The sequence below is a fragment of the Ursus maritimus genome, unplaced genomic scaffold, assembly GCF_017311325.1.
Source record: "Ursus maritimus isolate PB19 unplaced genomic scaffold, ASM1731132v1 scaffold_9, whole genome shotgun sequence".
NCBI classification, from domain to species: Eukaryota; Metazoa; Chordata; class Mammalia; order Carnivora; family Ursidae; genus Ursus; species Ursus maritimus.
This window is the reverse complement of record NW_024427107.1, coordinates 36367068-36476554: the sequence shown is the minus strand read 5'-3', so window position 1 is coordinate 36476554 and position 109487 is coordinate 36367068. Positions and strand designations below refer to the sequence as shown.

Genomic DNA, 109487 nt, shown 5'->3' with positions numbered 1-109487 from the left:
TCCTTCATAGAATTGCCCTTACTTTCTGACAGCATCCAACCTAGAGTGAACTGCCTACTTCCTTAGACCATCTCTCTAATCATCCAACCAAAGTCCAAATCTATAACAGATTCTTTCTAACACCCTTTACTTAGACACCCCATGGTTTGCTGTGGGGTGTGTCCTTCCTTGCTGCAAAAAATAATGAACTTAATTGGTTCAATTGTAGGTGTGTCCCTGGTGGACTCTGGCTGGAGGGCATTGACAAGGCCTTTACAGTGTTAACTGGTTGTCTCACCTTAGGTTCCCCCAAAGCAGATCAGAAAACAAGGATCAGGTGCAAGTGACTCATTTGGGAACTTTGGGAATCACCAGTAAGAAAGAGAGGCAGGCAATAGAGGGTAAGTTATTCAGCTAGCTAACACTGTGGGCAACTAGAGCTAACACCACAGAGGAAACTCTGGAGAAGATGAGAAAACATGCTGCTATGGACTGAATAGTCATAGTTTGAAGCCCGAACCCTCAAGGTAATGGTATTAGGCGGTGGGGCCTTTGGGAAGTGATTAGATGAGTGCCCTTAATAAAAGCGGTCCCAGAGAGCTCGCTCATCCCTTCCAACATGTGAGGATGCCATGAGAAGTCGGCAGTCTGCAACCCGGAAGAGGGCTGTCACCAGAACTTGACCACGCTAGCATCAGACTTCCTCCTTCTGCAACTTCGAGCAATAAATTTCCGCTATGAGTCACCCAGTCTATGGTGTTTTGTTATAGCAGCCTGAACAGACTAACAGACTTGCCTCAGAGAAATCTCACCTGAGAAATGAGGGAGCTGGAGTATTTACACACCACTCCTTTTTCAATGACTGAGGGTTGCTAGGTATAGATATTGATTCTCCAGCCCTTCTCTCCTGTGGCCTTGGCATCAGGGCTTCAGTGAAAGACCTCAAGAAAAGAAATGCAGGCACTGTAGTTGGTATACATGCTGCGTTGAAGTGGTAAGGCCCAAGGGATCTAATAGTGGGATGCCCCATTGTCAACCACCCTCATTTAATTCTCACAACTCTGTAAAGCTTATATTATTCTTTTCCCTACTTCCCAGAAGCATATACCAGAGTAGGTGAGGAGCTTGCCTCAAGCTCCACAGCCTTTATGTGATAGGGCTGGTATGTGATTCCAGCAGTCCAGCGCTAGAGCCTGTGCTGTTTACCACTGTATGTTTTTCCTGTTAGAATGTAACAAATTACCACCAACTTAGCTGTAACAAAAATCTGTCCTCATTTGTTGATGTTTGACTGCTGGTAGCTTTTAAGACTCACCCCCCCCCCCTTCTTTTATGTCTTGGGTCAGCTGGGCAAGCAGACAGGAAAGCCCAGAAACTCTGTCCTTTGGCATGGCAGCCAAGCCCCTTCTCACACATGGATACCCGCACTCTAACCCCTAAGCAGCCCCTAACCACAGTAAAGCACCCCCCGTAGCCATTCTTTTTTCCTCACTGTATATTAATTTTCCAGGGCTGCCATAGTTAAGCAGCACAGACTCAGTGGCTTCAACACCAGAAATCTATTTTTTTCACAATTCTGGAGGCTAGAAATCTGGTATCAAGATGTTGGCAGGAGCCCTATCTCTAAAATAGATGATTTGATCTATTGATCAAATTCTAAGGTATTAGGGGTTAGGACCTCAACATATGAATTTGAAGAGGACACAATTTAGCCCATAATACTTACTCTCTCAAACCATTTTTAGATCAGCTCAGAAGGTCTCCTCTGTCCTCCCAAACAGTCTCACTACATAAATAATAAACATTTTTATATCTCGTAGGGTGTATGTGTCTTTGGGGGGGGTCATCATCAGTCTTGACATCCAAACTAAATTTTGGGTAGAAATCCATCTTGTTTCCACGGAGATATTACAACATGAGTGTCTTAAAACCATATATATTCATTGTGTCATATTTTGTATGGGTCAGAAATCCAGACATGGTCCTTGACAGTCCTAGACAGACTCTAGGAGTATCCAGGTATGCTCAGGCTCTCAAGAGACTGTAACCCAGTTGTCCACTAGGCCATGTTTTCATCTGGAAACTCAACTGGAGAGGAATCTGCTTCCGAGCTCACTGAGGTTGTTGGCAGAATTCATTTCCTTGTGCCCATGTGACTGAGGCCCCAGCTTTTGCTGGCTGTTGGCCACCCTCAGCTTCTAGAAGTCACTTACAATTCTTTTCTATATGAGCTTCCTCAGTGTGACTGCTTATTTTACCAAGCTTGCAGGGAGAATCTCTCATCTCAGAGAGGATCCAGTCCCTCTTTTAAGGATAACCACTGAGTGAGGCCCACCCAGAATAATCGTAATCTCCTTTGATTAACTAAAAATCAGCTGACTTAGTACCTCACTTACATCTGTAAAGTCCCTTCACCTTTTCTGTATTCTGTAGGCTAGAATCAAGTCACAAGTCCCATCCATATCAAGGGGAGGGGATTACATCTGGGGTGAATACCAGGTGCTAAGGATTATGGGGACCTCCTAAAACTCTGCCTACCACAACCACTATGCCATACATGGGAAGGAAAGGCGATTGCACACATTTTAGGTAAACCCACACTTTACCACCAGTCAGAGGAGAAGAGCTGTAAAATACACTCAGGCAGGCTAGGCACTGGGCACTTGGCTTAACTGTTTCTGCACCAAGCTTGGTACACCTTGGCAGAGAACAAGCCAGCGAGGGAAAAAATAATCACTGTGAACTGAACACCAAAGAGGTCTCCCCAAAGGCTTGTGTAAAACCTGGGGCCCTTCTCATGATTTTGAGAGGGAAGTAGAGAGCAGGGCACAAAAACGAATAAAAAAAAGTAGGAATGAAAACAGTTATTTTAACCACTAACGGTACGATATCTTACTTTTGCAAATTTTACTAAAAAATACACGCCCTGGCACCTTGGAAGGGCTGTACACTTAAGGGGCACCGAAGTTTACCAGCCTTGGGTACATCCACCTCTGCCCTTACTACACGTTTTCATAGAGCTCTGAATTCTCCTGTTGTAGCTCTTAATACAATTGCAGTAGCATCTCTCTTTTATATACTAGGGTGTGGGGAAAGTGTCTTTTTTTAAGCCTTCTATCCCCCACATCTAACAAGAGCTCGGTACATAGTGAGCCCTCCACAAATATTTGCTGAAAGAATAAGCACTGAGGCCGTTGCCATCTTCTAAAGGCAGTACCACAAATACAATTAGAGAACTTGTAGCGCTGCTAGGCATGACTAAAGAATAGACTGGGGACATGAAAAAAAGAGGCCACTCCACATGTAAGGAGTTACTTCAATTAGGCAGGCTCCATGCGGTTCGACTTCCATGCCTGAGGATATATTACTCCTGAAAGCTAATATTTCTCAACTTTTTCTGTGTGCCAGGCAGTGCTCAGCACCCAACATGTGTCCTAGTCCTCACAGGCATCTGTGGTATACTATTATTATCCCCATTTGGAAACTGAGGCACAGAACAATTAGGCAAACTGCAAAGCTAATAACTAACAATGATGGAGTTTGAGCCAGCCCAGGCTGCCTCTGGGGCTCTGGCTTTCAGCCACTGCATTGTTCTCTGTGTTAGTGGGGCTCTGACGTGGGAGTCAGACTGCTGGGCCTCAGGCAGAGCTATAAGGCTCACTAGATGTGTCACAGTTAGCCAATTAAGAAGTTTTTCTGGGGGCGCCTGGGTGGCACAGCGGTTAAGCGTCTGCCTTGGGCTCAGGGCATGATTCCGGCGTTCTGGGATCGAGCCCCACATCAGGCTCCTCTGCTATGAGCCTGCTTCTTCCTCTCCCACTCCCCCTGCTTGTGTTCCCTCTCTTGCTGGCTGTCTCTCTGTGTTCAATAAATAAATAAAATCTTTAAAAAAAAAGAAAGAAGTTTTTCTGTTTCATTTCCTTATCTGTGAAGTGCAGGTATTAAGAATGCTAACCTCAAACGGTTTTACTCAGTTTTGAACCAAATAATATATTTAAAGCACTTGCAACAGGGCCTGGCACATAACAAACCAATAGAAAATGCTCACTATGATCTTGCACTTAGAGACTGAGGTTACATGAGGTAACCCAGAGTTAAGGGAAACCTCTGAAATCACTATATAATGGTTTTTTTTTTTTCCTCATGGAACCACAGGCTATAACTATTAAACAAATTCAACAAGATTTTTTTTTTTTTGAGATTTTATTTATTTGAAAGACAGAAAGAGAGAGCATGAGCAGGGGGCAGGGCAAGGGAAGAGGGATAAGCAGACCCCCCGCTGAGCAGGAGCCCTATGCAAGGCTCTGTCCCAAGACCCTGAGATCATGACCTGAGGTGAAATCAGACACTTAACTAACTGAGCTACCCAGGCATCCCAAATTCAACAAGATTATTACCCAGAAGATAAACTATCTGTGGAAGAAAAAAAAGGGAAAGACCTACAAAATGCCTTGCTCAAGCATTGTCTGGAAATTACACTCAGTGCTCTTTCATATTTTTGTTAGAGAGTTCTACAGACACCTATTAGGAAGTGTCCAAAATAAGTTTACAAAGTTGTATTTTGATGAAATTGAGGCCTACAGCTTCTGCCCCAGGGGAGGAGGTTGAAAAGGGTGATCATCAGTTTCAATCAGCTTGGCAGTTTAAGCAGTGTAGGTTCTCAGCCATCCAGGGAGCTTCAAAGGTGGATCAGAAACCAGCCCCCTGTCGCAGAGGCAGGGCAAGACTGAAGAAAGAGACAGGCTACTCCATGTTGGTAGGTAGCAATTTTAATAATAGCAAAAGGAACTTATATATTAAGCTTGTCTTGGGCAAATGGACAGCAAGACAGATGGATCCCTGCACCTGCCCTCCAAATCTTAAAAGGTTATAAAGAGGCTCTAACTGGGTTCAGTCATGTATACGGTGCCGGCGTTTTCAACATCACGTCACCTCTCAAGGCTATGTCCTTAGAGCAGCCGCTGGGAGCAGGAAAGCAAGTCAAACCCACGTTCCAAGGGCAGGGAAGGGGGTGAGGAGCCTTTGAAGTGCCCTGGTCCGGCTCACGGGTCAATTGGTGGTCATATCATTTTCAATCACATTCCCTAACTAGGGATACACATTAAAAAAAGAGACAATCCTTCCTATTGAAAAAAAGGGAAAAGACTCCCCCTTTTTTGGAACATTTACTTCAGAAAACTTGTCATTATAAATTCTTTCTTGAAATGTATATAAATCCTTTTTAAAAGGGTAAATAAAGTTCTGCCACCTTTACAACCCAGCAATGTCTTTCTCAAGGACCTGGGGCCATCTCCTTGAAATGTAACCATCAAGGAAGATAGGGCCATTTCCTACTTCAACCTGCAAAACTATCTCCTGTCATAAAGATTTGAGAAGGGTCACGGGAGGCTTGAGAAGTTTATTTGTCCTTTGAATAAAGGCAATTAGCTAACACAACAGGCACTCCAACTGCCAAGTGAATTTAGGATGAACTATGTGTGACAAATGATGCTGTCAAGTCCTCTTATTCAAGGACTAGCTGTTGTTTACCTTGAGAACATGTATGGAATGGGTTTTATCTGCTTACCTACTTAAAAGGGTGAGATTTCTCTCAGCAATCTCTTTAGCAGATTGCCTGTGATTCTGGTTTATGCTTATTCAATAATAAAACAGTTTCCTTTCTCTTCTAGATAGGGGTGTCGGAAGATTTTGTTTTACTTATGTTTTCCCAATAGCAATGAACTTCAACCTGCAGCAAACCCTTTGGTGCCCAGGTCTAAAGTCACATAGTTTATATCAGCTCAGGCCTGACTGCCAGGGTAATAAAGAACCATGTCTTCCAGAAAAGTCCAGAGAGTTGTTTAGCATTGTCTTGGAGAGGGCATGAGCAGTCCTTTGACTGGTTTCTGTTTCACTCCTGAAGAATAGGAGGAAAGCTCCTTGAAAGGGGGACCTCATGAGTACTTTAGGTGGGAGGTACTGGCCATGGGACCAGTAATATTTTTAAAGGTACAGATCTGAGTCTGAGAAAAGGGAACAACAATTGATAATGTTCCTACCTCTGGTTTTCGATCCAGCATTCACTTCTGGCTGCACAGCGAGGGGGGATTGCTAAACTATAGTATCAGCTGGAAAGAAAAGCCAGCCTCAAAGTAGGTTAGTAAATGCTTTATTCATCATCTTACTGAGGACTATAGCCCAGGAGACAGTATTTCTGATTGGTCTGAAAGAACTGCTCCAAAACTTGTCAGTTTACAGGGGATTATATATAAAAAGGGAACAGGTAGATGTGCTTGCAAGCAGTTTTCCAAGGTCTGCACGTCACAAGGTATAATTTGTTCAGTTGTAAAACTTAAGGTTTATTATTTCCACATAGACACATGGGAGACCCTTAGGTCATCTTAATACATTCATTACATTTCTATCATATCTGATAAAAATATTGCCCACATGCCTCCACTTGACTGATTTTCTGATTCTTCTTGGTTTTGGTTTCTCCTGGAGCTCATTTGAAAGGGTCACGGGAGTGGTATCACTCACCTACTGCAGTTTTAGTGCACAGGAAGGGCTCAGAGGACTTGGTCCAGGCTGCTCCTGAAGGGATCTACAGAGATTCTGCCCCGAGAGCGGAAGATATGATTGTCATGACTCTGCTACAGACTGGCTTTCTGCTACTGGGCAAGTAAACTTTCATCAGCTTTATTTTCCTCATCCTAAAACTGGGTGTTAGTGTAAACTATCTCTAAAATCACTTGTAGTTCTAAAAATCTGTGATTACAAATAAATTAGATTTGGCAGAGTAATTATAGGCCACCTGGTGTGGTACTAAGAAGGTCATTGTGAAATGCTATTAAGATTTAAAAAAAACTGGGGCGCCTGGGTGGCACAGCGGTTAGGCGCCTGCCTTCGGCTCAGGGCGTGATCCCGGCGTTCTGGGATCGAGCCCCACATCGGGCTCCTCCACTATGAGCCTGCTTCTTCCTCTCCTACTCCCCCTGCTTGTGTTCCCTCTCTCGCTGGCTGTCTCTATCTCTGTCAAATAAATAAATAAAATCTTTAAAAAAAAAAAAAGATTAAAAAAAAACTGGTAATATTCTTTCTTTAGCGTATTAGCTCTTGTGTATCTCTGGTGTTCGAGTACCTCATCTAATTTTACATATTTTAGGTGAATATTACGCTTCATATTTTCAAAGTGCTTTACAATCATTAATTAGCTTCTTGAATGACCTCTGGAAGGGAGGCTTACCCATGATCCCAAACAAAGGCTTATTTTTTTTTCTCATACTGTAAAGGCAAGTCTTATACTTTGCAATTTGAGATCTTGCATTCATTTCTTTTTCGACTAAAAAAGTAAACTATACTTCAACAACCAATTTGATTCCAGTAATCCACTGATGCTTCAGGTAACTCTACTAATAATTTATAGATTAACTTGATATATACTGTTTTACTCCCATATAAAGATAAAACAATTAAGACACATAGAAGTTAATTTTTTTTATTCTAGTAAAATATAAAATAGAAAAACTACAGTAAAATAATTCTAGTAAAATAAAATTAGGGTTGAGCTACAAAAATAGAACTCAATTGTTCCTTACTTACTATCTGATAATCTTCAGACTAAAAAGGATGCATGCTGAGTCATCACTAGTTCTCCACATGCTTCTCATTTCTCCAAACCACACCTACTTTCACAGTTCAACGTAAGTACTAGACACAGGTGCAAAAGTGTTTCGATGAGTAGTTAAATTCAATAAACAGTTACATCAGGTATTCATCACTATGGTAAATATTAGAGATATAAAAGTGATTTAGACAGTAGGGACCGAAAAATGATTTAGACAAAGCCCCTACCCTTAAGGAACTAGAAAGGAAGGAAAGGAAAGGAAACCCAGTATTTGTTTAAACCCATGATGTATAGTGTAGTGTCTCATTTAACACTAGCAATAATACTGCAAAGTAGATATAATTTAAGCTCACTTGTATGTAAGAGGAGATTGAGCCACCTTTATTGTTGTGTGTGATCCTGAGACCATAAAGTCCTAGTTCTATTAAACCTATATTTTAGCATAACATTAGTTAGAAATTAATAGCCAAATTAATGAAATTTGGGGAAAAGACAAGATGGTCTTTTATTTATCTTTTTTTCCAAGTTTTTACTTAAATTTTGGTTAGTTAACATACATTGTAATATTAGTTTCACATGTAGAATTTAATAATTCAACATATAACACCCAGTGCACATCACAACACATGTACTCCTTAATCCCCACCACCTATTTAACCCATCCCCACACCCACCCCCTCTCTGGTAACCATCAGTTTGTTCTCTAAAGTTAAGAGTCTGTTTATTGGTTTTCCTTTTTTCCTCCCCTATATTCATTTGTTTTGTTTCTTAAATTCCACATATGAATGAAACCATATGGTATTTGTCTTTCTCGGACTGATTTTGCTTAGAATAATTGTTTCTTACTCCTTCCATGTTGTCACAAATGGTAAGATTTCATTCTTTTTATGGCTGAGTATATATATACCACATATAATATTCCATTATATTCCATGATAGTCCATATATACATACCACTTCTTCCTTATCCATTCATCTATTGATGGAAACTTGTATTGCTTCCATAATTTGGCTATTGTAAATAATGCTGCAATAAATGTAGGGCTGGGTATCTCCTGCTGAATTAGTGTTCTCATATTTTCTGGGTAAATACCTAGTAGTGCAATTGTTGGATCATAGGGTAGTTCTATTTTTAACTTTTTGAGGAAACTCCATACTGTTTTCCAGAGTGGTTCCTCCAGTTTGCATTCCCACCAACAGAGTAAGAGGGTTCTCCTTCCTCCAAATCCTTGCCAACACCTGTTGTCTCCTGTGTTCATATTAGCCATTCTTACAGGTGTGAGGTGATATCTCATTGTAGTTTTGATTTGTATTTCCCTGATGAGGTTCCCTGTTGAACCTCTTTTCATGTGTCTGTTGCCACCTGGATGTCTTTCTTGGAAAAATGTCTTTTCATGTCTTCTGCCCATTTTTTTAAACTGGATTATTTGGTCTTTTGGGTGTTGAGTTTTATAAGTTCTTATATATTTTGGATACTAACTTTTATCAGATATATCATTTGCAAACATCTTCTCCCATCCTGTAGGTTGCCTTTTAGTTTTGTTGATTGTTTCCTTCTCTGTGCAGAAGCTTTCTATTTTGATGAAGTTCCAATAGTTTATTTTTGCTTTTGTTTCCCTTCTTTCAGCAGACCTATCTAATAAGAAGTTGCTATGGCCAATGTCAAAGAGGTTACTGCCTGTGTTCTCCTGTAGGATTTTAATGGTTTCCTGTCTCATATTTAGGTCTTTCATCCATTTTGAACTTATGTTTGTGTATGGTGTAAGAAAGTGGTCCGGTTTCACTGTTTCGCATGTTGCTGTCCAGTTTTTCAAACACTATTTGTTGAAGAGACTGTCTTTTCTCCATTGTATATTCTTTCCTACTTTGTCAAAGGTTAGTTGACCATATCATTGTGGGTTCATTTCTGGGTTTTCTATTCTGTTCCATTGATTTATCTGCAACATAGCCTTTTAAATGTTTTTAAGATAAGGTGAAGGAATCAAAGAGAAAAATGGAAAATATGCAGGAGAAGGAGGTAACTGATAAAGCAAGGCCTTGGGATAGATGAGAGGGGATAGATTTAAATTGAGCACAAATGGAGGAATTGATCCTGAACTGAAGGGTCAAATCATACCCTGAAACCAGAGAGAAGAAGGTAAGGATGAGGTGTAGGTATAGATTTTAAAAGAAAAGAAGTTTCTCTTTTGGTGGGGATAAGGGCAGAGGAAGATAGAAATTGTAAAGAAGTCTTTACAGAAATTACCTCAGTAAGATACAACACCGTATTCTTTGAAGGAGGCCAGGAGATGACCAGATCTGAGTAGATATTAGCAAAGGTGTGGAATAGCTCTTCAGGATTTCAGAGAATTGGTGGTTTTTTTTTTTAAGATTTTATTTATTTATTTATTTATTTATTCATTCATTCATTCATTCATTTGACACAGAGAGAGAGAAAGAGAGAGAGAGTGCACAAGCAAGAGGAGAGGCAGGCAGAGGTAGAGGGAGAAGCAGACTCCACTCTGAGCAAGGAGCCCGATTCCCAGGATCCTGGAATCATGACCTGAGACTAAGGCAGCTGACTAACTGACTGAGCCATCCAGGTTCCCCAGAGAATTTTTTTTTTTTTAAAGCAGGAAGTGGGACTGATGAGTCATGTTCTATAGTTCAACTGATATTACAGCTTATGAATTTTCATTGATTCCACATTTTCAAGACAGGCAGTTTTAATCCAGACGCTTTAGTATAGAGGGTGGTTGTATAATTGGCTCATAACTGGGGCTTCTTAGGGCTCATAGACAAGTGAGCTATCGAGTTGAGAGCTTTGAGACTAAAAGTAGTTCTGAGAGCTGCTCCTAGTACTGAAAGCAGAGCTGTGAGTAAAAGTAGTTCAAGCTCCGATCCTGGTATCCAGCCCGAATATGTTGGAGGACAGGAGACTGATCACCTCGGTAAAATGTAGGGATCATGTGGTGAGACACCTGGATGAAGCTAAAAGGCAGGTATTATGGAATGAGTATATAAGAAACCTAGAAGGCTAGGCAGCTCCAGTCAGAAAGTAGGATATTAAAGATGGGGAAGTTTCTGGTAATGGAAAGATCTAAACGATGGCCATCGAAGAGGTTGTGTGTGTGAAGTACAGGTGAAAATCAAAAGATTTGAGAAAGTCAAAGAAGTGTGAGCCCAATGGGTAAAATGAGTTTTCCACTTGTGTCTTACAGTTACTTGAGAATAATGGCAGGAGTTGGGTTGGAGCAGAAAGCTCTCACGCAGGTGGCAATTTTCTCAATGAATATTGAGAATGAATATGGACAAGTGACATGGCTATATATGCAACAGGTAGCAGGAACAGGATTCAGAAAGGGTGGGTATTCATACATAACGACCCTATCTAGGAGAGATTTTGCAAGTCAGGGAAGAGTAAGATGCTGACATGGAAAGTGAAGGTATGGGTTTAAGGAGAAAGAGTAATCCTCCTGGCCAAAACAATATGGTGGATATCCTATCGGTCCATAACTATGGGAGAGGCACTGAAGCAACTATCCTAGAACGAGTAGAGAAAAACCGATGTAGGATGAGAGCCATGTTTAATTTAAAGCAAAATAGAGGGAAGTTTTCATGGAGACTTAAAAAATCTAGCAGTGTTTGTTTACAACAGAAAAGGGGGTGATAGCAGATGCCAGTAAGCTACGGGAAGCAGGGGGCAGGGAATAGTAAGCAATTTGCTACCAGTCTAAAACTTTATCTGCATTGTGCCCCCTTTTTCAAATTTTTTCTATGCTCTGATTATCAGACCTATGCTGTTGCCAAGCAACAGATAAATTTTCCTTTATTACTTTGGCATTGACCCATCTCCCCTTCTGGCAACCAAAAAATAAAGGGTGAAGATAACATAACGCAGCCGGGGAAGGACTTGGCCTGATGAGGGAAGATGTGACTTTACAGTAAAGGAGCTGTAGGGTCATTAACATGTGCCAGCAGGAGCAAGGAGAGTACTTTTGGGACTGTATTCTGAGGATGCTGAATAAGAGGCCAATGGAAAATGAATTTGAGTAAGGGAGAGTTTATTGCTTTGGGAGCACTCATCAGAAAGAGAAGAATGTATGCCCTAGTAAGGATCCTGGAAAATACGACGATCATACTTCCATGATGGCTCTTAGAAGCTTGCATAAAGTGCTGGTCCACACTGAGAGAAGGAGAAATAGAATTGTCATGGCAGATGGTGGAAGCAGGGGAGCAAAATGCTCAGGAAAATGCACATGTTAGAGTGGCTCTCCCATGTAAAGCTGGACATCCCATCAGATGACAAAGTTCTTTTTTTTTTTTTTAAAGATTTTATTTATTTATGTGACAGAGAGACAGCCAGCGAGAGAGGGAATACAGCAGGGGGAGTGGGAGAGGAAGAAGCAGGCTCATAGTGGAGGAGCCTGATGTGGGACTCGATCCCAGAACGCCAGGATCACGCCCTGAGCCGAAGGCAGACGCTTTAACGACTGCGCTACCCAGGCGCCCCCAGATGACAAAGTTCTGATTCAGATTCTCCATTTATCAAAGTGACCAGGAATCTTCTGGTGAGAGGGGTACTCCATCACTGAGAAGCTCAGTGGTGGTTCTCCTGTGCGGGTCATGGCTGATGATAAAAGATGCTGTCACCAAACTTGGTTCAAAGATAGCAACAAGGATAATAGAATCCTGAAACAATCTTAACCATCGGAAGGGTACACCTGTTCTACTGAGTGGCAAGACTGGAGTGGCAATCAGCAGTCTTGACCTAGAGAGAGTTGTGAAGATGATTAATAGAATATGGCACCCCAGGGGAAAAGATAGAAGCTAGCCAACAAGAACGTGCTCAATGAAAAAAAAAAAAGGATGGATGAACACAAGGCTGACAGCAGCAGCCTCAGTAAAAAGTTTCAGTCGCATGGCGCCTGGATGGCTCAGTCCTTAAACGTCTGCCTTCGGCTCAGGGTGTGATCCTGGAGTTCTGGGCTGGAGCCCCACATCAGGCCCCTCCGCTGGGAGCCTGCTTCTTCCTCTCCCACTCCCCCTGCTTCTGTTCCCTCTCTCGCTGGCTGTCTCTCTCTCTCTGTCAAATAAATAAATAAAATCCAAAAAAAAAAAAAAGTTTCAGTCTCCTCCCCAATTTCCTGGCTTGAACCAGTTCAGCAATCCAGAACCCAGTGGCTGAAGGAGAAGCTGGAATGCCAGGAGGGTGGACCCGGAAACACTGTGGTGAGACTATATGGTAATGACTTCTCCCACTCCCACCCCACCCCCCAATTCTTCCCCCAAAGGGACCTATAGCCATGCCCTTGGAAAACCATATGCTGAAGAAAAGAGAATGTCTAAACATTTTGAAGATTTTTGGACACAATCATTATTGATACCTAGGAATTCTGAGTATTATTATGGTCCCCAAGTACAGTAGAGGTATAAAGGAGCCAAATAATGAATGGAATTTTTGCCCAGACCTGGCATACAGCGGGTCCATTAAGCACCCATGTGGGCCTATGGGCCTATGTGGTGGTCATTTCCCCAGTCCTAAATGTATCATTGAAACAGACATACTTGATAGGTAGTATAACACCCACATCAGTTCCTTGGCCTATAGGATAAGAGTTATGAAAGTGGGAAAGGGGAGCCTCTGAAATTGCACAGTCAATATATTAAATAAAAACAGTATAGGAGAATGGTAGATATTAATGCCACTTTTGGTTCCCATTGTATCTCCATTTAATTCACCATACACGTCCCTCCAAAGACCTAACAGTTCCTGGAAAATAAACAATAGACTACTGCAATTCAACCAAGTAATAACCCTAATTAGAGTGACTCTACCACATGTGGAGGTGGTATTTGTAGGAAAAAAATAAAAATTAAAAAAATCAAATCACCCTACATGTGTGGATCTTTTTTAGTCTCTCTTGACCATTTGCCCATTTGATGATAAAATTTTGCCAAAAGACACTGATTTAATGACCTTAGCCTTATAATGGATCTTAGTATCTGGTAGTATAGGTACTACGGCTTTGGTTTTTGAAATTACCTTGGCTAGCCTCAGCCTTTGAATTTCCATATATATTTTAGAATCTGATTATCAATTTCCATTCAAAAAATCTTCTGGGACATTATTGAAATTCCATTGAATTTATAGATCAGTTTTGGGAGAAATGACATCTGAACAATCCATAAACATGGTATGTTATAACTGCATTTATTTAGGATTTATTTTAATTTCTGTCAATGTTTTGAGGTCAGTAATACTTTGTATCACATCTTTTGATAGATTTATTTCTAGGTATTTGAGGACTTTGGTTGCTCTTATGATTGTCTATTTCATGTGTCATACTTAATTTATTTTCTGGAATACAATTTAATTTTATATATAATCATTGTATCCAGTAACTTTATTAAATTCACTTATTATTTCAAATAATTTGTCAATAGATTCTTTTAGATTTTAGATGGACACAATCATTTATCTTGTGAATAATAGTGTAATTTCTTCCTTTCTGATCTATATGCCTTTTCTTTTTCTCCTTTACTGCATTGGCTGGAGCATCCAATATCATGTTAAAAATAGGTGGTAATAGTAAATATGTCCTTGTTTCATTCCTGATCTCAGGAGGAAACATTCAATAATCTACATTAAGTATAATGTAAGCTCTTGTTATTCAGAGATGCACTTTATCAGATTCAGGATGTTCCTGCTATTCCTACTTTTCTGAGAGTTTTTATCATAAGCAGATGTTGAATTTTATCAAATTCTTTTTCTGCAACTACCAAGCTGACCATACGATTTTCCTTTTTTTTTTTTCCTGTTATTCTAATGAGTTATATTGGGCTCCCCGCCCCCACCACAAACACCCACCCTTCCATTTCTGGAATAAGTCCCACTTAGTCATGATTATCCTTTTTATAAACCACCTGATTCCATTTGCTAATTTCGTGTTTAGGATTTTTGCATCTATGTTTATAACAGGGATTGATAAACCTGCCTCTTAAAGTAACACTTTTTTCTTCTCGTTACAAATGCTTGAGAAAACCAGAAATTATATGATCACAAGCACGCTCTAGGGTGTTTACTTTGTGCTGTACAGGATGTAGAATGGATTATGCAGGAGATGGGTGCTGAAGGGTTAGCGGTCTACTGGAGTATTAAGAGAAGAGCTTGGACCAGTTTGGTACAAGCAAAGATGAAAAGGAAGGATAGACTCCCCAGCGTTTAGCTCCTGATTAGATGGAAGGGTAACATTATGAAATAGAGAGGTTGGGAGAAGTTGATTTCTGTTTGGAGAAGAGCAAAAATAATGAGTTGACTTGGGGTAAAATCTTTATCTTCATCATAATTACTACCATCATTAGGATGCACACAAAGGAATAACTGCAATTTTTTAGAAATCGCAAATGCAGGAAATTACATAATTGGCTAGTATATTAATGTATTTAATTAGAAATTTTCCTTACGTTGCTTTATAACTAATTTTAAAAATTATGTCCATTCACAATCAGAAAACGTAATTCATCGTATATTTGTTGAACACCTTCCAATCGGATCCGTACTTCATAACCTAATACAACATATTTCAATACAGATTGCGCTGTTCCTTTCCTTAACCACCAGGTGGCGACCAGGAGCCCACGTCTCACTCCTGCTTATCCCTCCTCTTCCTAGGCCCCCCAGCCCCCGGGAGCGCGCACGTTCGGGAGCCCACGCCGACTGCGGAAGCTGCGGCCGCGCACGTCGGTCAGCTGCGGCTACGCCTCCGCGAGTCGGCCCGGAGTCACAGGACCCAAACCCATGTGGAAGCTGTTACCCGCCGCGGGCCCGGCCCGAGGTAAGGGTGGGAGGGAGATGGGTGGGAGGGAGATCCCCCGGGACCGTTTTCCTGTGAGCAGCTGCCTTTGACAGAGGGTCCTGGAGTGATGCTTCCGGTCCATTCCCGTTCCTCTCTCCGCCTTCCGGCGCCGCCTTCGTCCCCGCCCCGGGAGGCTGCAGAAACGGGATACGCGAACCGTACGATTGCGTGTAGGGACCGCGTTGTCTTCCCAAGGGCGGCGCGGGGCCGGTCAGTAGCGGCCGCGGCCCTCTCTCGACCTCCCACCAGGTTCTCGGTGGTTGGGACCAGCTTGTCCGGCGACAGCGCTGACTGGCTTACAGGCCCTGCCGAATTGAGTCTTGGCCGGCCATCTTTGTGTCCTCTAGTGTTCTAAGCTTTTGGCCAAACACCTAGAATAAGTTATTCCAGGCTAGACGCACGATGGCAATAGATGACTTTGTTTTGAGCACATTAATTTTTTGAAAAACCACAGAGATGAGTTGTGTAAATGGCAGCCACAGAGAAGGCGTAATTTTAGTTTTGTTTTAGAGCCCTTTTTTGTCATCAGAACAACTGAGAAAGTACAATTTTTTTTCTGTTCTGCACTTTCGGCAATGGCAGATGGTTATCTCCTGTTAATTGGTCAAAGTCCTTACTAGTTGATAAGCAGATAGCCTCTGATTAGGTCTTGCCCTCAGGAAGTTTATTCTGATCGGCAAAAGATCTACCTCGAAGGAGCAGTGTATGAAGAGGGCCAAACGAATGGTTAGGAAAGTAAATAGTAAAAAGACTAAAGATAAGGCATTCCTGAGGACTTGGAGCAGTGCGGATGTAGAACATTAAGCTGTTGATGGGAAGCAGGATTTAGTTCCTTTCCAGGAACAGTTGTGGTCTGTGGCTGGCTCTCAGTTCCTGTAGAGAGAGGTAGGTAACAGTAGAAAAATGCTTGTATCGTAAAACGGCCAGCATTCTTAACTTGTAGGGGATTGTGACCTCTTTTCAGAATCGAACAGACACTATGGGCCCATTCCTCTAGAAAAACATGTAAGTAAACTTAAGGCACAATTTTTTCCCTCTTGAAACAGCCCACTCTAGGCTAAGAGTTTCTGAGTAACAAAATATGATCCAAATATGGCTTGCCTTTCTACTTGTCTAGTTTATCTGCCCTCATTACCCTACCACTGATGGACTCGTGGGCTCCCATACTAAACTATTAGTCTCCAGTTAATAAGCTGTTAGACAACAATTTGTGATTTTCAACATTTTTTAAAAAACAATAACACTTTCCCACGTATTTGAAATGCTACCTTTAATATAAAAACAAAATTCCCCAAAATATACACTTAAATCAGATCTGAACTTTTCTTGCATTGACCTATGTTGTTTACTCCTGATTCAGTAGCATATATTTTAATTACTATAGCTTTATGGTATGGTTTACCATCTAGTAGGGGAAGTTGCTGTAAATTTAAAATTTTTCTTTACAGGTTTTTACATTATATTTTCCCAGTGGATTCTTAAAATCTATGTATCAGGTTCCAAACATATATTGTGCTTTGTTTGGTAACGTGTAAAATGTGTAAGTTAATTTGGGCAAGGATTGAGACTTTTTAAGATATATTTATTTGAAAGAGGACAAGAGCACAAGCGAGCAGGCACATGCGTGGCATGGGAGGCGGAGACAGAGGGGGAGAGAGAATCCCAAGCTGACTCCACTGAGCACCGAGCCCAACATGGGGTTCAGTCTCATGACCTGGAGATCATGACCCTGAGATCATGACCTGAGCCGAAACTGCTTAGCGCCCTGAGCCAATCACCTCTGAAACTTTTCAGTATTGTTTTCTCTTTAGAAAATGCTAGAGCTTTCCATCTATTTAAATAGTCTTTTGCATCTTTCAGTTAGGCTTTACTAGAAGTCACAAGTTTGATTTATATGAAGTTGATTATTAACATTTAAAAGCAAAATAAAAATATTTTACTTAAATATTTGCTGTACCTGTGTATACATATACATGTGTGTGTCTATACATTTACTTTTTTTTTTTTTTTAATTCGTAGAACCATTCAGACTTCTGACTGGTGTTGAATACATTGTTGGAAGGAAAAACTGTGGCATTCTAATTGAAGGTGATCAGTCAATCAGTCGAAATCATGCTGTGTTAACTGCTAACTTTTCTGTAACCAACCTGGTATGTTACTAATTTTATTTCACTAGCTTAAAGTAAGGAGGTTGAAATTACAAGATTACTTTGGTATGTATGTAAGAGAGAGTTTGTAGGATTTTTAATTCCGTAAAGGTGTTAGGTTTTTTATGTTAAAATTAAATACTTTATTTTGGTATTGGTAACGGTGGCATTTGTTTTGATATTTGAAGTTTCTGTTTCAGTGTTTTACTCTGTTGTAGTGATTTAGAAACTCAAAGGAAGTAGTATACATTTATACTTAGTGAATATTAAGTGCTTACTGTGTGGCCATCATTGTGCCAAACCTGGCAGTAGAGCAGTGAACAGACTGTCACACTACTGCTTTGAAGAGTTTGTATAGCTATGTGAACACAGGCATTTCCCATATAATGTAGGTTTTCACAGTGGGAAATGGTTTGTTTTACTAGGAAAAACGGCTTTTGCTTATGTCTCACAGTTCTTTGAATGGCTTTAAGTTTGTTTTGGTTGGTTAGTTTCAATCACAGCAGTTGGTGGTAAAATTAATAGTGTATAAAAATGGCTGTGCTCATGATAATACTGGTAATAGTAAGAAAACCCATTATTTTGAGCAAAGACTACATATCAACAAATGCTGGATCTGTCCAGTAATATTTAGCATTGTGTCTGTACTCCTTTAGGTATAAAAGAACATTATGTTCAAATTCCTAAAGGAAAAATAAAATTGGTACCTTTAAGTCAGACACTCTAGCCTTTTCTCATTGGACCATTTTTTTTACTGTGCTATTTTGGTAATGTAAAAAAAAAACTTAAGGACAAAGCTGTCATGGATAAGACAGACTAATCAAAAGCAAAGAAATTCTCAAATGTGTGAAATTAAGGGGTCATAAAAACCTGCACTGACTTACAAAAATAAAGAAAATGCATGTTCTAAGAGGTGTGATCCTGGAATTCACACATTTGCCATTAATTTCTAGTTGAGTGGTCATTCATTCTGTGCCCACAACCGAAACAGTAACTATTGCCCTTCTATGTTGGGAGGTTAGCCATCTATCCAATTACCTATTCAAAATTATTGCCCCATGGAATTGTATTTACTGAGTGGTAAAAGACTTCAATTGTATTGATTTTTTGTTCTTTTGTTTCAGAGTCAAACAGATGAGACTCCTATATTGACTATAAAAGATAATTCTAAGTATGGTACCTTTGTTAATGAGGAAAAAATGCAGAATGGCCTTTCCCAAGCTTTGAAGACAGGGGATAGAATTACTTTTGGAGTGTTTGAAAGTAAATTCAGGTAAGAATTTTTTAAATAGATATTAAAAATGGATGGGTTTGTTTTGCACTGATTAAATTTTAAAGGACACGATATTTATGGATAACGAATTTAAAACCATTCAATTTAGTTCCTGCTTAGCACATTAGTGCACTTTGCATCGCGTGTGGTTAGTGCATTTTGTCAATCGCAGACAGTGCTGAGAGTGAATAAGAGTTGGAATGGTCGCTGAGAACCTTGATAGGAGCTACATTTGTTTGATTCCACATAAGTGAAAGTATAATGTTAACTTCGATCATTGTTTTTTCTTAAGTGCAACTCAAAACTTGGGAAGTGATAATTTCATAAATTAGAAAGTTTAATAATACATAAAATAATAGCATGTGATGTGAGCTTAAAGTAGTATAAGTTGCCATCTCTGGAGCTATGATAATATAACTTCATGTAACTTATTCTCATTTACAGAGTAGAATATGAGCCTTTGGTTGCATGCTCTTCTTGTTTAGATGTTTCTGGGAAAACTGCTTTAAATCAAGCTATATTACAACTTGGAGGACTTACTGTAAACAATTGGACAGAAGAATGTACTCATCTTGTCATGATATCAGTCAAAGTTACCATTAAAGTAGGTTGAATGTTATGTTATTATGTGAAAATAAGTTCTGTGAATTTAAACTTACTCACCAACTATACACAAGACATTTTTAAAGCCGTTTACTTTAAAACTATCAGAACTGTTAGTTGTGGGTTTATATACGTCAGCCCATGCCTTCGTGTACCATTTAGGCTAGAATTGCATTTCAGATAACATTATTATTTGAGACAATCAAAAGCATTTAAAATTATACTTGATTTTGATTTAGCATTTTAAAAATGATTTACGCTATATTTTCACCAGTAAATTTATTACAGTGCATTATTGGTATCTTCAGTCTAAAGGCAAAATGCCTGAAGTCCACTGCCAGTCTCCAAAGCTAGCATCTTTAGTCCCTTCTATCAAGTTGTCTTCCTCCAGCTCATCTCATGGTCTCATCCTCTCTTACTAAGTTTCTATTTGGTATAAGGCCCTTAAAAGACTTTTTAAGTTCTTAGAGTTTAATATTACTTTAATGTGTCTTCACCATCTAGAGATATGTAGATACGTACCATTAGAAGATGCTGACTCTTCATTAAAACAGTGATATATTTTGGTGTGTTTTCAGATTTTGCATCTTCATCAGATTTGGTTATATCCAAAGCTAATTGAAGAATGACATTGGGAGGTGATTCGTCTCCTTTTAAGCAGGTTGACTATAGATACGTGAGATTGTTTTAGGTTAATATCTATAGTGAAAAGCAACAAATATTTAGATTCCTTTATTAAATGGTACATAAATCCTTTAATATCTAATATAATTAGAATACGTATATTACAGCTAAACAGGTGTCATAGAGAAAGGCTTGCTGCTCAAATTGAATCTCAAGTTAAACTTGCATGTTGGTGGGGTTATCTCTGATCAAGGATTGGTCTATCTTTGCAAGTTTATGAAATTTATAAATTCAGCAGAGTGATTGGCCTCTTGAGTACTAATTTATGCTAATAAATCAAAACGTCCATTTACTAGTTTATAGTAGGGATGCAACTTTATAGTGAGCAGATATTTAAATATGTGTGGACTCCGACACAATCCCCTTAAAGATACTAAGGTACCTGAGAAGTGAAATTCAGGTAATCATGCGCTCGCTTGGTGGATATGAAATAAGAGTAAAAGCAGTTAGATGGTCTTGAGAGATATTTTACTGAGTCTGTGACAGACTTGGAGGTAGCGTCCATTCACCAGAGTACACACTATTCTAGTGACTGAGATACTAGTGGCACTGGATATTAGAGCGTCACCGTATATGCACCAGCAAGGACTTGCAGAGCAGTCCTTTTTCAGTATTTTTGATCAGTCATGTGCCAGAAAAGAAAACCTAGTTATTACATTATTTTTTTGGTAAATTTTCCAGAAGTACAGGTTACCTTATATTTCTAAAATCATTAAATGTTAGAGCCAAAAGGAAACTTAAGGAACATTCAGTGCAGTTTTTATTTTCTGAAGAGGAAACTGAGGCATGGAGCACTTAAATCTTTTGCCCAGGATCACATGGAGCTTGCTTCCTGCCAGAGGCCAATTATTTCACTCACACTCGAGGTTGTTGTATTCAGATTCCAGTTTTGAGAGACACCTGCGTTGCTTGCTCATATTTTAGTAATACCCTGTGTTATTAGCGTACTTAGAAATTCTTCAATTGGATTATTTCCCAAGATTATGCTGAATCTTTATTTTCATCTCCAGAGGTGGTATTTTCTAATCTTTTTCAGATTTTGTGGTACATTTTCCTTGATGTTTGTAGCTTAGCTCACTTGCTAGTTGAAGTTTCGACACCCCAGTTTCTGTGTACTTATTTTGAGTTTTTACCCCACCCCATATAGTTATTCCTTTATTTACTTTCTTGAAAATACTTCATTGTATAGTTACAATCTGTTCAAAAGGCATTAAGGCAGAAAAGATCTTATAGCTCATGTTTATCTCTTGATATTGTCTTCTCTAGGGTAGTTGTTACATTTACTTAATTCTAAGATCTACTTTTTAAGATTTTAAGAACTTTTAAATTGGTGGAATACACTTTAAAATTGACTTATTTACATTGACTTGAATTGTAAATAATTGAATTATTTACATTGTTACATTGTTCTGCCCTCCCCAGAGCAGTTTTTAAATTAAAATTATAATCGGTGGCTTCTTAAAATTAAGTGATTATGTACAGATTTGTATACTAAAACTAAATAGTGACCAGATACTTTAATTTTATAGATTGTGGCTCCTTTATAAATTTAGAGAAATGAAGGGAAGAACATAGTAAACAGAACAGACCCTTTGTAGTCTCTAACTTAAGACTTTTCTTTAAAGAAAAGCTAGCATGTGAGTATTTGTATTCACATATGTTTTCTTCTTTCCAGACAATATGCGCACTCATTTGTGGACGACCAATTGTAAAGCCAGAATATTTTACTGAATTTCTTAAAGCTGTTAAGTCCAATAAACAGCCTCCACAAATTGAAAGGTATAGCCTGTATTTTTTTTTAACCTATACCAGTTTATTAAAGGATACGATAAAGGATACTAGCCAACAACCAGATGAAGAGATGCACAAGGCCAGGTACGGGGAAAGGGCAAGGAGCTTCATGCTCTCTCTGGGCACGCCACTCTCCCCGCACTTCCATGTGTTCACCAACCTGGAAGCTCCTGTATTGTGTATTTTAAATATAATATGACAAACAGAATGCGATAGCACTGATTTTATTTAGGTTGATTCCCTCTTTAATGACTGTTTTGGGGTGTAGTGTTCATTTTAACAAAATTGTTGTTGTCGTTGTTAGTATGTAAAAGAAGGGTTTGTTGGTGTTCCTTATCTCAGTGAAACAAATGTTACATATGTGCCGATATTTATTTTTTTAAAGAATTTATTTATTAGAGAAAGAGCATGGGGCAGTGGGGGGTGTAGAAGGAGAGGGAGAAGCAGACTCCCCACTGAGCAGGGAGTCTGACATGAAGCTGGATCCCAGGACCAGAGATCATAACCTGAGCTGAAGGCAGGTGCTTAATTGACTGAGCGACGCAGGTGCTCCCATATGTACCAATATTTAAACAAAAAAATTGAAGGCCAGCAAATGGCGCAGAGGTACAGTCAAAAGACGACATGTCCCAGTGCCAGGCATCATGTAAGCAGGACCCCTGGAATCGTGTGGTGCAGCAGTCCTTTTCTGGGGTCACATAGTCCTGGGCCGGAATATTAACAGCACTGTGGCCTTGGGAATGGAGCTTATTTCTTGTGAGCATCAGTTACCTCTTTTGAAAAATGAGACTAATACCTGTCCTATAGATAAGTATTTAGTAATATTAGTATTAGTTATTTTAAGTAATAGAGCATACAAAGTCTGAGCATTTTGCCTGGCACTATAATAGGTGCTCGTTACAGGAAAGGCTGCTAATTGCAATAATACCAGGTAAGAGTCACAATAGCTTTATGACGATAGAGTGATGATGATTTTAGATGCTCTGCTAAATTTGTGAACCACCAGACTAAGGGATCTGTCTACTGTATAGTATTTGTGATGCTTTGAAGTAGTATAAGCTATGGTTGAGGAGGAAGATGTTTGGGTTTTTATTTTCAGATTGTATGGTTAAATTGCTGTGAGTATAAAATGGTGGGTGTTTTTAGTCAACTTAGCATAAGAACATGTTTGCTTAAAATATGTCAGTAGATTATAGTCTATATGGCATAATAGGTAGGTTGTATTTATAAGCTCATCTTAATCTCTGTGGGACAACTTTGAATATTTGAGGCTTTAAAAATCTAAAATGTCATGCAAGTTAAGAATTTTATTAGTAGTTGTAAAATATCAATGGCTGTCATAAACTGTTTTGCCCAATGCCGGGTTTGTTTGTTTGGGTTTGTTTTTTTTTTGTGGGGGGGGAGCTATTTATGCCTAATAATATGTATCTGTTTTTAAAAGTAACTGAAAGTCAGATTTTTCTTCTTGTTTTTATTTTTTTCATTTGGGAGGTTTCTTGTATTTTATATTCAGGTTAACTGATAGAGTAATATTTTTGGACTCTGGAAAGAGGTCCTCAGATTTTAAAATAGATGATTGTAAACCTTTTTTGAATCCTAGAGTCCTGCGAGAATGTGAAAACACTAGTCTTTCCTCCAGAAACTTCACTTTCATACTACCAACTTGCATAGTATTTCAACAGAATCACACCTTCCTCTGAAGCCTATTCATGATCCTCCCTATGGAAGCCAATAAATACCGTAAATAATGACCCTTGCTACAGATACTAAATGATTGTTAATCCTATATTACTTGGGAGTGGAGGGGTCTGATAGGTTTCTACTACTGATGATATGTGTTTTATGGTCTTAAACGTTTTAGAATTAGTCATTGATTTCTACTTACTGTTCAAACTCCCTGGTATGTTTAACTTGGGTCTATTTTTGACTTTAGGTTAAGCATAATTTTTTCTGGCTTCAATTTATGACTGTATTAACTTAGGTGGTTATAATAAAACATTTCTGCTGTAAGATTGTTTAATAACTTCTAATTCAGTCTTCACCATGAAAAGCATTTATATGAGCCCATGCTTGATAATGGCAACTGATGATCATATTTTAATATTATGTTAAAACATATGGTTTTTTGCCTTAATAGATTCGTTAGACTTACTGGGATCCGTTTTGATGTCCTTGTTGAAGTCTTATTTGACTATGTACTCAACTATCAAATAGAAAAAGGATTACATTTAAATAGTAGGATGCGTTACAAAAAGTTTATGAAATTGTGATGGCTCTTTAATAAAATGTAACTAAAAGTAGTTCTGAAAAAGCATTATCACTGTATTTAAAATAAAAGGGATATTTTTAACCTAACAAAAAGTGTAGTTCTATTTAGTGCAATTGTGTCTTCATGTTTGCACTGTCAACAAGAGACAGGGTAAGACAGAGTTTAAGCTTCATGTACCTGACATGATTTGTGAGATATCATTTGTGTAAACTGTCATCAAAATACCAGTGTACATGAAGTCATTTTTAGAAGACTCCATTTAAAATATTTATTTTGATAATCAATACTTTATTAAAGGAAGCTCATTAAAATACTGTGTATTTTCTGAGTGTAAAGAAATGAACCCTTAAAAAAGAGAAGGAGTTGCCTTTTGTTTTGAATTTTTACAGTTTTATATTGTGGAGTGCTCTCTCAATTACTGTATTTCAAATAACAAGCATTGTTTTTGGGAAAACACTGTTGGGAGAAAGTTAATCTTTGCATTCATATGCAACTTGTTGAATGTGCCAAGAATGCAAGGCCCTGACTACACCCAGGCCATTTCTCATGGTTTGCAGTGAAAAGCCTTAAGGGAAGAGATAGTGTCCTTTTCGGGACAAAGAGCAGGCCTGCTTATAGCTTGATATGAATCTCGTGGATTCTCGAGTTCATTGTTCCTCTCTCCTGTAACACAACCTACTGTATGTGCCTTTTATATCATCCTGGCAGGACTTGGTCAAGGAGGAGATCTACCACAGATATGCTGAGGCTTGCTGCTCACTTTGTCTCTGATCCAGGAGTCTTGTGTCTTCTGCCCACATCCAAGAAACAGGAACAGGCTAACTTACTGGCTTGTAATTAAGTATCAGACCCAAGAGACACATTAGTCTGAAACAGTCTTAGTTTATGGAGTTGACTGTATATAATCAATCAAAATTCAAGGCAAAGAAATTTAACATATAGCAGAAATTTTTTCCTGACGATATAACCTTATATTTACAGGTTGTGAATGTCAATGTTATTTGGGCCTTTTAGAGATCAACAAAAGGAAGCAGTATAATAAGTTCCTATACAAACCATGAACATATGCTTATAGGACTGACAAATGAAATAAACAGTTGTCCAGATGTTGGGCAAATGAATGTTGTGGCTTGAAATACAGTTTCCATGACCAGAATTCTAGATGAATTGAAAAAAATTCTGAATTTGAAAAATCTTGGGACAGAAATTAAGATGATGTGCTTCGAATAAGATGAAATTTATTGAAGATGATAAAAAGAATTTAAATAAAAGTCATAAAATATACATAGGAAAAAAGTATTTCTAGATTATTTTATAGAATTTCTGAATTATATGTACTAATTATTATATAATAAAACATTATTTGTAGCTCTCATAGTTTCTATATAAGTGTGCCAAAAAAGGTCTTAATTTTTTCATTATAGAAATTGGAGATTTTATTTGCAGTAGCCTATTATTTAGTCAATGTGCTTCTAACCTTGGTCTCTGCCAGGTTAATTTACTCTTTTCCAATTTTTTTACTAGCTATCAAATCACTGGAGCCTCAGAAATGCTTCAAAACTTCCAGAACACATTGCTTCAGAATTTTAGCTTCAGATTTTTAGTGATGTTTCCCTCACATTTATTATTAAGTTTCTTTTCTTGTTCTCATCCTTACACTGTTAAAGAGAAAAAGGCTTGTCTAGGTATATAAAGTTCAGAGTGTAGTGTAGTATTTATCACTGGATTATCAATTTTATACATATGCATGTATATATATGTATATATATCTGTATACACATGTGTACCTGACTTCAACATTTGGTTAGATTCTTCCAATGCAGTGATGTATTTTTTTGCAAGATCAGTCTTATTGAGTGGCTCAAATTTACCACTGTTTTTAAAAGAAAACCAAAATATATTTTTTCAGTCCCAGAATTTTAATGCTGCAATCTATATATTGAAGGGAATTAAGGGATATGTAAACTTTGGTCTACTTTTAATTTATTAGATGAATTTTTAATTTATATTTTGTACTATCAGTTTATTACCAAATATTTCTGAATGCCTACCATGAATTAGGCAAGATAGACCTGAGGATATAGTGATAAGCCAAAAAGTATTACAGTTTCTGCCCTCATGGCACTTGGTAGAAGAGCCAAACATTAAAAATCACACACATTAAAGTTAGAACTCTGGTAGTGCCATCAAGAAAAACTAAGGATATATCATGCTCCTGTCTTTAGGAACCTGATTTAAGGTTTAATAGATGTTCACTCTTCATTGAACTAAACTATAATTAACTGCTCTCTGGGTATAGTAAACTATTATTTGGGGCAAAATTAAGAATGACAGTGGGATTAATAGTGGTGTAAGTAATTTAAAAATCATATTTCATTGTCATTGGAAGGCAGTAAGACTCACATATATTCAGCTATATGTATGTGTTAAACATTTACGCACCATTTTTGCTTAGGACTGGCTCCATCATCCGCTGTTAACAGTACTACGTACACAAATTCGTGAACTAACCATTTGTGTGTAAGTGAAGTGATAGTTGCCTTTCACACTGAAAGAAGTGTGAAATATGGGAGAATTCTTATTAAAAGGAAGAGGATAAAAGGCATTCAAAGAGATAATAAAAATTCTATTTATGAATTAGAATATTTACTAATTTTCTAATTAGAATATTTACTAATTTTCTAGCACTAACTTTTCTTATTGTAGATTTAACTTTAATGGTTAAAATAGTTTCCACTATTCTCTGTGTTTTTAAAAGTAAATAAATAGAATTGTAAAGTCAGTTATGTAGAAAATCAGAATAATGGAGTGGGTTGCATTTCACCCTGTTGGCTAGGTCAGCTGTTGCCTGCAGATAACTCATTTTGCAGGTTCTAGGAATCAGTCTTAGAATAGATGTACAATATCCATTGTAGCAGGTTGAAACACATACATTTGTGGTTTAATCAGTTATCAAAATTTAAAAAAATTAATGTAGTGGTTTAATCATGACTTAGCTAATTTTGTGAAATATGTATGTTGCCAAGGAAAAATCTGAGGGAAAAAATGTAAGAAAATTAGTTCTAAAATATGGAATGATGATCCTTATGACCAAAATATTTTTACCATATTGGTTGTTGCTGTCTGCAGATAGCTAAGTCTTGATTGTTTAGTGACTAATTGTCCAGGTTTTTGAATTTCCCCTCTCCTATATTGTTTCCTTCTCATCACCATGATATGCTAGTAACTTTTTTAATTTAATATTTTTTTTGTTAGAGCAGCTTTAGGTTCATACCAAAATTGAGAGGAAGGTACAGAGAGTTCCCAGATACCTCCTGTTTCCACACATGCATTGCGTCCCCCATAGGAGTACCTCCATCAAAATGGCATGAGCCTACATTGACAATAATCACCCAAATTCCATAGTTTACATTAGGGTTTACTCTTGGTGTTGTATATTCTGTGGGTTTGGATAAATATATAATGACATATATCAATCATTACAGTATCATACTAAGTATTTTCACTGCCCTGAAAACCCTCTGTACCCTACCTATTCATCGTTGCCACTCCGCTAACTCCCAGCCACCATTGAACTTTTACTCTTTCCATAGTTTTGCCTTTTCCAGAATGTCATATAGTTGGAATAAGATAGTAGGTAGCCTTTTCAGAGTGGCTTTTCTCACTTAGTAATATGCATTTAAAGTTTCTCCATGTCTTCATAGCTTGGTAGCTCATTTCTTTTTAGTGCTGAGTAATAGTGCATTGTTTGAATGTACTAAGGTTTATTTATCCGTTCACCTACTGAAGGATATCTTGGTTGCTTCTAAGTTATGGCAATTAAGAATAAAGCTGCTATTCACACTCATTGCAGGTTTTAGTATGGACATAACTTTTCAGTTCTTATGGATAAATACCAGGGAGTGCAATTGCTGCATCATACAGGAAGAATGTGTTTTGTGAGAAAGTGCCATACTGTCTTCCAAAGTGGCTTTACCATTTTGCATTCTCACCAGCAGTGAATGAAGTTCCTGTCATTCCATGTTCTCACAAGCTTTTGGTGTTTGTGTTCTGGGTTTTGGCCATTCTAATGTATGTGTAATAGTGTCTTGTTCTGATTTGCTTTTTCCTGATAACATGATGTGTTGAGCATCTTGAGCTTGTTATCTGTATATTTCTTTGGTGAGGTAGCTGTTAATATTTAGGCCCTTTTTAAAAAAAATTCTTAAATTCAATTTAGTTAACATATAGTGTATTATTAATTTCAGGGATAGAATTTAGTGATTCATTTGTTGCATATAACACCCAGTGCTCATTACAACAAGTACCCTCCTTAATGCCCCTTGCCCAGTTACCCCATCCCCCACGTACCCCCTTCCCCTCCAGTAACCCTCAGTTTGTTTCCTATAGCTAAGAGTCTCTTACGGTTTGCCTCCCTTTCTGTTTTTATCTCATTTTATATTTCTTCTCTTCCCGTATGTTCCATCTGTTTTGTTTCTTAAATTCCACATATGAATGAGATCATATAGTATTTGTCTTTCTCTGATTTATGTCACTTAGCATAATACTCTGTAGTTTCATGCATGTCATTGCAAATGGCAAGATTTCATTCTTTCGGATGGCTGAGGAATACTCCATTTGTGTGTGTGTGTGTGTGTGTGTTTATCACATCTTTATCCATTCATCTGTCAGTGGACATCTGGGCTCTTTTCATATTTTGGCTATTGTGGACATTGCTGCTATAAACATTGAGGTGCATGTGTCCCTTCAAATCACTATTTTTGTATCCTTTGGATAAATACCTAATAGTGCAATTGTCGGTTGTAGGGTAGTTCTATTTTTAACTTTTGAGGAACCTCCGTACTGTTTTCCAGAGTGGCTGTACCAGTTTGCATTCCCACTAAGAGTGTAAGAGGGTTCCCCTTGTTCTGCATCCTTGCAGACATCTGTTGTTTCTCGAGTTGTTAATTTTAGCTATTCTGACCAGTGTGAGATGGTATCATTGTGGTTTTGATTTGTGTTTTCCTGGTGAGGAGTGTTGTTGAGCATTTTTTCATGCATCTGTTAGCCATTTGTGTGTCTTGGAGAAATGTCTGTTCATGTCTTCTGCCCATTTCTTGATTGGATTTTTTGTTTTTTGGGGTGTTGAGTTTAATAAGTTCTTTATATATTTTGGATACTGGATATCTGATAAGACATTTGCAAATATCTTCTTCCATTCCCTAGGTTGCCTTTTAGTTTTGTTGTTTCCTTTGCTGTGCAGAAGCTTTTTATCCTGATGAAGTCTCAGTAGTTCATTTTTTGCTTTTGTTTCCCTTGCCTCTGGAGATGTGTCTAGCAAGAAGTAGCTACAGAATTTTGGCCCATTTTTTAATCAGGTTGTTTGTTTTCTTACTGTTGAATTTTGAGAGTTCTTTGTATATTTTGGGTAACGGTCCTTTATCACATGTGTCTTTTGCAAATACTTTCTCCCACTTTCTGTTACGTCATCTCATTTTCTTGACATTGTCTTTCACAGAGCAGAAGTTTAAAATACTTTTTTAGCAGTTTTAAATTTTAATGAAGTCTAGCTTAATATTCATAGATCATGCCCAATGTTGTATCTAAAATGTCACTGCCATAACAAAGGTCATCTAGATTTTCTTCTATGTTATTTATATTATCTTCTAGGAGTTTTATAGTTTAGCATTTTACTTTAGGTCTGTGATCCATTTTGTGAGCACTGTGAGGTCTGTGTCTAGATTCATTTTGCATGTCAATGTCCAATATCCAGTATCATCATCATTTGTTGAAAACACTATCTGAGCTCCGTTGTACTGCCTTTGTTCCTTTGTTCAAGATTAGTTGACTATATTTAGTCTATTTCTGCGCGCACTATTCTCTTTTATCTGTTTTTTTTCCATAATACCAGACTTTCTTGATTACCATAGCTTTATAGTAAATCTTGAATTTGGGTCATATTAGTACTCCAACTTTGTTCTTCCTTAATATTATGTTGGCTGTTCTAGGTCTTTTGCCTCTCATATAAACTTTAGAATCCTTTTGTCAGTATCGACAAAATAACTTGCTGGGGGTTTCATTGGGATATTACATTTAATCTATAGATCAAGTTGGGAAGAACTGACATCTTGACAGTGTTGAGTTTCCTTATCCATGAGCATTAGTAATTAGTAATTTTTACTTGAAGGTAGAGAGTTAAGCTGAAAGACTGATCAGTATTGCCATAGCAAAAGATTTGATCATACAGAAAGTTGAAACTGGAATGATGTGAGGCTTAAGAATTTTCTGTTAATTTTATGTATTTTCTTCTTTTCCCTCATCTTCATGGATGATTAAGATGTTCTTGTAGCATTATGTTAAAGAGCTAAAAGATTGTGTTTTTGGTGGGGGAGAGAGAAAGGGAGAGAGAGAATCCAAGCAGGCTCCACACCCAACACGGAGTCTGATGCTCCCACAACCCCAACATCATGACTTGAGCTGAAATCAAGAGTCAGACGCTTAATGAACTGAGGCACCCAGGTGCCCCCAAAGATTGTGTTTTCTAGTCTCACTTTGGAAATTTTATTTAAATTGACAAATATTTTAAGTTTTAAAATTTCCTGAGTTTCTCCAAAGGGATAAAGCACTTAAAGTAGTAGTTCATAGAGTTGGATGTGAACATTGTTAACACACTTTGGTTCCCAGGAAACACAAGTTGCGAATAGAATTTGATCTTTATGAACAGTGTCTCTTTCAACCTTTTATACTTCACGTAACTTGTTCGACTCATGTATATTAAATCATATTTTAGGATTGTCTACCCTTGGATCATATTTTTTCAGAAAATAAGGAACAGTTATGCTGTTTTATATGGTATCTGTCACCATTTTGTCCCAGATAAAACTCTTACTTTAAAAAAAAAAAATGATGAATTAATGATGTTAAGGAAATTAAACCTTCCTAGTGTCTAGATAGCCACTCTATTTATAAATTTCACAGTATACATATAGAATGATATATAATTAAAATATACAATAAATTTTTTTTACAGCTTTTACCCACCTATTGATGAACCAGCTATTGGAAATAAGAACATTGATCTGTCAGGACGACAGGAAAGAAAGCAAATCTTCAAAGGGAAAACGTTTGTATTTCTAGATGCCAAACAGGTAATCGTACGAGCTAAATTTTCCTAAAGAAAACGTAAACTAGGATAAATATTACTGTTATCAACAGTTGTTACTTTTTATTTTTTTTTTTTGAGATTTTTGTATAGAAGTGTGAAGTGAAACTGTCTAGGCACCAGAACTTGCCTGGTATTCATGTATATGAGATATTTTTTTGACATATGTTAATTGGCCAATTAATTAAGTTTATATGAATATTTAAGTGAGGAGGTGGGGACAGAAAACTGATTTAAGTCCTTACTTGGTCAGTTAGTAAACAGCTGTTGAATGTCTTTTGTGTGCCGAAATGGGGATCAGAGAGTTTATGTTGTAGGTGGAAAATTCAAGCAAGCCCACAGTTAGAGCACTGTGAATTAAGTATGACAAGGAAGTGCAAAGAATATAACAATTCCAGGGCTGCAAAGATACCTGGTGAACTGGGGATTTTCTGAGTGGAAGCTTGGATTGTCTTCTCAAAAAGTAGAACCAATTCTATTTCAATTCTACTTTTATTTTACTTCCTTACTCTAAATGAATGGATAAAGAAGATGTAGTATATATACAATGGAATATTACTCAGCCATAAAGAATAATGAAATCTTGCCATTTGCGGTGACATGGATGGAGCTGGAGTATAATGCTAAGCTAAATAAGTCAGAGAAAGACAAATAACATGATTTCATTCATGTGTGGAATTTAAGAAACAAAACAAATGAGCAAATAGAAGAAAAAGAGAGGCAAACTAAGGAACAGATTCTTAATGTAAAGAACAAACTGAAGGTTACCAGAGGGGAAGAGGTGGGGGGATGGGTGAAATAGGTGATGGGGACTAAGGGGTGTACTTGTGATGATCACTGGGTAAACGGAAGTGTTGAATTACTATATTGTGCACCTGAAACTAATATAACACTGTTAACTATACTGGAATTAAAATAAATTTGAAAGAACATATTCAAGGAACTGAATGTGGCTATTTCATTATGTTTTTTCTATTTTTATTTTTAGCATAAAAAGTTAAGTTCGGCAATTGTTTTTGGAGGAGGAGATGCTAGGTTGATAACAGAAGAAAATGAAGAAGACGATAGTTTCTTTTCAGCTCCTGGAATTAGTGTTGTTGATGTAGGAATAACAAATTCACAGACTCTAATTCCTGACTCTCAGAAAAAATGGATTCACTCAATCATGGATAAGCTCCAAAGGTGCAGAATTATCTTTATGAGTAAAAAAAATAAATAAGAAAGAAAGGCAATTTTATCTGTAACTTTTTTATTGTACCAAATTAACAGTGTAAAAGGATATATAAGAATTACATTTTATTGTGTAAACATTGCTACTGAGATCATTTTTGTACGTTTCCTGGTGGTACTTCTGCAAGATTTTCTTTGGAGAAAATCTACCTAAGGTTTAGAACTGCTGGGTCATAAGTTATGTGAATACTCAACCTCTGGAGGTAGTATCAAACTGTTTTCCACTTTATACTCCCACCCACAGTATGTAAGAGATAAGTAGATGCACATTGTTTTCAACACTTGGTATTGTTAGACTTCACCGTATTTGCTAATTGAATGGATATATAATCATATCCCGTGATTTTTGTTTCTCTTTTTCTTATCACCAGTGATGCTTAACATTTCTACCGTTATTTATTGGACATCTGTTTTTCCCTGTTCTGAAATATCTGCTCATGTCTTTTACACAGTTTTCTAATTGTATTTTTTATACGATATCCCAGTTTTTGTGTGAGTGTTTTAGTTCTGTGCAATTTTAATCACTTGTCAGTACATATGTTCACCTTAGTCAAGGTACAGAACAGTTCCATCACCACAAGGATCCCTCCTGTTTTTCTTTTATAACCACACCCACTTCCCTCCTTCCCTCCCCACCTCCTAATCCATGTCCCCAAATCCTGGAGAACCACTAATTTATTCTCCATTTCTAAAATTCTGTCTTTTAAAAAAGTGTTGTATAAATGAAATCATAGCATATACACTTTAGGACTGGTTTTCTCATTCAGTACAATTTCTTGGAGATCCCTCTAAGTTATGTGTATCAGTCGTTCATCTTTTTTCATTGCTGAGTAGTATTGTGTATATATATGTGTATACTACAGTTTTTGAGTCATTCTTCCATTTTTCCAGTTTTTGTTAAAAATAACATCTCTATAAACATGCATGTACAAGTTTCTTTGTCAATGTAAGTTTTTATTTCCTTGGGATAAATGCCCAAGAATGCAATTCCTGGATCATATGGTAGTTATATATTTATGTATTCTTTTTTATTTGTAGAGGTTATTTCTTTTTCTCGATACTAATCCTTCTTTCACTTGTATACATTTCAAAATCTTTTACCACTTCATAATTAATGTTTTACCATGTGATACATGAAAGTCCTTAATTTTAATATACTAAAAATTAACAACCTCTTTCTTTCTTATTTGGTGCTTTTTGTATTTTAAGAAATCTTTTTTTCTATTCATAGATCAAAAAGATATTCACCTATATTTTTTACTAATTTGTTGCTAGTGTTTTGATACTTTGTTGTTGAAATTTGCTTTTAATCTATTTGGAATTGATTCTACTTTATATCAAAGTCCTATACATGCATAGGAATGTTTTTGGCTTTTCTCTCTTCCATTGGTCAATATGTCTTTGTACCAACACCGCATTTAACACATTGTCTTAATTACTGTGACTTCAAGTAAGTCCTCATATCTGGTATTGCAAATGTTTCTGCTGTTCTTTAGAAGCATGCTGTCCATTCTTGGCTCTTTATTTTTCCATATACATTTTAGAATTATCTTTTCAAAAACCCTGTTGGGATTTTGATTAGGAATTCCATTGAACTCACAAATCAATTTGGTGAGAATTAACAGTAAAGATCTTGAGTACCTTTTATTAGATGTATTCCTAGGTATTACATATTCTGTGGTAGATATATGTCTGGTAGGTAGAATATAAATAGATAATATTATCTCTGTAATTAATTTTCTAGTTGTTTATTGCTGGTATATATAAATTCAGTAGACATTTAGATATTAATCTTATATCCTGCCACCTTGTTAGACTCCCCTTTTATTTCTAATGTATCTATAGCCTTTTTTAAATAAAATGATATCATATTATCTATAAATAATAATGTTTCTATCCTGTTTTTTTAATCCTTATACTTTTGATACTTCTCTTTTTTCTCTGTTTTGTACCTACTGGTACTTCTAGAGCAGTGTTGTATAGAGGTAGTATTAGTAGCCACATTTATCTCACTATTGACTTTAAAAGGATGTGTTTCCCCATTTAGGATGTTTTCCCATTTAGGATAATGTAATTATCTGTATAACATTATTATTATTTATATATTTAAAATGTTTTTATTTTATGGAGCCAGTCTTTCTAACTAATTTACATAATGTAGTTACAGTTTCAAAAAAGTAAGATAATAAAACACCAATATTGAATTGCCTGAATTCAATAGGTATATGTGATCACTTGATCGTAATACTTTAAAAATATATTTTCATGTAGTACTATCATAATTGCACATATAGTAGAGTTCTGTTACATTAACCTAGGACATACAAAAAGCAAATGTTAAGCATTTGAAAAATACCTTTTAAACTACTACAACCACTTAAAACATCTTTGTAATAAATATTAAAAGGAGTTTTGTAGTTCTTAAAGTCTGAGATATAGTTTTATATAGCAGTGTTACTAAATTGTCTTTGTTTCATTCACATAGTAGACAACAGAAGGTAGGTTCACTCTAAGATTCCTTTAAGAAGATTCCTTAATACATGTAAATTTGGTAAAAATGACTTTATTTACTAAACTTAAAATTACAAAACATGTATAGATACAGCTTACGATATTTCTTTGTTCTTTTCTCCCTCCTTCCCTTTCTCCCCTCTTCTGTCTCTCTTTTAAGTTTTATCTTTGGATCCTAGTAATAGATGTGCTTATAAAAATTGCTTCATCTGGTATTACTGTTTTCTTATTATTCTGAAAATTATAGAATTTCAGAAATGGAAGGCTCTATCTCCTTTATGCTAGGCCTTTTTTTTTTTTTTTTTTTTATAGATGAGATGGCTGAATTGCTAAAGGTGGTGGGCTTGCCCAGTAGAACATTGCCCCAGTTGATTAGGCCAGTACTCCTGTGTGTTTGAAGTTCTCTCCATACCATGAAATTGTCTTCTCTCTTTGGGGAAGGAATAAAAAGATTCCACTTGGCATCACGTTAATAGAAGTTGTTATTTTAATATATTGTCATGCTTAAAGTATTTTATTCTTATAGGCAGGGGCTTAGACCTATTCCTGAAGCAGAAATTGGATTGGCGGTCATTTTCATGACTACAGAGACTTACTGTGATCCTCAGGGCCAGCCCAATACAGGTAATTAAAGCATTATTTTATTGATTCTTTAACAACTTTATTTGTAACTTGGTGATGCAGGCTGTGTGCACATTACTCTGTATTTGTGAGGGATGACCATTTCACCATCTTTTAAAACTCATCTGTTTACCATTTCATTTATTTATTTGCTAAATACTTGTGGCTGCCATGTAGTACAGGGCACTGTTTCTAAAGAAGTGGTGAATAAAGTACAACTATGTTACTGTGAACTTTATATGCTAAAGGTCAGTCTTCAAACAGTTAACAAGCAAACAGACATATCTGATAAGTTCAGTTAAATCCAAGCACCAAGATAAAGCTAAAACAAGACCTGAAATTCTCCCTGTGGAGCTTCTGCTCAAGATGTCTTCTTCCCGTTCTCACAGCCACTGCCCCACTTGAACCTTCCATTGTCTTCCTTTCCTTAGGGCTGTTATGATTGTGCCCAGTAATGGTCCTGCCTCCATACTCATCTCTACAGTTAACATTTCACTTTGCCAGTAGAATCATCTTTTCTTAAAACCTTTTACTAGCTCATTATTTATAAAATAAAACCCTAAGCCCTTCGTCTAGAGTTCTGAGCCCTCAACAGTTTAGCCTTTCTCCTCCCATCCTCATTTTTTTAAAAAATATATCTCCCTACATTTTATATGTGCCATATTATTTAGAGTTTCCACACTCCTTGATCTTGCTCATCATGGTCCCTGTTCTAGAATGCCAACAGTGCTCTTCAAAATTTAACTCACTTGGCAGATGCTCACCTCCTTCATGAAGTTTTTCTAAGTTGTTTTCTCTCCCATAACTCTCCTCCAAGTCAGAATTGTTCTATTTCTATACCCCAATAACTTTTTTTTGCATTCTAGCTAGACTTTCTTCCTACTTTGAAATATAACCAGTTGTTTCCATGCCTTTTCAGCCACTAAATTGGTTATAAGCTGTAATTCATTTTGGATTCCCTGACAGCACCAAGCATAGTACTTGTTTGTACTAGGTATGAATATTTGCTTAATTGAACTAAATTATTGGCACACAGGATTATCTTTGCCAGTGTGGAGCAACAAAGTTTTATCATCCACTGTTGGAAATGTGTTCATGGCCAAAAGGGCCTTAGAGATCATCTAATCTGTCTTTCTATTAAAAGGTAAGCGAGCTCGTAAGGTTGAGAACAGTTAAGATTCCATAAATAATTCATGGCCAAGCCAATCCTAAAATTTGGGTTTTCTGAACACTTAGACCAGTACCTTTTCTGTTGTTTCACTTCATTTAGAAACAGAGTCATAAGGAGTAAAAATCAACATTTTAATTAGTAGTATTACTTCTTGCACATACTCATAGGTGGGTCTGTGTAGACTCCAGGTCCTAGACATCTGACATACAAACAATTTTAGAATACAACCCGTTGGGAGGGAATAGAATAAATGCATGTGTCTCTCCCTCCTGTTCTCCCCTCCTTATTTTCTTCCATCCATGTTTGTTTTTTTGTGAATGAATTCAGCAAGGATTTATTGAACATCTGTTACATACCTGTAATTATTCTAAATACTTGGAATAAAGAGGTGAGCAAATCAAAGCCCTGCCCCTGTAGTGTTTTTAGCAAGGGGAATATTGTAAATCTTTTGTTCACAAACATCCCTTATTCTGTGTCATTAGATTCAACTTACAGTTTCTTTTAGTGATGATATAAACATTTATAATTACTGTTTTTTACAAACCTCTATGCAAGCTGAAATGAATTCTAGGGATATATGTTTTTAAGGAAATGACAGTGAACTTCTAAGAGGGTCATACATGGAAAGTGGCAGAATTTGGAATTAGTAATAAACATTTACTAAGCACATCCTATGTCATGACCTAACAAGTGATGATTTAGCTTAGATGTGAACTTTTTAAAAATTTTCAGTTAATGACTTAATTCCATTAACTTATTTATGTATCTGTCATGTCCCAAACATTGCTCAGGGACTGGAGATTTAGAAATGAACAAGAACCAGTTCCTGTTCTCAAGGAGATTTCAAGTCTAATAAGGGAAAGTAACAAGTAAGCAAGTGTAGTACAAAGTGATGATGACAATAACAGCTAATACTTGCATTGTACTTATTGTGTTCCAAGCATTTTTCTAAGTGCTATCCATGTATCAGTTCATTTTGTCCTCAAAACAAAATGGTCCTGATTTAATGGATGAGGAAACTAAGGCATAGAGAGGTTAGATAACTTAAGGCATATAGCTAATGACTGGTGTGTTGAAAGTTAGCATAGTGATGTAAAGGGTGGTATGAAAGCAGAAATGAAGGATACCTAACTCAGTGTGGGGTGGGAGGTTCAAGCAAAGTATGCCAGAGAGTGACACTTGAATTAAGTTGTTATTCTAGTAAATTAGAAGATGAAGTAATCATTATGGTTTTCTGGAGTGGCCACAGAATTTATGCCTAAAACTGTTTATGTCTTCTTTTCAAATAGTATGCCTTCAGAAACTGAAACTCACATTAATTTTGATTTGTGTCAGCAGTAGAGTTGATACTCTTTCTGTGGGGAAGAAATGCAATTTTTTTGTCTCCTGACTTAAACTATAATTTGAATTATAACTTAAGTTGATTTTATTTTTATTTAAGTTGTAATACTTCACAAAGGATATGATGTAGCTTTAAAATGATTTGATTTAGATGAGCCCATTACAGATGCCAAGAGGCTGCTTTTAGGCTGTTTCATTAAACATTTATTGGTTCCACTGAGTGAAGATAACTGTGTTCTATGTTGCCTACTTAATTCCCTCAGCATGGCACAGTCTACCCATTTTAAGTGGCAAAATGTCCATCTTGTGTCTAACAGTTATGATTCTTCCTTTCACTTGTGTGATTTACAGCACTGAAGATGACTCCAGGGCCAAGCCTTTCCCAAGGCTTGTCAGTCAGTGAAAAGCTAATGCCAAGTGCCCCAGTGAATACCACGACATACGTAGCTGACACGGAATCAGAGCAAGCAGATACATGGTAAAGCTTCATTGTTAACAAACTTGTTATTTTATCAATAAATTAATAGTATATTCAAGAAGTAAAGTCAGTGTCTTTATCAAATCAGCTCTTAGGAGATAAAGCATGGGAGAATGAGATGCCAGGGAAAATAATATATTAGATCAATGATTAGTAAACTTTCTATAAAAGACCAGAGAGTCAATACTTTTGGCTTTGTGAGTCATTGATCTATGTCACAGCTGCTCAACTTCGCCATTGTAGAATGAAAGCAGCCATAATGTGCTGTCATGAATGTAAATGAATGTGTGTGGCTGTGTTCCAATAAAACTTAATTTATGAAAATAAGTGGCAAGCCAGATTTGGCCTGTAAGCCATTGTTTGCTAACCCCTGTCTTATGGTAAAGTTTTTTTCTTATTCCTTACAAATGTGCATGGAAGACTGTAAAGAATTACACTACTTTATTTGTGACTGTTGAAACAAGTTTGGAATAAATTTGTACTATGATGTTGCCTTTATCTGAATATTACTTTAACTTTGGAGCAATACTTTCTATGTGTCTACCTGGCTATCTTAATAATTAATATTTGCTCATAAAGATAGTTTTCTAGTGGTTTTCTATTTGAAGAGGTTTTTTGTTCTTTGGGGAGTTTTTTTTTAAGCAAGCAGAGGTCACTTGTATTCTGTGGTATTTTTCATTTAAGAGAGTGTATTATATTTTAAATAATACATAGTGAACTACTCATACTGAAAAATACTTGTGATATCACTATATTAGATCATATTTAAATTTTTAATACATCTTTTTTTATATTGAGTCCAGATGTAAGTTTTTAAAGAGAAACTATTATTTTGAAAGTCACGTATATGACCACTTCACTTGTTTTTTTGTGAAATAAGAATATTAAAGGCAGTTTATGTAACCATACATTGTGGAACCGTGTGTGTGTATGCGTGTGTGTTTTAAATATTTTTCTGGTAGTATAGAGTTATATTCTACTCTAGGGACTGCCATCTGGCTTAAATGTAACCATATCAATTCATCTGTATTCCTGCCATCTGGCTGGAATATAACCATATCAATTCATCTGAATCTAAATTCACCTCATTTAGATCTAAATGGGATCTAAATATCTCATTATGTATGATGCTGGAGTTATAGATTGTTCTTTTTCTGATTTTCCTTTTTTTATTTTTTGCGTGAAAATAATTATAAAATTTTAAACAAAGAAAAAATTATCTAAGATTATCACCTAGTTTAATTTATAATAGAATACTAGGTTGATACTCAGTGTGTGTATGACAGTTTTTTATAGTAGAGTATGCTGGACGTTGTGTGCTATAGGGAATGAAGACGAGAATGTTATCATTTGTCGTTAGGGAGCGTTGATCAAAAAGGAGCAAGTTTTTTTGGGATAGTGAGATATATTCCCTTAATTATTGTCTAAAGATAATTATGTTCTAAAGCTGTATCACATGAGTACTATTTAGAGGACTTTTTTTCTAGATAAAAATTGCTATAAATTTTATTGTTTACATTGCATTCTTTTCTTTTGTTGCAGTATGGATTTGAGTGAAAGACCTAAAGAAATCAAAATCTCCAGAGTGGAACAAAAATTCAGAATGCCCTCACAAGGAATATCCACTGTGAGGGAACCCCCCAAAATAATCTCTAATGATAACAGTGCAGTATCAAATACTCTGGAAAGGCTGAAAATCCCAACCTACCAGCTTTCACCAACTAAATTCTCAGGTGTAAATAAAAGTGGAGGTCAGCCTTCTCAGCAGCTGCAGACCAACTCCATCAAAAACTACTTTCAGCCTTCTACCAAGAAAAGGTATGTTTGTAAATAATACTTCTCTGTGTCTCTGAAAAATATTAAGAGAATGGCATCTAGCCTGTTTCGCTGGACTATGCTTCTGTAGAAAACTGACCCTTTGACCTCATTCCCTCTCAGAAATGTCCCATGTCTGCTTCTTCACTAAGGTCTTTTAATAGATAGATTCTCCCTCACCCCTTTTTTCTTGTGTACCTTAAGCTTATCTGTTGTTTCACTTTGCTGTACTCCTTTTGAAGAAAAGCTTCCCACGCCTCAGTTCTTTGAACTTCTCTCACTTCCTCTAGGACCACGCTCCCTCAATTATTCTGTCATTTTCTAGCACCTTTTTTTTTTTTTAAGATTTTATTTATTTATATGACAGAGAGCGAGACAGCCAGTGAGAGAGGGAACACAAGCAGGGGGAGTGGGAGAGGAAGAAGCAGGCTTCCAGCGAAGCATGGAGCCCGATGCAGGGCTCAATCCCAGGATTCTGGGATCATGCCCTGAACCGAAGGCAGATGCTTAACAACTGAGCCACCCAGGCGCCCCATTTTCTAGCACTATTAATTATTCTAGGTCGTTCACTATTCAAAAGCTCTATCTCATTTTTGTATTTTAAAACTTTCCCTTGACTTGGTTCTTTCCTCTAGCTACTGCCTCTTGTTTTTCACAGTAATTATTAAACTTCTTAGAAAAGGAGGTTATTGTTATTGCTCCCATTTCTTAACCAGCAATATTGCATCTTGATGTGATGTCCTTGAAAGTAACCACTGACACAGTTGCCAACTCTAGTGGCCTTTTGGTGCTATTCAACTCTTGAACCTTTCTCCTCTGTATAGTGTCTTGGTTTTTGTCGTAGTTGGCCTCTCCTGGTTGTTTTGTCTGTCTGACTTTCCCCTTTGCCCCCTTTGGGGACTTCTTTCCCTTTTTTTTAACACTACTTTTTATATGCCGTATACTGTACCTTCAGAGTTTCATAACTTTATTACAAATGATCAATATATGTGGCCCTAACTTATCCCTTAAGCTTCACTTCTACTTTTCTATAGGAATTTTCTGCTGTTTTCCCAAATAATAGGCATAAACCTTTTCCCCTCTGTCATCGAATACATATTTTTTTTATTAAGAGTTCATTTTGTCAAAATCTTTGACTCTTTCTCTTTTGCCTCCCCAAAACAGTAGTATGATTCTTATTTTCATTGTTTTATAAATTCCTCCCTTTTCATCTGTTTGTATTGCCCACCCTCTGACTCAAACTCTGACCACCTGAATTATTAGAAAAACCTCTTGATCAGTCTGTCTAGTACCCTGATAGTAGGTTAGTATTACTAAAATATCACCTTGACTATTCCAATTTACCATGAATTCAGTAAACTTCTGGGAAGCAGAGATCCACATTTTTATGTTCTCTATGAACCTTAGTACAATTTAAATGAATAAAGTACTTACTCAGTACTTAATGAGTGAAACAATATTGTACAGAAAACTCTTAGTCATATATTCACGTATTACTTGCAGTATATAGTCTGTACTGTATTCCAGATTTAGCCACTCTGACTTATTATCTTGAATCTAGCTCTCATTAACCCATCAGATTTTATTCCCAAGGTAATTTTTCCCTGCCTACAAGTTCCCTACATTGTAAAGTAAGCTATTGTTTCCTGGCAACAAGTGCTTTGTATTTTTATATCTTTCTACCTTCTCCTCTACATTGATTTATCCTACTCTGCCTTAGCAGAGAAGATAGACCTCTCCCTATTGTTTTAGCCATTGGTTTGATAGTCCTATGAAAACATTAGTGTCCATATGAATTATGCCTTTTTTCTGATGTCCAATTTTTTTTATTTCCAGTGATATTAATAAAATTAAAAATATTGTGAATTAAGTGGGGGGAGTGAATATTGCCAAACCAAAAAATTGCTTACCTGTGTTCATTTTGTTTTGCTTTCTTTTCTCCTTATTTAAATCTAAGGGAAAGAGATGAAGAAAATCAAGAAATTTCTTCACCCAAATCAGCAAGAATAGAAATGTCTTGTTCTCTTTTAGAGCAAACACAACCTTCTACACCCTCAGTATGGAAAAATAAGGAGCAGCATCTATCTCAGAATAAGCCTGTGGAAAAGAAACCAGATAATTTACTTACAGATAGAGATTTAAAATCCACTGTGAAAAATTTTGTCAGTAAATCTCTTTCTACAGAAAAACTAAGATCAGAAAAAAGAAAAGAAATTGATGATTTAGCCATAGAAGATGAAGTATTAGATCAGTTATTCAAGGACACAAAACCAGAGTTAGAAATTGGAATGAGAGTTCAAAAACAAGAGGAAGATGTCAATATTAGAAAAAGGCCAAGATTGGGTATAGAAACAAATGGCACTTCTGATGATGAAGTAATATCAGAAAGTAACAGAATATCTGTAAGTAACATTTTTTAATGAGAAGTACTACAAATAGAAACTTAAAATGTTAAAAAGAAATTTGTGACGGTATAAGTATTCACTCTGTTTCCTTGAGAAAAAAGTTAGTATCTTCAACACCCAGTATTAAGTACAAGAATTTGTTAGTTGATAAGGTAAACATTAAAAATACGGTTTTTCTTTGGTAGTATATAATAAATGACAACAAATAAAACTGTTATTCATGATTGTTTTAATAGATTTGCAGACTATACTATTACTATACTACTATATCAAACCTTTGGCCTTGATGGTAAGTATAGGAGATGCCTTAATAGAGGAAACAGACACAGAAAAATGAAGAAAGTTGGTGAAACAAACTACTAAGTAAATTTTTAGCATAAAATAGGTGTAACATTACTAGAATTTTTATTTTCATTTTGATCTTTAATATCCTATTTTCCTGAATGTTGATAATTTGTCTTACCACTTCAGATTATTTCCTATTTTATGTGTAAGTAAGCCTACCATCTGTAAATAGTTAGGTCATTAGGTGGGAGCACTGACCACATGAAGTTAAAAGGTAATATTCTGATCTTTTATATAGGTCCATTAGCTCCACTCTCATTCATGGTTGTGGTCATCCCCTCCTATAAATGACTACTGTGTAAGGACAGGACTAAGGAAAAGGGTAAGAATTAAGTGATTGGAAGGTACAGTGATTCAGTAGGTATTTGTTGAGAACCTAGTGAATATCAAGCACTATAAAATCTATAACTACTGTTGAAAAAACGAAGAATATGTCCTGTTTAGCCAAAATAGTGGCATCTTCATATGAAGCAGAGAATCCTCATTGTTTCTTTTTTTTTTTATAATAATATCTTTTTATTATGTTATGTTAGTCACCATACAGTACATCCCTGGTTTTTGATGTAAAGTTCGATGATTCATTAGTTTGTGTATAACACCCAGTGCACCATGCAATACGTGCCCTCCTTACTACCCATCACCAGCCTATCCCATTCCCCCACCCTCCTCCCCCCTGAAGCCCTCAGTTTGTTTCTGTCCATAGCTCTCATGCTTCATTCCCCCTTCTGATTACCCCCCCCCTTTCTTTATCCCTTTCTTCTCTTACCGATCTTCCTAGTTCTTATGTTCCATAGATGAGAAAAACCATATGATAATTGTCTTTCTCTGCTTGACTTATTTCACTTAGCATTATCTCCTCCGGTGCTGTCCATGTTGCAGCAAATGTTGAGAAATCATTCTTTTTGATAGTTGAGTAATATTCCATTGTATATATGGACCACATCTTCTTAATCCAGAGATGCCCTTCTCATCTGTTGAAGGGCATCTCGGCTCCTTCCACGATTTAGCTATTGTGGACAATGCTGCTATGAACATTGGGGTGCTTATGGCCCTTCTCTTCACTACGTCTGTAGAAGAAGACACAGAAAGATGGAAAAATATTCTATGCTCATGGATCGGAAGAATTAACATAGTTAAAATGTCCATGCTACCCAGAGCAATCTACACTTTCAATGCTATCCTGATAAAAATACCAATAGCCTTTTTCAAAGAACTGGAGAATCCTCATTATTTCTTTTGAGTGACTCCTAAATGCCCTTCGGTGGACCAGCTGTGTCAGAATCAGCTGGTGAGCTTTTTTAAAAATATGAATACCCAGACCAAAACCCCAGAAGGTCCTGATGTAATACATCCAGTTTTTTTTTTTCCAGAAAAAGTTTCCTCGTTTTATGAGTTAAGAATTCCTTTTGCTGTCTTTAAAAAATTCTAAAATCTGGCTTAAAGAAGATAGGGTTATTTTGTTCCTATAAAAGAAGCCCAGAAGTAGTAACTGAAGCTGCTTGGAAGTTTCATGGTATTAATTTCTTAGGTGTCTCTTTTTCTCTCTACAAGGTGACACCTCTAGCCATCATGTCAGCTTTACAGGGAGGAAAACAGGGTGGAGAGGGGATAGGGTAAAGGCCTTTCCACCTGAATTCGTCCTCACTTTGTAAGGAACTCTCTCAGAAATCCCACTTTATAACTCTGGTCATTGGCCAGAATTTAGTCCTGGGCTGCACCACTCCGCATCCCTCACCTTCACTCTTCAAGAGAGTATGGGAAGTGTTTTAAGCTTGGCACATTGCTGTCCCTAACAAACTAAGCATTAGATAAGTAAGGAAGAAAGAGTGGATATTTAGATATCTTCTAGTCAAGTTGAGAACTTCAGAGAAAGAGGGATTCTTTATTATCAAAGATTAGCTAGCACTTCACAGAAGAGAGAAATTGAACTGGGTGGGTTTATATATCCTGTAAGTTACCATCCTATAAGTTTAGGAATTTCCACTGTAGTGGAAGTTAAGTAAGTTTAATGTGGTATTTGGTGAAATCCAAGGGTTGATTTCCTAACTACGTTTAATAAATTTACATCTCTTTATAAAGTTATGTTTACTACTATTACAACTTTACATTGTTACTTTAGCTCCAGACTATTCCAAAATCTGTGTTGAGACCACTTAGTATTATAAGCATTTAATCTTTAGAAAGTTAGACTCTATATTATTTTACTTACACCTTTGGAAATGCATTTCCCTTGCCATGTCCTTCCCCCTGTATTTATTTCTGTTTTTTCCTGACATGTTCTTCGTTTCTCTCTCTAGTCTTCTTGTCCTATTATCTGCTTCAATTTTTAATAGCCTTTTTTTTCCCCCCTTCAATTCTTTCCCAGATTGGTCCTCTGCTCACAGTATCTGCAGCTCTTTCTGGAAATGGTTGTGATTTTAATAACAGACCTCTTTGGTCCCTCCTATATGACTGCTAATTAATCTTCCTGAATACTATACATTGACTGTACATTCTCCCAGGGCTCATGGTCACCCAAGCATTTGGGCATTAGATACCAGAGTGGAAGAGCCAGGAAGTGAGTGTTATGCACCAGTAATTCAGGAACCATTAAACAGTCTTTTGTGGTCATTTAATAGCCAAGGTTTACATGCTATGTAATGATATCAGGGAATACAGTCATTTTATTTTGCTTTGTGGTTCTGTAGCATAATTTCCTTTGTCTTTATTTTACTGATTTAGAATTCATAACATTCTAAATAAAAATAGTGTAAAATAAATACATTGTAGAAGACTTTTGGATAGTGTATAGTGATTTGATTGTGATGCATTTTGGGTATACTAAAAGTTAAATCACTGTGTTCTAGCACTATACATTTTTAGTAAGAACCTGTTACAAAAGTGTTTTTGCTTTCAGTGTAAGATAATTTTTGACGATTTTGTATTTTGAGATAATTGTTGATTCACATGCAGTTGTGAGAAATTATATAGAGAGATCCAATATACCTTTCATCCTGTTTCCCTAATTGTATCATCATGTGTAACTGCAGTATAGTATCACAGCCAGGAAATTGACTTCGATGCAATTCATCAGTCTTACTCAAACAATGGGAGATTATTTTTAATTCTTTCATTTTTATAAATTTGTTGGAAAGTCCTTGTAGATGTTCATGGATTAAAGGAATTGTACTTAATTTTTCTAGCTATGTAAGTGATTATTGGAAAAAAATTCTCAATCCTTTCATTTAAAAAACTTTTTGCAATTTTAAGGCAAAAATGTGATACTTCTCTTTAACATTGGATTCCTTACGTATATTTCAGAAAAGTAATTTCTAAAATATGTTGATGGTAGAACTATACTTTTTCTATTTTGGGGTTTAAATACAGATTCTAGCACATCTGTAAGATTTTTTTCTTTTTTTTAAAAGATTTATTTATTTTAGAGAGTGGGGGCTAGGGAGCAGAGGGAGAGGGAGAGAAAGAACCGTAAGCAGGCTCCCTGTTGAGCATGGCGCCCATCCCGAGGCTTGAACTCAGGACCTGAGGTCCTGACCTGAGCTGAAACCAAGAGTTGGACACTTAACTGACTGTGCCACCCAGGCGCCCCTGTAAGATTTTCTGTAAGCTGAAATACAAAGCTGTTGGCTAGACTCCTGCTAGGCGTTTATCCTCGTGTGTGTGTGTGTGTGTGTGTGTGTGTGTGTGTGTATAAAAATAAAAATATATGAGAGCTGTGCCTCAGTCTTGGCCTTAAAATTTCCCAGTCTCCATAAAATGCAAACATGACTCATCATCTTTGTTTACATTCCTTTTCTTAAATGCACCCACTATCTACAGAGCATCTTTTCTTCACCTCATTCCACCCTCCTATTCTAAATTAAGGTTTCCTCCTTTATCTCTTAACTGTAGCGTCTTCCAAAGTCTAGTAGTAATACCTACCACTTACTGGATACCATCATTCTGTTTACAGCAACCCTGCAGTGAAGCAGCAGTACTATATGTATTGAACTGATTAGGAAATTGGCAGTAAGAGGTATTAAGTAATTGGCAGTGTCGCGTAGCTGGGTTTTGAACTAGGGCGAAAATACAGGGCTACTCTGCTCTTTAGGCTGTTCCTTTTGTCAGCTTTCTCAGAATGTCATATATTCAGTTATTCTATGCAGTGGGCATGCTGACATGAGAGGATAAGTTTGATAGGGCTTTAAGAGGTAGAATCTTCAGGACTTGGTGATTGACTAGTCAGCATGAGAAATGAAGAGAGAGGAAAGAGTATAGGATAATTCCCAAGCTTAGAGTCTGAGGGCCTGGGTAGGTTGTAGTATGATTCTCTGAGATAGGAAATAACTTGTTCAAGAGGATGAGCAAGTTTGAGGGAGTAGGGCATGATGGGGACAAGGTGTGGGAGAGTAAACTGTTCTGTGAAAACTTCAGTGGATGATGTATACGAAAGTAGTGAAAGGGCAAATGGTAGGCTTGGAGTATAAATTTTTACTCTTACTATTGATAAATGAAGACATTAATTCTCTTTAGTCTGTAGGGAAACAAAGTATGTACGTTTGTTTTCTGCCCCTTCTTTCCAATTTTCTTACTATAATTTTTCTGAATTTTTATTACTGAATCTTGGAAATTTGTTGTAAAACAATATGCTCACCTATTGTATCCCAAGGGATTATAGTTTTTACTGAAAGTATCAGAAAGCCATCTATGTAATATGCTTTTATCGGGAACTTGGTCTGGAGATATGAATATGAGGGGTAGTATGACTATGCAAAGCAGTTTCCATTTTATTGCAGACAAATATCTTGAGCAGTTAAAGTAGCCCTATTTCCTTTTTCCTGGATTAAGGGTGATTCAAAATTAAATGCTGGAATCCTTGAAAAATGTTTTTATTTTAGACTGTAAAAGTAATACATAATTGTGTAGAAATATAGAAAATAGAAACACAACAATTGCTGATAATCCTACTGTAATCTGGATAACCATAGTTGATATTTTGGTATTTTCTTTTTTAAATCTTATTTTGCAAACTTAGAATCAACTGTTAATGCGATTCTGTAGCTATTTTTTATTTGCTTATAATCATTTCTCATATTAAAAAAAAACTTATATGGGGCGCCTGGGTAGCGCAGTCGTTAAAGCGTCTGCCTTCGGCTCAGGGCGTGATCCCAGCGTTCCGGGATCGAGTCCCACATCGGGCTCCTCTGCTGGGAGCCTGCTTCTTCCTCTCTCACTTGCCTGCTGTGTTCCCTCTCTCACTGCCTGTCTCTCTGTCACATAAATAAATAAAATCTTTAAAAAAAAAAAAAAACTTATATGAACTTAGATTGTTTCCAAATCTTTGCTCTTGTATCTCATACTACAGTGTCTTTTTCTCTCTATATTCTATTCTCATAGCTTCTCTAGGAAAGTTACTTGAAAATCAAATAACTGGGTCAAGAACATAAATATCTTTAAAGGTACCATTTTATAATTTCTATGAACAATGTTTTTTTTATTTCTTTAGCAAGAAAATGAAATTGGGAACAAGTGTGAGCTCAAGAAAGATCCACTGTGGTCTACTAAAGAAGAATTATCTGTGAGGAAATTTTTATTAATTTTTATAAAGACTTAAGAACCAACATCTCATCAGTTTCTGTCAGTTTACATTCTTAGGATTAATTATTTCCCTTTCTATAATTTTGATCTTTTTCATAATTATGTCTCCTCTGGTAATGGGTAGATCAAATTTAACCATGATATAACAAAGAGAGTTTGGAGAAAAGCCTAAGTGTAATTTCCTGCCTTCTACTGCATAGATGTGTGATCTTAAACAAGTCACTTTCACATTTATGAACCTCAGGTCTTCAGTTTATAAAATTAGGTCGACACTTTTCCAGCAGGGTGGTTGTTTATATCAAATAGAGTAATGGATGTAAAATATTTGGAAACCCTAAAAGGTACAAAAGCATTAGGTCGTTGTTAACTCTAAATTAGAGTTCCTAATGACATTGTCATTAGTAGATGAACCTTGTCTTTTGACTTTTCACTGTTTTTCTTTGTCTCCCTGTCTTTATTTAGTCCTGTTGCCACTTTCCATTTAATACATAGTAAAAGTTTTAAAAACTAAGCTGGTCAGCCTTGAGCAGCTGTAGCAATGTTGATATGTAACTAACTAGGTAATAGTAAATGACATAAGGAATCTTATCCAAACAGGAAGGAATCTTTAGGCTGATTTAATAACTATTACTCTGCGATTAAAAAGTGGCTTTCAGTTAATGAGGAGTGTATCCAGAATTAATAATTTTTTGGAGGTGTCAAAAATAATAAAATACAAATTACTGAAAATCCAAGAAAGCTTAAATATATTCGATGAGAACTTGTAGAACAGATTGTTGTAATAAAGTTTATGGTTTTAATGAAAAGAAGTAGACAATACTGAGATTTCTTGCTAAGAAAATATATACAAGAAGATAAATTATTGAGATGATACTAGAATAAACTACTAAATTAAAATGCTATATGCTTTTAGTCTTCTAGCATAGATGTTATGTTTCTAAATTAGAGTATTTAAGTAATTTTCTTGTTTGAAGTAGATATTTGTTTCCAAATACAAAGTTTGCGTGCCAGAAATAAACCTTTTTTACTATTTTTTCAGGTATTTGAACTTTTTTCTGTAGCTCCCCAAATGACAAGTAATTTTCTTTTTCCTTTTTTTTTTTTCTGCTTATGTATCCATTTAAGATCAAAGATGAACTTCAGGATGATGCTGATATGCTTCCAAGGAAGATATTACTAACTGAATTTAGATCACTGGTGGTTAGTAACTCTACCTCCAGAAATTCATCTGATGTAAATAGTGATTATGGTCAACTAAAGAATTTCAAGAAATTCAAAAAGGTATGGTATTCCTTTAACTAAAATATCACAAGAGGGCAGTGTTTGAAATGTTTTTAGAAATACCACTGATGCTAAATAGTAAAAGCAGTTCATATTGAAAACCGATGTTATTTCTTCTGCTTTAAACATTTAAAATTATTCTAGGAAGGACATGAACTGACAGGTAATGAATATATGAATAAATATATGATGAATATTCATTAAGACTGAAGTCCATAAAGGGTGCTGTTTACCTGGCCTTTCCCACCTTAAGTGGCAGGCGTTGGGTTGTATTGATAGGGTCAATCATCTATGTCTACCTGAAGGGGTTCTTTAACTCAGGATTTATGAAGATTAACAGATCTGTTGAAAATAGCTGAGCACATTAAATAATGAAAAGTAGGCACTTTACTATTATATGTATATATAAAGAATACAAATATGTACCCTGAGTATTATCATCAGACCTGAGCTGCTGCTCCTCTAGGAACTGGTAAGATGTTTAATTTATCAGTATGGTTAAAAGAGTATTTCTGATCTAGTCTGTATTCTTTTGTTGTCTTTTCTGGAATATTTGCTTCTTATTCCATAGCTATTACTGACCGCTACCTTTTGCTTAAGCATTTAATCAGAATATACTAATTTTGTCAAAGGTGATTTCTGTGGAAGACTGCTTTTCACTAGAATATGATGTCTATGATTCTTGCTATGCTGTGAGGTGTTATAGCTTTTCCTCTCAAATGTGAGCTACTATTAACATTTGTCAGTTGATTTTTTGCCTACTATGGCAATGTATAAAAGGTTCTGAACTCCATCTCTTGTACTTAGAGTGGAAGATGGAAATATCTCCCACTTAGATGGCACCCACTTTCCCTTTTCCATCCCACAGGTGTGGCTCATGAATACCACAGGGTTATTCTTAACTGTTTGGTTACTTCATGTTCAATATGTTACTGAGTCTCATTGTTAAATTAAAATTCAAAAGACATAGTATTTTTTTGTTTTTAATGAAATAACCAAAGATAAAGTAGTAATACTCACTGTTGACCCAGGCATGGTAAAGAAGTATAGAGTAGTACAAATTTCTGAAAGTAGTTTGGAAAATTTTTAAACTCTTAAAAATATTACTATCTTTGACTAAGGAATTTTTTTGAGACTGTAAAAGAATTTCAAACCGAAATTATATGGCAGGATGATTTAACTAGATTGGCTCTAATGAAAGAATTTGTCTGTTTTTCTTTATGTGCCCAAATTCAATGACGTGCGTCTATTTGTGCTTTTAAAACAGTGTTTAATGATGAAAACTATTTTAAAATTCCCTTTCTGGGGCATCTGGGTGGCTCAGTTGGTTAAGCGTCTGCCTTCAGCTCAGGTCATGATTCCAAGGTCATGATTCCTAGGGTCCTGGGATGGAGCCTCGCATTGGACTCCCTGCTCAGCAGGGAACCTGCTTCTCCTTTTGCCCCTCCTCCTGCTCCTGGTTCCTCTGTCCCTCTCCCTCTCTTTCTCTGATAAATTTAATTTAAAAATCTTAAAATAAAATTCCCTTTCCACTTCATATATTGAAATTTTAAAGGTATGTTCCATAGATATTAAGGATTTATTATTTCCTAAATACAATATTAGCAGTGTGCTTCATTTGCATTTTCACAATATTTTTAGCACCTCTTTATATAAGCCATTAAAGTTTTAATTAAAAATATAAACTGTTGCCATCTCCAGCATCTTTTGCTAGATCTATAAATTAGAAAGTTTTGAAGACATAAATTTTCATGAGTTCTAGACAAGGCTTAAACCTTGAAATCTTCAGAACAAAATATGATACTTTATAGTCTCTATATGCACCTTAAGTTGCTTTAACTGCCAAATGATGAGCTAAGGCCATTTTTTAATAAAAACTCCCAATTAAAAATCTTAGTTAAATTCTTGTACATAAATCCCAGTGACAGTCACTAAATCTGGGTATAGCAATAGCCAAAAAAAAATAGGGCAAAAACATGGATCTAGCGTAGTGCTTCTCTCTCACTCACTCCTATTTGTAGGATATAAACATCTTTGGCACTTATGTCTTTTCTGTTTTTTTATTTTATTTTTTATTATGTTATGTTAGTCACCATACAATACATCCTTAGTTTTTGAGGTAGTGTTCCATGATTCATTGTTTGCGTATAACACCCAGTGCTCCATGCAATATGTGCCCTCCTTAATACCCATCACTGGCCTATACCAATCCCCCACCCCCTTCCCCTCTGAAGCCCTCAGTTTGTTTCCCAGAGTCCATAGTCTCTTGTGGTTCATTCCTCCTTCTGTTTACTCCCCCTTCATTCTTCCCTTCCTTCTACCGATCTCCCTGCTATTTCTTACATTCCACAAATGAGTGAAACCATATGATAATTGTTTTTCTCTGCTTGACTTATTTCACTTAGCATAATCTCCTCCAGTCCCGTCCATGGATGGCACTTATACATGATTTATACCGTGCTTTTTTATTTGGCTTTTTAAAAAAAATGATGGTTTTGGGGCGCCTGGGTGGCACGGCGGTTAAGCGTCTGCCTTCAGCTCAGGGCGTGATCCCAGTGTTATGGGATCGAGCCCCACATCAGGCTCTTCCGCTATGAGCCTGCTTCTTCCTCTCCCACTTCCCCTGCTTGTGTTCCCTCTCTCGCTGGCTGTCTCTATCTCTGTCGAATAAATAAATAAAATCTTAAAAAAAAAAAAAATGATGGTTTTGAGGGTGCCTGGGGGGCTCAGTTGGTTAGGTGTGTGACTCTTGATTTCTGCGCAGGCCATGATTTCAGGGTTGTGAGATTGAGCCCCACATCAGATTCTGCCTTGGTGGCAAGTCTGCTTGGGATTCTCTCTTTCCCTCTCCCCCTGCGCCATTCCCCGCCCCTTGTTCACACTCTCTCTTAAAAGAAAAAAAAAATGAGATGGTCTTAATTTGTTAATGCATTTAACCTTACTATTTTTACTATGTAACAGGTCACATTCCTTGGAGCAGGAAAACTTCCACACATCATTGGAGGATCAGATCTAATAGCTCATCATGCTCGGAAGAATACAGAATTAGAAGAATGGTTAAGGCAGGAAATGGAGGTCAGTAGGAAGTGAGGCCTGGTAATTTGCTTGTTACGTTTTGGTCCCTCATGGTTTCTTTAGAGCAAATCCTTAAAACCAGACTTAAAGATAATTGACCTAAGGTCTTTCATTGAGGAAAATTCCTAAGTTACAGAGCATTAAGATAATTTGTACCTTTCCATAATACTTCTTTAAGAGACTTTTAGACTTATTAAAAAAACAAATGAATTAAGTTTATATCCTAATGTAAGGGGGAGAAGAGAGACTTAGCCTACAAAAATGTAAAAGAGGGGCGCCTGGGTGGCACAGCGGTTAAGCGCCTGCCTTCAGTTCAGGGCGTGATCCCGGCATTATGGGATCGAGCCCCACATCAGGCTCTTCAGCTATGAACCTGCTTCTTCCTCTCCCGCTCCCCCTGCTTGTGTTCCCTCTCCCGCTGGCTGTCTCTATCTCTGTCAAATACATAAATAAAATCTTAAAAAAAAAAAATGTAAAAGAAAGCTAAAGGATAACAATTAAAAGATGGTTGTGCAGTCATATGGGGGTTATTGCAAATAATACCAATTACATAGTATATGAATGTACTGGGCTTTCCCGATCTGGAAATTACCTTTCAGTGGCTCTGAGAATTTCTGTCATTATTTTATTGAGTTATTACCTTTTTCCTGTTCTCTTGTATCTTTTTTTCCCCCCTATGATTAATTTTTTAAAGAACTGCCATACTGTTTTCCAAAGTAACTGCACCATTTTACATTCTCACTAATAGTGCACAAGGGTCCAGTTTCTCCATATACTCTTCAACACTTGTTATTCTCTTGTTTTTGATAGTGGGCATCTAACTGGTGTGAACCTTATTGTGGTTTTGATTTGCACTTCCCTAATGATTAGTGAGGTCGTGCATCTTCTCAAATGCTTGTTGGCCGTATATCGTTTTTGGAGAAATATCTATTTAAAAATCACTCCCCATTATTAATCAGATTGTTTCTTTTCTGTTGTTGAATTAGAAGTGTTCTTTATGTAGTCTGAATAATAGTCCCTTATCAGATGTATGATTTGCAGGTGTTTTCTCCCTTTCTCTGGGTTGCCTTTTCACTCTGTTGTTTGTGTATTTTGATGCACAGAAATTTTAAATTTTGATATAGTTCAGGTTATCAATTTTCTTGTTGATACCTGTGCTTTTGGCATCATATCCAAAAAATCATTGCCAAATCCAATATCAGGAAGTTTTTCCCTTTTTTCTTCTAAGTGTTTATAGTTTTAGCTCTTATATTTAGATCTTGAATTGATTTTGAGTTAATTTGCATAGGTGTTATAAGTTAGTTTAACTTCGTTCTCTGTTATATACTTTAACACTTTGGTTTAATGATCAATGAGCACACCATATCGAAGGTGAGGGAGTGAGTCTTAAGTCAGTTATACTATACGCAACAGATTCCTGTGGGAAACTCACCTTAATGCCTCCTCCCATGGGCACTTGTTACTGATCTATCTCATTTTTCCCCAGAGTCTTTCTAAGTTTTAAGAAAGTAAGAGAAATTGTTAAATAATGTTGATAAATTATTAAGTGGTAACTATATTTAGTTCAAATTCTTAAACTTTTTGCTATGAAAACTTGTCAAACATATACAAAATAAAGAGAGTAGTAAAACAAACCCAAAACACAGCTTCAACAAGTATCAGCATTTGCACATCTTGCTTCATCTGTTCTCTTTCCCAGCTTTTTTTCTTTCTGGATTTTAAAGCAAATCCCAGTCATTTTATCAATTCATTTATATTTATATGTTCAAACATACACCAATTTCTGATCAAATATGTATTATGTCAGAGTGTGCTTTTCTATATACTTTTATTGTAGGATACTTATATAATCAGTTCATGTTGTTTGAAATCCTAGACTAGGACCAGCAGCATCAGTTTGATACTTGAAATTGCTTTAGAGTTTTATAATTTTGCATACTTGTTTTATGGCATGTCTTTGATCATATCTATAACTAATATGTTGCCTAAGTCTCAGGAAACCAAACCTCAGTTATAACATTGGTCTTCTGGGAAGATATGAACTGCTTTACAGCCCTCCGTGTTAGAATGTGATTTTCAAGAATTCATTGTTTACATATATCAGCTACATATATTTATATACCCTGTAATGAGAACTCGCAGGGAAGATTATAAAAATATGCTTCTCTTTTTTTACTTTCTTCTTGGGTATTTAAAGTCCTAGTGGATATTATGTAAAACAACCATCTACCTGATTCATAATTCCTTCTGCCCCTTTACTTTTAACTAGAGAATTTAATAAAATTTATTAAAGTAGCAACTTTTTGCTATAGAGGAAGTTACTGCGTGGAAGTTAAGATTTCAGAAACACATGACTATTGAATTGAGAGATAATCAGAGGTCTCTTCCAAAGTTAGAAAGTTTTCTTCTTAGCCTTTGTATTACCTGATTATCCAGTGCTCCTGGAACCCAAAGGTGGGCTCCAGATAGGTCCTGTCAGCAGACTATTTGAAGTAGGGCTGTTTGGTAATTGGTGGGTAGGGGTATTATATCTTTCTTGAACTCCAGTTTGACAGAAGCCAAATTTCATTTTCTTCTCTATCTTATTTTCTATATACTTTATCTCTTTTTTCCTCTGGATTGTATTTTTTGGTCACTTCTCTAGATTATCTTCCAGTTTGGTACTTTTTCTTTCCACTCTGTCTTGTTGGTATTCCCACGCATCCACTGAGTTTTCATTCAGCCTATTATATTTTTTCAGTTCTGGTTGTCTGTTTCATTCATCTCTAGGTCTTATTGTTCCATATTGATATTTTTAAGCTTCTCTTGTATTCTTTGCCTAAAGTGTTTGTTAATATACTACTCTTCTCTTATGGAGCCTTGTTTCCAAGTATATATTTTGTGATAGTTGTGAACTGCTCATTTTCCTTGGAATTTGATCTGTGGGAATTCCTTGAGTCCAAAGTTCAAGTTTATTTCCTCTAGAAAAGATGTATTTGTGTCTGCCAGTCTTGTTCTACCAGTATGAGACCATTTTAGCCTCCACTTGTGATTTTTTTGGATCACCTATGTAGTTAATAAGTATTTGGACCAGAAGCCTGAGTAAAGGCCAGCTTGTCACTATAAACTTAAGAGTTTTTAAAATTTTTCCTTCACCCTGTGTTAGGGTCGAGGCAGGCAAGTTTCTTTCTTACCTGCTTTTTGCGTTATACAGTTTATTCCTCTTTTTCTCTAATACTGGAGTCTTTTCTTAGATTCCCCATCTTTGATTTTCTATCATATCGCTCCTCCCCCATACAAAGATTAAAGCAGAGCCCAGTTTTTTTATGCTTTGCAGATACCCACAGGGCAAAGCAAAAGCTGACCATGGTACTTGTTAACTTCTGAGGGTTTTTATTTTGCTTCATTGTGGGTTAATGTAGTCTTCAGCAATTTGTGTTTAAAAATGCTTTTTAATCAAAAAATTGTTAGGAAGGTCACCAAAAAAAGTAGGGTTTTTAAGGTCACTCAGGGTATTTAGTGTCAAAAAATGAAAGAATGGAAGTCATATCCTTTCCTCCTTTCTTTTGTGAATGAATAAATGGCCTTATTTAAAATGTACATTTCAAAGAATTACGGTGGTACACAAAAGAATGATGAAGTTAAAATCCTGAAGCCAAGAAATGACCCATTTAAACATGAAGTGAATTATTCCAGATATTTCTTTATTGAAGAGGAGTAATAGCCAGGGAGTGGAAAGAGGAGGAGAGAGATTGATAGAAGGAAGTAAAGCTGAAAGCATTGCTGAATTTTTGCAGATGTTTCTTCTTTTCAAGGTATTTTATTTCCTGAGATTCCTCTAAGACCAAGGGGTGATAAATATAACCAAAAAAAAAAAAAAAAAAACCATCGTCAGGTTAGAATCCATATTTGTTTCAAACTGCCTATTTTGATTTTATATATATTTTTTGGCTCCCTGCTGTAAACAGTGAGGAAATTATTTGTACTTCCTCCCTTCCCAACCGCCCCCCCATCCCACAGTCCTTCCTTTTCTCCCTTTTTAGAAGGTGACTTGCATGCCTGCCCCATTCCTTAGGCTTGCAAGTTAGTAACAATGAGAATATGTCTGAGTGTTGATCAGTTTTCCTGGAATACAGTATGTTATTTTGATTTGCAGATGCAGGTCTTTTTATTTCAAAGAACTCTTCTAATACATTTTCGAAAGCATTTTTGTATTTGTTGGGTTCTCCACATTTAAGACGTAACTGTCCTTTTATTAGATCACCTTTGCCCTCCACATCCATTTCTTCTGCATTCACTGTGGTTTTCCTAAGCTCTTTTTACTCTGTCAGAAATTCACATTTCAGTTGTGTCTGTTCTGTTCCTCATCAGCTATGTGATCTTGGGCAGATTACTTTCTTATGCTTTGCATTTCTTCCTGGGTAGAATGGGAACAATAATAATACCTCTGTTTCACAGAATATTTGTGAGGATTAAATAAGACGCTACTTGTAAAGCATTTATAACAGTGGAAACAGTCACTATTAGGTATTTCCAATTTATTTGATTCTGAAATAGTGTTATTAATAAGTCTCAGTTTGTTTAGTTAGCATTTGTTTCCTTTTCATTGTCATTGTGGTTTTTTGTCATCTAACTTTTTGGTTTTTATTTTATTGCTTTCATGTTCTTAGTAACTTCATTTTTTTATCCTTGGGTTATTTCTTACAGACTAGGTTCTTCATCTGTCCTGCATGTTCTATTCCAGTTGCTGTCCTTTTTTTCCCCTTTAGTATGTAGAGTAGTTTGCAGTTTCTTTCATCTTGCAGTTGTTTAGAGTAAAATACCCTGTCCAGGTACTCTGCTTTGTGAAGCATCGTATGCTATCTTGTGCAGGAATTACAATCTAAAGACAGGTTGTGCAACTGATGAATTATTGAACTCTACATCTGAAACTAGTGATGTACTATATGTTGGCTAATTGAATTTAAATTAAAAAACAGATGAATGGATAAAGAAGATGTGGTATGTATACTCAGCTGTTAAAGAATGAAATCTTGCCATTTGCAATGATGTGGTTGGAGCTAGAGTGTATTATGCTAAGCAAAATAAGTCAGCCAGAGAAAGACACATACCATATGATTTCACTCATATATGAAATATAAGAAGCAAAACTGATAGGGGGGTAGGGGAATGGGATAGACCGGTGATGGGTAGTAAGGAGGGCACGTATTGCATGGTGCACTGGGTGTTATACACAACTAATGAATCATCGAGCCTTACATCGGAAACCGGGGATGTACTGTATGGTGACTAACATAATATAATAAAAAATCATTAAAAAAAAAAAAAAAAGAAGCAAAACTGATGAACATAGGGAAAGGGAAGGAAAAATAAAATAAGATAAATCAGAGAGGGAGGGGAACCAGAAAAAACTCTTAATTATAGGACACAAACTGAGGGTTGCTGGAGGGGAGTTGGGTGGGGGGGAATGGGGTAATTGGGTGGTGGGCATTAAGGAGGGCACTTAATGTAATGAGCAGTGGGTGTTATATGCAACTAATGTATCACTAAATTCTACCTCTGAAACTAATAATACACTATATGTTAACTAAGTTGAATTTAAATAAAAAATTAAAAAAAAAAATAAAGACAGTTTATGAGGCAAAAGTGAATGTAGTCAGAATTAATCCTACCCAAGCTCTTTGTGTTCTGGTAGAGAACAGAATTATCTTGGTGGCTCCATACCATTAGTATGGCATTGTGCTCAATTAGAGGCGAATTGCATGTACCATCTAATTTCTGTTGTCTGGAGACTATGAATCCAGGAAAGGAAGGGTTCAGCTGGAGCTGTGTGCTGCTCCTTCCTGGAACTGGAATTAAATGTGTACCATGGGGTGTATCTAATCCCAGAAGACAACAACCTGCCATTGTAGGTTGTTTACCTTAATTTGTGAGGGCTGCATGGAGCCTGTGCTTGGGTCAGTGTCAGTCCCACTCACTTCCCTGTGCCGTTTGTCCCTTTCCAGCAGTCCATCAGCCGTGTTTTTTCTGCTCAGCCTTTTTCCCAAATTTGGAGCATTACTAAGCATTCTCAGGTTTGGTTTTAGTTTGTTTAATGTTAGGAACATGTTGCAGCAATCTTTTGGTTCTCTGCAGGCTACTTTTCTCAAGTCTGTGGCTTCTTGATTACCATGGCTGTAAGGTTTTGTATCTTTCTGGCTACAGAGGACTTGAGAGAATGACAGTGGCGCTGCTGACTTTTTTCTGTCTTTAGTTTATTTGATTAGAATTAGTAGGGAGCCTGTGTTCTAGATTTATTCCACCAGATCTCTCTTTTTGCTAAAGCAATTTTAGGTGCATTAGTTTGGATTTACTCTTTAAGACAATAGAGTTAACTTTCTCATGCACTTATGGTGTCTGTGTATAAGTATGCTACTGCCTTGATGTCCCATTTCCCGAGGCTTTTCCCAGCTGCTCTTCTTAAGTATTTTTTGCCTTTCATTCTTTTTCAGTTTTTTTTGCTCTACTTCTGCTTCAGACCAGTCTTCTTTTTCATAATTACCTAATCCATTCCTGAAGTTTCCTTCGATGTAGGATATTTTCATTTTGTGCGTTAAACGTAATAACTCTTTGAGACACTGTCCAACCTGATTTGAATTTCGAAAGACTGGATATGTAATTCTCCCCAACCCTTTATAAAAATGGCAGTAATATGAGTATTTCTGTTTCTTAAAACAATTTTACTTAATGTTTTTACTAAGACATAAAATAAAGCTGATTTTTGCTTACTGATGGCTGGTTTATGAAAATATTGTCTTTCCATTTATGTTCTGCTATACCTGTTAGAAAATGTGGAAAAATGTAATGTCATTTTGATCACCTTATGAGTAGAAAATCATTCTGTAAGAATCCCTGCAAGACATTCTTCTCGGCCCTTTCCAAAGATTCAGAATCCGTATAATAGCATGGTTGAGACCTGGTCAAATCCCAGTTCTTCCATCTGACAACCTTTTGATCTTCTGCAAGTTACTTAAACTAAGTCTTTGCTTCCTTATTGGTTAAAACTGGGATAATAGTCTAATAGTAATAATGAAGTTATATGAAGATTAAGTGAGATGCTTTTAGAAGGAGTTTTAAGATAGTATCTGGAAATACACAAATGTAAGTTATTAACAGTAAAAATAAATAGTATGTACCTTTAAGGAGCTTATGGTCTTTTAGCAAAGATAAGATACAGAATTATAACAGGGAAATAGGTAGGCATCTATGTGTTGTATAGCTGAAGTTTTATGGGAGTTCTTCATAGCAGGTGTTATTTTTTAAATGGAGAGGATTGAAAAAACATTGGTAAAGTGGTGAAGAACATGTTCCTGGACAGATAGTAGGCACTAAATTATTATTGAAATGAATACACACTGAGAGATTGTCAGATATGGAAAGAGGAGGAAAAGGTAATTTTCTGGGCAGAGGGGAAAACGTGAATACAAGCAGAGGGACACAGGGTATTTGTTAAGAGGAAGTCTGGTTGGTTGGTTGTTTTGTGGTTAAGTTTTAAACTGGCATACAGTGTTCGTGAATAGGGGTGTGAGAAGTGATTGAGAATGTAGAAAGGTGCCAGGTTATAAGAGCCTTTCCCATGTTAGGGGTCAAACTCAGGAATTTGTGTTTTCTTTGATAGGTTCAAAAAAAAAGTCATTGAAGGGTTTTGATCGGCATATGATAGGACCTAGACTTTAGAAAGAGGCACCCAGCACAGAGTTATTCTGGTCCTAACTCTCAAAGGTGCGTTAGGAGTTTAACGAGTTTGTGTTTATAATTACTTTGTTAAGCAGCAGCTGCAGAGCCCTGACTTGGGACCTTGGGGAAGAGAGCCACTTCACCCGTAGAACTGCTCTAGTTGAAAGTGGGGTAGATTTTGCCCTCTCATCCCCTTCATGAGTCCTATGACCTCAAAACAATGATATTTCATTCAATAGAAGGGTTTTTCTGGAAAAAAAAAATTAAAGACTCAAGCTAGCAGTACATACATACGTTGGTTGCCTTTGATGGAGAGGGGATTGGCTGGAGAAAGTTGTTTGATTAGAGGACTTTTGCAGTAGTCTTGGCATGAAGTGAAAGTAGGATTTGATGAATGAGGGAAATACTGCAGAGGCAAGAACTCATAGACGTGGTGACTTCCTGGATGTGGAAATCTCCGAGATGACTGACCACCCAGTATGGCAGTTGATTAACCATACATTCATCATTGAACACATGTTTGAAATTATGTTAATTTTGACAGGTGCAAAATCAACATGCGAAAGAAGAATCTCTTGCTGATGATCTCTTCAGGTAAAGTTTAATTTCATCTTTCTCATGAATCTTTGAGATGTGTATAAATTTCAGTTTTATTCATAGAGATTAAATATTCATTTCTTCTGTCTTTAGAAATAGACACAGGGTGCCTGGGTGGCTCAGTTGGTTAAGCAGCTGACTCTTGATTTCAGCTCAGGTCGTGATCTCAGAGTCATGGGATTGAGCCCCCGCATCAGGCTCTGTGCTCTGAGGAGTCTGCTTGTTTTTTTCACCTCTGCTCCTCCCCTGACACGCACACATGCGCTCTCTCTCAAATAAATAAAAAAAATAAAATCTTAAAAAAAAAATAGACACTTAGTCCCTTCACCTAAGGAATGTTTTGTTTTTAATGTATGTATGGTTTTGTGTTATTTTGCTTTTTATTGCTTGAGCACCTCTCAGTTGGGTTTGCTGGATATATCTTTGAGGTTTGGGGGTATTCAGTTGAACTGTATCTCAAGATACTTAAAATTGTTGTGAAGGCATTCACACAGAAGAAGGGTCCTGAACTGGTAAATTTGGCTGATACATTTGTGAGATTTTCAGCTCTGAGTTGAAGTATGAATGAATGGGTTTTGAGTTAACACAAATAAAATACCAGAGCATTTGTTCAGTTTTAGTTGGCACAAGCATAAAAACAAGAGGCCGAATTAGAGTTTCAAATTGGGTTTTTGTGGGAGGTTTAGAGGAGTTATAATGGGTGGTTACAATTTAATTCTGATTTAACACGTTTTCAGCATTTCTCCAGGCCCAAAACCTTATAATAATTAGCTCTCAAATGCAAATAGTATAAAATAAAATTATCAACTATTTATCTACTTATAGGTAGGTACTGACTAGGGGAGAATAACATTTTCCTAAATATTTTTGAATCTGTTTTGCAGCCAGTTTGATTCTTTAATTTCATTATTGACAGTGTATGTATCATTGGTCAAAATGTTGACAAATGGTGCTGATCTTTCATAAATAGTTAAGAATATCTGGTTGCAAAATTTGTTTAATTACTGTAGGAGAAAATTTTATAAAGTGTGTGTTTTAGGCTCATTATACTCTTTTATGCAATTGTTATACTTTACTTGGGAGTGGAAGAAGTTTGAAGCCATACTGGGATATGTGTAACCATGTATTTTTAAACTGTTTTCATTAATTATTTTAATGCTTTTACAGTAATTTTTCTATTGTTGATGCTTTATTTTTACCAAATATTCATCAAACCAACATCAAAAGGATAAATGAAAGTAAAAACATCAGTGCTTCATATCAGATCCTAAGGATAAAATTGGCATTCTCATTGTGTTTGCCAAAGTGTGACTATGTTTTGAAAACCCTTTAACATTATTTCTTTCTTTGCAGATACAATCCTAATGTAAAAAGGAGACGGTAACTGAGGATTTTGTAAAGAAGCCAGAGAAAAACATTTCCTATCAAGCATTTACATCAAGTTTCCTCTGGGATACATTCATTAAGTATATAGAAAGGATTTAAATTCCAAAGGTTTTATGGCCTTAATTTGTTGAATAAAATGCACAAAACTCCATTCTTTTGTATGTGACAGTATTATCCAGTTTTCAGTCTTTGTTGTCTCATCTCTTAGGGTAATTTTTTCATTTCTAAATGTGGCTTTTTACTTATTGAATATTTAATATAGTCACAATTCAAAATTTTAAAAGTATAAAAGGATAGTAAATGAAAAAGTCTCCCTTCCACCACTGGTCTGGCGGTTTGGTTCCCCTCCTCTGAGAAAATCCATGATACTCATTTCTTATGAGTCTTTCCAGAGCTTTTTGCTGCCTCTTTAAATTTCTATGCATATTATTTTCCAGTAATTTCCTACAAAAATGATAGCATAGCATATGCAGTATTCTGGACGTTGTTCTTTTTGGCCAAATGGGTTGGAAGATCATACACACATCAGAGCATACATTTTCCCCTCATTATACCATAGTCTTCCTTGAGCTGAAGTGACACAAATGAAGTGGATTTCAAGGGTGAAGATGTCACCCACATATTATTCTAGTACTAGAAAAGACAATATGGAAGACTTCATCAAGCTTGTAGATGGATTTTACTAGAATGGGAAGATTTATTTGGTGGTCTTACTGAGCTGGGTGTGTATCTCTTGAGCTTCTTAGAGTCCTGGTTTTCCTGTCTGCAAAATAGAAATGATAAGATTGTCTTCTTTCTTTGTTAAAGGGAGATGGTAAGAAAAAATATCTTTTTTCCAAATTTTGTAATATAGACAACTTTGGATGTACATTAGAATTATAGTAGACATTTTATCAACTCTAAGGACTGATGCATTAAGTTATGGGAAATAGAACAAATCTTAATGGTCTCACATAGGTTCTGCCACCCTAATGAGCTAAACATTTTAGGTTGTTAGAGATAGCCTAGCATGAAAAATTATATTGTAAGTTACTATGTACTGTTGCTAGATCCTCATGGAAGATTATTGATGTTGAACACCTTTTCATGTACTTGTTGGCCATTTGTATATCTTCTTTGAAAAAAAAGTCTATTCAGCTCCTCTGCCCATTTTTTAAATTGGTTTGTTTTTTGCTGTTGAATTGTAGGAGTTCTTTATATATTTTGGATATGAATCCCTTATCAGTTATATGATAATATGCATTTATTTTCTCCCATTCCATTGGTTGCCTTTTTGTTGATTGCTGCCTTTCACGTGTGGAAGCTTTTTAGTTTGATGTAGTTCCACTTCTTTATTTTTTATTTCATTGATTTTGCTTTTGGTATCAAATCCAAAAAAATCATTGTCATGACTCATGTCAAGAAGCTTACCCTCCTATGTTTTCTTCTAGGAGTTTCATACTTTCAGGTCTTACATTTAAGTCTTTAATCCATTTTTAGTTGGGATTTTTGTATATGGAACAAGATGGTAGTCCAGTTTCATTCTTCTGCATGTGGCTATTCAGTTTTCCTGCAACCATTTATGAAGAGACTATCTTTTCCCTGTTGTATTCTCATGGATCCTTTGTCAAGAATTAATTGACTATAAAACGTTTGACTTTATTTCTGGGCTCTCTATCATGTTCGATTCCTCTATGTGGCTTTTTATGCTAGTGCCAAATAGTTTTGATTAATACAGCTGTGTAATATACTTTGAAATCAGGAAGTATGGTGCCTCCAGCTTTGTTCTTTCTCAAGACTGCTTTGGTCATTTGGAGTTTTCTTATGGGTCCAGCTTTATTTTTTCACATGTGAATATGCAATTATTCCAGCACAATTTATTGAAGAGACTCTTCCATTGAGTGTTCTTGGCTCCCTTGGCAAATACTAGTTGGCATATATACATGGGTTTATTTTTGGGCTCTCAATTTTATATTTGTCTTGGTGTATTTCTTTTTATGCCAGTACCATACTGTTCTGAGGACTATAGCTTTATAGTATAGCTTGAAATAAGGAAATGGGGTGCCTACTGCTTTGTTCTTTCTCAGGATGTTTTGGGCTATTTGGGATCTTTTGTGGTTCCACACAAATTTTAGGAGTGCTTTTTCTACTTCTCTAAAAAATGCCATTGGAATCTTGATAGGGTTTGCATTGAATCTGTAGATGCCTTTTAGTAGTATTGACACTTTAACAATATTAATTCTTCCAATCCACAAACAAGGGATACTTTTCTATTTGTATCTTCTTCAATTTATGTCATTGGTGTTTTGTAGTTTTCAAAGTAGAGATCTTTTACCTCCTTAGTTAAATTTGTTCCTAAGTATTTTGTTTTTGGTGCCATTTCAGATTGGATCTACTTCAGAAAATTTGCTATTACTGTATAGGAATGCTACTTGTTTTTGTAAGTTTTTTTTTTTTTTTAAGATTTTATTTATTTATTTGACAGAGACAGAGATAGAGACAGCCAGTGAGAGAGGGAACACAAGCAGGGGGAGTGGGAGAGGAAGAAGCAGGCTCTTAGCAGAGGAGCCTGATGGGGCTCTATCCCAGAATACTGGGATCACGCCCTGAGCCGAAGGCAGATGCTTCACGACTGAGCCACCCAGGTGCCCCCGTTTTTGTAAGTTAATTTTGTTTTGTAGCCTGTAGTTTTACCAAATTAATTGATTAGATGTAACAATTTTTTGGTTGAGTCTTTAGTATTTTTTATAAAATGATGTCTGCAAATAAATACAATTTTATTTCTTCCTAATTCTGATACCTTTTTTTAAAAGATTTTATTTATTTGAAAGAGAGAAAGAGCATGAGCAAGGGGAGGGGCAGAAGGAGAAGCAGCCTCCCCGCTGAGTAGGGAGCCCAATGTGAGGCTCCACCCCTGGACCCTGGGATCATGACCTGAGCCACCCAGGTGCCCCCAATAACCTTTTATTCCTTTTTCTTGCCTGACTGCTCTAGCTAGCACTTCTAATGTTATGTCGTAGAGGAGTGGTGAGAGTGGACACCCTCATCTTGTTCCTGATCTTGGAAAGCTTTCAGCCTGTCACCATTGAGTGGGATATTAGCTGTGTGCTTGTCATGAATGGCCTTTATTATGTGGAGTTACATTCCCTCTGTACCTACCTTGTTAAGAATTTGTATCATGAATGGATGTCAGATTTTGTCAAATGGCTTTTCTGCATCTATTCAGATGACTATATGATTTTTAACCTTCATTTTCTTAAAGTTATGTATCACATGGAGTTATTTGCAAATGTTGAACCATGCTTGTGTCCCTGGTCGTGGTATATGATCTTTTTAATGTATTGTTGAGTTTGCTGTTTTGTTGAGGATTTTTTTGCATCTGTATTCACCAGGGATATTGGCCTGTAATTTTATTTTCTTGTAGTGCTAATTTTTTGCTTTTGCCATCAGAATAATGCAGGCCTCATAAAATGAGTGTTTCTTTCACTTCTGTTTTTTGGAAGAGTTTGAGAAGGATTGACTTCAATTCTTGTTAAATGTTTTGTAGAATTCACCAGTGAAGTCACCTAGTCCTGGGCTTTTCTTTGTTGATAGGTATTTGAGTACTGATTCAATCTCCTTAGGAACACTCGATCTATTCATATATTCTATTTCTTCATGACTGCACCTGTGTTGATTATATCCTCCTACAAATTTAGCCACTGTTGCAAAGTTCTACAATTTTTTGGCATATAATTGTTCATTATAGTCGGTTATGATCCTTTATGTGGTATCAGTTTTAATGTCTCCTCTATGATTTCTAATGTTACTTTGTAGAGTCCCTTCTCTCTCCCTTTTTCTTTTTTTCTTTTTTCTTTTTTCTGTTTAGCTAAAGTTTTGTTAATCTTTTGAGAGGGAAAAAAAAAACAGGGTTAGTTTCATTGATCTTTCCTGTTGTGTTTAGTCTCATTTCTGTTCTGATCTTTGTTATTTCCTCCCTTCTACTAACTTTAGGCTTAGTTTGTTCTTTTTGAGCTCCTTGAAGTATAAATTTAGGTTGTTTGTTTGAGATCTTTCTTGTTTCTGGGTGTAGGCAGCTTATTGGTATGAACTTCTTTCTTAGAATTGCTTTTGCTGCATCCCATAAATTTTGGTATACTTTCTTACATTTTAATTTGTCTCAAGGTACTTTTATTTCTCTTTTGATCTCTTCTTTGATCCAGTGGTTGTTCAGTAGTATGCTGTTTTATCTTCACATATTGTGAGTTTTCCAGTTTTCTTCTTGTAATTGAATTTTGGTTTCACATTGTGATTGCTTGGTAGGATTTCAGTCTTAAATATTTTGAGACTTGTTTTGTGGTCTAACATATGTGATCTGTCCTATAGAATATTTGTGTGTCCTTTAAAAGAATATGTATTCTGCTGCTGTTGAATGGAATGTTCTGTAAATGTCTGTTAAGTCCATCTGGTCTAATGCATCACTTCAGCCCTGTATTTCCTGATTTTCTGTCTGATCTATCCATTGCATAAAATGGTGCATTGAAGTCTCCAGCTATTATTGTATTGCTGTCCATTTCTTCCTTCAAGTCTATTAATATTTATTCTACATATTTAGGTAATTATATGTTGGGTGCATAAATACTTACATTTGTTATTCCTATTGTTGAATTGACCCTTAATATTATATAATGACCTTCTTTGTTTCTTATTATACTTTTTGGGTAGCTACTCCTGCTTTCTTTTTGTTTCCATCTCCGAGGAATACCTTTTCCCATCCCTTCACTTTCAGTCTATGTATGTCTTTAAAGCTGACGTGAGTCTTTCGTAAGCAGCATATAGTTGGGTCGTCTTTGTTTTGTTTTGTTTTAATCTCTTGAGCCACTCTCTGTCTTCATTGGAGGATTTAGACCATTTACATTTAAAGTAATTATGGATATGTGTGAACTTATTATTGTCATTTGGCTAATTGTATTCTGGCTAATTTTTTTTTTTAATAAATTTTTTTTATTTATTTATGTGACAGACAGCCAGCGAGAGAGGGAACACAAGCAGGGGGAGTGGGAGAGGAAGAAGCAGGCTCCTAGCCGAGGAGCGTGATGTGGGACTCGATCCCATAACGCCGGGATCACGCCCTGAGCCGAAGGCAGACGCTTAACGACTGCGCTACTCAGGGGCCCCTGGCTAATTAATTTCTGTAAATTGCTTTAAAATTCCTTTAGTCCCTCTTGATGTCTTCCTTTGTGATTTGGCAGTTTTCTGTAATGGTATATTTAGATTCCTTTCTTTTTATCTTTTGCATATCTAATGTAGATACTTGCTTTGCATTTACCATGAGGCTTAAATAAAACACCTATACACAATCTAATTTAAACCCATAAGAACTTAAAACTTTGAATGCATACTAAAGCTCCACATTTTTACTCTTCCCCTGTGCCTTATGTTTTTGATGTCACAATTTACATCTTTTTACCTTGTGTAACTATTAACAAATTATTGTACTTACATTTTCTGCTTTGTCTTTTAACCTTCATATTAGATTTATAAGTGATTTACCTATCACCATTACAACATTGTAGTATTATCAATTTATGTGTTTACCTTTACCAGTGAGATTTATAATTTCACATATTATCCTGTTACTAGTTACCATTCTTTCTTTTCAGCTTGAAGGAGTCCCTTTAGCATTTATTGTAAAGCTGGTTGAGTGATGATAAGCTTCAGTTTTTGTATCTGGAAAACTCAATCTCTCCATCAATTCTGGACAGCTTTGCTCCGGAGGCTATTCTTGATTGACAGATTTTTTTCTTTTACCAATTAAAATATATCACTCTATTCTCTTCTGGCCTGTCTTATTTTTGCTGAGTAATCTCATAATCTAGTAGGGGTTCCCTTGTAAGTAGCAAATTGCTTTTGTTATTCTGCCTTTAAGATTCTCTCTTTTTCTTTAACTTTTGACAGTTCATTTAATCTGTTGGTGTGGGTATTTTGGGATTACCTGAAACTTTTTGGTTTTCTTGGAACTGGATGTCAGTTTCATTCCCCAGGTTAGGGATATTTCCAGACATTTTTTCTTTGAATAAGCTTTCTGCCCCCTTATCTCTTTCTTCTTTTGAGATCCCTACAATGCAAATATTGGTCCCATGAGTCCCATAAGCTGTCTCCACTCTTTTTCATTATTTTTTTCTTTTTTCGTCTCTGATTTGATTAATTTCATGCTCTATCTTCGAGTTTACTCTTTCTTCCTGTTTCATCTGTCGAGTCTCTTTTGAACCCCTTGTTGAATTTTTCAGTTTTGTATTCTTCAGCCTTGTGATATGCTTGGTTCTTCTTTTTTCTTTGTTGAAATATTCACTTTGAGGGGCGCCTGGGTGGCACAGCGGTTGGGCGTCTGCCTTCGGCTCAGGGCGTGATCCCGGCGTTATGGGATCGAGCCCCACATCAGGCTCCTCCGCTAGGAGCCTGCTTCTTCCTCTCCCACTCCCCCTGCTTGTGTTCCCTCTCTCGCTGGCTGTCTCTATCTCTGTCGAATAAATAAATTAAAAAAATCTTTAAAAAAAAAAAAAAAGAAATATTCACTTTGTGCATGTATTATTCTGACCTTGGTGAGAATCTCTATGACCATAATTCTTATTAATTTTTATGAGATAAATCACTAATCTCCACTGTCTACTTCTAAATTTTTATCTTGTTATTCTATGTGGAACGTGTTTCTATATTTCTTCATTTTCCTTGACTCCCTGTGTTGATTCTGAGTATTAGACAACATAGTTGAAGGTGTGCCAAGTTCTATAAGTGTCTTGAAGGGGAGGATCTTAGCATCTAGATGCAGGCTGACTGGAAGCTGGACCCTCAGGCAGAAGCTTTTAAAGTATTTTAAGTAGCCCTCTTTCATGGAACTGTGAGCGGGGTGTTTCTGTCTGCTGCTTCTGCACTGAACCCTGGGGGAGTAGCTAGTTAAGAATTGTTTCTGTTTAGCTCAGTCCTGTGTGACCCATAAACACAAACTCCTTCAGTGATGTTGGTGATGTGGGTTGGGCTACAGAGAGAATGCAGCCATGGTGTCTGCTGGCTTGCCTGGTGTCTGAGTAGGATGGCAGTCTCTCCCTAGATGTGAGGGAAATTAGAAGCCTAACCCTTACGCTCTAGCTTTTAAGATATGCAAATAGACCTCTGTCACAGAAAGACTGAGATAAGGGCATTTTTGCCTACTGATTTTTCATTGAGCCCTGGACATATAGCTGGTTAAAAACTGTTTGTTAGCCATAGTCTTGTTTAACCCACAAACACAAGCCCTGCTGGCCACCAATCCCAGGCTATCAAGGAGTGTGTTTTCTGGGTGGCAGCTACAAGAGCTATTGCACCAGATATGTGTGCCAGCCTCTTTTAGGAAGACCTGAGTGACTTAGAGCAGAGCGAAGGAGAATGCAGACACGACACCTGCCGGGCTCGGAGAAGATAGCAGTCTGTTCCTAGATGGGTGCTAAATTAGCAACCAGACTTTCAGGCTGCAGCTTGTGAGATATGCAAATAAGTCTCCTTTAGGGAAAGACAGGAGGGAAATGGGCTTTTTTCTCTGCTGCTCTGGTGGGTTATCCACAGTAAATCCAAGCCAGTTAAGAACCATTCTTTGTTTGCTATAGTCCTTTGGGTCGTAAGGGCACCAGGCTTGTTAGCTTTCAGACCTAGGTGTTTCAGGGGCTCATTCCTCGGATGGAAATCTTAAAAATTGGGACATGAGATGTTGCAGCCACACCCTTCAGTCCTCCAGCAGTGTAAGTTCCTTCCTGCTTGCTGCTGTGCCAGAAGTGGAGTTTATGGCAAGAGTGTGTAAGCCTCTCCAACCACTTCGGGGGTGTGTGTGTGTGTTTTTCCCTGTTTGTCCATGTTGGAGTTTCTCAGCTAGTTTCTGGATGTCTTTCAGGAGGAATTATCCCATGTGTAGCTGTAGATTTGCTGTGTCCATGGAAGGAGATGAATTCAGGAGCCTCCTGTGTCAGTGTCTTGACCAGAACTTCATGTATCTTAAAACTCAGTAATTAGGTGCATATATAAGATAGGTCCATCATCTGGGCTTACTGTATCTTTTGTTATGAAATACCCATCTCTAGTATTACTTGTCTTGAAGTCACCTCTTTAAGTGTTTGCATCCTATGTCTGTCTCTCTTAATCCTTTTTTAACCTCTGGGTGTCTTTATATTTTTGTCTCTTTAAACACAGTATTGTTGAAGCTTTTTATCCAGTATGATGATATTTGCATTTAAATTGGTGATGCTTAATTTACTTACATAATTTATGGTTGGGGTAAGGTCTGTTACCATGTTTTTCTCTTTGTCCCAGTTTTTTTTCCTTTGGATTAATCAAGTATTTTTTTAATATTTTATTGCTTCTATTGGCTTTATAACTACACCATTTACATTTTCTTAATACTCGCTGGAAGGATATACATTCTTTACTTAATACAGCCTACCTTAAATAACGTACCATTTATGCCAGTATAATATATATGTCATAAATGTGTACTCCACTTATCCCTTTATGGTGTAATTATATATTTTACTTCTACATGTCCTTAATTTTAGTTTTTTAAACTTTGCTTTAAATTGCTTTAAATACACTATTTTCCTTTCAAAAGTTAATTGGAAATAGAGCTACTCTCTGACCCAGCAATTGAACTATAGGGTATTTACCCCAAAGATACAAATGTTGTGATCCGAAGGGGCACCTGCACCCCAATGTTTATAGCAGCAATGTCCACAATAGCCAAACTATGGAAAGAGCCCAGATGTCCATTGACAGATGAATGGCTAAAGAAGATGTGGTATAGATAGATGAAAGACACAGTGTGGAATATTACACAGCAATAAAAAAATGAAATCTTGCCATTTGCAACGACTTGAACGGAACTAGAGGATATTATGCTAAGCAAAATAAGTCAATCAAAGAAAGACAATTATTATGGTTGCACTAATATTATTGAATTTAAGAAACGGGGCAGAGGATCGTAGAGGAAGAGAGGAAAAAATGAAACAAGACAAAACCAGAGAGGGAGACAAACCCTAAGACACTCTTATCATAGGGGCGCCTGGGTGGCACAGCGGTTAAGCGTCTGCCTTCGGCTCAGGGCGTGATCCCGGTGTTATGGGATCGAGCCCCACATCAGGCTCCTCCGCTATGAGCCTGCTTCTTCCTCTCCCACTCCCCCTGCTTGTGTTCTCTCTCTCAATGGCTGTCTCTATCTCTGTCAAATAAATCTTAAAAAAAAAAAAAACCTCTTATCATAGGAAACAAACTCAGTGTTGCTGGAGTGGAGGGGGTTGGAGGGATGGAGTAATTGGGTGTTGGACACTAGGGAAGGTATGTGTTATAATGAGCACTAGGTATTATAGAAGACTGATGAACCACAGACCTGTACCCCTGAAACTATGTTAACTGAATTTAATTGGATTTAAAATAATTTAGGTACTAGAAAAATAATTTTTATTTATCATTTCTGGCACTTTTTTCCTTCACGAAAATATAGGTTTCATCAGATATTGTGTACCTTCAACGTGCAGAATTTCCTTTAATATTTTGTGTAGTGCATGTCTTCTGGAATCAGATTTTCATTACATTTAAAGGATATAGAATTTTATGTAAAGATCGGCATTCAGAGTTTTAGTTTGACAGTTTTTTTTAAGCACTGTGAAGACAATTGTCCATTTGTACATTTCTTCCGGTCATTTGTTCATTATCATTTTTCCCTATGTGTCTTTTTTCCTGTCTTTTAAAATTTCTCATCTTGTTTCCCAGCAGTTTGGTAATGATGTGCATAGGTGTGATTTCCTTTGTATTTATCTTGTTTGCAGTATGAATTTCTTGGGTCTGTGCACTGCTTTTTTAAATCAAATTGGGAAAATTTTCAACTTTTATTTCTCCACATCTTTCTGCCTTCGTCTGTCTTCCTCTCCTGGGTTCCAGCTGTACATGTTAGATCACTTGCTGTTTATCCCGGATGTTATTAAGTCTGTTTTTTTAATCCTTTTAAACTTCTCTATGCTTCTGTCTGGATAGTTTCTAAAGATGAACTAAGTTCACATACTCAAGACTGCCTAAAACACTAAGAGCTGTGCCTAAATTTTATTTTTCAAACCCCACAGAGATTCTGCTTTTTAAACATTTTTTCGAGAGCCAGACTTTTCAGGGATGAAGGAGACATCCATGGTATGAACAGTCAGTTATTTAGTGCTCCCCCCACCCCCTGAATAGCTAGCTGATATTGAATAAAAGATTTACAATTATGGGACAGAAACTGGTTAAGAGTACAAGAGTATAGTATATCAGAGAAAAGGCTATAATGTTATCTTTACCCCAGGAGAGCTAGGTTGGAGGGAGAAATGGGGGGTTACCACAGGTGAAACTATTCACCAGGTTTATTTAGTCCCCTACCGGGGTGTGGGGGTATGTGTGTATGTGTGTATGTGAATGCTTTCATTACAAAAATGCTATCATTTGGGTAAGAGCAAACTTTTGAGACACAAGGGGATGTTAACAGTTCATCTTATAAAAATGTCAGTTTTTTCAATTTAGAAGTGACAATAAAACATCCAACCCAACTCATTCGGAACTCAAGAGAACAGACAAGCAAGAGTGTGCTCAATCATACGCAGTCAGAGGATGTTATAGCCATTTCAACAGGTGTGAAATTTGAAAGTTACCATTATAGTTAACTAAAACTGGATTACATCATTTCTAATCCAAACTAAATCAGACATGACATATATCAAGAATGTAAGAATTCAATTCATCTGAAACAGCTACTTGTAGAAGTGTATTATAAACACTGATGTTTTAAGGAGAGTGATGATCCTGTAAGCATGTAATACGCAATTGGACAGAAAAATATTGACATTTTAGTCCTTTTTTTATACCAAGGAAAAAAGAACATTCAGTGAACACATTCCAGATGAAATAAATTTTACAAAAAAAAAAAAAAGATCAAGGCTGAGAAATTCAATTTGCCATGAAGAACTTCAGAAATCAGACTTTTTTGCCTAACACCACAAATTCTGGAGATTTCTGTGAAAATATAGACATTAAGCACATCTAAATAAATATAAATCAAGATAGGGCATATAATTCAATAAATAACCACAGGATAACCGACTATGTCATCTCCAATGAACAGATTCCAAAGTAATCAGCATGGGAATGGGAAAGACAGGTTTTAACCTTAGATAATTCTAGCAATACCCAAATAGGATTACAATATTATAAGTATTTATGCCCAAATGTTAGTTTTAATGACAAAGTAACTCAATATTCACACAGGGATAGTTTCATTCATAATTTATTGAATTGCAAATTAGATTGTTATGCTAGTTAGAGAATAAATCTCCAAAAATATCTTGGCAGGCTCCTGAATGTCTAAGTGTATGCCAACATTATTGGACTGTTTAAATTATTAGAAGCTAAGAATATGAAGTACTTATCAAGGTTTCAACAATAAAAATATTTTTTAAAATACCATATTTGGTAATAAATTAGATTTATAGAAATTGATAATTCAAAATAAATTAAACCTGAGTTATAAATGCCTCCTACCCTGCCCACCCCCAGCATACATAACTTCTATCACATTTTCTTTTCAACCTATGTGCCTCCAACTTTAATAAGCATACATATTCCTTGAGGATCTCATTAGATGCAGTTTCTGATTGAATAATTCTGTTGTGGGGCCTGAGGGTCCACATTTCTAACAAGCTACAAATGAAGCTAATGCTGGTCTTTAGACCACCCTTGAGCAGCAAGGTGACCTAAAGTATAGTGAAGATGATTTCTGGCCTAACAGACTGTATGGTTTTACAGATTCAAGGCCGTAAGATTCTGGAATCAAACATAACCACAAATGATCACAAAAAATAAGTCTTGGAAGAAAATAATGTTTTAGTTAAGTGAAAGCTTGAAGTATACCAGATTGGCAGTGTTTCTATTTTACAGTGACACCTTTGATAACAATATAAATCAGGACACCAAGTTCTTGTAACTTGAAATAGTTACCATAGCTTGAGGCTCTCTTCCAGTTCATTCAAGTCCAGAAAATTCAAGCCAGCACACTGCAAAACCACTATGAAAAATCTTTAATGGTTAACTGTCCATATAAATTACTTATAAACTTGCTTTAAGCTATCCCATCTCCTCCTCCTCTTTCAACAAATAAATGCTTTTTCTTCTGTCTTGTAGCTAAACAGCGTGTCACACCCAATGCCCCTCCCTTTAAAAATCGAACAAAATTGTCTCCAACCAAAGGACCCAATGCAAAGAGGTTGGCTTCTTTAACACATTCGTAGGTATATGCATCTATTTCCACAGGATTACTCTTACATGTGATTGGCTGGCTTGAGTTATGGCCCAGATAACACCCTTGCTCCTTCAGAAAAGACAGATTGGGATGAGAACCTATCAGTACTACTGCCGCAGAAAGCTTAAATATTTTTTTCAATCCAGAGAGGCTTTGAAGAATGCATTTCATGTCCGACGTAAAGGAAAGCACATGGTGCTCAGGAAAACTGGTATAATCAGATAAAAGATTGGAGTCTACAGAATATGACTGAGTACACATCATATGATAGACTTTATGGTATTCTGGATAAAGCTTTTTGGGAAGCTGTTTGAAAATTAAGCTTGGATCAGTTACCCGTCTGCGAAATACATGAATCACAGGAATATTATTGTTGTAAGCACACAGTACCGCATCAGCTGCGGTAAGCCCAGAACCTACAATTAACACTGGATCCACTTTGCCACGCAACTTTCCTTTGCTTATAGCAGCTCCAAATTCAGGCATTGAATGAAACACAAAAGGAAAATCTTCCCCTTCAATGTCCAGATGGGCAGGAGAATCCAACGTTCCAGTTGCCAGAGCTACGTTCTCAGCAAAGAGACAGAAGGGAACATGGGAACCATCCGCTATTCGCTGATAACCCCTGATTTCCCAATTTCTCTTGATAAATGTAGACTTCTCTATCTGTAAATGCTGTGTTGAAATATTTCTGTCTTGTCCATCGTCACCATCTTGATGATCTCTGTAGAGTCTTGATACAGAGGTGATGTAAGTATTCTCTCTGAAATTCTTCTGAAGACCCATGACTTTTACATAGTGTTTGTAGTAGCGAGCTATTTCCTCTGGCATAACTCGATCTCCTTTTAGGTTTCTAAAAAAAGGAAAAATACCCTATGAGGAGAGTACTGTGACAGTTTCCATGATTATTCCTGCTCCATCTATTAAGCTATTATATAGATCTTTTTAATTCCTCTGGACTGTCTTAGGTATAAATGATCAAAGAAAGCTTTTTTTCTTTAGTTAAAAATGTTAAAGAATTAGTTTTATCAACAGAAGTCCCATGAGAGTAGAGACTGTATTTTAATGCATCTGTTTCCCCAGTGCCTTGCATAGATCTGTTCAGATTAGCTACCTTTATCAATAAATTTATTAAATAAATGAATTAAAATGTGGAGATAGACTTTTATAGTCTATCACACAACTGTAACAAATTCAGTCTATACACTATTCAGTCTACATACTGTAATACACGGAATTAGATTATAATTAATATTCTGCAGGTCTAACTATAGTATATATAATTCTTAAAGATAATATATATGATCTTGACATGATTTTTTGTGAGTTGCTATTTTCCTAATGACTGAAAATTCACATCAGTCTTCTGAAAATCATCTTATATCTAAGTACATAAAACATCTGTTTTCCTGTTCATAAAGAAATCTATAAATACAGTAATGTACTTTTTTGATAGAAGATTCTTTCATTTTCCGCTTGAACTTTAAAGCAACAGGCATTAGTACCCCTAAACCCTGGGCCCCAATTAGAAATAAGTAGCACTAAAAACGTGCCAAATAATTTCACATAATTCATTACAAATTATAACTGGAAGAAGTTCATAAAAGTTCTTAAAATTTAAGATTTAAAATATGTTAATTCCCACTTTTCACAGAAACCCTATGTAGTAGTTAATACTATTATAATCTCCATTTTATGAATGACGAAATTAACAGCTAATTTAAGTTACTTGACCATGGTCACAACATTCTTAGAAGTTAAGAGAGGATTCAAGAGTCAGTCTCTCAAGATCTGATAGTCAACACTATGCAAAGGCAGGAAGTAAAGCCAGTTTTTTAATCACAAGATTCTTTTCCACATATTACTTCAATACACAATGTGCCCAATGTAAAAGGATGAACACTTCTAGCACATAAAAAAACATAAAGCTTCCCCTTTACCCGTATCACAAAAAGAATGTTGAGCAATTTTCAGATGCTTATGAAAATCAAGAACTTGTACAACTTGCCTGACTTTACTACTTTTCATTTCAAACCCATATAAAATTCATTTTTAAAAAATCCAAAAGAGGGGTGAGGGGGGTGGCCTGGCTGGCTCATTCAGAAAAGCATGTGATTCTTAATCTCAGGGTCATGAGTTCAAGCCCCACACTGGGTGCTGGGATTACGTAAATAAATAAAATTTAAAAAAAAAAAAGGAATATTTGAAATGTTTAATCTCAGTGATTCATGCTGCCCTGAATTTGCTCTCCTTAAATCTTCTCAAATTAAGGATAATGTCTATGGAGTACTATATGGTTTCTATCTAGCAGGAAGTCAAGCACTCAAATGTGTACAACCCTGTTCTAACAAAGGTTAAGTAACTTCCTGCTTTGCTTTATTGTTTCTGTGAGCAAATTAGATTAGCTGTATTAGCAATTCCTATCTAATTTAATACTACTATTGAATATAAGGCTTTTCACATTACTTCTCTTTTTAAATTTTGAGTATTTTCAATGTTCATAGCAGCATTGTCTACAACAGCTAAACTGTGGAAGGAGCCAAGATGCCCTTCAACAGACGAATGGATAAAGATGTGGTCCATACATACAATGGAATATTACTCAGCCATCAGAAAGAAGGATTACCCAACATTTGTAGCAACATGGACGGACTGGAGGAGATTATGCTAAGTGAAATAAGTCAAGCAGAGAAAGACAATTATCATATGGTTTCACTCATTTGTGGAACATAAGTAACAGCAGGGAGATCAGTAGAAGGAAGGGAAGAATGAAGGGGGGGGGGGTAAACAGAAGGGGGAATGAACCAGGAGAGACTATGGACTCTGGGAAACAAACTGAGAGTTTCAGACGGGAGGGGGGTGGGGGATTGGGATAGGCCAGTGATGGGTATTAAGGAGGGCACATATTGCATGGAGCACTGGGTGTTATACGCAAACAATGAATCACGGAACACTACATCAAAAACTAATGATGTACTATATGGTGACTAACATAATAAAAAATTAAAAAATGTAAAAAATAAATAAATTTTGGGTATTTTCCCCCAAATAAACTTATATTCTTCCAAGTAGAGCTTTCTTCTTTCTTACATCTATTTTCATATTTCTTAATAAATATTTACCTCTATAGTAGCCAATAGGGTAACCAATCACATCAAAGATTCTGGCTTATTCCATCACTCTAAATTATTAGTCATATGCACTATTCTACTCTGAAAGCCAAACACTACAGCTATATATACATGAGACATCCACACACAAACTTGTATATCGACTGATAAAAATAAGTAAGTGCAGAAAGGATTTGTGGGTGGATGAGAAACTAAACAGAGTGGCTTAACAGGAAAGTGGGATAAACCCATAATTAACGAAAGCAAAGGAATCCAATCTGTTTTATAACATCTCTAAATGGAAACTAGCTCATGATCACTGCTACAAAGAGGTTTGATTTGAGAGACACATAGATTTATATTATTCCTCTGAGACAGAATCACAAATACTTTGAAATTTGCCGAGGGACTTTCCCACTGTACATTGAAGAACTGTGACAGCTGGATCTTTACCTTCGTTTGCTAGATATCCAATCTTTAAATTTAAGTCCTGGCAGCTCCATCCAATTTCCAAAGCTGATTGTCAACATGGAACCTTCCATATTCTGTATGAATAAAAAATGCACAAATACATTTAAGCAGTAACACGGATTTTTAAAAAAACCAAATCCATCTTCATTCACTATAATTAAGAGTCTGGATAAAGTCTCCTTATCCAGACTCTTTCAGCTGAAAGAAGTTCTAAATGGTTGTGTAAACTACAAATACTTTCATCATTTTGTAGGATCTATATTCCTTCTTTCATAAAGTTATACACTTATAAAACAAGTTTATAATATTGCCAGATGCCTATACAATGTTAATAGCTTCAGCCTATAATAATATAATTCAGATATAGAATATGTTAGATGAACAAATCAGTATTTTCACTTTTAAGCAAAAGGGAAAAAATTCATTAATTTCTAAGGCTTTAGATGTATATCCACTTTAATATTAACAGATTTTTAAAAAAATGCACAGCAAAACAGCTTTTTCCCCTCCATCAATTATAATTACAAAGTCTAAGCTGGTTTGGATACAGCAACATCTCTTTCTAAAACTAGGGAAAACAGCAGTGGTTACCTGATTAAGAACAGACTCACTGCCGAAGCTAATGCTGCCTTTCAGGAAGTGAGCCCTTCAAGCTCCCTTGTCCTACTTACTTCTTTCTGCTCTGCTCACTACAAAGCAACAAAAAGCCCAAGGGCCAAGAGCACCTGTCCCGATAACCTCAATGATCTCTTTCAACCAACTCTTTTAGGCTATGGTTTTTTCTTAACTCTTCTTGTCCTGTTTCTGTACAACCCAGTACTAGGAATGGTACTTATTATTGTAGTTATTGTTACTAACATTTCCAAGCACTTACTATGTGCTGGGCCTCATGAAGCTTATTACTCATGACGGTGTGTAGATCACCACCAGAGAGAAGGCATCGAGCTGCTGCTCAGCTGCTCTGAGGCAGACTGGGCCTGATACCAGGATCCGAACCAAGGAGATGGAAAATATCACAAGGGAAACTGTTAAGAATTTAGTATATACTGAAGTTATCTGGAGCCATAATTGTCTCATCTGAAACTCAAAAACCTTAAGGAACTAATATTCCACTTTCAACAATCTAAACTTTATTCCCACGGCACCAGTTCTTCCAGTTAGTTGCAAGCCCCAGTCTTCCTTGTTTTCCCTTATGCTATGAATGCCTGCTGTCAGGGAGACTATAGTATATTAAGGGACACAAACCTGACAGAAGTACTAGGGGTATACAGAAAAAGAAGAGAATATTTCTTAAAGGACACCAATGGGCTGTGAGGAGTATCCATTAGGGAGAATATTCCAGGCAGAATAAAGATGTTAAAAGGATTTTATAAAGAGAAAGAACAGTAGTGTCCTTCAAGAAATTAAAAGAAGTTCAGCCTTATGCAGGGAATTATTAACAGGCTTAGGTTGCTTAAACTGTGCACGTTACTAAGAAAGGTCTGTCTTTAGGACTGGCTTTTGGCCACTTCCTAGGAAACAACCCCTGAGCTCTTAGAATATTCTACCCAATGAGTGACTTTTTGTATGCCAGAGGCCTGGGGCCCTGCTGTACCTGTAACTGTAGAGTGTAACTGTTAAGTTCTTAACAATGAGACATATGGTGAACACCAGTGTTTGCTTTGGGAACAGAGGAGGTCAGTCACGTGGGTGCTGCTTTTCTACATGACTGACCCCCAGAAAACCCTGGACACCAAGGTGTGGGTGAGCATCCCTGGTTGGCAACTCTTTACACATGTCACAAATCATTGTTGGGAGAATTAAATGTAGCCCCCTGCAACTCCACTAAAAATGAACACTCAAAAACGAGCTTGTTTTGTCCTGGACTTCATTTCATGAGCTTTTTCCCTTTAATGATTCTAATCTGTATCCTTTCACTGTAATAAACTATAACTGTTGAGTACACCACCTTTAAGGAGTCTTGTGAATCCTAGTGAATCTACAGCCTGAGCGTGAACCAGGACCCCAGAAAGAGTATTCTGGAGCATGGAATGTAAGAGAGCAGTAAAGCAAGAAAGCCAAGTAGGGGCTAGATCACCCAGGCTATGGTAAAATACATTAGTGAGTTTGCATACTATTCATTAGATGAATTGAGAGCAGCTACAGGGTTTCATGCATGGGTGTAACATTCAAATGTGTGTTTTAGAAAGATAACTCTGGCCTTGGTATGGAGATTGTACTGAAGAAGAATAGTCTGGAGTAGGAAACCTTTGCAATAATTTGGGGTGAAGATGATGATGGCCAAACACAATTACGATGGGGAAAAGTAGGGTGGAAGGACTCACAATATGTTTATGAGAAAGAATGGAGAAAATACAATAATTGGTTTGAAGTGGGAGTTGAGGCAAGAACAATCAAGGAAGATTTCTGGCTTGAGTAACTACATTCCAGTGCTATTACTACATGATAAGGAAATGAAGAAATCTGATGACAAAGATGATTGGTTATGTAGACATGCTGAGTTTGAGAACACCTACAGAATAATCAAGAGAAGGTATCTAGGTGAATACGTAAGAGAAAGCAATGTGGGCCAGGGCTCTTGATTTGGGAATCACTCAGCATTCACATGCAAGTCACTAAAGTATATGAGACACGCCAGGGACAATGAAGAGTATAAAAAGGCAAGACCGTGGCTTGGCACGGAGTTTACAGTCTTCTGTAACCACAAGGTAATGAAAAGGGCTGACTGAACAGGAAGAAAAACAAGGAGATGAAAGGTTCAGAGAATCTAAGAGGCTTGCATCGCTGTCAAATGATGCAGAGGTCAGGAAAGATACATTTTGAGACTATCAAACTGAGCAAAAAAGGAAGTTACCAACCTTTAAAAAGCAGAAAAGGCAGTGACAGAAGCTAGAGTGAAGTCAGCTAAGGAATAGGAGGCAAAGGCATAAAAATAATGGATAGGTAACTATTTCAAGAAGGCGGCTCTAAAGCAAGAATACAGATAAACTAATGCATAAAAACTTTTTAATAATAGAAAATAATTTTAGTATATTTATATACTGATAAACAGGAGCTGCTAGAGAAACTTAAGATACGAGAAGGGGAAAATCAAATAAGCGATATCCTTGGAGAAGACAGGGGTCCAGAACACAGCTGGAAGGTTAGTCTTAGATAGAAGTGACACCACTTCTATAGTAACAGGGGATAAGAAACAAAGAGGTAGTAGCACGATTGCAGATGTTTGCAGGTTTAAGCGCAAAATTATGGAAGTTCAATCCTGAGGGATTCTATTTTCTAAGAATCAAGAGTATTTCTAAGTCAGGTGAAAAAAAAGGGATAGAGATTTGAGAAGAACATTTAATAAGGAAATACCAAAGGATGACTAAGTAGTGTTCAGGACCCAAATGAGGTTGGAGAATACTTTTCACAGCTGTACAACTTTTTTTTTTCCCCCTGGCAATGTTTCATAGCTTAAGTATAGGAAAAGATAAAGTAGACAGTTCTATAAATTGCTATTTTGGCCAAGCCCATGTGATAGAAGGACGATGGGTCAAGAAACTACGGAACCTAAGCTGGGTAGGTAAGGGGTTAAGATCAGGGTCTCAAACTCCCTGTGTCTGATGATTAGGTACAGTATAATCGGGTGATACAGCTGGAAGAATAAAAAGTTGTGATCAAAAAGTAAGATATTTGAAAATTTAGGTTTTCACTGAGTCGTCACAGTGGAGCCACTGGAGTTAGTATCGAAGGAGGAATGGAAGAGGAGATCACTGAGAATGAAGAGATGAAGAGGCTAAGCGGTTAAGGTGTTGCTTCTGTGTCACATAGGTAAAGGTACTCAAATTGACAGTAAAACTTGGGATACAATGGAAAAGCATGACTTAGGTGCCACAGATTCAACAATTGAGGGGGACAATCTGGAACGGTCGAGGAACTAGAAGATGACATGACCTGTTCAAAGGAACGGGGATTCTGACAGAAGAGCAATGGGGAATAAAGAGAACCCCAACCTCACTAGTCAACCTGATAGGACTTGGGGCCAAGGGAGAGTGAACAGACTCCACTTCAGGGGGCTGCAGCGAGACCAGTATCTTCAGGAAAGCAAGATTTCACAGAAGGGAGTAAAAGCAGCTTATAATAACTGAAATGGTTAAAAGTAAACACAAGCTTGTTTATTAGCAAATGGAGTTTTAGGGGTACACTGTCAGAAAGTCTGGAAGTGAGGAGAGTGGTGAGAAACCGGATCACAAGAGAAGCAGAGAACTATACAGAAGTGACGAGAGGACAGATGACTTAGGGAGCTCACATCCTGAGTAATAACTGAGGTTAACTAGCATGTATGTGAAGCATGGCAGCAGACGGTGGTCTCAAAAGACAGTACTACAGTCAAGAGCTTCAAGATTAAGGTATGGAATGCAGAGGTGGGAGGGAATAAATAATTACGCCTCGAAAAGTCAGGTAACTTCATAGAAGTGATGCTTAAAAAATGGATAATAGCTAAAATACCATTTATTTATATCCCTATTCTAGTGGATATCCTATATGATGCATGAAAAAAATTCAGTGTTAAGTATATTCCAGCTTTACCATGGATTCAAATGTGTCTTAAGTAATCAAGGCTTACCCATGCTTTAAATTTCCTATATATAAGTGGAAGAAATGAAATAACACAGATTACTGTCTGTACATTTTTCTAAGCAGGAAAATATAAGTACAATAAAACCTCAGGAATTTAGAGAAGCATTATGCATTATGGCTTTTTTAAGAAATACTGTTTAACAATGCTGACTAACAGCACAAATATAAACACTTAACGTCAAAGGCACAGATAATGTTAGTTGCTATCCATAACCATTAAGGAAATTAAGATTAAGAAAGGAGTTGGTGATATATTTAATCTAGAAAGTCCCCCAAATACCTTAAAACAGTCACTTATTAAATGTAAGTAACTAGTTAGAAATACAGCATTGCACTAATATAGGAATATTCAATTGAAGTCTGTACTGAAGATCTGATATTTAATGTTAAAATTCCAATGAAATCCTTATTCATAAATAGCAAAAATTATTTAACATTTATTTGTATAACAAATGAGCATTCACTACACATATCAGATGCCATATTAACTGCTAAGGACACAGGAGAAAAGAAAAATTATTAGTTCCTGACCTCTAAAGAAATGCACTGAATTTTTATGTTAATTCTCTGGTTTAACCCCTGCCATGAACTGAATTTGTGTCACCCCCAAAAATGCATATGCTGAAGCCCTAGCCCCAGTGTCATGGTATTTGGAGATGAGGCCTTTGGGAGGTAATTAGGGCTACAGGAGGTCATGAGAGTGGTGCCCTCATGACAGGATTAGTGGCTTTATTAGAAGACGGGCAGAGGGGAGGAAGGATGATGCACCAAGAAAGGTGCTGTCTACAAACGAGGAAAAGAGCCCTCACACGAACGGAACAGGCTGGCACCTTGATCCTGAACTTTTCAACCTCCACACTATGAAATTAATATCTGTTGTTTAAGGCACTCAGTCTACGCTATTTCATTACAGCAGCCCAAGCAGATTAACACTTCTTTCTTTTATAATCCATTTTTCACTTAAGATATTGAAAACATAGGGAAATAATGGGTATTGGTATGAAATACTCTGTGAGATTTTATAAAGTCTGAAATGAATTTAAAACTTTTTACTGTGCAAAACATTGCTGAAATATTTTCTATGTAGTTCTTGTAAAATAGTATAGAGAAGCTTATTCTGAGAGTATACTGGTAATCAAACTTGGCTTAACTTCTCGTAACCCATTATTTTACTGAACACCATTAAAATTCTCAGATAAAGATGTGGTAAGCGTATCTAACAAATGATAACGTACATTTTATTGAACGGCATTAAAATTCTCAGATAAAAATGTAGTGAACGTATATAATGCATGATAACGTTGTATCTCATAATTTTCAAAATTCAAATGGCCGTATCAAGATGACATATAACTCACGCACACTATAAAACGTGAAGAAAAACATACTCACATGCCAAGCTCCACCAGGTGGACCTTTACCAAGAACTAAGTGAGGGATGTAATGATGTTGTTCTAATTTCCAATGCAAAACGGATGGATAATCATAGCCAAAGTCAGCATCTGGATGAAGAAGTGTGTCAAAAAGGACTGCAACTGGATTGGATGATCGGCCCTCAAGGCCCTCAGACAGGTATTCTAAGTCCTGAATGAATTTTTCAAAAAAAAAAACAAAGAAAAAAGGCAGAGTTTGAAGGAAAAAACCAAAAAAACAAAAAGCCTCAGCTGTTAAACAGTGAAAGCCATTACTCTAATCCAGCATTTCCCAGATAGCGTTGCTATAAAACACTCATGTTCCTTGAGATCTTGGTAGATTCTTTGGTTAAATGAATAAAAGACTGGATTTCAACAAAACTAATCAGATCCTTTCACTGCAATACTTGAAGATGCATTTACTCCATTAATATGCCTTAATAGGTCTACTGTCACATTCCAATAACAAAAAGCAGCACTTCCCAAACTTATTTGAACATAGAGCACCTTCTAAAACGCCCACCAGGAAATAATTTGGGAAATTCTGCTCTCATCAATTCAGGAAAATAAGCAAGTAATTTGACAGAACATATTTACAAATTGAAAATAAAAATGATAGAGAATGTTATTTAGAAGAAAGGATTTTCAACTGAGAAATACAACCTTCTTTGAGTATTTAAAAAAAAAAAAAAAGCAAAAAGATTGACATCTAAGAAATACCTGATCAACAATGGAAAGATGTCTTGCTTCTTCTAATTTACTATGTAAGATTGTATTTGGATGTATTGCTTCTGATGATAAATATGGTCTGTAGCCTGATAACATATAAGAAAGGCAGATTCCTGAGGGTCCATTTCCTATTAAAAAAAAAAATGGTGGAGAGGTTCATCATGTGTCTTAATACTCTTATTCCTTGGTTTTTCTCAAAGATGCATGTTCTCCCTTAACAATTTGTCTTCCTTCTCTAAACTCTTAAAACCAAGTATTCATAAGATACTGACTTTTGTTTTCTCTGTTTTCTTTTGGGAGTCTCATCTACTTGAAGCTTTAGGTCTCTACGCTATTGACCCCAAATTAGACCTGTACGCTGACCTCTTGCCCAAAAATACATCCCACATTTCCATAGGCCACTTCTTCACTCCACCTGGTTGAATGACTAATAATTTAATCACAGTATGTTCAAAAGTATATTCATGAGTTCCTTCATCCCATCCCCTCTCATAGTCTGGTGCTAACAAAATCCTAAATTAATCAGGTTCTGAATCTAAATTGATTTAGTTACTATATCCATTCAGTTGTCTTTGTTAGTGTCACTCCTATACTCTCAGGAGACAGAAGTCTCTTGTTCGTCCTAAAGATACACCTATTCCAAAATCATTTCACATTCAAAGTTCGGATAGATGAATTTTGATAAAAGAAGGTCCTCATCATATTACCCCCTTCATTTGGAAAGCTTTAACTGCTTGCTTCTGCCTATCCAGTGCTCACCATGTTCTGGTCTCAACCATCTTTCCAGACCCATCTCCTAGTAGTGTCTTCCTGTATTTTTAAATGTTTCAACTAAAACCAAACTGGGTTTTTGTTGAACCCTGGTGAACTGGCTCCATTTCTGTGGTTCCTTTAGTCTAGGTTTTCACTTCTCTATTATCTCCATCTACCAAAAATATAATCCAAATGGGATAACTGCTAGCCTCAGGAAGAAAATTCTGTTCCATTCTCTAATATTTTGCCCCAAATAAAAGAAGCTCAAAGATGTAAATATGAAAAGCAAAATCAAGAATATTAGAAAATGGATTCCTACTTCTACTTATAATACTGAAGTGGGAAGCCTTTAAGCATGACACAAAATTCAAAAGACAGAAAGGAAAGTAAACCACTGACTTCATAAAAATTAAAAACAAATGAGATCTGAGGCAAAGAGTTAATTTCCTTGAATCAAAAGCAAAGAGACAAAACTAAAGAATAAATATCACAAGATAATATCAATATAGATAAAAGATACAGAAAAAGCATTTAACAAAACCCAACACCTATTCATGATGAAAAAAAAAAACAACTCAGCAAACTCAAATAGAGGGATACTTCCTCAACTTGATAAAGAGTATCTACAGTAAACCTACAACTAACATCATACTTAATGGTGAAAAACTAGACGCTTTCCCTCTACGATCAAGAACAAGACAAGGATGTCTCTTCCCATCATTCCTACTCAACATACACCATGACAGAAGTCATAGTTCATGCAATAAGAAAAGGAAATACAGACTTTAGAAAGAAATAAAACTGTCTTTGTTCAAAAATACCATGATTTCTATGTAGAAAATCCCAAAGAACGGACCAAACAACTCCCAGAACATCAAGATTGCACAATACAAGTTAATACATAAAAGCCAATTTCTTTCCTGTACACCAGCAATGAACAGGTGGCATTTGAAATTAAATATACAACACTGCTTAATATGTGAATGTGCCCACACACACCCCCCATAGATATTTAAGATATCTATATATATAAGATGTACACAAGGAAAACCACAAAACTGATGAAAGAGCCCAAAGATATCTAAATAGATGCTCATGAATAAGAAGATTTGATATTGTTAAGATGTCACCTCTTCTCAGCTTGATCTACAGATTCAATGCAATCCGAGTAAAAATCCCAGCAAGTTATTTTGTGGATACAAACTAACTCTAAAGTTTGAATGGAAAGGTAAAGAGCCAGAATAGTGAACACAATATTGAAGCAGCAAGTCAAGACCAACATCATCCAAACTCAAGTCTTACCATAAAACTGTAATCAACAAGATAGTGTGGAAATTATTAAAAAGTAGACAAATCAACAGAACTGAAGAGAGCTCAGAGATAGATTCTCACAAATATAGTCAACTTATTTTTGACAAAGGAGCAAAGGCAATCCAATGGAGAAAGGATAGTCTTTTCAACAAATGGTACTAGAACAACTGGCCATCTACATGCAAAAATATGAATCTAGGTATTAACCTTTCATCTTTTACAAAAATTAACTCAAAATAGATCACAGACCTAAATACAAAGCACAAAATAATAAAACGTCTAAGAAGATAAAATAGGGGAAAATCTAGGTGACCTTGGGTTTGACAGTAAGTGTTTAGATATAACACTAAAAGCAGGATCATCCATGGAAGAAAAAAACTGATAAACAGGGCTTCATTAAAATTTAAAATTTCTGCTCTGCAAAAGACACTATTCAGAGTGAAAAGCTAAGTCACACCGCGAGAAAATATTTGCAGAACGTAACATATACAAAGAACTCTTGAATCTCAACCGTAAGAATATAACCTAATCAATTAAAAAGTACACAAAGGATCTGAACAGACATTTCAAAGAGACACAGATAACAAATAAGCATATGCAAAGATGGTCATCGTGTATGATTACAGCACTGCAAATTAAAGCAATGGGGTACCACTACACATCCATCAAAATGGCTAAAATCCAAAATGGACAATACCAAATGCTGCAAAGACTTAGAGAAACAGCAACTTTCATTCATAGTTGTTGGGAATGCAAAATGATACAGCCACTTTGGAGGACAGTTTGACAGTTTCTTAAAAAGCTAAACATAGTCTTATGATCCAATGATCACTCTCCTAGGTATTTACCCAAATGAGTTGAAAACTCAATGACTATGCAAAAACCTACACATGCATGTTTACAGCAGCTTTACTTATAATTGTCAAAATTGTTAGCAACCGAGATGTCCTTCAATAAGTGCATAAACAAACTCAAACACCCATACAATGGAATAGTATTCAGTGATAAAAAAGAAATGAGCTATCAAGCCATGAAAAGACATAGACAAATCTTTAAGGCATACTATTAAGTGAAAGAACCCAGTATGAAAAGATTCCATACTGTGTAATCCCATGAATATGATATTCTAAATAAATGAAAACTACACAGACAGTAAAAGATCAGTGGTTGCCAGGGGTTGGGGGTTGGGGGACAGGATAAATACGTGAAGCACAGAAGATTTTTAGGGCAATGAAACTATTCTGTAGGATACTATAATTGTGGACGTAGGACATAACACATTCAGCAAAACCCACAGAACTGTACAACACAAAAAGTGAACCCTAAGGCAAACTACAAATTTTAGCTAATAATAATGTATAGTCAGAGGTTCATCAATTACAACAAATGCAACACACGAATTCAAGATACTAATAATAGGGGAAACTGGAGGTGGCAGGAGAAAGGGAGTATATGAGAACTCTCTGTACTTTCTACTCGATTTTCATGTAGAAAACAGCTCTAAAAAATAAAATCTATTAATTAAAATAAACATTAAATAAATACAAAATAGGGGACTTAGATCTGAGGCAAAGAGCTAAGTTCCTTAAATCAAAAAGAAACAACACTCAACATAGGCAGAAAATACAAACAGGCAGCTCACAGACAAATAAATACATAGGTGGCATTCTCTCTCACTCCCAAAGACTGTCTCCATCCTAACCCCAAGAACCTGGGAGTGTTACCTTATATAACAAAAGCTGACTTTGCAGATGTGATTTAATATCTTGAGATGGGAAGAATACCCTGGATCATAAAGGTGGACCCCATCTAATTATACCAGTCCTTAAAAAGAGAGACTCTTTCCCAGGTTTGGTGAGGGGGAAAGGGGACAATGAAAGAAGGTTAAGAGAGAACCAACACTGTGGACTTTGAAAATGGAGAAAGGGTCCAGGAGTCAAGAAATGTGACTAACCTCTAGAAACTGGAAAAAGCAAGGAAACAAACTTTCTACCCTAGAGACTCCGGAAAGGAATGCAGTCTTGCTGACACCCTGACTTTAGCTCACTGAGTAGTGTTGGACTTCTGACCTATAGAGCAGCGAGATAATAAATTTACATTGTTTAAAGCCACTGTGTTTGTGGAAAGTTGTTCTGACAGCAACAGAAAACATACATATTAAGGAAATTAGTTCTTTCTCTGTGCTCTGGTGGAGTGCTACTGCCAGCAGTAACAGTCCCATGGGCACCGGGTTAAGCTACTCATTGGCTAGTTGAAGCAAAACACAAACAGATTGGTTTGGGGGGAGTGAGGTGGACAGGTACAGATGACAGTACTTTTTCCTTTTCTGACCCACCCACAGCCAGCTAGAACCAGAATAGGGTTCCTTTACTCATGCCAACACACTCAGGCTGAAAAACCAGTGCTGAACAGAAGTGAGAAAACAGAACATGAGGTATAGTCCCCAAGACACCTGGATGTGAACTACTACACACACCGTCACCTCTATCATCACCCCTAACAAGAAATCTAGGACAGAACAATCTTGCTTTCCTCTTTTCCTCCCTCCCTTCCTTCACTGTATCCCCCATAAGCCAGTGAGAGGACAGGACCATCTCTCCTTCCTGTTAAAAGAGGCTATCAGGGGAGCCTGGGTGGCTCAGTGGGTTAAACGTTTGATGCTCTATTTTCGCTCAGATCCTGAGATCTCAGGTCGTGGGATCAAGTCCCACATTGAGCTCCATGCTCAGTAGGTCAGTGTTCCCAGACTAAAAGCAGCACCGTTGCTGGAGATTCTTCCTTCCGCTCCCTCCACCCCTCCCCCACCTCACACGTGCATATGTGCTCTCTCAAATAAATTTAAAAAAGGGGGGGGCTTTAAAAGAAATAAAGAAGCTATATGCCATCAAGGTATGTTATGCCCCATAATTCTTTCCTGAAGCTTGCTTCCCACCATAGTCTGATTTATTAAGTTTGAATACTAGATGCAAGATATATGTGACAGGTAGTTAAAAACATGCAATAAAACAAAATCATAAGAAAATCTATTATTCTGAAGTCTTTAGGTTGTATTAATAGCTTAATTTTTAATATTTTCTATGCCTATCTGCTGAGGTGGTACAAAGGCTATATAACACTAACACTACGGTAAAGGTCACTGTAACACTACAGCAGAGTACCACAACATTCACTACTGGGAACCCATTATTAGCTCGCACAAGTCTTCTGAGTTGCCCTGTGTCTCCCCCAACAGAGCGCTCTAGGGTTGTAAGGCATAATCCAATAATGCACACAGAATGTTCCGTATAGGGCTCTATCAATCCTGGTTACAATCGTTGCCATGACACTACCATAATAATTAACACAACTGATTGACAGTATTTTAACACAATAGGGCAATACCAATCCTTCAATGAAAAAAATGTTACATTCTAACACAGCATCTAATATCAGATAAACTAATTACTCTCTCCAAAGATTTGGTTATTGGTTACTTAAGTGTATCCAAAAACCTACGACTAGACTACTTCTCAATACAATCCTAAGAACTTGTGCCCTGTAACTAGGCATATATAGTAGTAAGGATCAGGATTGTAATTTTAAGAGTTAAAGTGCAGTACTTACCTATTACTACCATAGGCAAAGTCACTGATGAATCTTCCAGTAAAGAAGTTTCTTCAACTAATGGCATAGCTTTAACTTTCTGCCCCAAATTATCACCAAAATATTGCACGAAGGAATTAAAAATCTCTCCTTCGGTTTCAGTGTCACTGTAGTTTCTTTAAAAAAAAAAAAAAAAAGAAAGAAAGAAAAAAGAAACAAAAAACAAGAGATATAGTCAATACACCCTTTATAAAAACCTGTCTTTCTTCAGATTTAACTTAGGCCATAAAATACGCAACAGTTCCATAAAAGGAGAAAAAGAAATTCTTCTGATTAATACTTTCAAATTAGTAGCTTAGCATACCTGTCAACCTGTACCATTTTTAACGTCAGGAATCCTAAATAGCTGCTAAGGTTTCTGTAGTACCACGTCGGCAAGCCCCACACAAGTTCTACAGCTGCAGCTCTTTGAAGACCAAAGAGACAGCATCGCATTGGGCATTTTTACAATTCTCTGAGATTTCCTAGGAACGGCTAGTTTCTCTTTTAATTTTTTTCTCATTAACAAAAAGGTAAGTGCACTAGAGGTGGTGTATTTGGAACAAAATAGTCATAATATTTTAAGGAAAAGTTAACTGTACTTATGTATTACAAGTTGTGTATTTTGGCAAAAGAAATGAGGTTTATACATCTTGTTAATTCTCAGATATTGAAAATTAGAAACATCTTTATGTCGATTTCCAATCTACCTTCTTTCCCAGTTGTCTCCCTAGGAACTAGATTTAGCATTCTGACATGCTCACGAAATACATGGAGTAGCCTTCGGACACAGTTAATGTTCCGCATTACACTAGTGATTACTTCAGACCAGAATCCCCAAATTATCTTTCATATTTATAAAGTCAGCAGCAGGCCGATAACTGAGTACCAACTATGGTGAATGCGCTTACTGCTCCCAAAATGACAAACATGGAGTGGATCAGTTATTTCATAGGACTCACAGATTCCAGAAGAGAATGGTAAATGGAAAGAATTAGGCAGAGACCAAAATTTCTGCTTCCCTATAACCTCCCAAGGTCCCAGTCTACCCTAGGATAGAGTGGAATACTCCAGGATATGCTGATAGCCTTCCCGAAGAAGGTATAACCTCCACCCCAAATATCTGGGCTCCTCTAATGACACATGGCCTTTTGGGGCCAGAATAGATACCCTTCGGACATGTCTATTAGGGAAAGCCCCTGCTCACACGGAAGCCTGCTCCTAGAAAAAGTATCTTATGCTCAATCCACCCCTTTCAGATCATTCCTTCTCTGAGCAAATCCAGGTATATTAGTTACCCTGCCTGCTTCTGCTTCTTGGCAGCTGAACTCAAATGAGTGAATTATGCTCAGGCCTATTTCTGTATTTCTTCTGAATGTGGGCCAAGGACAGGTCCCCCAGCTCCCTTTGGATGCTTCTGATCAAAGTCCTTTTGGATACCCAGGCCTGATTAATCTTGTGGTGGTTGTGAAGGCCACAATTGTTTTTTAAAAGATGCACATCTCATCTTCAGTCTCTTCCAGATATTCCCATCTCAAACACTGTTGTTCCTGTATATATAACCCAGGAAATTAAAAAAAAAAAAAAAAAGATTATCACTTTAACTTCTTATTCATCAAAGAGATGTTTCCTTCCAAACTTAACAAACATTTCCTCCTTTTCAAGTGTGCAATTCAGGGTTTTTAGTACAATCACAAGGTTTTGCAATCACCACTATTAATTCCAGAAAAATTTTATCGCCCTAAAATAACCTAAGTTAATAGTAGTAAACTAGTTAGTAATAAACTATGTTACCCATTAGAACTCATTCTCCATTATTCCTTCCCTCCAGCTACTGGGGACCACTAATCTACTTTCAGTCTTGTTGGATTTGCCTCTTCTGGAAATTTCATATAAATGGAACCTCTCACACATTACGTGGCCTTTTGTGTCTGGCTTTTTCCACTCAGCATGTTTTCAAGCTTCACCCACAGTGTAGGACGTATTGGTACTTGATTTCTTTTCATGCCTAAGTAATATTCCACTGTAGAGACAGAACACACTTTGTTCGTTCACAAACTGGTGAGCACTTGAGTTGCACTTTTTGGCTATACAAATAATGCTGTGAACATTCGTGTATAAACTGTGTGTGGATAAGTGTTTTTGTCTCTTAAGAGTACATGCAATGGCTGGATCATAAATTCTGTTTAACATCTCAAGAAATTGCCAAACTGTTTTCTAAAGTAGCTAAAACACTTTACATTCCCACCAGCAACATAAGAGGGTTCCAACTTTTCCACATCCTCACCAACACTTTTTTTTTTTTTTAGCTACCCTTGTTGGTGTGAAGTGACATCTCACTGCAGTTTTGACTTGATTTCCCTAACAACTAATAAAGTTGAGCATCTTTTCATATACTTTTTAGCCATTCGTATTATCTTCTTTGTAGAAATATTCTTCACCCACTTTCAAACTGGGCTTTTTATTGTTGAGCTTTAAAAATTCTTTATATATGTAGAGCACAAGTTCCTTTTCACATATATGATTTGCAAATATTTTCTCCCATTCTGTGGGTTGTCTTTCCCTTTCTTTGTTGTCTTTTGAATCACAAAAGTGTTGATTTTTGATCGAGTCCAATTTATTTCTTCATTTGCTGCTGTGCTTTTGGTGTCTAAGAAACCACTCCCTAATCCAAGATCACCAAGATTTACTCCTATTTTTTATAGTTCTAGTTTTTTCATCCATTTTGAGTTAATTCTTATACATGTGATGTGTGAGGTAAGAGTCCAACTCCATTCTTTTGCTTGTGGATATCCATTTGTCCTGGAATCATCTGTCGAAGAGATTGTAATTTCCCTCTTTGTTCTGTGATCCCATGGAAGACCAACCGACCATAAATATAAGGATTTATTTCTGAACTCTCAATTCTATTCCACTGATGTATGTTAATCATTATGCAAGCCCCACACTGTCTTGCTTAGTGTTTCTTTGTAGTAAATTCTGAAATTAGGAGGTGGAAATTCTCCGACTTTATTCTTTTTCAAGTTGTCTTGGCTATTCTGGGTTCCCTGCAATTCCAAATTTTAGATCTTTTCATTTCTGCAAAAAAAGGCTGCTAGGATTTTGATAAGACTGCAATACATTTATAGATCACTTTGAGGAATACTAAGCTTTTCAATCCATGAACATGGGATTCCTTTTACTTAGGCCTTCTTTAGTTCTTCTCAATGATGTTTCATAGTTTTTGATGTACAAGTCCTAAGACTTAGGAGTAAGTATTTCACTCTTTCTGATGCTAGTGTAAATGGAATTTTATTAATTTCACTGTCAGACTGTTCATTGTTAGTGTGTAGAAATAGGACTGATTTTTGTTATGTTGATCTTGTATTCTCCAATGTTGCTTATTCATTTATTAGGTCTAGTACATTTTGTGTGTGTGCCTCCAACAATTTAGTCTGTTCCAAGACTCTAGGACATTAAGTAAAGCCAAGGTTTTAGCTTATCTAAATTCTCTATACAGTGTAATTTATTCTGATTTTCTACTGTTCATTAGTATAATCTGTACATATGCAATATGCATATAACCTATAATATTGGTATGTATACAATATGTGTATGACCTATAATATTGGTATAAACTATCTGTAATAAACTTGCACGGTATTTGATAAACTTAATACAGATTAACACAGATGAAAAGAGAAGCAAACAAAAAACAAAAGTATGGTTCACTGGTTTTGCATAAAGCAACAATGAAACAAAGGCCTCCTGGCACGTATTCTTTCTAAAAAATTCAGAGCCTAAGTTATAATTCAGTATTACCGCACATGTTTTATAACATTCATACTATATCACAGGTCTATGAACAGTTTCAACTTCTACTTGAGATATCCAACTTGATCAATGTTATATTTAAAACAAGTATTTTGAGTAATAAAAAAATCTACTTTTCCTTTATTTGGAATACTAAGTTAGAAAAAATAAAATTACATTTTAGGAAATAGTAAACAGCACTATACACACATGCAAAAATAGTTGCCCTATTAGGCATAAAGACTATCTGATATTTAAGAGGATTTTGGAGAACTTCCATCTTTTGTTCTTGAAATGTTATAGTCCAGTTTTGAAACAAATTTAAGAGGTTGGCACAGGCATAAAATTTGGGTAACAAAAAGCCTTTTCTCACATCTAGCAATACTTCTTTAAAGGCTCAAACTCAAATGAAATGCTTTAGTATCTGAATTTTTGTAGTCTTTGGAAGCATGCTCCTAAATTGTCACCAAATTGATGCTACTATATGAGAAAAAGGGTCTAATGTCACAAATGAAGTCAGTCACGCTGTTCCTCTTCCAAAACAGTAGGTATGGAATAATCAGTGGACAGTTCGAAAGTCAGTGGACAGTTAATCACAATACCTATTTCTTTCAGGTACTGCACAAGATCCAAAATACACAGGTTGTCACAAACTGTTTTAAAATGTGTGTTCCTAAGAAAACTGCTCAAAAAAATGGCATGAGTAAATTCTAAACACCTTCCTAAAGAAGAGGTCCTAAATGCTTTAATTTTTTAAACTGAGATACAATGCAGCTATTTTTTACAATGGAAATAAGGTTTATTAATCACAATTTTTATTTTTTGGCTAGCAAGGCTTGTTTTCCTTTATCCCTCAAGATCAAAACATACCAACTACTTTGTCTTCATCTCCTCCAAATTTCTGTACAAAATGGTAAGCATATGGTATCCACAACCAAGGGTTAGCTGACAGATATGAATCCCGACTTGCGTCCTTAGAGTTCAACTATACCAAAAGCAGATAAAAGGCTTTTAGACAGCAGTTTCTGAAAGGTAGGTTAATTTCTCAAGGGGCTTCAGTTTAACAAGTTTCACTAGAGGAACCTGTTTTCTTAAACTCTCCAAAGTGGATCTGATACTCTGAAACCAATGTCTGTCAGATAGTCAACAAAGTTGCCTAAAACTTAAAATCAGCAGTTTATTACATAAAACTTTTTTTTTAATATCCAGAATTTAGAAACCCCACAAAACTCACTGAGAAGATGGGTAAGCCCGAACTATTACTCTCTATTAAAATAGGAGTTCTGAACCTTCTTTGTGCCTTACACTCCTCACAATTTGGTGAAACTTCTGAACCTCTTCGTTGATTATTATTAATTAAACACATAAAAGATACATAGGATTTACAAGGAAACCAATTACATTAAAATACAGTTATAAAAAGTAAACTTGTGACATGTTTATTTGCACTTCTCTATTGTATTAAATAACAAGTTTGGCGATGTGTAATTACCGTGATTTTGAAGAAATAAGCATATAGTATTTCTAGATATGTGCAACTGTGATATGAAAATATTAGTGAATTTTATTGATGACACAATACTATGTGTCAAAATACTATGTGACTTGTTGATTATATTCGTAATTCAAAGACATTAGATTTTGGTTGAAGTTTAGCAAAAATATCGGTTGCACCTTTCTTTACCTGCAAGTTCATGGCCACTTAAATTCTACCTATGAACTCCAATTTTAAAACTCTTGATGTGAGTTTCATATTTTGAGAACATTTTATAGAGCATTATTCTAACACATTCATATATGCAAAGTAAGGTAATTTACGAAAGTCTTAGCTAAGTTTAACATTTCTTCACAACAGGGTTAAAACCACTTCCAAGTGCCTTTAGCCTTTCTCCCCATAACTGACTTAAGCTGTTGCCAACTGTGCAAAAGAACATATACTCACTTTTATTTTAAATGCATTAACCTCATCACCCTTAAGAACTTTCCCATGAGTCTTGAATTGCCACCTTTTTCAAATTTCTGTAATATACGGCTTACAATGACAAGCATCTTAGAACAAAGTTTTAGCACCTACTTGTAACCAGACCATCACACTTAAAACAATTTCCTACCTCCTTTGAACCCAGTAACTTAGATTATTACGTTTATTTAAAAATATATAAAGACTGTAAAGGTGGGGTAGGGAGGAATCTTCGCAACCCTTCACTCAAACTTTGCACTACTTGGAAGTCTCGGGTCGCAGTAACAGACTCGTAACGGGTCTAGCTAGTTTAGAAGTCCCGTGACTGGCCCCGTCCAGGAGAGGAAAAGGGGACAACAGAGGAGAGTCCCCCCGGAGCGAGGTGGCCCCCAACAGAAGCTGCCGAGGCGGGAACCCTGACCAGGCAGGAGCCAGGAGGAAGTGGCGGCCGAGGCGAGAGGCCGCTGCAGTCCAGGCGCTCGCCCCCCCCCCCACCCCGACCCGTCCCGACCCCGACCCCGCCCGGCCTCTGCCCATCTCGGCCCTGGCACGGCCGCGGGGCCGGGAAGCGCTCCACCCCCCTCCCGCTCCTATCCCCTCCGCTCCCCGGCAGAGAAGTCACCTGAAATGACCGGCCAGGGAGCAGCGGCAGCACCACACCGGCATGGAGCGCGGCGCACGGGGCGCCTGAGCGCGACCGCCGCGGCCGCCGCCACCGCCTGCCCCGGCTGGGCTGCCCGTTCGGGGCGCCCGCCCACTCGCCCGGGGTCGCGGGGTCCACGGGGCGCCAGCGCCCCGCGCGTCGCCGTTGCCGCGGCTGCCCGGAAGCTGCGGTTCAGCAGCCGGCCGGGCTCTGGCGCCCCGAACTCTGCCTTAGGATAGCGGCTTCCGCTCCTCGCCTGCGGGGAGCCAGACGCCAGCGGCTGATGATCTGGGGGCGCCGCGATGGGGGCGGAACGGGGCGGGGACGCTGCGACGGCTGCGGCGGAGACGCGCGGGCTCCTCCTCGCAGGTGCGGCGGCGGCGGGCGAGGCCGGCGATTGGTGGAGACGCGGCCGGGGCGAGGGGCCGGGCCTGACGGAGCGGCGGCTGCGCGGGCCGGGGGCCGAGGTCCGCGCGCCAACCGGACCGGTGCGGAGGCAAGCGGGGCTTCGGGCCTCGCCCCGAGTCCCGCGGCCCCTCCGCGTGCATCCTACCCGCGGCCTGGGGGGTTAGCAGGGCTGGGCGGATGCGCGTCGAGAGGGCCGGGTGATGAGAGGAAGAGAAAGCTGCTCAACGGGGCAGCGGAACGGCTCGGGGGAAGCCCTGCGTACAGCGCGGCCTCCGCGACCGGGGAGCAACGCGGCGTTCGCGCGGACTCCCACCGAGGAGGCCAGGGAAAGGCCCAGAGTCCCACCCAGGAAACCCACCTTAGCGCCTTTTCTCGCGCTGGTCTGGGCGCAGACGCGAGGAGCTCCTGCGCGCTTCTCGCTCTCCACCCAGCATCACAATCGCCGGGGGCGTGGTGGGGGTGGGGGAAAACACACCAAACCACAGGTGCTCGGGCTCCACCCCCAACTGTTCTGATTGTGGAAGTCCCGCTTCCTGAATGCGGGGAGCCTCCCTTCCCTAAGTAAGTGGCTCGCAAACATTCACTAGTGTGAGAATCACCTGCGTTGCTGGCCAAAAATATAGGTACTTAGCCCCGCCCAAGCCTTACTGAGTCCGTTTCCGGGCGGGGGAAAGGGCGGGAACGTGTATTGTCAGTCCCTCCAGGTGAACGTGATTCAAGAAAAGTTAGAGTAAGTACTGAGTAATGAGTGTCCCTCTTCGAAGTCAAAAAATAGAGAAGGGAAAAACTAGAAGTAATTAATTGCATGTACTGTTAGACATAGATGTCTTTGTAGTCCCACTTCCAAAAAGCCCAATTATTTTTGCGGTTAACATATAAGATACATAGTTTCTGCTTTTAAATAGTTTTTTATTTAAGTTCTTAAGTTTTGCCGAATGTTGTCATTGAACGAACTTTCACGTAGCAGGTATTTTAGATTCTGTGGAGCTTAACAGAAAGTTGTAGGACTCAGCCTGCCTCCAGGATTATAAAAAAATTCTGTTTTTTCTCTTCTTTGTCTTATTGACAATTTGACACGTTCATTTCATTTAATGTTGTCTCGAAAAGTGAAGTATGAAGTTACTTTTCTGTTAATAGTCATAACATTATCCTTTTAAGGGACCTAAATTCCTAAAATGTATGCCAATCCAGAGAATTGAAATACTTAAAATAGTAAGAATGTTTATAAGTACTTTGTGTAATTTTTCCTTTATGGCTTTGTTTTTGAGTTTTCTTGAAGTATTTCAGATCAAATAGCAAAGTGGGCATATCAAATTTTAGACTTAATCTGGTTTGTATTTAAACCTTGTGAACTTGCTATCATGGTTTATACTTTATAATAGTTTATGATTAAATCAGGCCACAATGACTACATGACGATTTTTCTTACAGATAATGAGGCACGTCAGAGTTTTTGTATTTTTTTTTTAAGATTTTATTTATTTATTTCACAGAGATAGAGACAGCCAGCGAGAGAGGGAACACAAGCAGGGGGAATGGGAGAGGAAGAAGCAGGCTCATAGTGGAGGAGCCTGATGCGGGGCTCGATCCCGGAACACCGGGATCATGCCCTGAGCCGAAGGCAGACGCTTAACCGCTGTGCCACCCAGGCGCCCCTGAGTTTTTGTATTTTTTTAAAGATTTTATTTATTTGTCAGAGAGAAAGAGAGAGCATGAGCAGGGGGACGCACAGAGGAAGAAACAGGCTCCTCGCTGAGCAAGGATCTAATGTGCATGGGACTCCATCCCAGGACCCTGGGATCATGACCTGAGCCGAAGGCAGACACTCAACCAACTGAGCCACCCAGGCGTCCCTGAGTTTTTGTATTTTTATTTTGAATTGTAAGTGAGGTCTTATTTAAATATAAAATCCGGGTTTTTTAATAAAAAATAAATCTAAATTGTAAGTGAAGTTGTGGGGCAACGGACTCAGATACAGCTGGTGAGAATGTAAATTAGTATGTAATCCATACTACCTGCATCAAAGAACCTCAGGCGACCTTTCAGTGCCCACGCTAGGGCATTGAGGGTGCAGCGTATCTCACACCAGCAGCCTTGCCACTCCACAAGACCTTCTGGACTCCCAGCATTACCTGGTTGTAGAATCCTTACTGAAAAACTCTTCTTACTGGCATATATGTCGGTATGCCGTACACTTAATTATAACAAAGTGGCTTAAGGGACTATCTGTCGGAATCTTCACTGTGCCAGCTACGTTGATCTTGGACAAGTTACTCAGCATCTCTAGGCTTTGATTCCTCATCTGTTATGAACTTACTTTATTGGTTGTAAGGATTAAATAAGAAAATACTTATAAAGCACTTATCACAGTGTCTGGCTCATGTTAATCACTGAATAAATGTTAGTTTTCATTATTAATAATATTGTAAAATATTTTTACATTTTCTAAAGCAGAAATCCAGGAAGTATGGATTGAATTGTGCCCTTGCCAGATTCATATGTCAAAGCCCTAATCCCCAGTGTGAGTATATGTGGAGATAGGGCCTGTAAAGAGGTAATTACAGTTATTTGAGGTCATAAGTATGGGACTCTAATCCAGAAGGGCTGGTACCTTATAAGAGGAGCTTTCTTCTCCTGCCAGGAGAGGGTGGGAAGCCAGGAAGCGCTCTTACCAGGAACCACATTGGCAGGCACCTTGATTTCAGACTTCCCGGTCTCCAGAATTGTGAGAAAATGTCTGTTGTTTAAGCCGCTCGGTCTATGGCACCTTATTATGGCAGCCCAACCTAAGTATGTTTTGCATTTTCTAGAAGCAAACAGAAAATTTTGATGTAAACTATTCAAAATAAACCACTGCATTTCATAAACCAGGTAATCTATCAATGGATCATCTCATGCAGTAGTTTGGTAGCATAATACTCAGTTTTAGTGTGTTCTAGAAAACATTCTAGAAAAAACAGTTCCTCCTTTATTGAAGCTCTGGGAAGCTCAGATACCTATCAGACTTCTTATCCTCAAGCCTATCAATACCTTTGTTGGGCTGTCAGTTTAGTATTCTTATCAATTCAGTTCTCTATTTTAATGGCAAATAGTATGAGTGCTTTCTTGACAACACAGAAAATTGGGAACAGAAGCCGGTGCTAGAGACTTAAGATGAAGTTTGTTCCTGCAGTTTGAACTTAGGACAGAGAGAGAAATACCAAAGAGGCTGCTTGCTAAAAATTTATTTTTTGTGAATTTTGTAGCAGTCAGGTTATCTTGCAAAGAACAGAACTCATGAATTCACTCTAGCTAAATTAAGAATAAAGGGAATTTCTTACAGGTATTAACATGTTGCAGTATCATAGGTAGACTAAAGAAACATAGGTAGAACTTGAGAAAAAATTGTCACAATGAAAAGGCAAGCCACCAAGGGAGCTGCCTATCTATGGCCAAGGTGCTGCCTGCCAAACTGGCTGCTTCGGCTATAGATGCTGATTTTAGAACTGTACCTGACATTGCAGCACTTTATTTATTGTCTGTCTCCCTCTATATACAAAGGAACTTAGTTTTTCTGTTCACAGTTATATACCACAGCACTGAGAACAGATCCTGGTTTGTAGTAGGGATAAACACATAGCATCATAGGTAACACTCACCCAGTAAACCAGCAGGGCTGATGTTAGATAAGGCTTTAACTAAATGGAAGGGGGAAACATGAATTACAGCCCATTTGTTTGTCTCATTGCCTGTGAGGTCAACTTATAGACTCTTTTTGCAATACTACAAGATTAGAGAAAAGGAGAAATGGAGAGAATAGAGAGTGGTAGTCAGTGTGACCAAAAAAATAAGTCATACAGAATTAATCAAGGTTTCAACATCAGAATAGAAGATCCAGGGGTGCCTGGGTGGCACAGCAGTTAAGCATCTGCCTTCGGCTCAGGGCGTGATCCCAGCGTTATGGGATCGAGCCCCACATCAGGCTCCTCCGCTATGAGCCTGCTTCTTCCTCTCCCACTCCCCCTGCTTGTGTTCCCTCTCTCGCTGGCTGTCTCTATCTCTGTCAAATAAATAAATAAAATCTTAAAAAAAAAAAAAAAAGAATAGAAGATCCAGAAAACGAGGGCAGAGAAGATGGTTGGATGAAATTTACAAGAAAAAAATGTTTAGAACTAAAGGGAAACATGAGTCTGCAAATGGATAAGACCTATTGAGTCTATGAAGGAAAAAGAAAAAGTCTGCGTGGAGGCATATCTTAAAGTTTAAGAATAGCAAGAATAAAAGATTCTAAAAGCTTCCAGAGAGAAAATACAGGTCCTCCATAAAGGAATGAGAATCAGGCTAGCAATAGGCTAGCATCCCATCAATAGGACTGGATATCAGGAGATGAGCAAGCCTGAAAGTTCCATGGAAAAATGATTTTGAACTTGGAATTCTAAACCAAGCCAAACTATCAATAAAATATGGGGGCAGAATGAAAAAGAAAGTTAAACATGAACTGAGAAAGCTTCCTCTCCCAAATACTCCTTTTTAGGATGTCAACTTGAGAATGTGGGCTGACAAGACAAGGGAATTATCCAAGAAATTGGAGCGGGTTAGATGTATGAACAATAGGACCAACTCAGAAAAGCAATGAAGGCAAGTCCTAGGAGGACAACCATACAGCAGGCCTGAAAGCCCCTCATCCAAATCGAAAGGAGACCTCAGGGCAGCAAGAGAACTGCCCATGGAAAGAAGAGAGTCCTTAGATGTGACAGTATCCTGCAAATGTTGGAAGAAACTATTCTAATGATGCCATGAGGGCAGACCATTCAAGTAGAAGTATAAAGGCAATTAGAAGTCAATAACATAATAAAAAATTATTATAAAAAAAAGAAATTACATAAAAAAAGTCAAGCAGGGCTGGGGTGTATGACTAAAAGTATACAAAAAACAAGTATGGCATAGTCATGGAATCCAACTCACGTGGGCAGGAGTTGTTTACTGCTTTTGTTTTGTTTACTGGAGTACCAAAAAACAGGAGTAAACAAAAAAAGAGGAGTTGTTTACTGATTTTCAAATTTATACCTCACCTGTAGACGAAGCAAGACTCTCTTAACTATGGTTACAAAACATATTTTAAATGTTAATCAGGATAATGGACAGAGAAGAGGAGAAAGGTATGGAATACAATATTCTTATCTGACAACGTAATTGCAACTTTTAGTACTGCTTATAACTGAAACAAGAAATACCATTTTAAGATTATTTAGCATCACAAAGGTAATTAATGGAAAAGCTAGCAATAGTGGTATGATTTATTAGGCATTACAGGGAGGGAAAATTTGAGGTGGTTTAATAAATCCTTACTTGTATTGGCAGGAAGTGAGTATGCAAGATCGAACACTGATTATGTCCAGAATTAGCGGCATAGAAATAGGAAGGTACCAATGAGCTAGATGTGATTGCCTCTGGGGAGCAAGATGGGGAGGCTTGGGCAAGAGTGGGTTGGGGGCTCATTGTTTTGTGTTCAGCCCACTTGAATTCATTCGTTTATATGATAAATATTTATTGTGTACCGAAAATGTGCCAGGCACACGAATGAAACAGAAGATTTGGGGACACAGAATATTTTCTACCGTGACAATGCCAAAATTTGAAATTGAATATTAACCTTGTTCCTAAATTTTTTTATTAGGCAGTTGATGCCAACCATGTTGTTCCTCCCTTCTCTTGCCCTTCCTCTTAAGTTGTCTTGTTCCAACACAAACTTTTCAGTCATCTGACACCCACACCCAGTGTTGTTTGTTGGTGGTGTGGGGAACCTGGGGAGGAGACAGTGAAGGAGGAAGGTGCCTGTCCTACCTTTCTCCACCAGTGGGGTGGCTGGGAGAGGTCCCGGGATTTCTGTGGAGGTGACTTGTGGCTTCGGAGTTGCATACTGACGTAAGCTGGAGCTGCAGGTATGATGAGTGTACTGGGCAGACTCCTGGGAGCAGGAGTGAGAAAAGCCTTCTCTTGTTCACATACAGCAGAGTAGCACTTTTCGAGCATGGCTGCATCTTAGAATCACCTAAAAGCATTTAAAAAACAATGCCCAGGTATAGCCCCTTCCCTACTACTGATTAAATGAAGTCTCTGGTGAAGGGACTTCAGGCACCTGATTCAAATCATTAACATTCAATTCTCAAGCAATGTTTGCACAATTGATTAAATTGACAAAACAGATTAGAGTTTCAAACCACTTTTCATTCTGATATACTATAGCGAGTCTGAGAAAGAGCTACTCACTTCTTTGACCCTATAATACATAGTTACAGTGTAAACAGAAAATGTGTAGCTTATATTTCATTAATAAAGTTAATTTATTGGTCAAAAGCCTCCTACGCACATATACGAGTATATAGTTCTCGTCTCACCTTTTATTCTTAGTGCCCTCCATGCTGTTCTTTCCAAACGTAGCAGAGCAATCTCTCCTTAGGATTTTGCATTGGCTGTTCCCTCTGTCTGGAACACTCTTCCCACCATATCTGCATGGCTAACTCCCTCACCTCCTCAGAGTTGACTCAGATATCACCTTCTCAATGAGGCTGACTCTGATCACCCTGTTTTAAAATTGTAATCTGCCCTCCTTGTCCCAAGTCAGTACTCCCAATCTCACCTGACTCTACTTTTCTTTTTACCATAGCACTTATTACCTTCTAACATAATTTGCCTGCTTAATGTATCTACTGTGTAATGTTTGTTCCCTCCCATTAGAACGTAAACCAATAAGAAAGGGTTTTTTCTATTTTGTTCACAAATGAAACTTAAGTGTCTGGAACAGTGCCTAACACATAGTTAGCACTCAAAATATTTGCTGAACTTCAGTGGCCTCTTAAATATCATTTCGCTCATTATCTCCATAAAAGATATGTATGTAGCCATGTTACAATAACGTGTTTCCAATGTGCTAGTATTACACTGTTCTGTAATGTCTTTATGGAGTTGTAAATCTACCCAGGCAAATGTTCTGTCTCCCAGTGAAGCATGATGGAAATCTGGGCTGGGAGTCAGAGAACCTGGGCTTTAGTTTTGTCTGTGAAGCAGGTGTATAATACTGAGCAAGTTACCTTCACCTCTCTGAGCCTCATTTACATAATCTGTAAAAGGAGATGGTTCTAAATCAACTCCAAGTTCTTTTCCTCTTCTATCATACAATATTTTATGATCAGAGGTGAGATCGAAACACAACATTAAAGTTCGTGTTGTTTTCTATTTTATTATGAAGCAGTTACAATATGCACCAATCTTCACATGGCAAGTTGCATTTAGTATAGTGGTTAAAAGTTATCCGCTGGGGAATCAGACTGTCCTTATTTTAATCCTTGCTTAGCTACTCATTACTTATTATTAAACAAGTTATTAAACATCTCTCAGCCTCAGTTCCTTCTTCTGTAAAATGAATATTATAATAGTACCAGTTTCAGAGGTCATTGTTATATTTACTGTGAAATTAATTTAGATAACCATGTAAAACATTTAATACAGTGCATGGTTCATGATAAGGGCTCAAAAATTGTGAGTTATTGACTTTTTATGAAATATTCATCTTAGCAATACTTTCTGTTTGTGGAAATAAATGAAGACTCATCGGATGAGAAAAGCAAAGGCTATTTTTATCCTGAGCTTGCTGTAGAATGGAGTCGGCCACCATCACTTGCGTTTTGGCAGGCACTCAGAGGCAAGCAGATGAGTGGGAAAGCTTTGAGTGGGAGGAGACGTTCTCAGGAAGGCCCTGATTGGAGGCTGTTGGCAAGGGGTCGTTATAGGCAGGCTAACGAGAAGCCAGGCACCCCGTATGATTGGTTTGGGGGCATACTTGGCTTTCTCTGTTGGGAACTAAGTCAGAAACAGGAAGGAAAAATAAGGGAGCTGTCAGTTCTTTAGCAAGTCTTGGACGTTTGGAGTTGATGATTACAGAAGTCACTGTTTAGCTCCCAGGCTTGTCACGAGAGGCGGCAGTCTGGCTTCCTGTAAGACTGACAGAGCAGGCTGGCTTCGTGGGCTGTTCATTGTACATAAAGGGGTTGGATTCCCGAGCAGGTTGCTGCAGGTTGTGGGTCAAAGTTTTATTTTTATAAATGGTCTGATCATCATCTGTTTGCATACTCAAGCTCTCAGATTCATCAGAAAACAGCAGAATTTAATTTCCTTCATTGAATGCAACCTTTTAATATATCAGAATAATATTAAATCTGGGAACAATTTAATTAACTCAATTCATTGATTTACTTTGATATAGACGTTTTAGATGTTATTTCAATTGAGAGTCAATTTAGGGGGCACCTGGTGGCTCAGTTGGTTAAGCATCTGACTCTGGATTTTGGCTCAGGTCGTGATCTCAGGGTCGTGAGATCGAGACCCGAATCAGGTTCCACGCTCAGAGTGGAGTCTGCTTGAGATTCTCCCTCTCCCTTTACCCCTCCCCCCAGCTCACACACTTGCTCTCTCTCAAATAAATAAATAAATCTTTGGGGAAAAAAAGAATCAATTTAGTGCCAGTGGGAGATTCTATTTGGATGATGATACTAGCTAAGCTTTATAAGCAGGGTTGTCAAGAATATTGACTGGAGAAAAACAGATTGTTTTAGTTTTTTAATAGATCACATATTTATTTGATTTAAATATTGACATTTCGTTAGTATAAAACTTATCCAATCAGCATCTTGCAAAATACATTACCTTCCCTTAATCAGTTTTTTTTTTTTAAGATTTTATTTATTCATTCGACAGAGATAGAGACAGCCAGCGAGAGAGGGAACACAAGCAGGGGGAGTGGGAGAGGAAGAAGCAGGCTCATAGCGGAAGAGCCTGATGTGGGGCTCGATCCCATAATGCCGGGATCACGCCCTGAGCCAAAGGCAGACGCTTAACCGCTGTGCCACCTAGGCGCCCCCCTTAATCAGTTTTATACATAAAAAAGGCTTAGAACAAATAGAATTATAGATATCCTTTCTACCTAATCATTCTCTTCGATAATTCTTTGCTCATTAAATCAGAGAAAATTCTAAGATGCCTGGCAAAGTTATTTTTGGAAAGGGACCCATTTCTGACATTTTCCCTCTAGAGGCTTTAGAATTTCAATTTATGCCACCAAATAGGATAATTTCATAAGGACGCTGACATTATTTTTCACTTTAAAATAGATTTGTGTTATTTTGCTCCTAACTTTATTTTTTATATATTTTTTGAGACCGTTTGGCCTCCTGGGTCAATAAAAGGCTTTTATGATATAGCGGTTCTTTTGTATCTATGGATCTCAGAATCTTTCGAGTTGCTTAACAATTAACAGTGACTTATTTGAAGATTCTCACTCCTATTGAACATCCACTGCTATTTTGCATTTATTTCCTATAGATTTGAAAGAAAGGACTATAATGTTGAATATATCACAGATTAGATTACTCAGAAAGAACAGTTGAATTTCCACCATTATATAATTTCTGCTTGATATGTTTCAATGATAAAAGAAGAGGAATTGCAAACCTGGCATCTTAAGGCATTTAAAAATTGTAAGACTATTTTAAAATAAGACAACTTCTGTTTAAATAGCAGTGATGTCATCAGATATATAGTATTTACTAAAATGACTGCATATTTGTCCTTGTTCTCAATCTTTAAACAGATTATTATAAATCCCACAAATAATAGCTTTAACCGTAAATGCGAATATATAGTTATTGCCAAGTTTTATGGTAGGATATGTACCAGTCAGAACATTGTTAAATTAATCATTTTATCAACTGTCTAACTGCCTATTACATTTCTATAACTAGAATCTTTGATAGGGTTGTTCTTTGGGAAGGTGGCCAAGGAATGTGCTTATTTGCGTTTTGTTTTTAAGAACCATAATACAAGGCCATAAAAACTCCTGCTAAGTATGCTAGAAATTTAGTGTGGCATCAGAGCTCAGAACTGGAGTTTGGAATCGATTTCTGTAAAAGCATGTAAAACACATCAAGCTTCCCCCTGCGATTCCAGGGAAGGGCAGGAAGATCAATTTTCTTCCCTTTTAAAAATACTACATATGCAAGATTTAATCTCGAGTTAACTCACAAAAGACACGGAAGCATTACACAAACTAATAGAGACATTTGAAATCCATCCACTCAGTATTTTTTTTCTTTTGAATATATGTTTTATTGCAGAAAGATTCTGTTCGGCTTGTTTACAAATCTCTCTGCTCTTCTTTAATGTACTGTCTCATTCTTTCATTGTGATTGATATGCTTTCCTTCTTCATAAATATGTCAAAGTATCTTTCAGACTAGCTTGTATCCTTTTTTCTAGTCCTCAGTGTGCAAATTCTTCTATTTGTTGTGTCCGCTAATACTCTGTGCAGTGATGGATTTCCTCAAGAAGAATGTGCTGTCTAGCTAGCAATTCATCCCCAGCGGGGTTGATTTGGGGGCTTATACCGCACACTCAGGATGTAGATACCACAGCCCAGTTTCACATTTGCTTCTGCTTAGGAGACCGGATGGGGTCTACCAGATCTAGCTGAGTTTTAGTGAAAATATCTTAGTTGGGGATCATTTGAACCAGACAGAGAGAATGAAGGTTGACCCTACAGCTCCCCACAGGCTGAGGTGCTGGATTCCTGTGGGCGACTTCTTTCCCACCCGGCTTCCTGGAAGTCCCCTAAGCAGATCAGTAGCTGTAGTTTTCCCATTTCATGGAAAGGTCGGCTCCTTATGACTCCTGGTCACATGCAGGAAGGTTATAGGTAGGTCTTTTGGCTGTGACATGCTTCATTCACATTTCTCAGAATCCCAGCACCCTGCTCTCAAGCACAATATCTGGTTACAACATATCCATTAGCTGGAAGGACCTTATAGCTTAGCATCCAAATCAGAGCACTCTGAAAATTGGAAGGGGACATTGTTTGAATTAATGCGAAGCAGCAGGTACAACGCAAGCCAGTCCTTAGCAAACCAGGACGTGTGTGGTAAACCTAGAGTCACTCTAAGGGGTAAGCCGTGTTGGCTTCGGCTCTTGCTCACAGCTCACTGCCCCACATTTTCCATTTCTTTATTGCTACAGTGTGGAGGTTTTTATGTCAATTTCTAGCTTGACAGTACATCCCAAGTTTCCATTGTTAGAGTTGATCCATGTGTCTGTGTTAGGAGCAAGGGGTCCTTCCAATATCAAGTTGTCCTGAAAATTTATTAATTTCTTTATATATGCAAGTCTTCCTGCTCCTTGTGAGGTCCAGTTGAGTTTGTTAGCTATTTCCCTATTGTCATAATCACATTTACTGGAATCCTGGGTACGAAGATGGTAAATATTTTTCCCCCTTTTCTCCCTTGAAATAGCTGACTGAATTTTGTCTAGTATTATACAGTTTCTGAATGTTCATCATTCCTAGGGTAAAATAAAATAGTTCTTTTACTTCTTTCAAAAGAATCAAACTAGTATTTTGAACTTGAATTTACTACCAATACGCACAGTGCTTAATAATACTTTATTGTTATTTGACATCTAATTACAGCCAGTAAAACTCCTTT

General features: G+C 37.1%; 2 protein-coding genes across 6 annotated transcripts; one reads left to right on the top strand and one right to left on the bottom strand.

Moving 5' to 3' along the window:
- The first annotated feature begins 15247 nt into the window (after positions 1-15247).
- NBN (nibrin) lies at positions 15248-63007 on the top strand. 2 transcript variants are annotated; one of them, XM_040625798.1, is made up of 16 exons: positions 15248-15402; positions 17443-17573; positions 18695-18843; positions 19288-19447; positions 21806-21909; positions 31200-31317; positions 32320-32513; positions 35599-35696; positions 38557-38683; positions 40226-40501; positions 42456-42900; positions 48731-48802; positions 49948-50103; positions 53065-53178; positions 61418-61467; positions 62824-63007. In XM_040625798.1, exons 1-16 carry the CDS (start codon positions 15366-15368, stop codon positions 62852-62854), a joined length of 2262 nt encoding a protein of 753 aa, XP_040481732.1. In that variant the 5' UTR covers positions 15248-15365; the 3' UTR covers positions 62855-63007. The 2 variants fall into 2 exon arrangements, with proteins under 2 accessions (XP_040481732.1, XP_040481733.1); XM_040625799.1 differs by lacking the exon at positions 15248-15402 and having other exon boundaries at positions 17443-17511.
- Positions 63008-74124: 11117 nt separating this feature from the next.
- OSGIN2 (oxidative stress induced growth inhibitor family member 2) lies at positions 74125-98520 on the bottom strand. 4 transcript variants are annotated; one of them, XM_008689123.2, is made up of 6 exons: positions 98340-98520; positions 91161-91315; positions 85485-85621; positions 84745-84936; positions 78715-78806; positions 74125-76004 (listed from the first exon to the last, which is right to left on the bottom strand). In XM_008689123.2, the coding sequence occupies exons 2-6, from the start codon at positions 91225-91227 to the stop codon at positions 74972-74974; spliced, it is 1521 nt and encodes a 506-aa protein (XP_008687345.1). In that variant the 5' UTR covers positions 91228-91315; positions 98340-98520; the 3' UTR covers positions 74125-74971. The 4 variants fall into 4 exon arrangements, with proteins under 4 accessions (XP_008687345.1, XP_040481976.1, XP_008687343.1 ...); XM_040626042.1 differs by lacking the exon at positions 98340-98520 and adding an exon at positions 97553-97627; XM_008689121.2 differs by lacking the exon at positions 98340-98520 and adding an exon at positions 95841-95958.
- Positions 98521-109487: the final 10967 nt, after the last annotated feature.

Excerpts from the sequence above, each read along its gene's own strand:
- OSGIN2 (XM_040626042.1), bottom strand. The coding sequence starts at position 97,596 with ATGCCGGTGTGGTGCTGCCGCTGCTCCCTGGCCGGTCATTTCAG. Across the intron at positions 91,316-97,552 it reads TCCCTGGCCGGTCATTTCAG|AAACTACAGTGACACTGAAA; the intron begins GTGACTTCTCTG and ends TTTTTTTTAAAG. Across the intron at positions 78,807-84,744 it reads CACCTGGTGGAGCTTGGCAT|AATATGGAAGGTTCCATGTT; the intron begins GTGAGTATGTTT and ends TTATTCATACAG.
- NBN (XM_040625798.1), top strand. The coding sequence starts at position 15,366 with ATGTGGAAGCTGTTACCCGCCGCGGGCCCGGCCCGAG. Across the intron at positions 15,403-17,442 it reads CGCCGCGGGCCCGGCCCGAG|AACCATTCAGACTTCTGACT; the intron begins GTAAGGGTGGGA and ends TTTAATTCGTAG. Across the intron at positions 18,844-19,287 it reads GTGTTTGAAAGTAAATTCAG|AGTAGAATATGAGCCTTTGG; the intron begins GTAAGAATTTTT and ends TCTCATTTACAG.